This window comes from Argopecten irradians, chromosome 2, assembly GCF_041381155.1.
Source record: "Argopecten irradians isolate NY chromosome 2, Ai_NY, whole genome shotgun sequence".
In the NCBI taxonomy this organism is placed as follows: Eukaryota; Metazoa; Mollusca; class Bivalvia; order Pectinida; family Pectinidae; genus Argopecten; species Argopecten irradians.
This window is the reverse complement of record NC_091135.1, coordinates 28,774,944-28,883,575: the sequence shown is the minus strand read 5'-3', so window position 1 is coordinate 28,883,575 and position 108,632 is coordinate 28,774,944. Positions and strand designations below refer to the sequence as shown.

The following is a 108,632-nucleotide window of genomic DNA, read 5'->3' as shown; positions in this document are numbered from 1 at the left end:
TTTGTAGAAAAACATAATATTTTGTTCAGTTTTTTGTGATGGTTATCACTCGGGATAGATACTCTTTGTAACCATACGTCAAAGATCTGATGAACTTGGATGTACACTTAAATACGACGCAATGTTTTGGTCATTTACGGGATAAAATGGACCATAGCAGGTCCGTGGTTACGGACCGTTGTTCTCCGGAACGAAGAGTGGATATAACCTGTGTACGTCTCACTTTTGGACAAAGGACCAAGCACAAGATAGGAACCAGTAAGGTCTTCTATCTAGCAATCCGATCGGAACAAGGATATGGTCTTCACGGAAACCCCGCGCATCCGGCGCCATTTCCACTTCCAAGAAACATGGGAGGCAGTAGGAACTTAAATGACGTTGTACTTCACTCCCATAGGATAACAACAGGAAATGTAGGAAGCTTTGGCACAGGAAATGCTAATGTTAGCTCTTCTTTAGAAAAATGCTGATTTCTTATTAACGTCTTCTTGTACAGGAATTCCACTGTGATGATAAGCAGAATACGTGTTCCTGTTAGAGTACGGAAAGACCCACTATCGATAGCCTTGGCCAGGGGACAAAGGAATCCCGGAAAATTTTCACTGCCAATAACAGGCTTCATGCTTATTACCTTACAACAAAAGTTTGTTTGTTTGAATATTTGTTTGTTTGATTAATTAAACGTTCCTATTAACATGCTCATGGTCATGTAAGGTCGGCCTCCCATGTATGCGGTGTGTTGCGTGTTATGCTTGTGCGAGGTGCGTGCTTTGGGAGACTGCGGTATATTCATGTAGTCGTCTTCTTGAATAGTGGAAAACTTGTTGACCTTTTTATAGTGCTATATCACTGAAAGCACTGCAGCCCGAAGACACAATGCAACACACCTCAACCCCACGGACACATTATACTGACAACGGGCCAACCAGTCGTTCCCACATCCCTGTATGCTGAGCGCTATGCAGAGAGTAGAAGACTACCACTTTTAATGACTTTGGTGTGTCTCGGCTAGGGGACAGAACCCAGAGCCTTCTCACAGGGGCGAAACGCTAACTCAATAGCCAAAAGTGAGGACGGCGGGGTGTGGCCATAGGGAGGCATTAGGAAAGATAAAGTGAGTTAGGAAGAAGAGAAAAGATAAGATCCTAAATTTAGTACGCCTTTTACGATCATGCAATATGGGCAGCAGGTACAATTCTAATGCCCTACCTGCAGGGCTGTTTGTTTGATTATTTTTGTTTGTTTGTTTGTTTGATTATTTTAACGTCCTATTATACAGCGATGGTCATGTAAGGACGGCCGCCCATGTATGCAGTTGTGTTGCGTGTGTATGTTACGCGAGGTGGTGCGTGTTTTTGGGAGACTGCGGTATATTCGTGTTGTGTCTTCTTGTATAGTGGAACTGTTGCCCTTTTTATAGTGCTTATATCACTGAAGGCTATGCCGCCGAAGACACCAGGCAAACACCCCCACCGGTCAACATTATACTGACAACGGGCAAACCAGTCGTCCCACTACCCGTTTGTTTGTTTGTTTGATTAATTAACGTCCTATTAACAGCTATGGTCATGTAAGGACGGCCTCCCATGTATGCGGTGTGTTGCGTGTATGTTGTGCGAGGTGCGTGCTTTGGGAGACTGCGGTATATTCATGTAAGTGTCTTCTTGTATAGTGGAACTGTTGCCCTTTTTTATAGTGCTATATCACTGAAGCATGCCGCCGAAGACACCAAGCAACACACCCCACCCGGTCACATTATACTGACAACGGGCCAACCAGTCGTCCCACTCCCTGTATGCTGAGCGCTAAGCAGGAGTAGAAACTACCACTTTAAAGACTTTGGTGTGTCTCGGCTAGGGGACAGAACCAGAGCCTTCCTCACAGGGGCGAAACGCTCAACTCAAGGCCAAAAGTGAGGCGGTGCCAAGGGAGGCATTAGGAAAGATAAAGTGAGTTAGGAAGAAGAGAAAAGATAAGATCCTAAATTTAGTCGCCTTTTACGATCATGCAATAGGGGCAGCAGGTACAATTCTAATGCCCTACCTGCAGGGCTGTTTGTTTGATTATTTTAATGTCCTATTAACAGCGAGGGTCATCTAAGGACGGCCTCCCATGTATGCAGTTTGTAGCGTGTGTAAGGTGCGATGTGCGTGTTTTTGGGAGAGAGTGATGTATGTTCATGTTATGTCTTCTTGTATAGTGGAACTGTTTGTCCTTTTTATAGTGAATCATGCCGCCGAAGACACCAAGCAACACATCCCACCCGGTCAATTAAACTTACAACGGGCGAACCAGTTGTCCCACTCCCGTTTGCTGAGCGCTAAGCAGGAACTTCCACTTTTATAAACTTTGGTGTGTCTCGGCCAGAGGACAGAACCCAGAGTCTCTCACAGGGGTGAGAGCATAACCAAAGGCCAAAAGTGAGGTGTAGTCAAGGAGAAGAAAGGAAGCAAGGAAAGATAATATCCTAAGTTTAGTAGCCTTTTATAACCATGCACTAGGGACAGCATACACAATAACAAAATAGCACATATCAGCCACCATACAATAGTCCTATTGCACGACCGCGTCCGCCATCTTGTTTTAGTTCAATATATGCAGGTAAAAGGTCAACAGGATATACATTCCGCATTCCAGAAGGCTCGTTGTAGACGGACGTTTGTTTTGATTGTTAAACTGCTGTTTTTACGCGTATTTTCAATGGAACTTTTTAAAAACTTAACTCTTTAGAGTGTATTTTTATTGTTTACATATTTATTTACACATTATTTACACCATGGACACCGCTGGATCGACTTTAGACGACTTTCTACACTGGAAGCTGGACGCTCTTCGTAAGTACCTTTGCTATCGCGGTATTACTCAAAATGGAACAAGATCAGAATTGGCTGCAATATGTTTTGCTGTTAACAGTATGAATTTACCATTGAAAAGGAGCAGCATTGAACTTTCTAAAGATAACATGAAGTTTTATCAGTCGCTGCTGTAAGTTGACGGTGATGTTCTGCCCGACCCATTAGCCATTTTTGAAAAGAGAATATATGAGAAACAGGGAGTAGTTCTGTGGCCTCCGGTTTCCATTACCGATATCACTTCTTTCCCGACTACCAGTGAACATGATGAGCAGGCTCGGATTCACCTTTACAAATATAAGATCGGAAAGTTCTATGAAGTGTTCTTTCACTCTATATCCCCTCAAAGGCATGTTTGTTTCTTGAGAGCCAGATGCGTTCCATCCCAGAGACTAAACCTTGATATAAATACTGTGTGGGTATGTTGTGATAAGAAAAAGAAGTCAAATCAGCCTACTGCTCTTGTACAGCTGGGTAAGATATTAAATACAATATACATCTATTGAGTACAATTTGTAATCTTTTATTATTTCCATGACATTGTATTAAATATCCATAACTATAAATGTGACCGTTGACTAATTGACAGTAAACAGCAGTATACATGTATGTATTATGTACTATTTCACATGTATATTTTTGTACACCATAGACCTGTATAGTACCTCGTAACAGTGTATATACACATTGTACTTTACTATTTACTCCCAACAATTTTAGACGATAGTACGAGAAAATTACGACCGGTGCCCCTTAACGGCGGTTGGCGTCAGAACAGTCAGAGGTTATATGCACTTACAATCGCAACTGTATATTCTTCAGACTAGACAGTATAGACACCGAATGCAGATAATCATAATATGCGTTTTAAGCTACTTATTAAAATTATCGTCACAAGATGAATATTAAAAACAAATAAACAAATAGTCAATGTACTCGCTGTGTGTTCCGTCGGTACAGAACGAACACTCATAACAGTGGCAAACTACATGTTTTTCTTAAAAAAACTAAATGCTACTCCTTGAAGGGAAACAAGAAATGTAGGTGTTATTATCATGATGTTTTGTTTTTTTAGTTGTAGACGTTATCTTCGACCAAGTTATATCGCAAAAATACACGGATAAATAACTCACTCTAAGCAAAACTCAATCTGTCCGCCATTACTGTAGAACCCGGATGTAAATTTGGGTGGCGGATGACAATATCATAATATTTATTGTCATTTTGGCGGATATTCCGCTCACCTTTGCATATTTACTTTTATGTAAAATTGGTCTTCCGCTCACCTTTGTAAGATTGTTAAATGATAATTTTGATGTATATGTTTTTAAAAGAAAATTTTAATAAATGCGGCCACTTAAATAAAGAAGTGAGCCAATGATCGCCACTCAATTCACTGTTTGTTGTTCTATGGTATACCAATCCGAGTATTCAATATGCAAACAGAGCTTCACAGCATGGAGAGTTTTTTACGCTTGTAACCAGTTTAAACTGACAATATATATGTATTATAATATTTGTCACATTATACAGACATTTTGTAAGAGGGATGGCACATGACGACTGGAAAAGCAATTTCTGTAATTTTGCAGGATGGCAAAAATAGTATATCCAGCTGACATTTGACCTAGCGGCAATTGTAATCGTGCAATATGACTATTCTAACGCCCTACTTGCAGGGACAGAAACTAGTGCGTTAAATCTATACTTCAGAAAGAAAATATTTTACCTACACAAACACGTAGCATATTAACGTCTAGTATAATTTGAATCTATTGCTATCAAAATAAATAAAACAATTTTGTTCCATAATTCTACTTCAGGTTCTCAGCCGGACATATGAGTGTGGGAGTATATAAATGCTAGCCCCAAAAAAAGAAGAGGACGATTGTAACCCAAGTACGGATCATAACGGGAGATAGTTTGTTGGAGAAGCTAGAAAGAAGTGCAGGAATAGAAAGAAGGAAATGGGAAAAAGAAAGTATAAGGCAAAGTTTATGAGTCTGATTCCGAGAAAGATTAGCTAGTCTGTCTAGAGTATGGACAAAGAGATTCTTTCTAGAAAGAGAACACCACCGCCACACCTCTGTGGATAGAATGCATAATTTGCGATACAATGTACCACCAGACATGCATTACCAGATGCCAATATAATTCCATGTGTAAAATGAAACCAAAGTGAGGTGGTATAACTGTCAAGTGTTAGCTTGCTTGTTTGATTAAATTTACGTCCTATTTAAAGCCAGGGTCATGTAAGGACAGCCTCCCAAGTATGCGGTGTGTAGCGTGTATGAAGTGTGCGGTGCGTGTTTAAGGGATGCTGTGTGTAGTGTCTTCTTGTTCTTTTTATAGTGGTATATCACTGAAGCGCGACACATTTAAGACACCACACAACACGCCTCACCCGGTCACATTACAATGACACAGGCAAACCAGTCGTCCTACTGAATGTATCTGTACTGGCTGGCGACCCATTATCGTGATTTTGAATTGCGCGATATACAAAATCATTATACATATAGGGATTGGATTTATTTAATTTTCATAGCGGCTATGAATAGCAGAAGCTATCTACATATCTTCCTAGGAGCGCTAACTTCAATCCATAAATTTACATTAGAATAATTTTTGAAAATAAAAGTCGTTCCACAACGTCGCGTTTTCAAACTTCCGCCTTCCGGTCGACCTTTTTTGCAAATGACAAGCGATAAACAAGAAATATAGTTAAAGATGCTCCACCGCCGACAGAGCATGAATGATATTCATCATTTGAACAATAATTGGTGTTCAATCGTATGTAGATATGTCTAATTAACACAACAATAATATATACATTTTCATTTTGCCTTTTGTGCATGCGCAATCAGTACTTCATTCCATATAGGATATAGTGCGTCGGAATTTTTTCGGGATGCAATTAATTATTTTTCATATTTTTAACTTGACGTAGAATTAAAAGCTCAAACTTTGCAATGGTGGTAATGGTGTAAAGTAAGTAATTTTTGTAACTGAAGAAAAATACTAAATCGTCTTCTCCTGTTTTTGATAGTGAAAAAAATACTATTTGTCGGCCTCAGTTGATTCTTTATCAACAAACAACACATTAGATATTATACATTAAAATTTTGTTGGGGACTATTCTCTATTTATATGATTTTGTTTGTTTGTTTGATTAATTAACGTCCTATTAACAGCTATGGTCATGTAAGGACGGCCTCCCATGTATGCGGTGTGTTGCGTGAATGTTGTGCGAGGTGCATGTTTTGAGAGACTGCGGTATATTCATGTTATGAACTGGCGCATTGTTTGCTTGAAATCAGCTGATTAATGCACAAGAATCGTTGTATTCATAGTGTTTCATAGGCAAATGTTTGTTTTCGTCATTTGGTTGATTGATATGATGACGAATCACTAAGAATGTAAATATATAATTTTTGTGTGTAGAAAGATAACATACCAAAGTTATAGACATTATTTTCAAATTTTAGAAGACAATTCTATTATGCAGATTAAAAATAGCGAATTTTAGTAAATCTTACCTCCCAAGAATGACGTTAATCGGGGGGGGGGGGGGGGGGGGGGGGGGTGATATCGGCTTTATTCCAAGATAAATTCCCATGATGTCAGACAACAGCGTTCAAAAACGGAAGTTGGAAGGGAGATCATTCAATCTTTGTAACTTAACACAAAATAACGCTGGCCGAATCACCAAGGTGCTTTCGACCAGACGACAAAATACAAGGCAGACTACTATGTTGATTATTTCAACGTTTACAAAATCAATTACCACCGAAAATCATTTAAGTATCTTTATCTATTTATTCAAAATATCAAGCATTCATGAAAATGTGTCAAAATCATTCATTATTTTGTCAGAAATAGATCGCGAAATGGCGGGCGTCATTATCTCGGTAATGTTATAATCCACCATAATTTACCATATGACTGGTGGCAAACATTACAAGTTTTCTCTCTTTTGCATGAACGTTTTAACATAAGATATTTTATTAATATTTGGATATATACATATGAAATTTAATTTATTTCATCACATCATTTATTTTTTGAAAACATTAAACACAACGTTTTGAAAAAAATATCACGATAATGGGTAGCCAGCCAGTATACTGAGCGCTAAGCCGGAGTGGAAACTACCACTTTTAAAGACTTTGATGGGCCTGAGAACCCAGAGCTTACTTCACAAGGGGGCGCGCGCTCAACAGAAGGCCAAAAGAAAAGCGGTGTCAATGGATACCTTACGTAGAACAAAGTTACATGTAGTTTCCTAGAAGAGAAATGATAATATCCTAAATTTAGTCGCCTTTAACGACCATGCAATTGAAGAAGCAGGGTATGTCTCGGCCAGGTGACAGAGGCCAGTGCCTCCCTCACAGGGGCGAGCGTTCAACAGAAGGCCAAAAGTGAGGCGGTGTCAAAGGAGACGTTAGTAGGAACAAAATTAATGGGAAGAGAAAAGATAATATCCTAAATTTAGTCGCCTTTTACGATCATGCAACAGGGGCAGCAATTCTTGTACCCTATAGCCTGCCGTTTTACAAATGATCTGATAATCGATCGTTATAGTAATAGTTCTTGTTCGTATGTTTTCTTTACATGCTTTTGAAGATTATTATAATTGACTAGATGAACTTCATCATTTATAAATTTTCCTTGGCACCGCCTCACTTTTAACCTTGAATTAAGCATTTGCCCTTGTGAGGAAGGCTCTAGGTTCCGTCTTCTGCCCGAGACACACCAAAGTCTATAATAGTGGTAGTTTCTGCTTCGCTTAGCCCACAGTAAAGAGGTAGTGGGACGACTGGTTCGCCCGTTGTTAGTATAATGTGACCGGATGGGATGTGTCGCTTGGTGTCTTCGGCGGCATGCTTTAGTGATATAGCACTATAAGAAGGGCAACAGTTCAACTATACAATAAGACACAAACGAACATACATTACCAGTCTCCCAAAACATGCACCTCGCACTTTACACACGCTACACACCGCATACATGGGAGGTCGTCCTTGCATGAACCTGGCTGTTAATAGTACGTTAAAATATTCAAACAAACAAACACACGCTAATTTGAATTTGATGATGGCTTATAATCTGTTTTCGAAACCTGCTAATTTCATCAAAACTATACTGGTTGACGACCCATTTTCCTTGTATTTTTTAAAATGATGCGATTTTTTATGTTTAAATAATCTTTTCCCACAATTTGTTTAATTATCTTAACTTCGTATTAACAGCTAGGGTTATGTAAGGATGGCCTCCTTTACATGCAGTGTGCAGCGTGTGTCTGTTTACATTACCACCGGACAGTACTTTTATGTTGCTACTAAGCCAAAAGCATTTTATTTTACAATATTTAATTTAGGCTTTGGGTACTAATACCGCAATCAAAGTTTAATGGGTCACGGACACACTGGGTTTAAGTCAGTGTGTGAGAATTCACTGCAAAAACTGTTAAAATATTCTTGAAATTGATCAGTTTGACAAAATATTCTGATTGAAATACTTGAAATCGATTGAAGAATTGTATTTATCTTTGCATATCAGGTTTAACGTTAGGATTATTTCAATTACTGGTATTGTTTAGTCGGTTGTGCATGATAACATTATAATACCGGAAGCCAGTAGCACACAGTTTTTCCTGCCAAATCAGGCTGTTCCATCGACTGATATTTTTCTCTATGCAAACGTATAAGTTTTATTTCCATACTTATTTTTTAACTGTTTCCTTTTTAAACGTGATGACTACTTTAAATGTAATAATAAGCATTGGTTGTAATATTTTTGACATGCATTGGTGTTTAACATACATCTATCATATGATAGAATACCAAATGCATGTTACACACCGATTCATGTCAAAAATATGACAACCAATGCTTAATTGATTAAATTTTGAGATATTGGGTCTGCAGCATGCAGGAATGAAATTGTTGGCCACTATTGTATACTGTGACTGTTGTTTTGTGCTAATCGTCACATGACCGTGAAGGTCCATTGGCCCCTTGTTAATAGAAAATGTAACTTGATTTCGTCTCTTTGTAAAGCAGTAGGAATCTACAGACAATCATGCGTACATTATGACGTCTAATCTATATGTGACGTCATAAAAGTGTTATTACACGTGTCTTTATATTTACGACATGGCCGTACGACATTATCAGACGGGCCATTTAACAGAGTTATCCCTCTTCGGCCGTTCGTTGTTTGGTATCATCCCTATAGCAAAATGTGTTTTCCTTTCTTCTTTTGCCCTAAAATGGTACTTTACAATTTTAATTTTTATTTGTGATTTATGATCGACTGTGTTTACAGTATTTGTGTGTTGATTGTTTAGAGCAAGAGCGCTAGAAATATACCAACTATCCATATTTCATTTATTACGTTATAATACGATAAATGATGGACGTAGGCTGCAATCATCTATGTCCATGTCATATAAATATACCGAATTATTAATTAACAAGAAATTCGGGTATGCAACTGTCCATTTAAATATTTACAGTTACATCAGTGTTTATATTTAAATTACCATTTACCAGTATATATCCAGCAGTATTTCGTACTCATTCACATCTTTCTTGATCGGGAAAGGTGAACAAATTTCAGAAGTTATCGTTTTAGGTTCATTCTAACATATACATTGACACCGTAATAAAAATAAAAGATTTTCCCACGAGGGCAAACGCGCAAGTGAGGCTCTTCCTTTAATTAGAAGATCCCAAATTTGGAATTTTAATTTTCGTCTTTGGTATTAACGATAATACGATGCAAATACAGTTCTATTACCCTACTCTACATGACGGATGAGACGGGACGTGCATTAATAGCGTTATACATGTATATACCCCCTATTCCACACTAAATCGGATCAGTTTTAGACTCGATTCACTATGCACAATGTTTGATTCATGAACTATAAACTAGCCGACTATTCCTGCATAAGGTGTACAGCATGTGATTTACCACTTTACTTTTATGTGAGGGATTAACACACGAGAGCATTCCACATAGACGAATCTGTCCTTTTATTACCAACACAATATGTAACTGGGCTGCTGCACTTGCTATTTTGATAAAAGTATTCATCCATCATTGGCGTGGTTTCATTATCCCACCTAATAGAAGCTGCTCTGATCAGGCGATGTATTTGTGTCTAATAATAGTACCAATATCTTCCAGATCCACGATTATATTGATTTCTCAAAATACATTAATTATGCATCTAAACCTTGACATTCCGAAATGACCTGTCTCCACGTAGTGTCCTTCGGGTTTTGTTTTTCTGATAGTACCGAAACAAGGACGTACCGAACACAAAGAATGCTGATGTAGTTGTTAGTCTATCCGAACGACGTGAATTTGGCTCGTTTTGCATTCTCTTAATCATTTCAATATTCGACACTTTTTAGATGCGATTTTTATCATGAACGAAACTCCGTCAAAATAAACCATCACTTTTAATCGATTTCCAACTTTTGTCATGACTTCGGCACTGTGACCTTGTAACCTAGTAGCTGACAGAAAAGAAACCATTCTCATCAAGATATGCATATGTGTTTCTAATGAATAGATTATCTCGGGATTCAACACGTTCGCCGGTTTCGTATAAATTGAACGCGTGTATTGTCAGGAATTTTCGGCATTAGGATAATTGAGCTTATTGACACACAAGGTCAAGAATCATCGGTTTATCTTTTAATCCAAAAGTTTTTATTTTGTCTTTATTGTTCAAAGTTGGAGGTAGCAAAAATAAGACTTCACGACAGTGTTTTTTGTAGGTATTTCTGCCTCAAAAAAGCCATTGTACGATCTGTTGATTTCCCGTATGCGAAATATATCAACAAAGACATCAACGGATTCACATTCAATGGTGATTGATTACTGATAAGCCACGGTCTTCCATCGAAAACGCATTGCTTTGTATTACATTATCTTATTTGAATTGGTAATATACCAATACTATTTATATTCAAATTTGATTATTTGTTTCAAAATATATGTGAAAAACATATATCTTCATATTTATAATGAACTTAAATATAGAGGTTCCCAAGCAAGTGATTTTTGTATATCATGTTTATCAAACTCGAGTTAGTTAATTTTCAAATTTTGAAAAAACACTAGAGTTAAGATAAACATGATAAACAACATTCACGCGTTGGGGAACTTATTAATCCCATAACTTTAAACTCTGTATTTATACCGTGGTGACCATTTCCTCGTCTCCATTGAGGGAAACTTTCCACGATACAATACGTAGAGATATCTTTCCGCCATAAAGTATAGTGCCTAAATAGAGAGCCAATATTCCATTGTTTAATACTTTGAATAAGCAACTACCTGTTATAACAGTAAATACCATGCTATTTAAAAGAAAATGCGCTATAAAAGTAGCCCGAAGTTGAGAGACAATCGGAATCAAGAGATCTTGGAGTTGACCATTCAGAGGCGCCGTAGGTGTTTACACACTGGAATATGTAAAGATAAATGATAACCAACTGCTATGGAATTTATCACATGGGTTTTCCATTGTGAAACATGCATAGTTATGCGAGATAAGTATGGTTCCTTCACATCTACTATCCAATTATGTTAGATATGCTCCGATCACTGTCACGTGCAGGGCGATATATAGCGTATCGACTCGATATTTCCATTTTCAGAAACACCGAGTCAATATTCCCTATTGTGACGTTACTCCCAAGTCGATATTGCTATTATTATCACTACGTTTGATAAGAGGATCTGAGAAAATACCATTTGGGGTCATGTCCAGGTGACCTTTGGAAATGGCCAATCAAATTGCTACTTGAAAAATTTTGACAGTGAATTTCAGGGGACGAAATAGTTTGAAAAATATTGTCATGATTATTTAGGTCTACGTAGCCATCTCGCCCAAAGAACACAGCAAAGCTAATTGTATATGTATACTGGGACGAAATATCGTTTCCAATTTTCAATGAGTAGAAAATGCATGTGATCTGACGTCCACGTAGTATAAAGGTCATCCGAACATGACCTCTTATGAGATAATGTCAGATCCTCTATTTAACGGAGTGGTTATAAGGATCTGTATTTTAATCAGATTGTATAGACCTCAACAAAGGTCCATAATAATGCTTTAAGAAGTCTTGAGTTGGTTAATCGAATGGCTTACCGTCTTATCAACAGCTAAGGTCGTTTTGTTACCATCATTTTATTCATTCCATTTGAGAAAAAAATCCCTGTACATTAAAGCCATTTAAAAAACAATGCTTTATCTACTTAAAAAAATTATTGAAATGGAAAATTTTTTGGGCGTAACTAGACCTCAAAGTACGCATGCGTGCCCTGTGATACCTTAAGAAAGTTTTGAGTTTCACTCTTAAAATGCTGCCCCGCTTACGAATGGTATATTTCCTTTATCAAAAACAGTAGAAGATGAATATTGGTTTTTTTCTTTAGTTGCGAAAGTTAATTTACACCATTACCAACATAGAAAAGTTTGAGCTTCTAATTTTACTTCAAGATAAAAAATACTAAAAGAAAAAAAATAATGGCGTCCATAGAAAAATCACAATATGAAATGAGGTACTGATTACGCACCCATCAAAATCTAAACAAACTATATTATATAGTTTTTGTTTTTGTTAATTAGACATACATTTACATGAGTTAAAATCAATTATAGTTCAAATGATGAGTATCGTTTATGTTCTGTCGGCGGTGAAGCATCTTTAGAAAAATGAAAACAAAGATGTATACGTAAAATGACAAGAAATGATCCACTTAATATACCAATTAATATCTCGCTCAGTTTGGAGGAATTGATTAAATCTATACTAAATTATATCATCTATAAATAACAATGAATATGTAAAGCAATTTCAGCGATATCGCACTAAGCAAACCAGTTATAAAATTAAGCTTAATGTGTATTATTTTGCACTAAGAGGAGTTCAGGAAATCGATTATTTTAATTGCTCTGGCATTGATAAAAGTACGCCACCATATGTGCTTAAGATGAATGCATGACGAAAGACGTTTCTTATTGTTTTTTTATTCGAATTTGCTAATGATTACGAAAAAAGGAGTGTGAATGGATACATAAAGAGTCCCATGATGTACGAGTAGGACAGGCACAGCTGGTTCGAGAGCATCCTGTTCTCGTTTAACATATTGTGCAACGTATTACCGGTCTCCAATATTATTAATGAAAGTATTTTTCATCTGGTGGATGTTTTTTTTATAATTCATCATTACTGTGTATTGAGTAAAGGTTTAAGTTACATTTAGAACTTCCAATCATAAGAAGGGATGATATATGTAAACGAAGTAGGGATAATTACTTGGAATGATTTGTATCCAGAAAATCCTGCGGGTCGTACATTACCGATCTTTGCATTCGAATGCCATTTGTGCTACTCGTTAATATTACAGTATGAAGTCCCCCGTTGAAAGACCCCATATATACTTACAATTACCAATCTGTAAAACCTTCAAACTAATGCCCCGCAAATAGGCGGGTTAGAATTGACCTGCAGTTCTCTCTGATAATCATGAAAAGGGGTTATAGGCTGTTGGCCGACTGAATAATCCGTGAATTTCTGTGATCAGCCCTGCAAAATTGTGCGCTAGAATTGTACCTGTTGCCCCTATTGCATTGTCGTTAAAGGCAATTTAATTTAGGATATTATCTCTTCTCTCTTGAGCGCGCGCCCCTGTGATTTAGGCTATGGGTTTTGTCGCACCCATAAAAGCCTGCTTAGCGCTCAGCTCGGCATTAAGGGCGTGGGGCGACTGGTTTGCCCGTTGTCAAAATAATGTGACCGGGTGGTGTGTGTTGCTTGGTGTCTTCAACGGCATACTCCAGACATTTAGCACTTTAAAAAAGGCAACTGTTCAAGTATATCAGAAGACAACACGAATATACCGCATTGTAAACTACATTCACTTATGTACACGCTACAAACGCATAAATGGGAGGACATCCTTACATGACCCTGGCTGTTGATAGGACGTTTCTTACGGAAACAAACATAACATGGCCGGAATCAGGCACCATAGAGAAGTGCTTTGTATAGTTATTATTAGGAGAAAACTAATCGGTTTAACTTTTCTTTTCTGTGGTGTCGGGATGTCTGTATGCGTCATATCAATGTTAGTGTTTTACTTACTCATAATGCTTGTAGAAGCTATACGACAGTTTTATGGAATTTAGGCAATATCAGATACTCCAATGCACGATTTCATGTCGTTGTACTTACCTAATGATGGGATTAACATTACTTGATTGGTGTGATGATGTATGTTTATTTGAGTTTGACTTTGTTTTTTAAAATATCAATATGTTTACTGTTCATAATATTGTTTATAATTGAATTTGATATAATGATGCTTGTTGGTTTCAGAACTATAATTAATATATAGTTTTGCGAAAAGTCCCGATTTCATTAGCGCGCACCGTTAGAGCGTTGAACAGCTGAGTCTCTCGATAAAACCCTTGTTAATACTGACAAATGGCTCCACGGAGATAACACACGAACGCCCTGTCATTCTATTCGATCGTATGACCAACGAGAATATAGTTTGGTATAGTTATGGAAACCTTTGCAGACGAAAGGCGCTAAACTTTCAGCAACACAGGAAGTCTATATTAGATATAGTATGTATCGTGCTGTTGTTCGTACGTCCTATTAACATCCAGGATCATTAAGCTTTACGTATGTACATATCGTGACAGACTGCAATGTGTTCGTGTTGTGACTTTGTAATAGTGGAGCTTTTGCCCATTATATTCCATCCAGTTACAATTTGCTGACAAAAAGCAAATCAGTCGTCTCACCCCCTTTATGTTGTGATATTGATAAACAATGAATACCAACGGAATATTACTTTGCGTATGAAAAGTATCTAGGGGTTACAAAACGGGTCGTCAGAATTGATTTCACAAGGGTGTGGTAATGATATATAAAAAGATACCAGATTTTTTAGAAATGAATATGAAATAAGTTCAATATCATCAACCACAAGTTGTGCAACTTGCATCTACTAGTTTGAAGAAAGAAAAAATGGTCAGGGTAAGATATCGGGTGGTGTAGTGGTGAAGCCACTCGCCTTTTACCTAGCCGGCCGGGGTTCGATCCTCGGCACGGACGTGAAAAGGTCAGGGTCTCGACATTTGCGTAAAATATGTAGTGATGTTGTCATCAACAAAAATTCGAATTCACAATTTATATACTGATATCACATTAGTTGAATTGTGAAGAGCTAAAGGATAAATCATTACGTACATGTATGTCAACATCTTTTAATTAACATTTGTATGGTTGCTTTAATAAAATGCTATTTATTGTCCAACAGTATACAAGAATTTGTACGGCATTGCTTAATATACTTGAAATAATAATCACTGGCCAAGTAATCAACCATTGGTTAGGTTGGTCTAGCTTTCTTAATTCTACCTTCTTAATCGATAATATCCTCATATGACAGAAATGAATACTGATTATTTATTGGTATTTTGAGTCGATTCGGACAAAGTTCACTGTGTAAACCAATCCTGTACACATGTGGTACAAATCTATATAAATTGTTTATAATCCGCTGTAATAATTATGTGGTGTCCTAAGAGTCACTTCAGATGTATTGCTGTAGTAAGTAAAAGAAATCCCAATATTGTTTTTCAGTCACATATTCCGTACTTTATCAGAAAAGTCTAAACAGATTTTTTGGAAAAAAAATAGAGATATATTGCAAGTGAACACAGTGCGAGCGTTCCAATGAATGGATATGTTTGGCGAATCTGTGTTCCATACATTGGTATAGCGATGAAAGGTCAAAAATAGCTATAGCGACAGGACTTCTGGGACTTTAGTTATTAAGAGAACTACCAGACACCTAGAAGATATATAGATTATGTCGTTACATCCTGATAATGAAACATCTTACTTTCCTAGCTCAGCTGGTAGTCGGATAAATATGGAAAAGATTCTGATTTGGACATGTTGGTCAGAGAGTTTTACAAAAGGTCGTAACCGTAAATTGTAGATGCAATTTATACTGAACGTTACGTCTGCGTAATTTGCGTGTTTTATTGGCTAACGCAACTTAGCACAAGACTAAAGCTTTTGTGATATTATCAGTTAAATTATTAGATAATAAATAGACCGTAATTGTATCTTACTTTTAACGTCATATAAACACATTGAAACTAGGTTTCACGATTAACAAATCACGATGTTAATTAAGTAGAAATAAGACTAAATTGATGAACGGTAAAGATTCGAAAACTTTGATAAAAACGTTATACGAATACGAATATCTTGAGTGAATCAGAATTGACTTTCGGTATCTAAATTCGTAACTTCAATGATGACGAAGAAAAGATAGTGTACGTTTACAACCATCACGTTTCTACAACTGCTGTACCAAAGCTACTGGGAAATCATTATTATTCATGGTATATATCAATGTTTACAAACTCTCTGAATGGTATCAATATCTGGAGGTCGATCTATTTAGCCCACCATGATCAGATGGTGGGCTAATAAAATCCGTTAATGATTCTTGTTACCGGTAGTTCCCAGAAAGTACTAAAGGGATCTGTCTCAAATTTCACATGCAGGTATCTCCAGGGCCGTAGTTAACTCCAGAAAGATAAAGAAAATATAAACATTCATGGAAAATGTCGCATTATTTAATTGTAGTTGACACTGTCCTGTAGTTATTATATTGAATTGACTAATACTTAGAAATTGAAAGCAATTTTTGGTAAGGTGTTCTATATTTACCTCCTATAAACAACCAGGGTCATTTAAAGACGGCCTCACGTGTGCGCTGTCTTACTTATGTGAAGTGCGTGGTGCGAGCTTTGGGAGAATTTGGTTGCTACGTATACGTTTATGTCTAGTTCCCGACACCAGTACATTTTCACGTAAACGTAATTTACGAGTTTTAGTATAACGCAAAAATCTCTCAAGTTACGTCGACTTCTATATAGCTTTAAAACTGACATACCTATCACGCTATGTAATCAAATAATATATACATTGTATTGTAGGACGATCCCAAATCGAAGATGACTACAATGACACTATATCTAATTAATTTCCTATATGATTATTGCCAAGGTAGTCAGATGACCGTTAAGGCCCTTGGGCCTCTTGGGTTTTTTAATTCCTTATTAAACCTACATGAAATTGTGTGACTTTTTTTCTACCACAACATACCATATTCCCTCACAATATGCCGTTCAGAGCCACTGTTTGATGATATATATTTAAGCATTGAACGTCTTTCAGTTGGCGTTCATAGCCAATATGAATGTCAGCTGGACAGAGTACAGAGTGCTTCCGCGTCATGTTGGATTTGCCTCTGTCAATTTGATATTCATATTGGCTATGAATGCCAACTGAAAGACGTTCAGTGCTTATATTTACATTGGTTACAATTTTATGTTGAAATAAGAATTGATTTTGCATCTATAATGAATTAATCATTCGTTATCGTCAAAGATGGAACAGCCATTTTAACAGCCGTTTTCCGTAATCGCTGGAATGACAATTGTGTAGTCAGAATGATAATGACGTTATGAGAAGCGATTGAAGTTCATATTGAATATGACTGCGAACTGCGCTAGGTAAGGTTACATAGTGGGACAGCAGTGAAAATGTAGATAAACTGAAATCGAACTACGAGCTGTATCTGACCTTTTGATATTTTGTTTGCATAATGGAACGAATGGTTTGCCAATTGAAAACATACAGACATCCACACACCGCAACACATTGCACACGGTATTGGACGCCGTCCTTAATTGTAATAAACCAAAGAGACCGGGTGAGCGTGCTGTTCGGTGTAACTGTCCAAACAGTATATGATTTGAAGTCTGCCTCCCTCGATTACAGTGTGTTGTTTCACACAATACAGCGTGCAAACCACTCTTTTTCTGTTAGGTGCTAAGCATTAACAGACACTATCGCTTCAAAAACGACGGTGTCTCTGTCAGGGAACAGAACCGGGAATCTTCCCACAGTGGTTCAACTCAACTTCAGATTAAAAGTGTCAAGGCGCTGGGAAGTCAGTAATAAAGAATTGATAATCCAAAATGTAGTTGCCTTTTACAATACACAATGGGCCAGTAGGTATAATTATTCTACGTCTCTACCTTACACGTAATACAGCAATGCAACATACAACGTCCCTATGACGGTGTTTCGATTAACAGCTGGTAAATCTCCATGACATTGAATAAGTGCGGGGATGTTTCACCGCTTTAAGGCAAACACCATGAATACCATAACATCTTGAGCATCACTTATTGAAACAGGGAAGTTAATTAATCAAGCGATTCAAAAAGTAAGATGATGCTTTTTGAATTGAAAAGTTTAGGTTATAATTGTTTCCAGCCACGAGCCTTTGTGATAAGGATTGTCAAATGGAGTATTGAAGTAGTCATTAAAGTTTCGCTGGTAGTATTGATGGCACTTCCGTATAACAATCTCTTAACATCAAAGAATATATTTTACAATTTATTGCTGACAATGTTCGGCATGGCAATTGTTTTCTCTAAAAATAATCATCAAAACACTTGACTATGTTGTGAACTGGAGTCTAATTTCGTTAACTGCTGTGACGAAATCAGCTACCCTATAGATCAAATTAAGAGAAGTGGTATGAATGTAGTCTGTTCCGACCACTATACTGCAAAGCCGTCTATAATAAGACTAATGCAGATTTATCAATGTAACGTTGAAAGAGTAAGAAGTGGAGATATGGAAACAAAGACATAAGTCGATTTATACGGGTAGCGCATTGTGTGTGTGTGTGTGTGTGTGTACAGTGTTATACAGATACTCCTAACTAAATAGGCAGTAGCACTAGACAATCGGGAAGTCACACTATTATAGATACATACAGCGAAAATACATGAATCTCCACACGGGTCCTTATATGCTGTTAATCAACTGAACGTTAGTTATAAGTTAGTTGTAACAAATCAGTTAGGTATTAGTCAACGAGTTGTGTCTCTTGGATCATCCTACAAAAAGGACGGCGTTTTACTCACATTTGTAACAGTCAGAAACACTTCGCAACATTTATGAATTATGATATCCACCTTTAGAAGTGATTTTGGGCATGGAAGAGTTTAATTGAAAAAAAGTACATGTAATATACATAATGGATGTGTTGTTTTGGCATGGAATGAAAATGGAAGACCAAGACTAAATCGATACAGTTTGGTTTTTGATCAGTTTAAATACTAATTAAATTATTCCGTTGTCTTGTCTCTTAAATGTCTAACTATGGTCCACAACATTTTTATCAAGGATAATAAAATAGGGAAAATACAGAAAATGGTAACACGATACGAGCCCTGGATCTTTACATCGATATTACTCTGCTTTCGAAGTCCATGGAGTAGTGGAAAGATCTCAATATGAGGTGGATTTATATTTTTTGCGTTGTAGTGTCTGACATAACCCTTGTTGATTACAACATCATAGCTTAAAAAAACCCAACAAAAAAAAACCCAGTTATTCATAGAATGTTTGTATAAAACAAGACCACTATATCCAAAACACAAATCAATGTCATTGTTGCGGAATTGCAATTACTTTTTATAATACAAATGTTACCGTTATTTTAAGTATTCCCACAGCCTCGGGTGCGATTACCACATATGTACGTATCCTAATAGGTAAAGTATCTATCGGAATCCGTGGTTCATTGTATCTATTCTGGATTCTATCATGGTCCGTTTGTTTTTCAACCATAAATGTCGGCCCAGTCTTTGATCATTATCAACTCAGGACAGGTATATATCAAGAACAATTCCCAAAGGAAAGAATATGGTGGTATGTGATAGTTGCGTGTTATAATGTACAACTACCATTTTCTCTGGGATGGGATATTCTATCTTATATCGCAAATGTTGTTCGAGCAAGTTCTTTAAGGTCGGATTATATCGAATATGACAAGAAATATTGAGGAATCAATCTATTTTAAGGACAACGTTGCGGCTAGATCACGCTATGTCTCGCCGCTAATTTCATATTTGTTATCCCATTTTTAGACTGTTCATGTCTGTCAATGTTTTAGAAATATATCTTGATCAATTACCGGTCAGGGCTATTACGAATGTTAGACGGAAGTAATCGAATGAGCAAGAGCAATATGGCAAACTGCCGTAGACAACTTCACGGCTATCGCGTAACAAATACCTTCCATGCATGAAATATCTGATAACGGAAGTAATCGACCGAGTAATGCAGATTTCTGTCGTCAGTATGGGAGCCAAATGCTGTGCTTATATTTACAAAATTTCAATGATTACCAACCTATAATTGATTAATTTTATTAACATGTCTTTAATATACTACAAAATGTTAACTTAACTTAGCTGTTGGTGGTAAGCAATGGTAAAGCCAAACCTTTGATTGAAGCCGAATGTGATATTCTAGGATTTGTTTCTATTATTAAGTTCTCGCGTGGGACGACTGATATGTACTAAGGCCAGTTTAGGTGTCTTAGGTAGTGTGATGTAGTGCATTTCAGGGCATTAGGCAGTATGAGACGTAGCTGTTGGAAACCTGCGCATGATGTGAGATTCTGGTAAGGTTGGTATGAACATAAAATTTATTATTATCTTCTAACCTTAACAAACCTCCATGCTATTCATTATATTTACAGTTTTCGATGTTAGTTAAAGGCCCACAACCTTTCCGAAACTGCTTTGAATGTTTAAAATGGGAATGTAAAACGAAATCGATAATTTGGTGGGGTCGCAAAAGTTATTTAATTACCGTTAATACTACATCTATCATTACCTTCTGAACAATTTCATTAAGATAAATAATATGTTAATTTTCATAACGCGGGTCGTCTTATGTTTCGTTTCCCGCGTCGTCCTTAATGCCGCGCGGTATGTGACTATCACTATGCCAGACGGCAAAACAGCGAAAGGACTTTCCACTGTTTTCATATATTACGTATAATACCTTCCATATGTTTGGTGTTGTAAGATCATCTTAGGCCATCGGTATATATTTTCTGGTGTTATTAATGTTTTTTAAAAAAACGTGTATATTTTGCTTCTTTAAGAGTTTTGATTTTATCAGAAATTGCAAAATAGTTTCTTTTAAATGCTTGTTTTCTCAGCGTTATCACATTTTATCACCCGCCAAAGTGGTCCAAATCAACAGAATGTCTCGCTTGTTTCGGTATCATTATGCAGCATAAAGATATATATGACTTTTGAGACAATATCAGAGCAAACTGTAAATATTACTGAAAGATATTAACATATGTAAATATGTACATTCAACTGTCTTATACTCCGGGCGCTTCTTGACCTATATTGACTTACGATTAGCTACGTAACAATCTGATGTTTACTTTGAAGTAATGAACATCATACCCATAACGTAAAGTTATAGCTGAACTTGCCTTTTATTTTACGACCTAATATTGGATAAAGAATCGTTATCTAGCGGATGTGTTGTTGATTTTAGCTGTTATCGGGTTATATCAGAATCTGATCTGAAGCAAACTGAGAATTTCCATCTGCATCTAATTATTACACATGTAAACACGCAGTCTACTACTTATCCTCTTTTTTCTTCTACACCTGCTGGTAAAATTAATTTTACAACCTTTACCACCCAGATGTTGTAATATTGGATTAATGTTTTGTGCGACAAGACCATAGTGTCTGGAATGGATTCCAGAAAGGTGCATGGTCTTGACTAGTTTAATATCGAAGTTCATTGGAAATATTCGTTGTTACTTGCACCATGTTGCAGGCTTGCTAAGTCTCGTAGAATATCTTAGAAAAATGGTAACTTTTCCAGAAATTAACATTAACAGAATGACATCGAAAAAACGAAGACAACGTTGTGTATTTGTCATCACATAAAATGAACAATATTGGGCTTTTACAAAGAAATGGAAATACTCTTCATATATTAAAAAAAGCTCTCAAGGCCCCCTATGGCCTCTACAATATTTGTGGCCCTCATATTTTTCCCTGGGGAGGGGGTCAAATTTACTATAGTTTATACAAGGAAAACACATTTATGAGTATTTTTTGCTCAGTTTTCATAGGAAATGCAACAGATGTAATTGAATCAAATACTCGTAAAGATTAAAAAGTCAGATTGATATTATCATTGACTGATTTCAAGAGCCTTCTGGGCATTTATATACTGTTTATGTTAGATTTTTCATACATTCTTGTTTATCAAATTCGTAAACGAATGTTATGTCATGCACCAAATCCGCTCGTTATCCAGTTTATTTTCAGCTGGAGGAAAAAATATTTAATCATCTAAGACCTTGCAAACATAATATGATTCCTGTGCCCATTTTCAGTATAATGTGAACTGGTGGGTTGTTACTTGACGTCTTCGGCGGCGTGCTTCAGTGCTATAACACTATAAAAAATGGCAAGAGTTCCACTATACAAGAAGCCACAACACAAAAATACCAGTTTCCCCATTCATACACACTACACACCGCACACATGGAAGGCCGTCCTTATATGACCATGGATGTTGATGGGACTGTTTTGACCAAACACACGACAAACTAAAGCAATATCTTCTAAATGAGTTTAGCTGATGACTGTTTGCATAATTGGCAAAACCAATGTCGTCTATCAAATTGAATAATAGTAAATTCATTCTTTTTGCTCGGAGGCTATTGTTACTTCTAATATTTGAAGATCAAAATAACCCGTTTTCGATTCAATGTTACATACAAAATGTTATGACGACTAACTTTGTCTGATATTCTGCAACTTCAAAGAAAAAAGGTGCTGTTTCTATACCCTGAAAAATGGGGTCTGAATGTTTTTCCATCACAATGTTATTTTCAGCAGTTCTTGTTAAAATACAATATATAGACTGAAATGTAAAACAAGTGGCCGATGGGCATTAATGGTAACCTGAGTTCGGATAAAGATAGACAAAAAAAACACTAGTAGGCATAGAGCAGATTTTTCTCTCCATCAAATGCCCAATAATGAACGACATGGATTGAATGAACTGTGGCCGTTATGTCGCTGGATTGTAGCGGAGGTAGTCCCCACCTCACTGACCAATAACGGAAACTGTCGGCTTTAATTACACTATCACCCCTCGTGTGACCCTAGCGCATTAAATAACCTGTCAGACTTAGTCAGAATCAAACCAAATTATAATCCAGTGTTTCCTCTCTAACCTAGCCGAGCTTTCGTTTGCCATTTCAAATGCTAATTAAAAGTGTAGGATACCATTCTGTTAAAATGGGATATTGGTGTGCCGCTGATATTTTTAGCACATACTTCAGTGAACTGGTATTATAATATTACTGGTGTCTGCTATTAATATACAAAACATAGCTGTACACCTTTTATTCAGCAATTATTCACCATTTATCGACATTAAGATATTCAGCAATTATTCACCATTTATCGACATTAAGATATTCTCTTAGAAATGAAATCAATCCAGATTACTGTCGCATATTTTCTGGTATTAGTAAAATGCATACGTGTCCGCAGTTGTATAATGTTTTGGACACCTATACTTTTGTTACATAATACTAAAACTAATATCCCTATTATCAACTTATATCCCTATTATCAACTTATATATATAAAAAACAAAAGTTGTTTTATGCCTGTAATTCATTGGCATCGGCGTTTAAGCTTCCACTAGTTCTCATTTGGCCCATCCTACTGACGACTCATCAAGGCATTGGATGTCAATAACTCAGCACTTGATTAGCACGACTATTGGCCATTGCGGGATCGTCGCCTTGTGTATGTTTTCCCTTACTTATACACCAGCAGTTGCTATCGGAGGAAGCAGCATACCTCTACTATTGTTACGGATCCATATTAGCTTACAACCCGACACTATTTTTCGTGACTTTGTATGTTAGGTGGTTTAATTTTAAATTTAAGTATGTATCATCGTCAGGGACATTGTACTCTATGTCGACACCAAAAATATTTCCGCACTATGACTATCCGAAAGCTGAAACCACTAATTATATAGGGCTGTTTGAATAATATTTTACAACATATGATATTATATAATGATGCTAATACTATAAATGCTATGTGTCAGCAATATATTGATACAAATGAACGGTTACACGTTTAGTACTCTGGGTATATAAAAATGTAAACAAGTTATAACGTTATATGATAAATGATACAAGAACTATATATAGACGATACTAATAGACAAGAAAATATGTATACAACAATACAAGAAACACCCTGTAATAGTTCATGTAAACGTGCACATGTGAATGATAATGTTCGTGGCCCTGCAGGTAGGGCGTTAGAATTGTACCTGCTGCCCCTATTGCATGATCGTAAAAGGCGACTAAATTTAGGATCTTATCTTTTCTCTTCTTCCTAACTGACTCTATCTTTCCTAATGCCTCCCTTGGCACCGCCTCACTTTTGGCCTTGAGTTGAGCGTTCGCCCCTGTGAGGAAGGCTCTGGGTTCTGTCCCCTGGCCGAGACACACCAAAGTCTATAAAAGTGGTAGTTTCTGCTCCTGCTTAGCGCTCAGCATACAGGGAGTGGGACGACTGGTTCGCCCGTTGTCAGTATAATGTGACCGGGTGGGGTGTGTTGCTTGGTGTCATCGGCGGCATGCTTCAGTGATATAGCACTATAAAAAGGGCAACAGTTCCACTATACAAGAAGACACAACACGAACATACCGCAGTCTCCCAGTACACTCACCTCGCACAACATACGCGCAACACACCGCATACATGGGAGGCCGTCCTTACATGACCATGGCTGATAATAGGACGTTAATAAATCAAACAAACAAACAAACAAAAAGCTTTAATAGATTAACGTCTGTTTAACAGCAAAGGTCATTTACGCATGCCTGCCAATGTGTGCAACGTGTGAATATATGTATGCTGTGGAAGGCTAGGATATATTCGTGTTGTGTCAACTTGTGCTAATCCCACTCATGGACATTATTGCTATCCCACTGATGACACTGACCAACACATCCCATCCGGTCACATTATACTGACAATGGGCAAATCAGTCGTTCAAATCCTTTTATGATGAGCGCTAAGAAGGAGCAAAAAGGGAAGGGCAGGAAACCAAAGCCTTTTTACCAGGGTAGCTCTCATCTCGAGGCAAAAGTGGGGCGGTGTCAAGGGAAACGTTTGGAAGAAAAAGGTCCGTTAGAAAGAAGAGAGATCCTAAATTTAATAGCCGTACAATTCTAATGTCCTACCTTCAGGATAATATGATAATAGAAGCTGTTTTTGTTTGATTATTTAACGTCCTATTAACAGCCAGGTTCCTGTAAGGACGGCCTCCCATTTATGCAGGTGTTGCGTGTATGAAGTGCGGGTGTATGGAAGGGGAAACTGCGGTATATTCATGTTATGTCTTCTTACAATTGTATATATTGAAAATCTTGCCATTTTAGTGCAATTTTAGTGCAACCGGTATGTCACTGACGCATGCCGCCGAAGACACCAAGCAACACACCCAACCCGGTCACATTATACTGACAACAGGCGAAACTACCACTTATTACAAAGATTTTGTAACGATACGAATTATAATTTGTATATCGACATAAGTTGTGTATTATTCATACATATATAATGCACACAAAACCAATTTTAGTTATTAAATTATGAAAAACAAAACTATATCCCTTCTTACTTTGTAAACATTAAAATTGATTGCATCCCAGTTAATAGATACAACAAAAAAGAAAAAAATATATTTATATTTTCATTTCAATAGCAGTTTAGTAGAAAAATTACGTATAAAACATTGTTTTCCTTTATTTTGTTTTGTTATGAACAATAATTTAACGTTAAGCACCGGATGTAAACTACACATCGTCCGTCGAGATTTACATATCAGTGGAAACACCCCATAAGGAATGTATACACATTAGTTTCTAAAGAATAAAACGACTTAGTATTTGTATATCTCGGAAGAGTGTAATGCACACCGCACCATGTACACAGGCTATTTATATAGATGTGAGGTTTCCTTGGTCTAGAGCTCACTATCTATCTATAAGAGACACCCTAACAACAGTCATACCTGCATTACTGTGTCGGACCTTCAGGAAGACACTAGGGCCCGTTCGATCCTATCGATAATAGAAACTTGAGTAGGCTAACAGCAGTCGATAGCTGTAGGCAGGACTGATACACGTGCTTCAGAATTCCACGTGCTGTTTTGACTTAGGCGCCGACAGATTAAACAAAACTTATATGCTTTATACTGGCCTTAACACTCTTGGTACTATTTCCGAGTTTCCTGTGCAACTGATGACAATGTTATGATAATGATATGTGCAATTTTGTTGATGAGTAGAATATATGTTGTTTAACAGTCGTATAAAGGTGTCTGAGTAATATCACGTCACAGTGGAAGCATCAGGGATCTCTCTCGGAATAATATTCACCGTAAAAACCAGTTTTACGAACCAGGAACTGCTAAGACGCAAGAAATTATTGTTATTTCGATTATCAAGCCAAATAAATGTGTGGAAGTCGACTACCGATCTGAAGGAAGAAACAGTATTATCTATTAAGAGGACTTATTATTTTAGATAATATATGGTCGACAGCCAGTGACAGTTTAATGAAGCTAACTTACAGCTGTTCGCAGGTCATAGAGAAATCCTTATCATGTATGTCCTTGTAATGTGTAATGTAACACAATCGGACCTTTTCTGATATAATCAGCGTGTATATTGCTTTACATATTGCACTAGGAGAGTACTCTAAACTTGGTTTGTTTTGACCATTTGATTTGATATATTGTCGGTTATCTTTCCGTAAACTCCTAATGGACAGAGCAAATGAAAGGAAACATGAACATTGAAGGAATCCAACTATTTTTAATATCTGTTCAAATATACGTGGACATGTTTTGAAACTTTCTCCGTTTGTTAATCTCACTTTAAGTGGAAGCCTGGGGGTAGCAAAACAAACACTTGAAAGGTTTAAAGGATTTTACTGAAATTGCCCAAATCGCCATTTGATGGAGAATAATGGATTTCCTTATGAATGGGCGTGAGTATGACAGTCGACAAAATACGACAACTTGAAACTTTGTGTTGTGCTGTTTAGAATAAAGGAGAGCATGCGGTGGATATGACACGGATTTAATCTGGCGGAACTACCGGTACTCTAGATTCAGGAGAGCCTTCCATACAGAACCTTTTCAGTAATATCCATGTTGACCCGGGGCTACATCTAAATATATATACATGTATCGAATAAATAGCGCGGAGACTAATATACACAGTGGCATGGAATGTTTTGACAAGATAGGGGCGTGTAATTACCTAACAAAATCAGACCGTTTACAGGAGTAATGAACGGAGTCCACACGTGTGACTATCTGGTCTAAACTCTCATAACTGGAACAGTTCGTGTTCTCAGTATATATTTGAGTTTGTTCTAGAGGATGAACTTGATTACTAATCAGCAACATAAAACCATATGTATGATTTAAATGAACTGAACCATATCAACAGCATCCATAGAAACAGTTCTATGGTGTAAACAACGTACTCTGTTATTGCCTGCATACTTTTAACAATTTTACCAACACATTTTGATACTTAAACAACTACGTTCTCCTAGTAAATTGTGCTAAGCATGTAATCATCATTGATTTCATAGAAACACTTGGATTAATAACCATGCCTGGAAACGATACTTTGAGTAAATCAAAACATTTACAGGAACTGTTGAACACATTGTTCCTTAGATGTCTGCGGGAGGTTCTGTCACAACCCTATCCGGATGACGGTAAGTCTGGAAAACTAGTTTTCAGTTCATCGGTGATAACATTTATATTGCAAGTCTCTTTGCGAAGATAATAACGAACCTTTTAATGTGAGGGCAACCGAAAGGCAAAGTCTGAAATATCGTTATAAACCAACTGTCGAATATATGTTTAGTATTTTACTACACATATGATAATATTCGATCATTTGAGACATCGCGTGAGATGTAGACGTACTATCTATGTATTGACGATTACTGAAATATGTACATTTCTTCTTATCAGCTAAATTGATTTCTACATAAATGTTATACAAACATCTGCCTTGCATTAATCAAATAACTGCAGATGTTCTGAAGATATTTGTTTAGACATGAGCACATTGTTTGTGTCATATAATCCATTTAACTTGTCATATCGTCTCAAAAGTGTCTGGATTCCGTGGAGCACATTTCGCTGTCGTTGTCGTCAAATCCGTATTCTATCACTATATAATTCTCCCTTGTTTTATCGTCACGTACTGCATATAAACGTTTTGAGTGAAAAGGGAGGTTTTGTCAGATAAAAATAGCTAGGCGACATTCTGAGTCATCAGTTGGATATTATCTTTCAAAAATAAAAGTATAGTATAAAGATAGCTACACGACAAACATTATGATTCATGCTCCGATAAACTTGTATGATTAACTTCGTAATGTACAGCAATTATTTTATATGTACACGCTGTGTTTACCTTCATATAACTATAAACACGTTTTTAGTGAGCAATCATACATTTGTTGATATAAATTTCTTAAGAAGAAAAAAGAGCACTCGAATACTTGTAAACAAACGCATATATTTATAAATTAATTTATAAGTTGTACCAATTAAATAAAGTAATTTTTCACAAAACATACGACAATTTATTCAGAGGTGAAAACTCAATTAGATGACGCGAGTAGAGTGCATTGTAAACATAAATATGAGGTGTGGTTCATCTGCAAAATATGAATAGAGTACACTGCACTTGTAATATAAAAAAATATTGAATAGTGATACAAGTGAGAAGTAGCTAAGCTAATACCTAGATCTCACTAAAGACTATTAATTTCATTTTCATTGTCCGGTACAGATTGAGAGAATTTCGGTATGTTTCCAGTGTAAAGGTTTTATAATTACTACTTTGGTTTTGAATCAAACTAAGGTTTGGAATAATGTTAAGCAATACATATTTCGTTTGTCAGTTGTTAGTGTAAATTTGCTGACCGCTAGTTTCATTTGCATTATATCTCTTGGTTTGGTTTGAATATATATTTTATTTAATGCTCAATTATTAGCATAGCTTATATAAGTATATTGTGTTTGGCATCAATGTAAAATGTGTTTTGAGAATGATGCACGTTTTCATAGTATCTCCCTCTGATAGCGGAATATTTTGCCAAAGACAACTTACAGGACACTCATCTTGATGCATTATTCTGCCAAAGAGTGAAATAGGGATAATACTTATATTTACCATGCTCGGTTTGTTTGTATGTTCTGGTCAGTGAGAAAAAGCACCTAGGCAAATGCTCAAACACAGTCTTCAGAAAACATCAATTACATTACGCTTTATTATTAGATTTAACAATGTGTGTTCCTATCGCGATTAATTACGATTAAACTGCATTCTCCAATATCGCATATCCATGTTCATGTTGTAATGTTGAGTCTAGGTCAAATTAAAGATTATCATCCACGAACAATTTAGCGGAAGTCGTCATGCAAACTTCAACCTCTGTAGAATCTGTCTATGGTACAAACATTGATAGAGATGACTGTTTCGTGGAGGCGTTGTCGTTTTTTAACTCGTTCTATAAATTATCCATTAATGCATATTATACCTATTTTCAATTAAATTTCATTTATATGGAAATGCATGCATGAGAGAATATTTCAATAACATAATCACAAAACTTGTGTGACTTATACAGTGTACAAGCTTAACACAGTGTTACGTTACAACCTGATATCACTTTTAACAGCAGAATCAAAATTTAAATTGCTCTGTAGCATTGTTTAAATGTCTTCTTATAGGTAAAATATCCATAATGAAATATGATATTCTGTATTGATCTCATTTCTGTACAGCAGATTGTTGTGGTATATCATGTTACTAGAAGTAACACGATATGCTGTTTTCTATGGAGACATATAAGGAAGTGATGTGAATGAGAAGTAAAAACTGTCAATGAGAATCGGAATGACAACTTACGGGAAAACAAACAATTGAGACGATATCTTACACAGTTAAACCCATGCTACACGTTTTACTACCAATAACCTGATAACAGTTTTAGATTATGTTTGAACACTCGAAGATATATGCTGGAACCTGTGAAACCCGGACAGAACGCTAAGTGATGCTATCAAAGACAATATGTTATAAATACACCGAGGATATAGAATGTATACCAGTGTAAAAGTGTGTTGTATTAAATGATATGCTTAAAAATAAGACAAAGCTTATTGACGACTTTTGCATGGCCTTTCGACCAATTGGTCTAAAACAACCAACACCATTACGCGATGATGTTGACAGATTGCTATTCCTGTGAATGATAAAGCATTTGCCTATTACCACAGATAAACGTCATTAGAGGAGAGTTGGACAGTCTAAGGCACGTACAATATCAACGAATTCACAATTACTTCTTATCATATTGAAACACAAGGCTACAGCACATCGATTTTAACATCAACATCTGTACATCGTCACCACGTCCGGCCAAGTGTGGAGCTGGAGAAATCAGCTTTGGTCCATGTTTCCTATACAAACAGCATAGCATATAACAAACAGCATAGCATATATATATATTTTTAATTTTCGTCATCATTATATTTGAATTAGTATTGAAACTCTTCAATAAAGTAGTTTTGTATACTGGTGAACATAAGACAATTTCCCAGTTATTTTAAACAAATTTACTACAGGGAAATTGTCACAAATACACCTAAACAAAACTTCCGCAATCAGTTCATACTAATCCGTTTATACCGCTGCGATCTATATTTACCACCTTCGCTACAGGTGGTACGTAACATCACTGGCTACCTTGTATATTACACGTAAAGACTTGTATTGAATCCAATCCCCTTTGGATGAAACAAGAAAAATACATTATTTTTAAAAGGTTGAATTATTTCAATGCGGACAGTTATACGAATTATTTGAGTTTGGAAATATGTAAAGCAAACATGGTAATAATTTAGTATTTTTCATTTCCCGCCAAAGATGTATGTAATCTGTATAAACGATCTATGCTTATAACGAAGTAGTTTTTTTTTATTCCCAGATTCCTTTATAACCGTGTTTTACTGTACTGAGAGTAAACTACTTCTAGCAACATTTGTCTAAAACAAGTACAAGCTTTCGTGAAATTATATTTAGACTCAAATACATTTTCTTTATGATTCAGGTACATATGAATAAACAAAGACAAATTTTAATTTTAACGCAAAATTCGCGATATAGAAACAGACGAAATTTGGTTTAAAGTGACCGTTAGCATAGCTAGCTGTTATGCTATTTACATCTATTACGTATTTCGAATTGTTAAATTTCCATGCAAAGTTTTTAATCTTCGTAGGATAAATCCATATTGTTCCACATGGAAGCCTTGTGAGCGATTGTTGTCACGAACACAAGCTAATGTTACCTCTCAAAGAAATGTCATTTTAATCATTTTATAGTATGGTGACACAGGATTGATGCCACTAAATATAGACATTCGTCATGTTTGTCATTGCGTTTAATAAAGACTTCGGTCATGGTTTCCGCCCATGTAATACACGAAAAATCTTGATTTTTTTACTGGAAGGTTGGTTGAGAAGACAACTTATATTAACCGCTTATACTACTTTAAGACGGCCTCCACTGTATGCGATCTGTTATGTATGTGAATGTATTTTTTTCGAAAACTACAGCTATCCGTGCTAAGTCTCTTTTTTAATATTAGGATGTCTCCTGTCCTGTCGGTTAAAGACCCCCTTTTAATCAGAGTGCTAAATAGAAGATGAAACTACCACTTTTAGTCTTTACATGTATAATATTCGGAGCTTTCCTTACAGCGGAAAACACTCAACTAAAGGCAAAATTAAGGCGATGTCAAGGGAGACGATATAAGGAAGAAGACAATCTAAAACCCAAAATTTAGTCGCCTTTACAATTCTACCTGCAGGACAAACTGCTGCATGCTTATGTACAAATGTATCAATGACTTTAATATGAATGACGACAAAACTGTATAAGAGCGCAGTGCAAAAAAATGGAATCTATCCTGTGTGTTGGGTGACCTAGACCTGCGTTATTAATACAAATACGTATACGCATATGCGACCTCTACGAAAGTTTCTCGTATTTCAGCATTTTATCTTAGACCGAGTAATGTTTAAGTCATGGCTATTCGAGTATTTTGAAAGAAAGACTTGAATAATCATCGGATATAGAATTGTAAGTGTATGACATGAAAAGAAAATCGAAACGAATACTTAATTTCAACATTGGGTTTTGTTTATATGTTTAGAGTACGGAATATCTTCCTCGACAGAATAATAACGTTATTCTGATATTATAATTGCATACAGATTCGTGGGTACGCAACTATTATTATTATCTAGCATTTACCATATTTCGACCATCATTGTCACCTCAAGTGTTTATCGCTATAAAACAAAAGTAATTTAACATACAAGCAATATATCAACTTTCATTTAATGTTAAGTCTTCAAGCGCCCTTTAAACAGTGTATGGTACACAACACAGAAATTTGTGGCATATTTTTGACGTCTTCTTACGTGGCATTTCACTTCACATTTATTGAAATAAATACTGGCGAATGTTTTTGTAGAATTTCACCAGATGTGTGGCCGTCCACCTCCGTAAGGTAGTGCTCTTCGGTAACCTAAACTGTACATACGGGTAGGTATTGATTGTGACGTCATGTGTTTCCGAGCATAACGTCATATTTTTCGGAGAAAACGACATGTATAACAAAATAAGGATGCCATAAAATAATCAGTTAAATTTATACCTGACTGACGATTTATTTAATCTGAATAAATGGAGAAAACGACTTGTATAACAAAATAAGGATGCCACAAAGGAAAGCTACTCTGTAATACTCAAAGACGGAATTGTCTGGCATTATCCTAGGAAGGCAAACGCCAAGACAACACTCTCGATTACACATTAAGAAATTTAACTGTACTTAGATTTGTAGAACGTAATATTTTGTTGCTAACAATGCCAACACGACTGTATCCTATTCCCTAATGAATTCTAAGCTTCCAAAATAGAAAATGATTAGATGATTCAAAGTACTGAACGGGGACGACAAAGAGAAAACCCTAGTCCATTAATGCTATTAATATCTTTTAATTAAGAAAAAGATATGACATTAATTTGCCTTAATAGCCACCTAGATGGTATTACTAATTGGTAGATAGCCACATTTTTTCTAATTATCACATTTTGCACATTTCGGATAAATCATATCTTGCATATAAATGAAACCTTTGCAGATTTTCTCAGTGAGAATAATTTTTTTAGCCTTTTTTTCTGCGATTTACTTAGTATCTCATTCAACGGGGGCTACAGTGCAGGATTAATTCGAAACCTCAGGAACTTTTGGAATTTAAAAAATACCATATTATTTAGAAGCTATGATTGATCTTTTGTTTTGAATTTAATTTGGCAGTGGTCCACATGGATGTGACAGGGACTTATTTGCGATTAATATCGATGTAGGAATATTAAATAAAAGTTTTTCGGTAAAGTGCACCTGACGCAATCTTTAGGGGGATATTTAGAGTTTGAGTCTTGATGTAATTATATTTCTAAGAAAAGTATAAGTAAATGAGTGATATTTTAGCAATAAGTTTCTGAATTCATAACACAATCGATATACAATGAATATAAATCGACAGATACAATGTGGATTAATTAATCTATTCCTCTACGTTTCATTCTGTTCGCTCGCAGAAATAAATGGGATCTTTCACGAATGTTTTTATCTTCATTATGATATCCATCTACAAATTACATACCGGTAAACTGTCATGATCCAAGAGATGCACCGAAGTAAAAAATAATAATAATGACCCTGATGAAAAATTACATTGATAAATGACCGCTAACAAGTGATAGATACACTATCTGAATTTTCATTCCTATATTGTCAGTATAATTTCAATAAAGAGAAACTTAACATGTATAAATGGCTAGCCGGCTGTAACTGTCGATAAGATCCAATGGTTGCATGTTGAGAATTCTATATTCTGCATAACCATGTATATAATGCATCACTTTATGTACATAACTTCAGTTTCTATAACAACAACGTCCTTTATTACCTATTGGTATTCTTTGTTGTTTGATATTTATTCAGATTAAATAAATCGTCAGTCAGGTATAAATTTAACTGATTATTTTATTATTATTTTCCAATATAAAGTATACATTTTACCAGGGTAATCGTGGCGCTATAAATGCACATTCATCCTCTTCTAATAATTCTGATAAAATCTACTTATCAACACGTCTCGTTTTACGGTACTATGATCAATTTATATTTGGCAGATATAAAATACTGTCGGGTATTAAAGCATAAACAGGCAGTAAACTTTTTGTGATAGATAACTGCATGAAGAGCACCTGACTGTTATTACGATAGCATATTACTGCAATAGGATATGGTTATGGCGATCTATCCAAGGCAGAGGAAGGCGGTAAATACTTAGCACGTGTTTCATACAGGCTCGCGATTGCCTGAGTGTTATATATTTTCTTTTCTTTATTACGATCGATGTTTAAATTATAATAAACATCTGGCTAGGAATATAACTTGTATAACAATGTATACAATATGTACCACGACTGAAGTAGTAAACTCAAAAACATGTTTTCTATAAATCTTGTAAAGTCTTCATTTGCTGAACAATTTACAGGGAAGCGGCAAGCTATATAGTAAACATAGCAATTGATCAAATAGATTATGTTGAACTGCTCAATACTCGTGCTAGCCAAATATCACTATACATGACTCCATAAGATGAATTAAAATGTACAAAAAAAAAAATAATATTACCAGCAAGATTTTATAACATGACTGGACTATTTGATACAGACATATCATGCGTAATGTAAGTTCTGCTGTCATCTGATTATGTCCGGAGCGTATAACCACAGATAGATTCTGCCCGTCAAATTTAGTTTTACGACTACTTCCACTTAATAATAAGATGCCATTTTACATGATACTGAAACAATGAGGCATGCACCTCGTTCGAAACCACGCTACCTTAGTTTCACGGAAATTCATTAATTAAAATTTTCCATAGACAATTAAGAACTAGAGATATCACATGTGTCTTTTTCTCAGGAATATTTTGGAAAGCTGCGATAACGCTGTTAGAGGCATATTATAGCAATTAGAATAACAAACAAGCAAGAAAAACATAATAATTCTTGTACATAATGAAAGTCCAAAAACAATCACTTGTATACATTGTACGTGACGAGACAATTACTATAGATTAAATATGTCATAAAACATACGTAGACTTTATTCTGTTATTGTTGCAGATACAAGCCTGTGCGATAGAGATGTACCTGAATTCTTATCGCCATCCATCAATACACAATCTGCGTGGAATAATTGTCATATATATATAGTCCTTTATGGTCTATATATTGTTGTAATACCTTGCTTATTTGATATTAGGCGAGTTTCACGCTTTAGAAACTACATATAGTGTTTTATTCCATTTTTCCGGTCATTTACGACAAAGCTAACTGCCTTTAGATACCAATTTGTATAAAGGATTTATTCTATATCGAAACATTCCAGTCGACTCGTGGGCCTAGCAACTTATATATAAAACCATGCAATCATCTTGTGAAATGCGCTATGAAGACCTATTGATTTAATAAATACCGTAATATGTTATTAGTACATGGCGGTAGAAGTCCCATTAGACTCCATTTTACCAAATATCTTACCCTTTTATATAGGTAATATAATATCGAGTCTCAGCTAACTGTGTTCCTTGCTTGACACTCGTTATGAAGAAATCGCCATCTTTCTATTGATATAGGAACATGCCTACATAGTACGTTGCAGGTATAATTGCTATCAGTTTCATCCCCTTTGTCTCTGAGTGAGCACGTTGTAAGGGTAATGAGTTTCTCTGTTTCAGTTGGCGTTTATTAATGCATACGATGAAAATAGGAACCTATTAGTTGGGTACAAAACACTCGAAAGACCTAGTACATTAACGTATTACTAATCAATGTTCCCAAATGCACTGCGGATATAGCATTGATACAAACTTGTCATTAGTTTTAACATTGTTACACGTAGCGCTAGTGATGTCGTCTAACAAACGCATTTCACTAATACCATAATCAATATAAATTGTATCCCTATACATAACTGAAGGTCTTCCATCTAAAAATTCACGACATCCGCTATTGTTGATGCAAGCAACGATACATTTTTATAATTTAATGAATTCATTAATTTCAAACAACGCATTAGACATCTTATTAAGTTGTCGTTACTAATCAAGTGATTTATGTAGTTAGTGCATCTGTAAAATCTGACGTGGAATACAAATTCATAGGATGCGAAACAGGTTTACATTACGTGTAGATCGTGGCGTAGACAGTTTAAAGTTTGTGTTTCATGTACGTTTCTGTAGTTCGGCGCGGATAACCTTAATTTCTCGATGAATTATGTTAATATAGCAATTATAGTAGTCCAATGCTTTTTTCACGTGCAGCAATGCAACACGTTACAAAAGAAATCGTACATAAACCCGTACCTCCACAGCAAAGGTATGTAAAACATATTTATAAAATATCTAATGCGAAAAGAATAAATCGCAAATATTGTACAGAAATGACATTCGTTCGGTGCAATTATCTTACATGTACAGTGGTATGGTCACGTACCGACAACATCACAATACATATAATTCCAATTTAATTATGAATCCATTCCACCTGAAATGTTGAGTTCGCTGTCTGTAAAGACATTGACGCCCAGATCGATTGAAGCTGACAACCGAGACGTGTTTATCAGTGATATATCAGTATGTTTGATTTCACGATTAGGTAAGGTAGCTGGGATATAAATGATACCGTCAATTTGCAGTTTCAAGGTATGAATTTAAATATATTGAGCAGGTTACTCACGGTGAATGAATTATTAAACTCTCACATGTACAAAGAGCCAAAAAGGTAGGTGACATTTAATCGTTTGGTATAAATTCCTTTTCCAAAATAATTTTGTTATTTGTCATAATCACGATGATGGTTATTGATGCCACTTTACAGTTACCTGTAAAAGACGATCGCTCACACATATTACATCAATCAGACTGAGGCAATGGACACTACATGTCAAAGAGCTTTCGAGTATTTACAATCATTAGATTAATCGACATGCGTGGTAATCTAGAGGACTCGCGTCAGCTTGTTTCATATTATCTGATGCTTACAAGCTGTGCATGTCACTACCTGAATGCAACTAAAATCGACATAAAATAGGTACCATACACAAAATGTATTTCATATCGTCCTGAAAAGAGAGAAACAGGTGCGATTTTTCAATTAAAGAACATACTATAACATATATAATGTTGATGAAACTTCCAGTAACTGGGCACAGTCGATAAAACACCAGCAGGTATTTGAGATTTATACAGGATCAATATTGACAGATATCATGTACGTTCATTATTTACGTAGTTGTCAAAAAATGTGAAACTCAGACAGTTTCAATATTTCTTTAAATCGCAGAGTAGGTTACACTTTTGTTTTGAATAGTACGTTTTACGTATTTCAACTCCGTTCAAAACACTCCAGGAAACATTTACATTGTTCTTTTCTCAATATCGCTGTGGAGTAGCGATATTTTTCATTGTCTCTCACGTTTTTACAAAACATATCAGTTTACATTTTTTGTCGTTGGAAACAATTGTTGAAATGGAATGTTTGCTCGACAGATCTTGTTGGCTATGTAAACACTTCTTCGAATCGTTTTAATTGTGCCCCTGTAAACTTCATTCGGGATATTAACACAATGTTTGCTATTACATTACGTTAGGGTGTGTCAGATCCCGGGAGGCTAGGGTCGTGACAGACCAATGTAAATAGATCAAATATAGTACAATATACATACAGATGAACATTATCTGAAATATACAGCCAGACGTGTCAATAAAGACTTACGGGATATGGAAAAAAGTTGTTTTTTTATTACTGTATTGTTTTTAAAAGTTTGTTCCAAAACTAATAAAATGTTTTACGAAAGTAAGGGCGTTAGGGTGTGTCAGATCCCGGGAGGCTAGGGTCGTGACAGACCATTGTAAATAGATCAAATGTAGTATAATAAACATATAGATGAACATTATCTGAAATATTATACAGTCAGACGTGTCAATAAAGACTTAAGGGATACAAAAATATTACTGTATTGTTTTTAAAAGTTTGTTCCAAAACTAATAAAATGTTTTACTAAAGTAAATAATCGTATATATATCTACATGATATTAGCCAATATTCCCACTTTTATTATTTCATATATGTGATGTTTAACAGCACGCAGTGGATTGATAAAACTAGAATATCAAGTCAAGAGAAAGCAAATGGAAAATCGTCCAAGGTATCATGTGTTATTTGAATTATTCTATCACCAAGAAAATAGGCTAATTGAACTTAGTAAAGACAATTGATGATCAAGTAAACGTGCGGATATATAACAGACGTGTGTTTCGTTCTTAAACATCTCGGCTTATTTACACCATAGCAATACCATAACCATAATGGCTATACATTACTCATTACACAAATACTGATTGAAAATTAGGGTCTACCAATTTAATTTTGTGAAAATGTATTTTTCTATCTTAACGATCTAGAGGCGATTGTTATTCGCTATTTTCTAATTATAAAAGGTCTGCTGTTCAATGTATTTCAGCTATTTTTCAGTCAGTTATTTTTCTTAGAGGCCTCGAAATACTTTATATTCCACACTAACCTAAATGGGATTGCAGTATTCGAAACACTTGCATTAATTCGTTTTCTTATATAGTGATATGGAAGGTTGATAGACACTGCCTTTACTTATCTAAAATATAGCTAAATTGGTATAGACTTATATCGGGAATAAAATGAATCGACGGAACAGACAATGACTTTAACTATTTCCTATGATAAGTTCTATATCTGAATCGTTGTTGAAACAGGTTTATTTACACTCCTATTAACCACCAAACAGGATCTGGCAGTAATGTTGGAAGGCATTAAAAGCACCTTCCAAAGCAAATGTCTCTTTAACTTCTTACAAACGGAATATCAATAACACTCTTTTCTAGGAAACGAACTCTTTTTTCTACACAATCTTTATACGTTTCTCACTTAATTGTTGTTTACATTTGGATTCATGATAATTTGAAATGGCGTCATCTATTTCAGGTCTCCTAAACGCTCCTTGACTGGAAAAATAAGAGAATCATCCAAAATATTGACTGCATCGCTTTGGAATATATTTAACAATTTCAGTTACATATATTGCATTTTTTTGTATTAAGGTATACACTGGATTGGAATTTTCTTCGTTGGTAATTTTTCTATCTGTTACAGATGTAACTACTGCGAGATTTAAGAAGACTCTGAAATAGGCAAAACCCTACACATGTCATCGCCCTTACTCAGCCATCGACCAAAACAATAATACATAATAGTAATAATCAAAAACGCTATGTTGGGAACCTCTATAATATACAGCCATTATTCAACGCCGCTCTTGATGTAAATTATAGAAACGTGTCTGAAAGTCAATACCACGGAAGGAAATAATTACGGAGGAACAGGTTTAGAATTGGCCCTGGTCGCGTATTCTCTTTGGACAGTTTCGCCGCAGGCAAATCTTCAATCTGTTGGCGAGAAAGGCGTAAAATGTCGTCCAGAAAGCAAAAATTACTAACGCCAAATTCGTGCTTGTATTGTTAGCTTTAATAACTTCAATGTCTGCTCCGTACACATTGAACATTCTCTTTTCTTGGTGCGATGATAAGTCATAAATTGGTTGTTTCACTTTGTCTGAGAGCACAAAATGGTCGATAATATGTTTAACATTTGCAGAGAGTTTTCTTCGTTTGCTTTTCGAGATTACAGGTGTACATATATATTTATGTCGAACTATGGTTTTGGTTAAAGTTATACTTTTTTTCTGGATGTTCTCATTCCTCCTGACTATCCATTTTGCATTGTTTGGCTGGTTTGTTTTCACGTCCTATTAACAGTCAGGGTCATTAAGAATGGCCTCTCTTGTATGCAATGTGTAATGTATATGAATGTCTGTATGTGTGTGAAGACTGTGTTACATATTTCTGCTGGATATCCCTGTAATAGGGGAACAATTGCCCGATTTATGGTTCTACCTCTCAGTCTTTTGGGTAAGGTTGATTCAGAATTTGATATTTGGCAAAAGTTCTTGTATATAAATCGTTCTCATTTTGATATAATAAAACCATTTCCCTCAAGAGCATATAAGAGAGTTGAATGTCTATGATATATTCAATTGTCTTAGCAATATAAAATGTGCTGATTTTCGTCACATAAATTATATGTAATTGGTTTAAATTGATAAATAGTGATGATTGAATTAACTTTTCGAACAAAATCTCAAGGTTTGTTTGATTAATTAACGTCCTTTTAACAGCTATAGTCTTGTAAGGACGGCCTCCCATGTATACAGTGTGTTGCGTGTTTTGGGAGACGGCGGTATATTCATGACGTGTCTTCTTGTATAGTGGAACTGTTGCCTTTTTTATAGTGCTATATCACTGAAGCATGCCGCCGAAGACACCAAGCAACACACACAATCCGGTCACATTATACTGACAACGGACGAACCAGTCACAAGGTTCTACTTGAAAGGTGTAGCTACAAAACTTTCTTACCTTCAATTTCAAACTGAAACGCACATTACGCGATGATGTCGGAATGCACCAAAAATCTACATTAATGATCATGTATTTTGTATGTCCTCAGACATGTGGCGGTAATGATTTGTATCATTAGTGTAGAACACGGGCGACGCTACAGGGTACGTGTAAACTTAAACCTATGATAATACAGGACCAGGTGTGGACTATCCATTTCACAAGGTAGATATAAAAACAAGAAACAAAGGATTGAATCTGTAAAAGTAGCGCATGTGCATAATCAATAATTAATGACGTTAATTATATACGGTATGCCACCAAGGTATATCAAATTCACACAAACATAATCTATATCTTTACTGTGATTAAGACAATAGGAAAATACTGTCTATATTACAATATAGGGGAAAATACTACCTACACGTGTGTCAGTTGTTTCTATTGTAATTTTGTCGTCAAATTATGATACTCCGGCTTTCCTCTGCCTCTCAAACCTGCCAAATCCTCAAAGACCATGTTATTATGACATAAAACAGAAAAAAACACTAATCGCTAAACTTTGCTTTTACATGTAGATGCATTGTCGTTTATATGGAATGGTTATAGGAAATCTGCAGGCTACGTATATCATTGGGATTATATCCATTCACTATACATTGGATGTTGTCCCCAAACGTCCTCATGTTGTCCCCAAGCGTCCTAATGTTGTCCCCAAACGTCCTAATGTTGTCCCCAAACGTCCTCATGTTGTCCCCAAGCGTCCTAATGTTGTCCCCAAACGTCCTAATGTTGTCCCCAAATGTCCTAATGTTGTCCCCAAACGTCCTCACTTAAAGCAATTAACTCATCTATTAACAGTCATTAACATTGCAATTAAAATGGAGTCTTTATTAATTTCGTAATTATGTATTTCATTTCAACATCTTGGAAAATGCATCAAAGATTACATAACAAACTAATACAGTTGTAGTAGATCTAAAAATTGATGATCCGTTTATTGTCCTTTCGTTATTTATGAATATTCTGTTGCTTCATTTTCATTGATACAATTATTAGCGTTAGGATATCATAAGTGAAGGCATGCCTTGCATTACCCAATAAAATGTTTTCAACAAGACGCTCAGAAATGCATTCTTATAAATCTTCAATCTCTTCGGAGTACTATACTTTGTATGGCAGCCTCGAAGTTAGTGCTAATATTGCAACCAAATTACCGAAAGTATTGCTGCAATTATGATGTGGATGTCATGGTTTTTTTAATAAATTCATTAGTCATGTAGAAAAAAAAGAATAATCTGACAGATGTCAATTCCAGATTGTAATCAGTGATAATATTTTGTAGTTTTCTTCTATAATAACGAGGAAGTTGCGATATGCAAAGTAGAATTTCACTTTGCTGAAACGCATTGTCTGGCAATGGCAGAAACATGTGTCGTGTCATAATTAATATCGGAGCTTCCTAATCAGCTACAAACTAGGACAATCCCAATTATTCTGCATGTTATGGCGAATTCATTATTGTTTTATATATTGTCGGGAAAAAACAGTCTCTTAAAGCCAACAATAGTTCAGAGATAATTGTAATTTGCGTTTAACTTACCTCTATAATGTATAGATAGACCAATATTCTTAAAGATAATATCGTCTTCCCTAACATACACTTAACCGAAGAATGTAAGTAACATAACATTTGCACCAAATAAACTTTTGAGCTGAATTCGGATATAAGACTGTTAATTCAAAATATATTATATTAAATTAAAGGGATTTGAGTCCTTGCTTTAAAATGTTATAAATGATAGCGTCACCCAACAGCTGGTGGTCAGCTTACAATGGCATGTTCAAATAACTTGAAAGTGGATTATGCACAATTTGCGTTTATCAGTAAAGATAAAACATTTAATTTCTCAATTAATTGTGCCTTGACTGTTGAATTAGATGGACACAGATCAATCAGAATTGATTCGACTCAGGATTATTCTATTTAGATTTACTTCATGATCACGCTTTTATTTGACAGACCAATGCCTTCCTTATAATTAAAAGCAGCGCCTGACATATTACACTCAGTTACATTCAGTGGACGTCTACCGATTACAAACACTGTTTGTTGGGACAACGCACAATTAATCCCTTTTAAATTGAATCAGGCTCAATTTCAAGTGAGATTTTATGTTATGCCTTACAATGCTAAGCGCATTTGCCAATTAAATCTAATCTTTGCGGTTACTCTGTCTTTTTGTTGACTGATACGGTATTGCTGATTGCTCAATTATACATTTCCATGACTTAAATCGACGAGCAATACAATAACTATACTCAATTCATCTCATCAATGTTTTAACTGTCCGTCACCTTTTAGGTACTCTTTTATCCACCTATTCCCCAAAACCTAACACAACTTTATTTATATACTCCTATATCCACCCATCGCCCAAACTTATTAATGCCGTTAATCGTTTACTCCTATATCCACCAACTTTTCAAACCTATTACAGCCGTAAGTCGTTTACTCTTATATCCACCCATTGCCCAAACCTATTACAGCCGTAAGTCGTTTACTCCTATAACCACTCATCGCCCAAACCTATTACAGCCGTAAGTCGTTTACTCCTATATCGACCCATCGCCCAAACATATTACAGCCGTAAGTCGTTTACTCCTATATCCACCAACTTTTCAAACATATTACAGCCGTAAGTCGTTTACTCCTATAACCACTCATCGCCCAAACCTATTACAGCCGTAAGTCGTTTACTCCTATAACCACTCATCGTCCAAACCTATTACAGCCGTAAGTCGTTTACTCCTATATCCACCAACTTTTCAAACCTATTACAGCCGTAAGTCGTTTACTCTTATATTTACCCATTGCCCAAACCTATTACAGCCGTAAGTCGTTTACTCCTATATCCACTCATCGCCCAAACCTATTACAGCCGTAAGTCGTTTACTCCTATAACCACCCATCGCCCAAACCTATTACAGCCGTAAGTCGTTTACTCCTATAACCACCTCATCGCCCAAACCTATTACAGCCGTAAGTCGTTTACTCCTATAACCACTCATCGCCCAAACCTATTACAGCCGTAAGTCGTTTACTCCTATACCCACCCATCGCCCAAACCTATTATACAGCCGTAAGTCGTTTACTCCTATAACCACTCATCGCCCAAACCTATTACAGCCGTAAGTCGTTTACTCCTATACCCACCCATCGCCCAAACCTATTACAGCCGTAAGTCGTTTACTCCTATAACCACTCATCGCCCAAACCTATTACAGCCGATCATCGTTTACTCCTATAACCACTCATCGCCCAAACCTATTACAGCCGTAAGTCGTTTACTCCTATACCCACCCATCGCCCAAACCTATTACAGCCGTAAGTCGTTTACTCCTATAACCACTCATCGCCCAAACCTATTACAGCCGTAAGTCGTTTACTCCTATAACCACTCATCGCCCAAACCTATTACAGACGTAAGTCGTTTACTCCTATAACCACTCATCGCCCAAACCTATTACAGCCGTAAGTCGTTTACTCTTATATCCACCCATCGCCCAAACCTATTACAGCCGTAAGTCGTTTACTCCTATATCCACCCATTGGCCAAACCTATTACAGCCGCAAGTCGTTTACTCCTATATCCACCCATTGGCCAAACCTATTACAGCCGTAAGTCGTTTACTCCTATATCCACCCATCGCCCAAACCTATTATTGCCGTTCATCGTTTACTCCTATATCCACCTTCTTTTCAAACATTTACAGCCGTAAGTCGTTTACTACTTGTATGTGTTCTCTTTGTCGTAACACATTCGTTTATCTGTCATAGATATCGAAGAGAATTCGTTTATTCCCTAAAACTTTTCTATTGAATTCCCAATGCGATTGCTTCCTATTCTATCTAGAATCTACTATCTAGATTTGCATACATTCAAAAAGTAACGCAATATTTCATGCCGTTATAAAGAAGGCTAAGAGTTTTGATGTTCCCATTGGTAAATAGGTCACAAGGAATATAGACCAGCAGTAGAGATGACTTTCGATGTTTGAATTTTTAATCCTTAACTAGACCAGGGATATGAGTTTGAACCAAGAGACCCCAGTACATGACCAATATGCCAGAGCTAAAACACGGCTATTATTGACTTAAGATGATAACAAAGGCCTATCAGTAAAGGGCGTAAACATAAAAAACATGTTGGGTCTTCGTATCCCGGTAATTTCATTTGATGTCCTTGTGCTAATTTTGTTAACAATGAACTTCACTACAAACGTTATGGCGCGCTGTTTCATGGAGAGGCTAATGTTTGATCAGGGCATATCCGCCACTTTATGTGTTTAAACAGATCAATTCCCAGGAGAGCAATCTCTTGATTTATCCAATTTACAAGTATTTACCTAGTGGCATGATTGACGACAATTCTCTTAAAACATACCAAAATTACTCAAAGCAATCTCCCGTATTTAAACAACTGAATAGAGTGTATGTTTTTCTTGTCAGTTTGAAATAGTAACTATGTCAGCTTAATGTTATAGGTTTGGATAATACATCATCCGCTGGAATATAACATTGGTATTGTTCTTACAAATATTGCAAACTGTTAGCATATAAAATTATTTTCGTTCTTTTTTGTTCTATATAACCTGTTGGACTTTATATTTAATTTCGAAGAAGCATCCTTCTATCTCCGTCTGTTATGGTATGATCTATGGTTTAGTTGACAGTAATGACAATATCCCCGTAATTTGTTGTATCCTGTTGAATACCAAATGATTAAAAGCAGTGCACGTATTTGCGTATTGTCAATAAGCGAGTGATGCATTGATTGTAGAAATCGTAACTCAAAGACGATGGCGCTGTTTAGCCGGATGAACAATGAATCTTATTCCTATGGCGCTTATGAGTCATGATAAATTGTCTCCATTTTTAATTAGTTGCCTCTGGGATGTATCGGATTGGTTTACATGTTGCAGAGTACATTAATGCGAAACATCAAAGTTAGAAGTCATCAGCATCAATTCGACGGTACCAACTGAAAAATGTTATATAAAATATTATGTGCATGTATGGTCTATCTGTGCATACTTCATGTCAGTCCAGTTTATTGAAATAATTACTTTACGTGAGAATTTTGGTTTTACGTTATCATGGAAGTATGCTATGTTTAAGAAGTGATCGTCGTTGTTCAAAATGCCGTCACTCCCTGATTTACACAGGTGTTGTTGAAGAACAGCAAGTACTGCTTATCTATCAATTTAGGTTATTAGATACTGATTAAGATATATGTTAGGTATATGTGTAGATGTTGATCCACACCTCAGCAGATAAATATGTTAACATCATCATGATAGCCGATCTATACATGTAATCTGTGATATCCAGATTCGTGAAACATCACACCTCAAAGATCACAATACGAAGGGCAGACCAGAAAAACAAGATTGATCGCTAGGATCGTGTTTTAAGACGATTCCATCTGTCAAACATGTAAAAGTAATAAAGGCAATCCTACAAGCAAAGATAAAAGTATTGATGCTATCTGACTGTGAAGCAATAAGTAGCCAATAGGGTATACTATCTCTCAAGTATGAAATGATGGTATCTTACTGTTCAAATCATAAAAATATCAAACATAGACTTCTGAAAACGTTAACAGTATTACCCTGATACTCATAATTTCAATTGAGTGGCATATATAGTTGGTGTCAAACGTTTACCTATTGGATGGAAAACAGTAACATTTTGCTTAGGTAAGCTGCTTTCTATAGCAAAAGTAATCTTGGAAAGTTTAGCGATGGGCAGTTTCAGGATTGTTCATTGGATGACTACGTTTAGGTAGACTTAATTAACACTATGGTCATAGATATACATAAGCAGAGTTGTGAATGATTGATAAGCGCATAATAACATAAATGCTAGCAATGTCCGTACTGTTTTACACATATTATATTCTTCAAAGCTGATTTATCTGGTTTATGTTTGCGGTATTATACTTTAATGGCGGACACCGATTATCGCTTGCTCCCTTGTCGAGTTTGAATAAAGATGCTTCACCATTGACAAATAGTAATTTTCTCTATCAAAAACAGCAGACGATTTAGTATTTTTCTTCAGTTACTAAAGTTATTTACTTTCACCATTTCCACCATTGAAAAGTTTGAGCTTCTTATTTTCATTCAAGATAAAATATTAAAACTAATAAATTGCATTCCAAAAAAAATCACTGACACTATGTCCTATATGGAATAAAGTACAAATCGCGCATGCATCAAAAGCAAAATAATTATTTTATATCATTTTTGTGTTAATTTGACATATATATATATATATACACGAGTAAACACCAATTGTTGTTAAAATGGTGAGTATTGTTTTTACTCTGTCGACTGTGGAGCATCTTTATTAACGTCCAATTAATTGCGATGCGTAGCGTGTGTAGTGCGAGGTGCGTGTTTTGGGAGACTGGTATGTTAGTGATGTGTATTATTGTATAGTGGAAATATTGCCGTTTTATAGTGCTATATCACTGAGCGCTACGCAGGAGCAGAAACTACCATTTTTATAGACTTTAGTGAGTCTCGGTTAGGGGAGAGAACCCGGAGCCTACCTCACAGGGGCGAGCGCTCAATAGAAAGCCAAAAGTGAGGTGGTATAGAATGATTTGTTTCAAACTTGAGATATCAAATCCATGGTTATCAGGAAAAGAAATACAGCACAATTTTACAGTTTGCAATCATTTGGAACACATTTTGTAGTCTTTTGAAGAAATGTTGTGGTACAGTTTTCTTCACTTCAGATAATTGCATTCCTGGGCTATAAATCAACAATCCCGTGTTTGATTAGATACGCACCGGACGAAAGTATAAACTATGCTCACCGATTTGTTAGACACTATAACCTATTATAATTTAATAATCATGATAAAGAATGTTGTATAGTTTAATATTCCGTAGGATATAGAAGGGCGATATAACTTTGGATGCTTTGATAAAAGTAGTGTGACGTGACAAAATGAATCGACATTAAGCATTCCCTATATACATGTATACATGGTGCCATATACGCGGTATCTGTTGAGCCAATATAAGTGAATGACAAATGGACCTCCAGCAGTGGAGAGCGACGGGGTTTCTAATCTACTGCTATGAATTCCGTTATTCAGGAATATTTGGCTTCTGGAATACAACACTGCATAATCAAATACAAAAGAGACATACAAAGACATATGATCAGGTTTAGTTATATTGTGGTCTAGACACACAACATCAGCGTTGCATTTTCCCTATTGTTAGTCGTGGAAAATCTCCAACAAGGCTCATCCTCTTTTTGTTCGTGTTTCATTTCAAATTCTTTGTGTCGAACAGATTTTTGTAGTGTTTGGATTTGGATCGATCTCATGGGACAAGTAAAGATATGAATGACAAGTTTTAACGTTGAGGTGGTGATGGATTGCATCGTGTGTTCAAATAAATTGCGAAGATGTGGAATGGCTAGATAAACAAATTCATTTAATGCTAGGCGCAGAAACAGATTTTACATGTCGAAGCATTCTTATCAGTTTTCTAGCATATTGCGTTACCTACATAATGAAAATGGAAAAAAGAAAGAAATGTCTTTTCATATGTTGTAGTGAGGGCAATACTCACAAGCTGAAGCTGAAATCTGAAACTCAATCTGAAGTAGCTCAACCTAATATATCTAAAACGTGATTGGTGATATAGTTCAATGAACTTGATATTTTCAGCAAATGCTGCGTGAAATATAATTTACATCAAACTATGAAAGGCAATAATATTCACATAAAAACATCTAAAAATCAAATAGGAAACACAATTGTCGCAAAGGCTTTACGAATGGATAAACTTTGTATACCGATCTATGGCAATCAAAATTGACCATATTTATATAGTATTGTCTTCTTTTAATGACACTATGGTCAATGACAAATGGACCTCCAGCAGTGGAGAGCGACGGGGTTTCTAATCTACTGCTATGAATTCCGTTATTCAGGAATATTTGGCTTCTGGAATACAACACTGCATAATCAAATACAAAAGAGACATACAAAGACATATGATCAGGTTTAGTTATATTGTGGTCTAGACACACAACATCAGCGTTGCATTTTCCCTATTGTTAGTCGTGGAAAATCTCCAACAAGGCTCATCCTCTTTTTGTTCGTGTTTCATTTCAAATTCTTTGTGTCGAACAGATTTTTGTAGTGTTTGGATTTGGATCGATCTCATGGGACAAGTAAAGATATGAATGACAAGTTTTAACGTTGAGGTGGTGATGGATTGCATCGTGTGTTCAAATAAATTGCGAAGATGTGGAATGGCTAGATAAACAAATTCATTTAATGCTAGGCGCAGAAACAGATTTTACATGTCGAAGCATTCTTATCAGTTTTCTAGCATATTGCGTTACCTACATAATGAAAATGGAAAAAAGAAAGAAATGTCTTTTCATATGTTGTAGTGAGGGCAATACTCACAAGCTGAAGCTGAAATCTGAAACTCAATCTGAAGTAGCTCAACCTAATATATCTAAAACGTGATTGGTGATATAGTTCAATGAACTTGATATTTTCAGCAAATGCTGCGTGAAATATAATTTACATCAAACTATGAAAGGCAATAATATTCACATAAAAACATCTAAAAATCAAATAGGAAACACAATTGTCGCAAAGGCTTTACGAATGGATAAACTTTGTATACCGATCTATGGCAATCAAAATTGACCATATTTATATAGTATTGTCTTCTTTTAATGACACTATGGTCATATAGTGTTGTGGAGGGATGGCATCCCAAGAAAAAAGACCAGAGTGCCCTCAAAAGAAGGTAATGATGTTTTAAGTAAATAAAGGATTGGAGAAATGAATTAAATGAGAGGATAAACAGTTATGTACGACCAACAATAACAATCTATTTAAACGAATGCGGCCACGTATATGGTAGAAAGGTCATGGTCGGAGGCGTACAGCTTGTTTGCCAGTGAACAGCGCAAATAGCGACAGTGACGTCATTTTTGTCAATGTGACGTACGTAAAAAACGCGCCAAACCATAGTCCTGCTGTAAACCGTAGCTAAATAGTGCCTGGGGACTGAACCAATGAAAACGCGAGAAAATATCACGTTATGTACTAATTCAGAATATGAATGAATACACCGTTATAAGATGGATACCGTGGTAGAGTTATTTTCTTATTTTAGCGACAAATATCCGTATTTAATGGTCCTAATGGTGGTATGTTGACGGGCTACAGGAAAAAGGTTCCATTACACAGGCACTTCTTCAAGGACTGTTAGAAAATAAAGTATTTAACACGGATTTTTTGATAAGCATACACATTACAAATTAGACTGATTCACCCAATGTTTGTTATGGTTTTCATCATTTATTAATTAAGCGTTCACGTGCAGCAGGTAATCTGAAGCTAATGTAGCTAGTAGTTGTCATTTACTCATTAGATTTGCTCTTTTAAGGAGTTCAGTCATGAGTTCTGATAGTACTTGATTAAACTATGCCACTCTTATTTTTGTGTTCTAACGTCATTGCCAATAATATTTGACCGGGTGGATATGGTACGTAAGACAGTTGACCGTATACTTCGCTCAAATAACACTACAGAATAGATATTAAATATTGCTATCAAAGAAGACATATAACTAACGTTATAACAGGCTTTAAAATAGAAGGACTCCACTTACGCCCTGTGCTTCAAGAAAACAATCCTATTGAAACAAAATTTGAAAAGACATAATGGAAAATAAAGCATGAAGAAACGAAATATCTCATGCTTCTTTGCACATAATCGTAACTACACTGAAATCGTTTTTACTTTATGAAACCGAATGAAATATTACATGCATATTACAGTACTATTGCTTTTAAACATAAGCTATTTTAAGCACTTATTATCGGGACAATAATATAATTAAGGGTGAAATACTTTTGCTTTGTATATTTCAACAAAGTTGCAATATCTGTAGCTATTATTCTATATGTTCGGCATAGTAATGGTATCCAAAATAGCTGAGGAAATGGAACTTCCGGGTTAGTAATGATTCCGCCCAGTCCGATAGTCTGTGACACTTGACCAGGAAATTAGTGCGGTCTTTGATTACATGTTCTCTTTTCCTGCGGGCGAAAACAAATTTCTGAGAGAATAGATTGAACAGTTTCGATAACTTTGTCCTGCGATGAAGACTCGCGTAATTAGTTCGAACTATGTACAATCACTTATCTGTATCGATCTGATCAGATTATCGAACGTGCCCTCGTTGTATCGTAAGATATTCTCTTGCTATTTATGATAAAAGGCTATCCCTGTTCGTGCAAATGCGAAATGACGTATAATTGAACACATCCTTGTGAGTAGAAGTAGAATTCATTATTACTGTCATATCTAATGCTAATGATTTATCAAACATTTTTCTTAATATCGACCTGTTTTAGTCCACAGTGAATCTATTATGAAGTTCAGTTCACTTCTTTATTACATTGCACCACTTGGTTCATCAGTGGTGCAAATATATACAGTACAGTGCAGAGATTGACAATAACACACAGATGCACACAAACAATTATAACAAAATTAATTGTGGAAAACATAAAACAGACAGTAATGTAGGTGAGCCATCCCACCTTTTGTTACAAAGTCCTATATAATTTGCTAACATTGCTTAAACGTTTTTATTAGTAGTTCTCAATTATTATAAAAAATTAACATATTGGGTTGCTTAATAAGTGTATTTCTAATATCTTTGACTTTTTTTGCATTTAGTAACAAAATAATATTCATTCTCAACGTCACCACTTTGCATGATGTACATATTCTAAAACAAGTACAGCATACATATTTGCCTATTTGTCGTTTCTGAAAAAAAAACCTGATGAAACAATCTGCCTATGTGTTGGTCGCCTGGCTAAAAGCTACAGTAGCCTGTATACCAATGAGTGGTGCTGTCATATCAAGCCATGTAGCGTTTTACCGAAACGTCTGAATTCACAAATTTTCGCATTACACACTGAACGATTTCCATTTCATTTTCTCCAGAATATGACGAGTTAATTACGAACACATTCCGGCAGATAATGGCCTCGCACAAAACACATTTCTTATGGGACCACATGTACCCTTCAGTGAAGGGAGTAGATCTAACAATGGCAATTCCTCTCGTTTGATGTGAAATTTCATTAAAAGAGGAGAATGATAGAATATAACATTAGTTCTGTTCGATAAAAAAAACATTTGATGTTATTGTACGTAGAAAAGCCGTGATTCTGAACAATAAATATGTGGAAACTGTAGCAGTCCTGAAGGAATTTTAATGTAGATATATGTATAGGGCTCATCAGGCAGTCTTTTTTAAATTTCACTTTCGATTTGAAAGCTCGTGCTTGGCTTGACATCTGAGGAACGAAATACAGGGGTTAACGTATCTGGTAAGTTTAAATGGTCGCCACTAGTAAGGGTTTTAATGGGCCTTACCGAAACTTTGCATGTTATATAAGATCTCATGAGATTTTAATTTTTTGGCCTCTGAATAACTTGTTCGCTTTGGTAGAGATGTTGATGTATACTATACAGATGCCAGGTTGTACTTAAATATGAGTAAAGATTTGTTTCGCTACCTGACATATCAGCGTACAATCTTCAGACCAACACATTTCTCACTGGCACATGGCATCATTTTGCTTTCCGATATTAGTTTACCTTAATGGTAACGTTAAAAATTCTTCATTAATTACTTGATTTCTGTTCCTAGGCTGTGAACCCGTAGACATATATTCAAATAATATTAAACTGCCCGATGGACACCTGTTCTGATGTATACATCACTCGTAATGATACTGAAAACCGAACCGTCATACGAAAACACATGATTGCCAACAAAGTGTACATCCATCACTTCTAAAATTGTAATTAGGTTCATTTTTGTCGTTGAACTAAGTTTGGAGTAGATTATTTCATCGGTAATTTTTGTCGGTGTCACATTACAAAGCAAACAACGTATTATCGACTTAATTCAAATAAAAGAGCCGTGTTGGCCGAGTGGTTAAGATTTCCCGACATATTACCACAAGTTGCTAGTTTCAAATCCCATGTGTGGCAGTTAATAGGTAGTGACTGATGGTCGATGTTTTTTCTCCAGATACTCCGGTTTTCCTCCTTCAACAAGCACGGGAATTTAACCTAATAAAACAAAATAATATAATTGAAATACATTTCTAACATCATTAACATTTTTACTGTTGATACAATGGAAAAATAAACCCTGTTGAAATCATCTAAAAAGTAAAATGAAAAGAATATGTTAAGATTACCAATCTATTATATAATTACACGATGTATACTCTGAAATGTGGGTCGAGCCGAACCATCTTGCTTATATCAGTGGTGAAACGGATGTTTATGTTAATGCTGTGTATTGTAATAATATACAAAGATTGCAAAGTAAATGTTATCGATAATCTTAACATCAATGGTCTCATGAAACACACTTAATTTAAAGTCAGTTCATTGGAACTGACAATATGTGCCGAGAAGCTCAAATAACATATTAAGTAGATAGTAGGGAGATGCAAAAAGGAACACGAAGTATTCCATACACTTTTGCTGCTTAAACGAACGATGGCGAAAATGCTCAAAGGGAAATATATATATGAATTTTGTTTACCTAATCTGACTTGAGATGGTGAATATCATAATAACTTTGAGTGCACGCATGCAATCGTTATGTGCGTGTTTATTACATAAATGTATGAATATGCTGATATGTTTAACATGTTGCGTTCAGTTCTTGATGAGGTAAATTGTCAAAAATGTAAGATGTAATGATATTATTTATTGCTCAGAGCTCTCAGGAATTGCGATTTTCATTGCCGTATTGGAAAATGAGTGTTTCGCCAAGACAAAACTATGTGTTGAGTTTTCATAAAAACGAAACGTCATAAGTCAAGCACAAAACGAACATAGAAGACAAACATTTTGTTTAGGCCTTTACGAAACCTAGGTTTATTTAATTTTATTGAGCACAGTATTATACAATATCTTGGCCTTTTAACACAACAAACTTGCGTCTCATTCCACCTTATTAAAATGCAATCTAATATCAGTAGTAGTTATAATCTTAGTTTCTCAGACCCTAGAATTTCAGTGAATAGTGTGAATGACTAATACCGGTTGTAAATAGCCAACATGTAGACTAGTCTACACGGGTACAGTTTGTGAATTTTCTTTGACGTGACTCATTCTCCGAGTGACTTGTAGTACTGATATTGAAACCTGCCTTCATATAAATATTTAAGTTAAATATCGGGAAAAGCAATCTACCTCGAAACCTTGTTTTTTGTAATCTGGACGAAGAGTCTGGCCCTGTGGGATGACATCAATAGAAAAGATCATTTAAATATCGATTTATGTAGCGTACTTTTTGGAATCTGCGTTGGAAATATCGCGTTAAGTATTAAATCTAATTTTCTAACTCGCATTGAGGTCAACGAAGATAAAGACCACTAAAACGATTTTCAGTTTCAAGAGCAGATAAAGGTAATTGTAGTTCGAGAAATATATGATGATAAAAACTGTTTTACTACTCAAATTATGATTTTCTCTAGAGATACTGTGAACAAGGTTTGCCTCAGTGAATTGGTTCTAAATGACCGAACCTGTCGATGTGCCAAGCTTTTCATTTTATTGCTGTCACCTTTGTTTGTTGATAACATACCACTTGATATGATATTGTTCTCGGATTTAAAATTGATGATAATTTTAATTCGTTGAAATATAACTATAATTATTGAGAGAGTCCGAGTTAAAACAACATGTTTGAGGTCCCAGTCTTTGTAATATATAATAAAAAGGACAATAATACAAATGTGGCGATGGTAAGATTCTCTTTTAGTTTCTGATTTGCTCTGGTCAAAATATGCAACTGAGTCGCTACAGAAGAAATATGAAATTTAATATGATCGATGGAAGAAGGATGAAACCATAATAGATTTCCCCTTGAAAACTTATACTGGAAAATGACACACATTTTCCGATACTCTTTTGTAATAAGATATACATTTGTTTAACATATATATCACCACCATTGCTAAAATTCTCTCTCTCTCAGTTTATATAAGTGTTATCATTGATATTATAATCAACGTGTTATAACGTTGACGTTTATGAACTTTTTAAAGATATATTTGGCGTTGATTCAGGCTCCTCGCGATTACTGTAGACATTTAAATTCCTAATTCTATTTTCGTCTGTAAAATCTTTGTGCTAATGTGCATTTGACATCAAATGTATAAACATTTTCAATGTTTTATACCTCCCCGGCTTAACTAGCCGGTTGATATTATTAAGAAGACAGTACACCGGTGATATATCTTATTCTTTGATGCTGGTACGAGATCCCCTCTGATTTAGCCAGATCTCCGTTTGAGTGCCATCCCTAAATCCATCAGTCAGTGGGGGTTCCTACGCCACTCAGAAATTGCACTTGGTTGCATTTAATCATACATAATGGGGATCTGGTTTTCCTTAATTTTGTCACGTACATGTATATCACTTGTGTTATATAAATGATATATAAATGTTAATTCAAAAGAATTGTATCTACAATATGTCATGTATGTGTTTAAAAGACGTAACACATTTGTGTAAGCGAATTAAAGGCATTTTGAGAAACTTGAAGAGAGAGAGATAAGAATCATTTTCTCAGGAAATTATTTAGATTACAGCACTACCCGGTGTGATAGAGATCTGTTATGTGCTGATACTTCGTTCATAGATTGATTTATAGCGTAAAAAATAAACTATTATTTGGATTGTACACCCATATTTTATTGGGTTTATGTTTGTTCTAATGCTTCTCTCGCCTAACATATCTATTTCACTGTAAAAATATTATCAAAGTTCTGACGTCATAATAAATATATAATGTATCGTTAACAAATTATACAACCTCGCAGATGAATGGTAGATCTGCTGTAAAGGTATTTCATGGAGATTTAAATGAGTGACCCTACGATCCGACAACAACCGTGTGACTGGCTCTATATTAATAGCTGGATTTCATTCCCATCAATCTCATAGGCATTGTGACACGTTGATCTCGCGAGATGAGGGAAGCTCACGCACGAGATATGCAGGTGCAGATAAAAGTTCAGCGCGCGTCTGGCCTCCGGTTATAAGTGCAGCCATCAACCTTTTACGTTTTTTTTCCAGAGAGTGAAGGTTAGTTAGTTGTCATATCCGTGACACAACAGCAATACATGCAACTAAACACACACAAAAATGTTTGAGAGTTTCGAATGTTCACAGAGAATATCTGGCCCTGACCTTAACGTCTTAATCATCTGAAGACGTATAGTATAATAGTATATACGTTACGAAAGAGACACACCGCCTCCTTGAGTATATCATATGCCTACAATGTTTCTGGAAGTCTTGTTTTCATCTCTAAGACACTTTGGGCTTAATGTCCCATTAACAAGTAAGGTCATTTAAGGACGACCTCCCCTGTGTGTGATGTGTTGCAGAATGCGAATGTCTACATGCTATGGGAGGCTGCGGTATATTTGGGTTGTGTGTCCTTGTAATTGTGGAACTCTTGTCTTTTTTCTCACGGAAGCATCAATGACACATGGAAGAGATGCTAAACACGGTCATAATTGCTGTCATAATTATCGAAATTTCAATGACATGTATCTTTGAGAACCTGGTGCGTTCGATGTTGACCACCTGAGTTATAGAAGTAATCACTCGGTATAGAGAGCAACCAACTAAATAATTTTACATAGACCACAGTGTTAAACTTTGTTAAAGTTTTGTACTGTATTATTAAAACAAAGGAATATTAGTTAGCTATCGTGTTCTATAATTAAAGTCTAGGTTCTCATATAACACTAAATAGAAAAAAAAAAGTTTGGGTCCTTCTGCTCAAACTCCAACCAGGGTAGCTTTATTTAAATCAGGCGCATTTTGCACTAAAAAATCCTGAATTTCTAATGCTTTTACCTATTCATTATTAAAGTTGATATTTTGAACCTAAATTTCAATATGAATTTCCAAATTCATATCATGGTTATCTAGGAATAATTATCTGTCAGAAAACATTTTTTACTTTTGAAATTCTTAATTAGCCAGCCAATCAGCGGCCGGGTTAAAATTCTATCCTGGTCTCAATCTTGTATACACAGGGGCCATTTCGAAGGTCTTTTTTTATTTAGTTGGTTGATCCCTATACACTTTTATTAGAGGTCCACAAAGACAAATGAATGACTGTATCTTTGATATTTGCGAAATTGTAGTAGAGTAGATACAAATGTCAAGCAGGAAAATAAAACTTTGTTTACGTTCCTTATTTCTGATTTGTCGATCAAGGACAAGTAAATAGTTTTAACTTTCCAAGTCTATGACCGAGAAATAAGTCGTCATCATACTGCGCTTCCAATAAAAACCCAACAAACTTTGATTAAACATTGTTCCATAAAATGAGACCGTTGATGTTCAAGACCCTGGCCTTACGAAGAAATGTCAAATCCTTATATTTTTTTCTTGCCAATCAGTTTCGATCAATGCTTAGTGTAGCACAAAGCTAATCAGGGATGAATTTCAATTAAAACACAATTGTACATGGCAAGAAATAATAAATATGAGCTCCAAACCTTTTCACAGCATGGTCAAAACACTCTACGTTGTGGTTTAATGTTGAATCCCTTGTGTGATGTAAATTCCGTGTGATCTGTGATTGATGTATTTTTTATTGAATAACGGTAAAATAGAAATGTTCACACGTTCGGGACAAGACGAGGCAACTCAACACAAGCAGCACGATTTCTTTATTCACGATATATACAATAATAAAAAACAGGAGACGGGTGACAATCATATGTCACATAAACAGACAATTTTAAATACCCTCTCAAGTGTATCATTGATTCCACACAAAACAATAAGAGATTAGCGTGTCGTGGTGAGGTTTCCATCATGTCATGAAATTGCTATTATGCGAGTTCAGTCTGACGTCATACATATATATACAGACAGCTAATTGTGAGTCAATGGGAGATACCTTACAGGAGAAGCTATGCCTAGACGTTTGAAATTTAAAATATTTTATCATCTCTCCATCTTGTGCTTCTGAATAAGTCTTGAAAATTGTTTCTGTTTCGCCCGGATTAGCTTAAATACCTTGGGTCGATTCGGTCTAACAGAGGATAAACACTTCCTGTCCGAGAGTTTATGATCTAACTGACTCCTATATCTGGATGCTGACCACACAGTCTAGATACGATATGGTCAGGCCCACCAGTGACAGAAGGACTAGACTTACTTCTCGAATGCCTACCATTGACAACCTCTCAGGAAATATGGGTTTTCTTGGATTAACAAAAATAGATGTCTGACATCAGTCGGTGCCTATTTGATCTGTTATCTTATAAATAATGACCAGACGAATTTCCGATACAGCCAAAATAATCGTATAGCTGCCTCCACAGATTTGTACTACAAACGATACGAGTGGTTTTTATAACGAGTGGTCTGTTTGTACAAACTTCCTTTTATCATATTCATTTTGTGAATAATGAAGGGAAAATATGGCACATAATTTGTAATCATCAGTCAGAAATGGAACGATACCAGGCTGTTCTTATGGATTTCATTATACAACGTTCCTATATCATATTTGTCTAAGTATTGTATATGACATTATTTTTGCATCTATAACTGATAAGTTTTCTATCAATTTTATAACATGCTTACTGAATAACAATTTGGTTACTTCCCTCATTTTGAGATATAAACTTTCTTTGAGTATCAAACAGTTCATGGTCTCTTTAGTAGATTCGTTTTTATTTACAGGTTCTTCTATTCAAATCAGGGCAGAACTAGACATACGTAATATTAAATATCACATTTATAAAGTGAGAACCAGCCATACGTAATATTAAATATCACATTTATAAAGTGAGAACTAGACATACGTAATATTAAATATCACATTTATAAAGTGAGAACTAGACATACGTAATATTAAATATCACATTTATAAAGTGAGAACTAGACATACGTAATATAAAATATCACATTTATAAAGTGAGAACTTTAAATATTTTAAAAGCTAGGTTATTTCTATTTACGTTTTCATCTACTTCGGTACTTCATTATTTACACCAAGAGGGTTGTTGCCATTTTTGAACCGACTAAGACCAAATATTAAACATTTATATATTCGATTTGACAGTGTGACTGGGTGCTTCTGGAATATTCTAGTCATTAGCAATACGGTGCAGTGAGATAGCACTTTAAGCAAGACAAAGTTGTTACCCTATTATGTCACATAACGGGTAAGTTGTCCTTAATAACCTATCCCGTTGGTTGAATGTTAAAAGCATACAATATCAACCAAACCATTAACTAATCTGTATTATGGCTGTTTACGACTGGGGATAATTTAGGAAATACTAGATTATATTATATTAGATGAATCGCATCTCTATTTAAGCTTGGTAAATACGTTCGTTGCTTTAATGCAAAATTCATCTGCAACAATAATCAAGATAACCTAAATTGTAGTATAGGAGCACATATCGTGATCAAAGCCACATCAACGAAGTTTTCAGATTATATATAACCTGTACTTCCCCTCACAGAGTTTGATGTCGTACTTCACAGCCGTTTTTCTGTACATTTAATTTTTTGTTAATGCCTTCAGGTTTTGCATGTCTGATGCAAACGGTATTAAAAAGGATTTGCATGTTTTCCAACAGGTTGAAATCTCCGGTACTGATATTGACGTTGGCTATTTTAATACTACCCATTTATACCCCCGATGGTTCGTCACTGTTTGCCGGGACATTCTTATTTCAAGTGTGGCGAGTAATATATATTAATTTCTTGAAAGAAGCTGTTGTCATTACAATTAACCATGACACCAAAATGTTTCAGAAATTTGTTTGTTTGATTAATTAACGTCCTATTAACAGCTATGGTCATGTAAGGACGGCCTCCCATGTATGCGGTGTGTTGCGTGTATGTTGTGCGAGGTGCGTATTTTGGGAGACTGCGGTAAATTCATGTTATGTCTTCTTGTATAGTGGAACTATTGCCCTTTTTATAGTGCAATATCACTGAAGCATGCCGCCGAAGACACCAAGCAACACACCCCACTGGTCACATTATACGGACAACGGGGGAACCAGTCGTCCCACTCCCCGTTTGCTGCGCGCTAAGCAGGAGCAGAAACTACCACTTTTATAGACTTTGGTGTGTCTCGGCCAGGGGACAGAACCCAGAGCCTTCCTCACTGGGGGGAAGGCTCAAAGCAAGGCCAAAAGTGATAAACTTTGGATATAACGTGCACTGATGTTTGTTTAATAGCTTGTTATGTTTTACATATTGGTTGTCTCTTTTACAACAAGAAGATTAAATCCTATTCAAACTTTGCTTCTTTGAAAGCTATCAAAATCATAAAACCTCCATGAACAGGGCCACCATTGATAACCACATGCCTTACATAAAATATAATACAAAATAATTTAATTTCAAATATATTCGTTTAATACACATATCGTTTGATACAAGATGCATAGTCCGCGTCACATAAGAAATGCCTGTTATTCCTATACTTCATATTTTCACGTTATTCACGATAAAGGGTCAGATTTATAGCCTATATGTAAAAGTATTTCCGTCCCTTGACAGAACTCTGTGCACGTCTTGTGTGTACTTTAGAACATGCTTATCAAGCATGTCATGGATAAGAATGATTGAAACAGTTTTGTAATCACGAAGGCCTCTAGGTAATCAAACGATGTATTTGAAAGACATCACAAAGCAATATATGGCTGTGATGTTTGTAAACAAGAAATTATATCAGATTGATTCTTCATTCCGAACATTATTAGTAAATAGATTCAATTGTAAACTTATAGAAGAGGAAGGAGAAGGATATTGAAAGAGACGTCTTAATGGTCATATTACACCGTGATTTAACAATTACATGGCTGGATAAGGACGCAGACGTCCTTTCATCTTCCTTGTCCATCCCCTGGGTATGTCAAAATCTTTATTATTTAGACTACAAATGAAAAGCAACATTCATAACGTCTAAACCAGGGTCTTATCAGTGGTTTGTTTTCAACCAGCTTGGGATAATCCGCGTCTTTAATTTGTTGTTTTTATATATATTGTCAAGCCTATGAGGTACGGCTGTAAATTTTAACTTCACAAGTCTGAAAGCAATGGCAAAAAAACGATTTTATTAATTAATTTCAGTAAGTATCGGTTACATGGACAAATGCGTAGTGTATGTGTGTCAAAGGAAACATGGAGTACAAGAAGATGAAAATAAGATAATCTTTATCATGTCATCAGAAGGATTCGAACTTGCCTAGGTTAAAAACTATTATATGTCATGAGAGGGAGGCGAGCCCGCTTAAGTCAAAATACTTCGACGTCGTAAGAGGGATTCGAGCTCGCCAAGGTGAAAGTCTACTGTGTGTCGAATGGTTTTATTTCGTTGTGTATTTTTGCTATTGCATTGACATGTCTGGTCGCAAATAAATAGTCGACACGTAGTTCTTGAAATTATGCGACAGTGTGCATACGTTTTGAAGCTGACTATGAGGTTGATACATGTTGCAGCCTGCTTGCTTGTGATCCTAACACTAACCATGTATGCATAGTTACCACAGACAGACGGCGCTGTTAAGGCTAGTAGAATGACATGGTATAATAATGTTTGACATGCATTTAGGCACATGCAATGTCGGTAGCAAATAAAATTGTCTGAAATAATTTCTAGATGCATTATAACTCTTATAAGACTCTCTAGATGTAGCTTCCTCTCGGTGAATTCATCAATTTATACTTGATCATACGGGGGAGATCTAGTTCAACTGGAATTTGTAAAATAGTGAAATTACTTGTCGAGAGGATTAAAAGAGAACATTGTTCATTCTAATGTTGAATATTTGCTTTTTGATCTGAGGAACTATACAATTTATTGTCTTCCCAAGAAAAGATTGAAGTTTATCTGTTCGATGTTAACTTAAATTTCACAAGACATCGCATGTTTGTTTCCATATCACGTACGTCGTACGCCGATTCTTTCTTTATTTCTATATCTATTTGTCGAAATTTGGCAATGAGTCTGTGTTTGGTTGCGTACGTACAGCTACTAGACAGGACGTTTTGGACACAACATACCATATCACACGCAAACATGTCATAATACTGGTCCTAGAGTAAACAACAAATAAATGTGATTTGCATTTAAAATTCAAGTCGAATAGTATTTGTAGACGAATGTGATGAATCGATATTAGAAAGTAGAAGATATAGAAAGTTTTGAAAACATTTACCAGATTTTCACATTGAAGAATATTATGCATCCTTCTTGTGAAAATTCTGAAAATAATCAGGAAATCCGTTTTGCGTGGCATGACTACTCTACGTTGGCCTTTAAAATAGTTTAACTGGTATCCGAGTTAGGAGGGTCTCATATTCGACCCTCATTCACCGCTACAATATCTCCTTTCCTATTACCAAATCGCTCCCAATTAAAAAAAAACACAATAAGTCGATATTCGGTGATCGAGGAGGAGGAGTTCATCTAGAATTCAGAGAAGCGGCGATTTTATACCAATGCTTGCATTGTTATCCCCTTTAATGTAAGTATAACCTGTATTTTGTTTGAATGAAATGGTCCATAATGGTTCTTGTTACGTATTTGTAATCATTTATGCCCGCCTATCGTTTTTATATGCCTCTCTTGACATATTTTCTATCTTCTGAAAGCTAATAGGGGCAGCTCAACGGAACATATCTATCATCTGAGTTGACAGCACAATATGATGTTACAGTATTTTGATCAGCCGTCACGTCCAACTAATTTTCCGAAAAATGAAGGAATCGGGTTTTGCATGCGCAATAAATCCAGATCAAAACCATCGATAGCATAGGGAAAGGGATAGATACTGTCGGATGCACATGTTACTGGTAGGGATATAAACGGAAATTATCTTTTCATCTCCACCACAGGATGCCAAGGTTACTCTCTATAACTTCTATGATCATTCTTTTAGACCCTGGTTATTGGTGGATGCAAAGGTTTCTAGCCCCGCTCCAGTGTTTCCATTTAACTTTTATTATCCAATAAGTTATGGTGAGTAGACGCCATGCCTCCGTGCTTCTGACCGCCCTGTGTAACGATACATGTCCGTGTTATCCTCACAGGCTGGTTAGTTTCACATCAACACTTCCTGATTAAGGTCCGCTATCGCCGACTCTATTGACAAAAGCTTAAAACATCATTGATGTATTATGCAATATCCTTGTGATTTGTGGAATCTTTCGTTGCCGAGCCTTACACCAATCAGTCTCTGTACAATGACAGAGAGCATGTTATGTATTATTAAGCCGTGCATTCAATGCAACGGAAATCATTATATTTCATACCATGCAAAAACATTTAATCACACGCGCCACTAGCTCAAAATATCACGTAAAACAAAATTAACCGGTTATCGGTCAAATCCATGTGACAAATAATAATTCTACATTGGAATGTGAAAGATTATTATTAATGTTCTTTATAGTACAAATGTTATTACGTTTTCCCTTTATTTTCTAATAACTGCTAATCACAATCTGTTGCGATAGTGTTAATGACTTGATCCCTGCTGTGTGTAATGATCGTATTGCTCGAGGTCTACCGACACCTTCTTTGGAACGGAATATCATCGGGATCTCTATTACAGATTCGTAGTATTTCTCTGGGCGGTTGTATCGACAACTACTCTTCAGAAATCTATGGAATGATATAGCCTATCTTTGATATACATATGTTTCTAATTTAATTTCTGAGTTGAGTTTTGATATCTTCTTTGACTGAATTTAATGTACTTTTAACAATTCATTTCAATGGCATTTTCAACTTCCATCGCTGGCTGTGAAAAACCCTCATATATATTATATTGATTTTTTTTTACATTAAACGCATGTCTACAACACTATCAGTCTTCTAAAGTCAACAGTACTATGATGTGAAGTTGTGAAAACATGAAATCAGTTCTTACATTTTTAGCATTTCTTCTGTACAGATGTTGCGGCCTGTTTGTTTTAAAGAAAACTGGAAACCAAACATGTTGGTATCTTCTAATACTATAAACAAAATCAAATCTTTACTTTATTCATTACTTGTTCTTGTTGCGTAGATTTTCAGGTTGAATACCGTTTTAACTATTGACATAACCTTGGAAGTTAGACAGACAAGAATCACAGAATGTCAGATCCAAATAAAGAATTCTAATCAAAGTGTGTGTAATTAAGTATACAAATAAACATGTTGCAAAACGTAAATAATGATGTCTTTCTTATTAAATAAAGAGAGATGGAGACGACTTAACAGAAACACGAACAACATTATTAGTACCCTGTGAACCATTATTGACGTTCTTCTCAAAAACAACCCCAAGACAGGATAACCCAGGCCGGGTAGGCCAGGTCAGTTCCCCACCTTGATCTGTAACGATATCACGCTAAGATAAGTGTCAATCAACATGTACTTAATCCCAGAGGAGGTCACACGAAAAGACTGATGAAATCTGAAAAAATCCTTAGTCATGCAATGGCGGAGATTACGATTTACGTAATGATCAACGTCATGACGAGGGATTTTATTACATTGTTTATTTTATATTTACTGTTTACAGATATGTTTCTGTATTTAATATTTATTTGGAGCATGATGAGTTTCCAATATCCGTCTTAACCCGTCCTGTTCCGCCCCGTGTTGATATATACAGCCGTATATATATCAAACTGTTTATTGTAACAACCTATTGATTGAACTGTGACTCCGACTAGTACTATTTTCTGTCATAGAAAATGACTTCTAACACATTTTACACACTTATATGGCAATACGCACACTAACCTAGTCATTTATCTGACGATGGTGGGCGATGTATAAACCGTTATTGGTGGAGTAATTAACATCAGCACAATCTGATCTTCCCTATCTGAAGACAGTATTTAGTTTATTTCTAGTGAAAGCAATGGCACATTGTTATTATTATTTAAAGATGCTCCACCGCCGATAGTGCATAAACGATACTCATCAATTGAACAATATTTGGTATTTAATCGTGTATAAATATGTCTAATAAACACAAAACAATATATAAAAATGTTATCATTTGCATGCGCAATCAGTACTACATAGAACTTCAGTAGGACATAGTGCAACAGAATGTGTTCGGAATTCAGTTAATTATTATTTCTGTCTTGAAGTAAAATTGGATCCTCAAACTTTTCAATGATGGTAATGGTGTAAAGTAAGTAACTTTTGTAACTTGAGAAACAAGCTCAATCGCCTGCCCCTGTTTTTGAAAGCGAAAAAAATGCCATTTGTCAGTGGTGGAGCATCTTCAATGTTATATGTAAATCAATTAACATAAATACATCCCTTTTCGATTGTAGAACTTGATATGAAAAATAAATCAATTTCATCCAAAAGTGAAATGATTGTATTTTTTCCAACATCTTTATTTTTTATTGCTTGATATGTTTGGTAATGAGGTCTTTTTGCGATAATTCAAACAATCATTATTTCTACCGAAATGATATGCACTAGGGATTAATAGCGTACAAAAGGCCTTAACATTCTTATGTGTGTTAGAACTACCACTGTCTGTGATGCAAGGCTCCACTGTGATTAAGGTATTAGTGTTTGTAACAATTGACTGATCTCACAGAACATGTTTTCGTTATTCATGGTTGGGGATCTAAGAGGTTACAGATGCTCCACCGCTGACAAACGGCAAATAAAGGAACAGGCGATTAAGTATTTCTCTTCTGTTACAAAAGTTACTATTTTAAACCATAACCACCATTGAAAAGTTTGAGCTTATCATTTCACTTCAAGATAAAAATATCAAAAATAATTTTTTGCATCCCGAAAAAATTCCGTGGCACTATATCCTATATGGAATGAAATACTGATTCCGCATGCACCAAAAGCAAAATAAATCATTTCATGTTATTTTTGTGTTAATTAGACATACATATACACGATTTAACACCAATTATAGTTCAAATTATGAGTATCGTTTATGGTCCATCGGCGGTGGAGTATTTTTAAGTTCCGATTTAGTATATTCGTCGGTATGGGATATTAGACTCCTGGTGATCTTTCTTGTATTAGTGAATATATGATTACATATTTTTGTAAATTAATTGTAGATGTTAAAGATGCCAACTTCAAAACTATTATATACAGCTGTACAATATGGGACCATAATCAAACGGCGTCTTACTTCTTGCAGTGATGGATGTAGACAGGCATTCCGGCATACTATCGTTATTTAAACAAGAAGCGAGTATTGGTATAGAAACTCCAATTAAAGGTCAACAAAATGCCAAAGCCGAGTAGGAGAAATAAAGCATGGTGAGATATTTGTTCAGAGCTATGACCAATGAGATTCAAAAAATAAATAACGTAATACCTTTTAGCTATATAACACATAAAAGAAACGACAGAAGCGGTTCGCCATGCTCCGTCATATTACAGATACTGTCTATCTAAAGAGTAATGGTAGCGGATTAAACGGGTAATGATACTTATGCGGGATTATACACTGGATAAATATGTCGCTATATAAACAACATGGCTTCCTGAATTAGGCATTTCAAGTATACCGTGTCTTACATGGCAATAACGCCAAATTAGATTCCCAAATACGGCGGGTCGGGGATAAAGTCGACATTACGACGGCAGTATGAGGAGCCAAGAGCACACTAACCCTTCTATACATGTAGCCCATATAGGTCGTATACAAAAACTGTAAACATGAGTTCGTCTATAAATATCTGTAACAAAATATGGTCGTATATATAAATCAAACTATAATTCGCCTAAATGGTTTTGTTTTTGGAAGTGCTACGGAGGATCTATAAAACATTCAAAAAAGAAGATGCATTAATTGTCACTAAACTAGAAATTTGTCGTGGTAGTCACTGAACATTGGAGCGAAATGTCACATGGTACAACCATATATATACATGAAACTAGTAAGATGCGAGTGGTACGTAATCATGCAGTTATCATTATCTACACTGCATTTTTTAAAATATACTCTGGTTTTTCTTTTCACTTACATTGGACCCCGACATAAGTGGAACAAATCCCAAAATATTATTATATTTCGCATTCCAACCTATCATCTATTTTTCCTGATCAATTTTATAACAGAATTGCATGTTCAACTCGCCGTATGTGATTTCCAAAACTTCAGTCATTATATGACACTGCCAGATTTTAATCTTAGAGTACTTTATGCAAGGTACATGTGTGTTTATTTATAGTTACGCTTGTATGAAATAACTTTAGATATATTATTATGAAAGCATTAAAAAAGTAGGTATGAGACTAAAATGTAAAGCTTTTATGCTAACCTTAACTACGTCGCATTAACGTGCAGCAGGGTTACATCACGTGTAAAGAGTTTTGATATAAAACCAGCCCCCTGCTTAGACAAAACTGTTATAGATCAGTAACGAATCAACCAGGAGAGATATCTAGCACATCTACAGATACGAAACACACACAGGGCGTGCTGCCCACGGCTACAGATGCAGGTGCTAACTATTAATGTTATTTATATGTAGAGGTTTCCCTATTATTACATCCGGTAACAGCACTGAAAGTAAATTAATTCCATTGCTCATATTCAGATACGATTTAATGTGTCGAGTGTTTTACATTTCTTATTAGAATGATACGGCTTATGTGTCTTGGTGTAATCTCGCTTCATATATACAATGTATCTATCGGATTGGTGTTCTTTGAAAATTGGGTTACGTATACATGTATATATGGGTTTATGTACTATGATATTAAGTCCGGTATTTGTTGGTTAATAGTTATAAACCATACAAAAAACAAAAAGAATGATAACAGTAACCTAGAATGACAAATAGGTGGCGAAGAATTAAAGGCTACGTATGCTTTCGAAAAGAAACGATTTTTAAACCCTACATCAATTATCACTACTAAATTAAAACAGATACTAATGTAATATCCAACAGTCACCACATTTAGCTAAAAGATCTACCCATTCTTTTTGTGTACTGAACTTATGGTAAACACGGAGTAATATTGTAAAGCCCTTTATATTCGAGTATAAAATATTGTAAAGCAATTTATTACCTTTACGCTCGAGTATACAATATTGCGTGTCATCGTTATTGTCAACATTGTCGGGAATACATTAAGTACCGGGTGTTCTGAAAATCCGGCATTTATACTGTGTATACATGTTTACAATGATTCCCGGGGGTTTTGATAACCAGCATTTATACTGTATATAAATGTTTACATTAAGTACCGAGGGTTCTGATAATCCGGCATTTATACTGTGTTTACAATAATTCCCGAGGGTTCTGATAATCAGGCATTTATACTGTATATACGTGTTTACAATAATTCCCGAGGGTTCCGATAATCCGACATTTATACAGTGTATGTGTTTACAATAATTCCCGAGGGTTCTGATAATCCGGCATTTATACAGTGCATGTCGTGTTTACAATAATTCAAGAGGGTTCTGATAATCCGACATTTATACTGTGTATACGTGTTTACGTGTGTTACACAATAATTCCCGAGGGTTCCCGGCATATGTGTTTACAATCCGAGGGTTCTGATAATCCGACATTTATACTGTGTATACGTGTTTACAATAATTCCGAGGTTCCGTAATCCGGCATTTATACTGTATATTATTTACAATAATTCCCGAGGGTTCTAATAATCCGACATGTATACTGTATATACGTGTTTACATTAATTCCCGAGGGTTCTGATAACCCAGCATTTATACTGTATATACTTGTTTACAATAATTCCCGAGGGTTCTGATAACTCGGCATTTATGCTGTATATACGTGTTTACATTTATTCCCGAGGGTTCTGATAATCCGGCATTTATAATGTATATACGTGTTCGAGCACTCTCGCGAAATCAATCGAAATTTTGTATCTCGCGAAAAAAACATGATACTTTAGGTCTATCACACAAATGCAGATACAGTCTTGTGGTATTAAACGTATTTGAAAACAACCTATAATAGTAGTGTTTCTCTGTTTTATCACACACTGTGTTATCTCCCATTAGACTCCTCCCTATCTTGAAGGGGGTAACATCAAAACAAACAGCTATCCTGCTGAACACAGTGATACCGGTCCCGATAGTCTATCGTTATATGTGTATGACCTCGTGCATCAAAGTAACCTGCCTTTCGTGGTGGAGATTCAAATGATCAGTTCATTGAATTGATTTTGCCGCTCGTCGAACAGCCCGCGTTTTATCAGCTGCACGTTTAAGATAATTTGGATGTGAGAACATTATTTACTGATGCTGCTATACTGTCTTATAAACTTCTTGTGAAAATTTATTTTGATTAGTGTAAGTTCAATAATAACCAATTTTTGAAGTTTTTTCTGCCTTGAGAAGCTGAAGTCATTTAGTTAATATTTTATGCGAAAGGGTGTCGTAATGCTGCTGTATATTTGAATTTCTAAGCCAACTGACCAATCACAATCAGCAGATTAACATTGTAACTTTTCTATGAGTAAACCCCCTACAAAGAGTTTGTTTGATTAAATTAACGTCATATTAACAGCCAGTGACATATAAGGACGGCGTCTGATGTATGCGATGTGTTGCAGCGGTATATTTGTATCATGTTTTTTTTTTGTATAGTGGAACGGTTGCCCTTTTTACAGTGCTAAGAAGCATACCGCCACTGAAGACAGCAAGCAACACACCCAACCCGGCGAAGCAGTCGTCCCACTCTTTATATGTTGGGCGCTAAGCAGGAGCAGAAACAACCATTTTTATATACTTGGCATGTTTCGGCCAGAGGACTGAACCCAGAGCCTACCTCACAGGGGCAAGCGCTAAACAGAAGGCCAAAAAATGAGGCGATGTCAAGGGAGGCGTTAGGAAGAATAAAGTTTATTAGGAAGAGAAAAGATAAGATCCTAAATTAAGTCGCCTTTTACTATCATGCAATACGGGCGACAGGTACAATTCTAACGCTCTACCTGCAGAGGAACCGCCAACGAGTCCTTTTTCTTCGCAACAAAGAGGTGCAGAAACTACGAGTACCATTTAAAACGCGATTTTGTTCCGAAAGTGTTTTTGCTTGTGTTTTATACTTTCATTCTGGTTTTTACAAGTTTAATATCCTAAATTTAGTCGCCTTTTACCATAATGCAATAGAGGCAGCAGGTACATATCTAATGCCCTACCTGCAGGGCCACGTTGAAGTAACCTTGGTTATGAACCCCACATGGTGGCGTTAAACTTCACTCATAAAATGCGAGAAGCGTATAAATTATACAAACATAAACGTTGGTGTATATCTTCAGAAGGTAACAAAGCACAGAGCTTTTCTTATATGAGAGAGGTTCAACAAATTGAAAATGAGAACAAAAAATAATGAGAAAAGAAAGCCGTTCATAAAGTACAGTTGTTTCTGGAAGCGAACAAATCATCAACGTCTTTCTTTCGCAGTTATACATCTTTCCGGTAAAAAGGTGACATATTGACGAGAATAACATTGCGAGAAAAAACGTGAAGACAAAATCTCTGATGATCATAACGACAGCATACGCGTTCAGTACAACCTATTGATCAATCTCCAGATTACGCATATTGACGGTTTCAGGAGCAAATATTTCTTAGTTCATGCAACTTCTACAAAAAGTTGTTCTGTTGAATCTTACAAAGTTCCCATTCACTTTAATAGGGGACATAAGGCGCACTTAAATAGTCACATAGTAACGCTTGTATATCATACTCTCTTTTGACAATGCATTTACTTTTCGGCTCGGATGGCTCGTTAGCGCCAGGTTTCTGAGATTCTAGACACTTTAGTTATAGCATACGTTCGTGTACAATAAATAGGACTATTACGGTCAAAGATGGATGTTATCTACGTTTCGGGCGCCCCGTTAGAGCTTTTACAGGATCTTAGTGTTTAACACTGCTATAATTTTGTTATTCAAGTCAGCATTTCAGAAGCAAAAAATAAATTTTGTCTTTTATTTGCTGTTTTAGCTTAACTGTTTTATATCACAATTTTAAATTGAGTTTTGACAATCCAAAAGGGGATACGTCTGAAGCCAGTAGGACGACATCTCGTCCTAAGCTTCAGTCAAACGAATGTCTATGTTCATTAGCATTTTATTTTTACACGAAAGTCTTTATGAAATAAATAGAAATGTAGACTCATATCAAAGACGATCAACATTATTTGCATGCAGGTCAATCAACAGTATAAGAAAATATATGGTCGTTAACTGAAAATACATAGGATTGTGCATTATATCTGGCCTTTATTGCTCGGTCTTTAAAGACGACTAAAGGAATATTATACTTCGTAACGTCTCCCTTAACACCGCCTCATTTCATCTGTGACGAAGGCTTTAGGTTTTGTCTCGCCTTCTGAACGAAGCACAATATTTTTCCTGGTTAACATTCAGCATCAGTTGCATATCGAAAGACTCTTTTTGCTAATGAACATTTTCGTAGAAATGTCATGAATTTAATAGGATTTTTTTCAAAGGCAATCAACAATTTGATATGTTTCCAGCCTTAAGACCTTTCTTGTAACGGAAAAATAATGTGTGATCTACGTCAGATTGTAAGGTAATGCTAGTGGCGCTTATGCAAAGTGGAACGTCGCTTAGGTTATTAATAATATGATATCTCATATGGTTTTGCTTTTTCGATCATCCAATGAGAGATGGTAGCAGGTACAAAATCAGGTTTGAAACGGTCAGCTGATAACAGGTACAAAGATCAGACATAGATATTATAGAATTAAGACACACGATAAAACGTTGGAACACATTTATATATACATATTTAAACGCATTTCGTTTGTCCCACATAACCTTTTCACTGAACGTTATCGTCTGTAAAAGAAAGAGAAAGTAATCGATGTGAATTGATTAGAACTGTTAGGCAAGTAGATTGTTCCTTCAACTTTAACGCGAACATGGCTAACACTGAATATTTTTGTTTGACCACCCCATTGTGTTCCTAATACATGCACAATACACAAATAGTTAAATGTAGCTTGGAACACAGAATACTTTACATGCAGCTCATGATTTCTTTTAATATATGAGTATTATTAAGTATGCCTCCACCATCAGTCAAACACCTGATTTTATCAACAAAGATGTGCTAAAGAAGTTCATTTGAACAGGTATCTTAAACAACGTAAATTCGAGACTAATTCGGAATGAACAGGCTTAAAGGTTAGTCAGAGCAGTCATGCTAAAAACGATCCTAACGAAATATTCATGAATGAACATTGGCAGTCTATTGGAGGTGAGAACGTAGTAAAACTCTGTACGGGGTTTAGTGTTATTCTCTATAATTTCCTGACTATTTTGGATTCGAGCGGTGTTGATTATACAGAAAATACAATTGCTGATCTTATTAGTACATACAATAAAGGCTAGCCACACCTGCTCTTCGTAACTTATGTAAGATACATTAGACTAAGGAATTAATCGATCAAAGGGTCTGGAAGCTCCACAGACTATCATCTCAGTGTAAAATACGGATTATAGGGATAATGGAGAGACAAATCTGTTTAAATTATAGCCATGTTTACGTGGTAGTTATGGCCGGAGGTCGTAGGACAGCGACGTCTAATATCCTTACATAATATACAGTATCTCCATTTACAATACCTAATTCTATAGAGATTTTCTCAACATAACGTTCACCGATTATCAACTGGATATTGGGATTATAGTCCTCTGGTCTAAAAGGTTTGTCCTTATTTACGATACATTTTCTCGTTGGTAGAAGATACGATTTGGCTTTTGGTTATTTTTTTCTTTTTATCCGTTAAAATGGATAGTGTTCTGGGATCTCAGCGAAACGGGGGTGTGGCGACTGGTTTGTCCCTTGCTAGTGTAATGTTACCAGGTGCGGTATGCAGTTTTACTGTATTTGGTAGCTTGATTCAGTGATATACCACTATAAAATAGTCAGGAGTTTCCCTATCGCACGAAGACACATCACGAACACAGCACGTCCCACAAACATACGTCCAAACGAGAAGCCAAAATTAAATGACCCCGACTACTAATAAGACATTAAACTTTATTTACTAGCCAAATAACTTCCTAGCTTTCGATTTCTATCAAACTTGGTAGGCTTATCATCATGAAAGAAAATTGTGTTTTCCTGATTAGAAATTTGATTCGACTTTAATTATCGGAGCTAATGATGTCAATTTAACATAATTGCATTTTGGTTTGCCTGGAATCCTCAAAAATGGATAATACTAGAAAACAACAATGTGGTGTTCATAATTTCCGATCACACGAAAATTAATGTTGTCTTATTATTGCTATTTAAGGAAAGGTACATGTACTAGTGCATATTTTTATAATTTTGCTATACAAAAATTTTATTTCGGAAATTGAAGATTACACAACAAATTATGTCTTATTTTATAACGCATAGGCATGCGATGACTTACGTTGTTTTGCACAGTGGTAATTTACATACGGGTACTGTATGTTGGTGTTTTGTCTCATTTTTATAGTGAAACTTTTATCCCTTTTTCCGCCAAAGATTGCGCTTGTATTATGTCCATCAACGCACTTGAAGCGACTAGTGGTTGTCGCTTTAAAGGCTATACTCTATTTTCTAGTTGGTTATAATACAATATTATTACAGATAAATAATATGACATGGGATATTTGATATGGAACACAGAAAATATAGTTTATCGAGAATATAAAGTGACAAGCAGAAGAAATGTGTTTTACATTTTCCCAAGGTCATATAATATCCTTACATACGTAACATTTTAACCGATTCCACTATATATATCATTATTTATAGGTATCTCTTGAAGCATTTCAGCGAAACATTCTAGAAGTGAAATCCCAAAACCGACAAAAAACGTGAAAAGAAGTTTCGTTGACATATGAAATATGTGAATCATATCGTCTCTTTATAGACATAAGACAAACGTATCTCAACTAGTCAGCGGGAGCTCGTCATGATTTAGGTCTGTGGATCTGCGAGTGATGAACAGCTTTAGGGAAATGAGTATGTATTGTATCTAAAACGGGCCAAGCAAATCCTCTAGAGAAAGATTTGTCGTCGAATCGCCAATTTCTAACTTATAGAGGTTCTGTGGTATTACTTTTCTTATGGTACGTCACAGCTGGGGGCTATGTTGTTGCAGGAAATAACGAGATTTCCATTTAATTGGGCAAATATCTGATACTTCATTTATATAGTTACAGAGAAATTAGCAACATTCGTTTCCATCCATCTATATATGTATTCTGTTTTTGTAACAATGTTTACCATAGCGTACAAAGTAATCACAATAACCATTGTTTTGGAAAACGAGTAGCTAATAATTTCAATCTCAGCTACTTTTTCTTGGTAAATTATTCATCATTGATATAAATTCATCTTCATGGAGTTAATTCAGATGAGGAGCTATCAACACTAGTAATGATGTGACACCATTCGACTTACTCGCCTTAACACACTTTCAATAACTTCGGATCATTCCGCTAAATTGCTTCTAGTTGCTTTTCGGAATCATCCACTGGAAAGTTTACCTCGGTGATTTAAACATGGTACTGTTCGAGTGTTTGCACATAATTGTGTATTGATCAATCTTGTAAAATTAACAATTCCAGACGCATACATTAGATCCGCTTATACATACACGTTTGAGTGTGTACCCTTTATAGCAAATTTCAGAAGTCGCAAGATAGTCATGTTTATTTAAAAGCCGTTATATAGGAACTGTCAGCTACCTTTTGCGGAAAAAAATATAAGTTTTTTTAAATGATGCCTACTGTCACAATATCTCGGATGTGGCAAAAGGCCATTACATTTGAGATATCCATTTCATTCTTCTTAATCAACATACCTTCATCCTAACCTCTCCTTTGCATCTGCTCGAGTTTGACCTTTATGGAATGTTTGCCATTGTAATGAAGGGTTTATGCTCTTTCCCCTTGTCAGGGACAACAAGCATCAGGGAATGTTACAAATGGCTTGTCGTTGTTAATATAGCATCATAAAACGGCAAGAATGTTTTATTGTTTCAAGGATACACAGCTCAAACAAATTGCAGTCTTTCTTAATACAAATGCACTCTTCTCCCTGAACATGTTGTACACATGGAACACCATCCGAAACGAATCTAAGTTGTTGATAGGAAGTATACAAAGAAAAAACAAACCAAAATTGATTTGTAAATTAGTGCTTTAGAGCGGGTATTTTTGTGTGACTAACAACCAAATATGTAAACTGATAATATGCGCGAAACCGAAAAATCAAATGCCGATAGCAGGGGTATCGCTGATATTTAATTTGGAACGCTCCGCGTGTGATGGCTCCATGTCTCTATATCGCAAATGCTATGTAAGTTATATAACATTTATCTGAAACTTCAAAAATCAAAGTGAATGTAACAAAGATATAACCTTGACGTGTAAGGTATAATGTGGTTTCAGACCAGTGGGCGTTTAACACAGATATTTTCTATGTCAGTTAAAACAAATTTCAAATTCAAAATCTTGAAAATATGTTCTCTGTACGATATGAGCATATCTAAATTGCTAACATTAAATTTAAGTTTCAAATGTTTCTTGTCGCTGCAATAGCAGAGTGCCGGCTGTGACGGCTGATATCATGGAGTTAAAGTGACTTTCACACACTCGCGTTATAACAAACCATACTTCCTGAGATAAGTTAACTCCATAGACTAACGTAACGACCAGTATCAGATTCAGACTATTTATTATTGGACACTTGACAACGAGAGCTGCGCCTCCTGACGGGTGTGCGATACACATTCTGCGGAAGGACGTGATAGCGATAATTTTTGGACTATATCGTCATTTTGCATGTCTTTTTTCTCGTGAATAGATAGATTGGTATGCTAGTGTTGTCATATCTGTGAGGACACCGTGTCAGCCACAGTGGACATTACTGACTGTTTAAGGCTTATCTGAATGTTTCTGTGTGTAAGACAGCGTGAACTATGTAGAGTTTCTAATACTGTATGATGTACCCTATCTGATTACTGTTTTTGTGTTTAGATATGTAACCAAATTGTAAAATTAGTTGTTAGATTCCTATGATGAGATAACATCAAGCATTATGTGACGTGGCAACCATGTCAACGTAATTTCCAGGTAGGGCGTTAGAGATTTTAAAGGGCGACTAAATTTAAGATCTTATCTTTTCTCTTCTTCCTAACTGACTTTATGCCTTTCCTAATACCTCCCTTGATACCGCCTCACTTTTGGCCTTGAGTTGAGCGTTCGCCCCTGTGAGGAATGCTCTGGGTTCTGTCCTCTGGCTCAAAGCGACACACCAAAGTCTAAAACAGGAAGTGGGACGACTGGTTCGCTCGTTGTCAGTATAATGTGACCGGATGTGGTGTGTTGCTGGTTGTCTTCGGCGGCATGTTTCAGTGATATAGCACTTTAAAAAGGGCAACAGTTCCACTATACAAGAAGACACAACACGAATATACCGCAGTCTCCCAAAACACGCACTTCACACACGCTACACACTGCATACGTGGGAGGCCGTCATGTCTGTTAATAAGGACGTTAAAATAATCAAACAAACAAACAAACGTAATTTCCATTGATACCTGAAGGCAATTTATGTTCACATGGCTGTTTGAACAATACAACCACTCGTAGTCTACCTGCTTAATGTTAGGTTTTATATAAATTTTCAATTGCATAAAGCAAGTTGTATATTCTAATGCAATTTTTTGTCATGTTCTGCTCACACTAGCCAATCCTTTTGATATTCAATGTAATTGTACATGCATTTATACATGCCAGTTACGCGCGTTACATCTCCAAATCTGCAATATAACGGGTTTTACAATACCGACAAAAGTTAGATTTCATACAGATACTTAAACTAACATCATCACCACAACCACAAAAAAGTCAAATGAACGCTTTACATAAATATCACTTTATTGTGAGGTGCACTCGATGGCGCTATTTTACTGCTCCAAATCAAGATAGCGCTCTATACACAAATTGGAAGCGTTACAAAAATTAAGATAGCCGTGATAAGGATTTATCGCTTGATATTTACAGTTGGTGGATTTTGTGTTTTAAATAAATTGTTTAGCGTGTGAAATCTCTCATTATGCTTATTTAGGAAATACTAAATCGTGATGTGATGCCATCTTATCGAGTTATTGCGAATAGAGCTTCATATCCCTATGTTCTTGATTTCAATCTATTGCATTGTTAAAATGGTTTCATCAAGCAGCCTTGAACACATGAGTAATGCTTTCCTTGGACAGGTGTTCCATCCACACACTGTTGTATATCTGTCAGGTCCAAGGGTATAATTACGTAACTAGCAGTACCGATACATGTGCCAGACCTGTCGCCTCGGATTGGTACAATCCTGCAGAGAATCCCTTCAACGAAGAAGCTGTGACAAAAACTTGTTTGGATTGCTGGAAGGGAAACTAGTCATGTCCTTGAATTTTATAATTGTGGAAAATAACTTTAATGCTTTTACTAGTAATGTGAATATGCCAAAGCTACAAAAGGAATGTTGTAATGTGTTACATAAACTACAAGTTTTGTTTTCATTGCGAATGGCAGACTAAGTTATAAGTGACAAGCGCTTGTTTGGTTTCAAAGCTTCGATAGATCTTGTTCGTTTAAGAGTTTACATTCAACGTATTTAAGTTAAAATGACACTTACGACTTTACAGCCTCAGGAAGTCACTCTCTAAGTTTTCTTGTAAATAACCTTTTATATTAGAACATTATGTTATAATGAATTTAAAAACCTCAAAACAAACCTAGAAATTCGCTTACTTGAAACTGAGATCAGCTTCTTCAATGGCGATAACAGTCAGCCAAATCTTAGTTTACTCTCATATCTGTTGCTGTAGTATCGTAGATTTAGGTAGGAAAAACTTGAAACGTTAAGTTAAAGGTATAAGGTAGGTCTTGGTAAATATAACATCAGGAAAACGGTCTCCCTTTTCTATACTTCATTGCTTCCTGTCACTTCACAATATTCTTAGAGGGATTGTGACTTGATCCAGATTTTCTAACTTCAATGTACACAAACATTTTCATAGTCACATCGTTTAGAGTTTCGGTAATTGTTTTGTATCGAAAGTAGATACGTAGCAGTTTATGTAATCCTAAAAAGAGTATTTACATTATGTAATACATATGTTTATACAACAAAACATCCAATATAAGTTCAAACTTAAATGCAAATTCGATTCGTGATGTTTGTTGTTGTCATGCATGTACATAGTTCACTGTTTTAGATGATGTCCTCGATGGCGTCATAATGATTTACTATAAAACTCTACCTACAAATTGTTGTATTTTATCAATGATAACATTTCGTTTTGCATAATTTCTGATTTCGTACAAATATCATTTTTCATGGGAAAGTTATGAAATTCTAAATTCGGAACATGGTTTCTTAAAAACCCTGTGTATGTAGACAAAATTAAAGGTTGCTCGTGAAAAGAAAACACGGGGAGATTCGGTGATGTCGTGCAAAGTTGTTGTTGCTTTGTCGGTAAACCGTTGTATCGATACCGTTGTCAATAATTTGTTCGCATTTCTAGGTCAGTTTTATAATCCGCTCTGATCGTAATCACTTTGTTGTGTTGTAAATGGCTCTGACTGTTATAAGGACGTAAATGTAATAAAAAAACATACCAAACATTATTTTCAATCTCCAGAGACACTGTCAGATGGTCATTAAATTCTTCTTAGGTATCCTCTTCCACGTATATGGTCATTTAAGTTACAGTGTCAAGATTGAGCTGCAGTCAGTATTCGCTTAAAACGTTCCCTTAAACTTATCTAGTATGGGGAATTTTATTTAAGAAGTATTGGTGAAACTGGACCCTTGTAGAATAAGAGTAGGGTCCTGAATTTTGATATCAGATATTGAATTCATTTGAAAATGTCTATAACAAGAACTATGGCCTTAGCACACCACCCTGATGAACTCGCCATTAGTTCAACTCTGTTTCTTAAAATGGAAACATTGAGTTGATTTTTAATATCGATCTATATGTGTAAATGTGGTAGCCAATAATACTAAAAGAAAATAAGAGCATAAATAATACTACTGACAATGTGAAATGATACATTCCTCAATGGTTATTTATTGGCTTTTTTGTCAGTACCAATTGTGATGGACGATACAGTGAAATGTCTACACAAAACACTGTGTCAATCAACCCACGCTTAGGAAGGACAAGATAGGCAGCTAGTTCGTGCCTTTCACGTGGTTTTTGTAATAAGCCAGGACATAATTGTGACAAAACTCTTTAGATGTAGGTCAAGAAAGCCTCATTTGACTACTGATTGTATTGACCGATAACTGCCACCACATCCCCCGCCCAAATAAATATTGTTGTCAACTATATGAATTAAATATTATTGATGTCAAATTTGCAAACCATTTTTGAGTGCTCAAAAGTAAAATGTTTAGCATAGCCAGTACAGATATTTATAATTTCATTGAAAAGAAAATGTGATTTAATAAATGTTTCAGATACCATCTGGAGGTAACTGTAACTGCAATAACTACAAATAATAGAAAACTTAATATCTCGTTTCTCTATTACTCGAGGGAAGAATTGGTTTTGATATGGAATCTTGTACGTGTATATATTCCTGTTTTTTCACTAGGAACATTATTTCGTTATAAAAAGCTAGTTCTGCCTATACTTCCAGACCCATTCTTTATTGACTGTCGATTTGTCACTGCTTTTGGGTAACAACTAATGCATCGATCTGTATTACGATAAGTTATTAGCTCCTTGTGTATTGACTGTCGAGAGTGAAAATTTATTAACAGACGGTTAAATTTGCCGATTAGATAATGCTATGTAACAATGATCGGCCGATATCCTGGGGTAGGGGGTAATCGGGAAAACACCGCTGGTTTTGGCTACATTTCGAACGATATTTAATCGATAAATATTGGGTATTTGGCCGACTACGAAAATCTATGAGACACCGAAGAGATTTTACTTATCGATGCTGGCCAGGGACCAGGCCAAAATGACTAAAACTCATGTCGGGAGAACATCCTAAGCCTAACCGGAAGGGACTATTAACAAAGCATTATGCTTTGGTCACAATGACCGGCCGGTATCCAGGGATAGAGGGTTATCGGGAGTACACCGCAGGTTCTGTCATTTTTCAGACATCTGACAACACCGGTGAAAACATTTTCACACATCATTTTCATGAAAAAGATACTAAACGATGCGTGAAGGATATGTTGCCGATTATGAAAATCTAAGGGACACCAGAGCAGAGAGATGTTAACTTGGAGTTAAAACTCTTCTGCCACCTCCCCGATTATGCCTGAAAGCCTCGGTCACCGGCCGGCCATGCCCGTTTTCCTGCCGGGATCCAGACCAAAATGACTAAAAACCACCATCCCGAGAGTACATCCTACGCCTAATTGGAAGGGAAATGTGATCAAAGCATATATGTCCTCAAATGGTGGCCCCTCAGATATGTTTTGGTCTCGAAAGTAAACAAAACACTTTAATGTTAAAGACACAACGACATTGACATAATGGACACAATTTTCATTGGCTTTTAAGATGGACTAAACGACTTCGAACATTGTACTAGCTACTTAGTATACAATGTCACTGTCAGAAGAGAAGAAATAAGTGAAGTTCGATATACTTAATGATAATAAAACAACAACGAAGGACTGATACCTAAACCCATGTAGAGTAAACAATGGAAAGCTAAATTCTCGACCAGCACCAGTATGCTCGTGAAATGGACGGGCATGTCTAATAAAAGAATACTTGCGTTACCCTGTGATATATCACATCACCGTAATTATACAGTTGTCAGACCTCCACCAAACAAACAACTCCTCCCGCCAAAACAGCGTCGCTTGGTTTTAGTAACACTCAAATAGAGGAGAGTGTTTAATGCAGATCGATGTAGATAAATGGCTCCCAAGCAACACTCTGTCACCCCGACTTACCTGAACGTAGATGGATGAGTGATATGTCGAATCAATTACAAGTCGACATATCTGATATAGTGCTGATGAATGTACTATATACTGTAAATAGACATGCTTAGCGGTAGTTTTGTTTTAGTGCCACATTTGCCATAGATCTGTAGCTGTAAAGCCACACTGTAAAGTGGCATATTTACTCTAGTAGGTTTTTTTTTTATACATTTCATCCGTTCATTTATAAGTTAACCATTTATTGGTTAATGCGCCAATTCGTTTTGATATATTTTGATATTAGTTAAGTAACATAAGGAACCCTTTTTTGTTTTCTTTTTTCTTATTGTTGTTTATGAAACCTTTTAAACCCGAAAATCCACTGGTGAACGATACGCATGTTCAATGTAAGAGTACATTATATTTTAACCACGTGCTGACATCCTCTAAAGGCGAATTGTATATGATGTTTTAACAATGAAATAGACGCTGAAATCTTTTAACTACGCACTCCTTTGGGAGTTTTATGTTCTTGAGTAGACAAAGCCGAGACAGTGTAAGATAACCGTCGACACACTGGATGTAAATAACCAATAATTATGACCTCTGGAAACATCCTCTTTCTCCAGACATGTAGGTGTCAGACTTTATGTGCCCTTAAGGTATATATATCTACCCGCGCGTGTCTCGTTAGAAATTATGGTCGTTAAAAGAATGCTCCAACTTTTATATGCATATAAAACACTATAAAGGGTGTACTTGGTACTGACCGCTACCCAATATAGTCTTAAATACATACCGATTTCATTTATATCATTTGGTTTGTTTAGTTTTACGTCCTATTAACAGCCAGGGTCATGTAAGGACGTGCCAGGTTTGTTGGTGGAGGAAAGCCGGAGTACCCGGAGAAAAACCACTGGTCAGCGGTCAGTACCTGGCAACTGCCCCACATGGGATTCGAACCCGCATCCCAGAGGTGGAGGGCTTGTGGTAATATGTCGGGAAATCTTAACCACTCGGCCACCGCGGCCCCTCATTTATATCAAAATCCATCCTTGATGAAATAAAACAAAGAATAGTATTATGCTGAACCAGGTGACTTGGAACAAGAAGCTGTATTAAAGTAACATGTCCGACCTCATTTCACAAATATATTTGTCGATGAGTCACCACGTCCGTCCATGTCCTTGCAGGCATTGCTTTAGAATTGTACCTGCTGCCCCTATTGCATGGTCGTAAAAGGCGACTAAATTTAGGATCTTATATTTTCTCTTCTTCCTAACTGACTGTATTGTTCCTAATGTCTCCCTTGACACCGCCTCACTTTTGGCCTTCAGTTGAGAGCCCGCCCCTGTGGGGTAGGCTCTGGGTTCTGTTCCCTGGCCGAGACACACCAAAGTCTATAAAATAGATGTTTCTGCTCCTGCTTTAAGGAAGTAGGAAGACTGGCTCGACCGTTGTCAGTATATTTTTACTTGTTTTACCATAAGACAAAAAGGCAGTCTCACTACGGTATGAATCTACAAAAAACAATGTAGCTTCATTAGCACAATGGCTGCGAAGGTATAGCGTTAGAATTGTATCGACTGCCTTTATTGTATGATGGTAAAAGGCAACTAAATTTAGAATCTTGTATTCCTTCCTATCTTTGACATCGCCTCACTTTTTTGGCCTGCCTTTGAGCGCTCGCCCATGAGCAACTGAGTGGAATGTGCTTGTTTGATGGCATGTTCCGGTGAGATAACACTATAAAAGGGCAAGAATTCAACTATTACAAGGAAAAATAAAACACAAATATACCGCAGCCTCCAAACATTGCACACATGGCTGTCCGTCCTTAATTGACCCTGTCTGTTGATACGACGTTAAACCTAATTAAACAAACAAATCCAAATTCATTAACAGCAGCCGTTAATACAAGACCTCCTGGATAAATTTGGACCGCTAATACATAGTACTTTGTTTCGTATTTCTTATTCTGGTATTCTTATCTTTATAATGACGCATACTCACGAAAGTACTGACTGAACTTCCTATAAAACACTAGAGTAATACAGTACACAGTCTAGGATGGATTTCTCTGTGAATAGTATCGATGTGTCCCTTGACGTTACGGACTTCAATACAATTCATTTTCTTGTACGCCTTTCCTCGCTCGTGCTTTACCACCCTTGATATTCCTATCGTTATTGTGGCTGTGGACAACAGGTCACCAACAAGAAGTAGAATCCCGTCACAGATTATCACAGAGAGACCTTTAGTAGAAACCTCCAAACATCTAACTGAATGTGATCTTTTACCTCGAACCATTTTATTGTGATATTTTTAATCCTAAAATTAAATTAATTACGAAAAAGGTATTGCAACTTTTAAATCGTAATTACATGTAAGGAAAAGAAATTATCGACCATAAAAAGAGTAGTTTAGGTGAGATATTTATACATATGATAACAGGACTAGGAAATAGCTCTCCCTTTCGCCCCATAGCGGCACTCAAGGTCGATTACTTCTATATGCGTCCACTCAGAAATAAACGATGGCATTACTAGGGCAACTGAAGACGCGCACTGCACCGGAAAATTGAAATCGAAGGTCTTGTTCATACGTACGACTTCCTGGCTCGCGTGTAGGTCCAATAATACGGATTTCGGTAGAACTCATATATCGTCATATAGCATTTCATCTGTCTCAGATACAGTGTAGGATTGACAATTTGATCAATATCTTAGTAATGATGAACACATACTGTTTCTCTGTTTCTGTTAAAACTGAAATCAACGAATATGACCATATTATATATGTTTTATGCAACGAATTTTTGTTCAAACAAACTCGTTCCTGCGTCCGTTCACCTCTAGAAATTGAATACTTCTTTAACAAATTGCGAATGAAAGATGCATTTATTTGGTAGTTTTTAATTATTATACTGAAAAAAGTTGTTTCCTGTGAACACAATCTTATTTGAGAATAAACTAACTTGGGAAAGAAATAAAGTGTGACCAATTAAACGATATGTAACGAAATTCTTATGTTACGAATTGAGGTCCATCGGAATTCGTTATTAAAATCGACATCGCCACAAGGGACCCGTTTTAAGCGTGTTTTTTATCAAATTATATGTCATACAAAATTAACTTCTACCTACAGCTGACTTTTAAAATAAATAATTTTATATTTGTGTTTCAGGTGAACAGTACTGTAATGCTACAAATGACATGTTTGGCTGCTGGAACTACACACAGGTCGGCACGACAGCAGTCATAGCTTGTCCGGCTATACCCGGGATGAACCCGAAAGGTAGGTACTGCTTTACTTGAACTATGCAATCCGATGTCTCCCAAAACACGAACCTCAAACCACACACCGCATACATGGGAGGCCTTTCTTACTAGGACGTAAATGAATCAAACAAACAAACAAACCGATGGCTCCCAACAATAATCTATCGACCTTGATTTGGAGAATGACATTACAGGACAGATGTCGGTCTGAGATTTTTTTTAGAACACCACGAAAAGATACGAATCTCGAGTTGTAAATTTTGTTATCTTTCAGAATTAGCCTACAAGCAATGCACAGAAAACGGAACTTGGTGGCGGAATCCGGACACTAATAAAGATGTTTCCGATTACAGTCATTGTTGGAAGGATATCCATTCGTTTATAGAGGTACTATATACGTAATGATACGAGTTGGATATTAGCTTCATGATAGAAAGAGTTGCCAGTAAACTGTCTAGTCATATTGTCGATGAAAGTTGTATAGACATCTTTATTTGTTTCAATTTTAGAATGATTCCCACACAGACTAGCATATTTCTATTTGTACTAGCACATTTATACATTGATGTCTCAATTTTTTTAATTTCATCGGGGAATAAAAGGAAATTTGTTAGCAAACGGTGTTCGGAGTTCGCTAGGATATCATCAAAATATATACCAGGGATTTGTTTCAGAACACAAACAGCGGCCATGAACACGTCTACATATTTGTCGTAGGATACTCCATCTCCGTGGCGATGCTGCTGTTATCACTTTTCATTTTCTGCAGATTTAGGTATGTAATTTGCACTACATTTCGATTTTCTAAACATAACAATGTATATGTTTATATGACTTATATTATAACAATAAATATATTTTATGTCTTCTTGACATAAATAAATGAATTTAAGAGAAAAAACCATGTCAATCTTTAGCCACATTTAAAACGGTATTATATACATAATCCGTATTTACAGAGCTCATTCCATACTTTACAAAGACCGTTAGTTTCACAATGATATCTCCGTTGTTCTGGGTTTGACAAAGAGACCTCAATATTACCGAGTTTCACATGAAGACTTCTTTACTTCTCTGACAATATAAAGAATGGAAACATTAAGTGATATGTTCTATTTAAAAAAAAAACCAGCTTAATTTGCAATACCTAATGCTGCAGTTCCTATATAAATAAAACGGCGTCTTCGTGCGTTACTGAAAAGAAGACACCATCATTAAGTCTGGATGATTATACATGACATAAGGCTTTATCAAAACAATTGACAAAGTAACAGTTGATAGTTTTGTTGGTTGATAATGGTTAATGTCCTTGTAACTGTTCGTGCATTATCTCCTGGTTATGTTTGGCTTCTACAAGATGCTGCGTGAATGTAAAACGGTGTAGGGTCGCTAGGATGGAGAGTCAAGAGTTTGAACATCTGCAATCGTTTTATTGTTGTGTTTTTTTAGATATAGTTCATAGTTGATGTATTAAATTACATAAATAACCTGACTCCTATTTCTAGCTGAAATTACAAATTTAACGATATTGATATAGGCGTTGCCGTGTACTTATACGACCTGTTAGATGAAAGCGTTGCATGTAATCAGAACTTATGGCTGGATATCAGACGTTCTACAGGTCAAGCGCTTAAACCCTACACAGCAAAACATAATTAGGTAAAGAGGCCCCGCTCTTTTTAACGCGTTTGAAAACTCGAAATAAATTGGCGAGATCTTTGTTTGTTTTCTCTCTCGTCAGTCTCTCCTGACGCGTTAAATAAATTCCTGATACTATCTCCACGGGGAACTGATACATCTTGAACAGTTAAAAGTACACAAAGCTATCCCATTTATTTCCTGGTCCGTTCCTTCTATCTTTGTGTAAACTCACGTTAACTATTCGAGGAAATTGTAACGTTAATATGTTTCCTGGGGTATCAATCTAAAGCAGTTTAAAGGATAATTTCGTCATCAAACCTACTATAGCATACATCATCAAAATCTCGTGGTAGCAGATATATAAGATTAAATTGTTCGAATCAATGTATTCTTTTTTTCCTAGATATTCGTTTTTAGCATTAATCATTTCATCAATGCTAAGCGTATATAGGATATCTGATAACGCCTTTCTCGTTTATACTCCTGATAGAATCTGTATTTAACATAACATTTTTCAGCAGCGCTAAATAGTCCCAACATCAATGCTAGCGATTAACAAAAGTCCGTCCCCAACAGCGACTAATTATCTAATTTGACAGAGGATTTGCTATAAGGTCGCACTTTAAGGTTTTGTATTCTATGCTAAGCTGTACTTTACAAAGTCCTGTTAGTAATGAATCACGTCGATGATATATTCTAGTTTACTGTTGATGTCACCAAACAAACGTTCTCCTCGTTTATCAGCAGCATCAGTACGAGCGTGGTGTTCCTTTTATGGAATGTGAACTGACAGGTTTTCAAAATTATAACTGTTAATTTGTTATACTAAACTGTATAGCGCTGATATCCAAAATATACAAAATTCTACTCCGTCCATGTCCATTTCAGGTGTTTATTTTCCGTACCTCGTGCCCCAAAATGAGCTTCCTTCTACAGCAGAAATATTAGTTTCAACCGGTATGAATTCCGTTTGATTAATTTAAAGTCCTAACAAACCCGGGTCATTAAAGGACGTGCAAAATTTAGATGATGGTAATAAGCCGGAGTACTCGGAGAAAACGCACAGGGATGCGGCCAGTACCTGGCAACTGCCCAACATGGTTTGAACTCGCGACCCAGAGATGGAATGCCGGTGGTAATATGTCGAGACATCTTAACCACTCGGCCACCGCTGCCCCACAAAAAGAAGATTTTGGAAAAGAAATTGTTAACGTACATCACTTTTTCCATCCACATGCGTTCTGTAGTTTGTACTCCTCCATTTCGCAATCGTTTTTTCCGACAGACCTGATACATGTCCGTACTCGTATCGGACATCCAACGGATGCAAACGTTGTAGTAATGGAGGATGTCCCGTTTTGCTGATTGACGTCCCCCTTTATTTTATGTCTAGTTGTCTAGTGGTTGTTAACAGAACGTTGGTCTTTCTTTATGTAAATTGATTATGCGATCATTATTTGCTATCGATGGTGTTTTCGCCACCGGATAGTATTGTTTTATACGTTCAGCATTTGTTAATTCATACGGTTTTTTTAAGATTCGATATTGCGAGATTGTAATAATAATGTTGATGTGTCCACAATTTTATCTCAGTCTTGATAGAGATATTTGCAGTTTACCAATTTGTTAGGTTCCCTACCACAAATTTAAAATTGCATATGACCACCCATAGTTTTAGTAGTTGATATTTTCACTCTAAAGTAAAGACAAGCTACGTACGATATTTACCTTTTCTCAATAGTTTTATGGTATATTGTATATTGTTCTGCCTCCATAGCCAACTCCGATGTGACAGAATCACCATACATAAAAACCTCTTCTCCTCCTACGTATTCACTGGATTTTCATGGATACTGTACATGTTGCTGGTGGCCACTAACGGTCACGTGATCCAGGAAAACTTCGTAAGTTAGATGATAATTATCATAGCACTAAATCAGGCTAATATTCTATTTATTACACTTCCTCGTTAAATAGCATTACATAATCTTTTGTAAACAACCCACTAAAAACTTTAAAGAATTTTAAAACACGTTTTGATCATAACTCATATCTCGATATTGATGTACAAAATCTATGTGTACAACTTTGCACTATCGACGGTTTATTAATAAACCCCTCTCCAGCTTTTAACAGCATTAGACTTGTTTTTGAGCATGACAATATTAGCCAGACCAATACCGTTAAACAACTGCTACATATGAGATATAACGTTGACATCAATCTTTGTCCTTGTCTTTTGTACTTAGAAAGACCCAACCTTCCTATTTTGTTCCGTTGTTTAGCAAATTTGGCATAACAACTACCCACCTTTTGTTCTCAGATATGGTGTCGGATGATCCACGTCGTCGCCCAGTACTGCGTGGTGTCCAACTTCTCTTGGATGTTCTGCGAGGGTTTGTACCTGCATACCATCATGGTTCGTACCTTTGGCTCTACCAAACACGTCCTCATCGCCTGCTACTGTATAGGCTGGAGTAAGTATCACTGGCCATATTTCTTTCTTAATTTTAACTTTATAATTGGTTCCTAGATACAATCATAACTAATTGTGTCTTCGATGGCATGCTTCAGTGATATAGCACTATAAAAAGGGCAACAGTTCCACTATACAAGAAGACACAACACGAATATACCGCAGTCTCCTAAAACACGAACCTCGCACAACATACACGCAACACACCGCATACATGGGAGGCCGTCCTTACATGACTATAGCTATTGGTAGGACGTTGATTAATCAAACAAACAAACTAATTGTGCAATGTAAGAAATCGGCATTATTTGTAAAGTCTATATTTATCTTCTCTTCATTTTCTGCTCTTATTTGTATTTGTAAAATTAAAACCAATGTATTGAAAGTACTGTAATTTTCAAAATGTTAGTAACTTTTTGTGATGAGTAGCAAATTAAAAGCTGATCTTGATTCGTGAGTATAAAAAACACGGCACATATAACTTTAAGTGTATATATCATCACATTGATTTTGCATTGTTTTCTACGAGATTTAGTCAAATATGTTTTACTCTGTGGCTCTGGTACTTTTGTAGGATTTTCTATTATTGCTACGCATTACGATGCATCAGTATCATTTCAGACACCTAAACTTGGTATATCTTATATTATTATACATTTAACACTACCAGTTCGGGGCGTTACGTTCAAATGTCTGCAAGGAGCTGTAGGTGACTTGGTTCATCGTGAATCTCTGTAATGACATCCGATAAGGACTTACAATGGCATATAACCAAACATGGTATAACTTTGTTATGGTGAATGTTGCCTATCACTGACAATAAACAATGGCTATGTAGACTACCGCCAAAAACCTATGTTAGGAATCCACAAAGGTGATTTTCCTCTCGTGTATTTCTGTCAAAGATACCATTATACATGTGCAAGCACGACAGTAAGATGTGGCGTGAAAAACGCATAAAGCTTCCAGAAATGGAACAGTATGAAGTGAAATGTCATAACATGAATACCTTCAATGTGTAAGTCTCAACGGAGACAACGACAACGAAGGTCACTTCAACCTCCAGAATTCTTTTTTCCTTTACCGACATTTTCCATTATCGCACTTTTACCAGTTTTGGGACTGAATTGAATTTATTATAATTCACATGCATTTGACCTTAATTGCATGTACTTTAATACATTATAATGATAATGATAAAAATATTTTGGATTTTTTTTACAGTTTGGCCATTCGTTCTGGTATCAATATACACTGGTATCCGTGGTTCAGCAGACGACAACCAGCGATCAAGGTAATACAGTATTCTGTAACGGCATTTGAAAGGTTGGGACACATCACACACATGTAGTTTTGCTGTATTCACATTTCAGAACATCAGTGCTGGCTCGTAAGGTATGTGTTTTTAGAGATTGCGATATAATCGTGTTGTGTCTTCTTGTATAGTGGAACTCGTGTGCTTTTTATATATATAACGGGCGAACCAGTCGTTCTACTCCCTTGGTGAGCGGTAAGCTGGACCAGAAACTACCACTGTTTAGACTTAGAGCCTACCTCACAGGGACGAGCACTCAACAGAAGGCCAATTGTGAAACGGTGTCAAGGGAGACGCTAGGAAGAGAAGATCAACAATAATATCCTAAATTTAGTCGCATTTTAAAATCGTGCAATAGGGACAGCATGTACAAATCTAACACCCTACCTACACGGCACACCTCTGAGTGAAAATGTGTTCATCATTCAAATAGTGAAATATTATTTAATTTTAAACCTCGGATTGAAACATTATTTGAATGACCAACACATTTGTAGCATTGTTGACAACTTTTAACTTATGCCTGCTCTTCATGAGTGTCGCGGAAAATAAAACATGCAACCAAGCTGATTTTCATGAACCTCGGAGAACAAATGTTATAAACATCGTAGTGTTATTCTATTATTGCTGTTGTATGAAATGCAATTGTTATATACTGTATATGGTAAACCGTATCTTAACCGGAAGTATAGTTACAGCATCAAAACAGATTGTTATTGCTTTGTAATTCATGTTCAATTTAGTAAATTCAACACTTTTAAAAAATTTGACTTCAAGTATATTCCGAATGTTGATAACCGGAAAGTTAAACATTTACATAAAATAAAATCGAGCAATGAAATGGTTAATTATTTTTAATCGTGTATCTTACGTTGTAGTTGCTGGATAGGAGAGAGTAGTCTACAGTGGATCATGTACGCCCCAATTATAGTGTCTATGGTGGTAAGTACATTTCCATGGTAACATAATTTTACAGGAGAAATACAACATTTTATAAATGCAAATAAAAAGTAAACAAGGAACCACATAGCCGGCAAAACTATTTATTTTAGCTTGTTTCCATGGTAACAAGGAAAATAAAGGAAAATAAAAAGTGAAATGTTGACAATAGAAAATGGCGTTACTAGAGAACACACCTTAACCACAATTGTTAAACTGTTTACATACTGAAAAAGCATCGGACTGATAATTTGATTACCAAATTAAATTACCATTGGGACAGTCAACATATCTTTTTTTATAAATCATGCAAACCTATGATATGTCTACTCCTACTGGTGAATTATCCTGCTCACACGCGTCCTTAGAGATGAATTGCTGGCGGTATCTATCATCTTTTGTTATGTTTGCTATTAAATACTACCATAGAGGAGAGATGGAGAGATAGATAGGAATAATCAGAAGGATGGGACGTAGCCATACAATAGCAAAGACGCTTATATTTCGTGTTCAGGATCCAGTATTTGCCTATGAACGTTCTACTGATGTAAGTGATAGAGGAGTGTGCAGTTTAGAAATCACATTAATTTTCGCCTCCAGTGTTCCCAAAAGTGCGCGCTCTCATTTAATTTGAAAGTGGGGTTTAGATATCGATCGGTTTTACAGTAGATATCGCATTGTGAAACAATTAGAAAACTGTTACATAGTGTTAGATCATTATTATCTTATTTACACGTTCTGTTTAAGTGTTATACTTTGTATAAGAAGTAGATATTAGCCGGTTAGTGATTATACGCATTACACAATCGGTATTTCAAAATAAGATAATTGGAATTATTTGTTGTCACATTTGTAGAACTTTTTACCGCTCCGATCAGGTTTAGGATAAGTACAGCGAGCTTGGTTATGTATAAACAATGGAACATCACCTCGGGTGTTAATACCAATATCGGGGATACAACACACTGGTTATATACCTCTGCTCATCCTTCAATCGCATTACAATAGGTTCTGTAAATATAATTAACTTAAGGAAACATGGGAAATATACATGTCACATTTTATCTAAGATATCTGTCGATGGGAACTCCCCTTCAAGTCTAAACTACATTTTATTGGTTGAGAGGGCGAATATGTGTTCTTTTCTATTAAAAGTGCAATTCTGGATGATGCTTTAAGTAAGAGATATGCGTTCCTGTGAATGTTATTGAAAGCTTTGATTAGTGTATTGCCTTCCAGATCAAATTGAAAATAATACTAAGAAATTAACATGGGATTTAATGTAAAGCTATTACACTTCCTCCACACAGATGTTAATATTTCATGGCTGGAGTCTAATTCCACGAAATCTTTGTCTGGTATTATAACAAATATTGTCATTTTCATCTCAATCCTTGGGGCATAGTTATTTTGCGAAACACCATTTTTTCAACTGAAATGGATCGTGTTTGCATTATTCTACAACATGTTCCTTTGGTAAATTAATTTTAGGGTTGCCTTCTGTTTTAGCTGGTCAACCTGTGAACATCCTAGTCATTTCAATTTCAATTTCAACAAATTCTATTGACATATTATTTACAGTCAAGAGGATTAGACAACAGGCAAGGTCTATCGAGATCTTCTCCTTAATGTGAAAAGTGGCAAGACGTATAGACAGATATAATAATATATATACAAGTACATATTAATACAAATATTCAAACACGCAAAAACAAAAGGGGAAGTAACTCCTAGTCTATTCAGGGGGGACTTCATGGTGCCTAGAGAATTATGCTCACGATAACAGCCACTACATCCTAGCCTAGTTTCTATTTCGTCTTTTGTCAGCTTCACACAAAGTACAAACCGCCATAGGCCGGAAGGGTGGAGACACGCGACCAGAAACTTCCACTGATGTTCCGTACATAAATATTTACGCTCTCTCATATAAAACCCCGGTAGCTTACGTAAGTGAAGACCAGGTGTTCCAACTAACTATCAGCGACTGGCGTGAAGCTAATTAAAGTCTTCTTTCCGTCGTTCAACACAATATTTCCACGATACATAAACACAATACGTATGGAGCGAATATAGGGATAGGAAATCAATGGAATATATGTATTTTCAAAATTAAAAAAAGGAATTGATAATTTCAATGAAGATATAATACCAAAGTATTATGAAAGTTCGTCAATTACTGACACAATTATGTCTGCATAAGCGCTTGAGCTTTAGTAATACCAAACAAAAGAGCAAAGTCACTTTATGACTGATAATTATAGTCAGTGGATGAACCACTCAAATAATATTGTATTCAAAAGTCATAGATCAAATCATTTTATACTTATTGAAGATGGCATTTTTCACATGGGTTACCTCTCTATAATAGAACAGCTGGGAACTATATTCTGCTCTACCAACAGCATTGGAGAGAAGAACATTATGTCAGATGCATCGATGCATCATACAAAATCATTATGATATTAAACCCATCCATCAAATCTCGTTGACAACCATGATTAAACTAATATCTCCTCGGTGACATACTCCCGGATATTAGGAAGTGGATGAAAAATATATTTAATTAGGGCAGTGTATCTCTGACCGATCCAGTTTACTAATAAAAGGCGGTTTATGAAATTGACTGTTTTTGGCTGCAATTGAAGTTGTTTAAAACCCATCACATTTACAACATCAATACGTCCCGTAAATTTCTGTAAGGAAATAAATAATTTGTTATTCCGAACAAGTCGCAGTAATCCAACCATTTGTGGCGTAGTCTGACTATAAGTCAGTTTTCCAATTATTTCAAGATCCATCGATTTTGCTATCAACAATCAGTTTTGAACGCGGAGTTATCTTCGGACAGTGGATAAAGAGGGAAGTCACTAGGGATAGGATGGCACGCAATTTCCTTCAATGCATCTATTAAAAGCGGTCAAGCGATCGTTGTATATGCCGAACGTCCAACACATTTGGCAATCTGCTAGAGTAGGATTCTCGTCTCCTGAGTGTGCTAAAACATAGCAACGCTTTCCCCAGCGTACCTCTCATTTCTATGCGAAAATGCAAGTTCGCACATTTACTAATCGTTACGTCTCGTAAATTCTCCACTTTTGTCAAGGTCGAAGCGAATCCTCAAATTAACATCTGTTCAACAAAGAACAATTATCCACGATACATGGACCGAGTAATCATACACAGCTAGTTATATATGTCATGTATGATTTATTTGATTTACGAGTATATCGGTTTCCCAGGGACTTACTATCTAACTTTTCCATTGAGGATTCAGCGATATCTTCAATGGACCGTAATATCAATTATATAAGTTGTCATGTTAGCGTGTTTCACGCCCGCTTGATGTGACTTGATTATCATGGAAGACTATTGCCTCGTTTTATTTCGCCTTTAACACCCACAAATAAACGTTAACAGGCAAGACATCACCACAGGTCAATGTTATCGTTTTAAGTCGCCTATCACTCAGCCATGAGTTAATGACATTAATTGTAATTACACCCAGTTTTAGGGATTTATTCTTCTGAGGTTTCAGTCCCGTTGAAGTCTCGTTTCGATAAAGGTCAAAGAAGTTATGAGATTTTCAAATACAATTTATCAATATCTGTAGCAAGTTGCCAGTTGCAAATTTTGTCAAAAAATTACAGTTCTAACTTTAGCAGATTTTTTTATACGGGGATTTTAAGAAATTGCCCATTTCGCGGCCATTTTGAAATTGTTTCTTTTTTTCGCTTTGAGTAGAGCCAAAGTTTTACCATTTTTTACGGAAATTGTTTTTACTTAAATCATTACTGCACCAGCATTTTTAGCTGTATCGAGTTATTTTTTGCTGTAAATTTTTACTTGGTTCGTGATAATTAAAATATTGAGCATTAATGTGTGAAATGATTAACTTTTTTCACTTTATTTTTACATTTAATGGTAATTTGAGCACTTTCATTTTTTACTCTAAAATACTGAAAAATAACAAATATTCAAGTGGACAAAAAAGAAAGCACACGGACCCCCATTTTTCTACCTGATTTTGAAAGAACAACCCTTTCCCGATTGATATGCAAAATCTAAACAAAAGTTTAATACCAGAACTTTTTCTATAAAGGGTTAGATTTGGCAAAAATGGCTGAAAATGGTGCATTTTGTAGCTCAAAATTAAGGGGTAAGGGTAGCATTTTGTTATTCTGAGAAAAAAATATAAGTCTTATTAATAAAAACTGATTATATTTTAAAAGAAGACTACTGGAAAATAACTTCTACAAACATTAATACATAGCAAACACCTCATTAGGAAATTATGGCTTTAATCTCTTGTGTATATGGTCAAAACGGAAAAATTCCCATAAAATCCAATATTTTGTCAACAAGGTACTGTATCTTTAAGTGACAGTAGCTCAAAAACGAGCACGCGGACATATGTTTTCATTTTCTTTCATGGTATGAACTCCTCTTTCCAAAAATCAAAATATATGAGAAAAAAAGTTTAATACAAGAAAATTTTGACTTTTCAGAGGAGTACATCCTTAAAAAATTAGGATAAAATTAAAATGAAACCAGAATTCAGCAAATAAGTAATGGTATTGCACAATTATCGGCGAAAATTCTGAATGACATTTTTTTCTAAAACTGTGACATTCAAACGATATACGATATACACGTAGTTTAATATTGATATATTGTATCCATTCTTCACAGACTAAAGAACTTTACTGGTCACTATCACTGCGTTGTTTTGAGCTAGTGGCTGCTAATTTCACGTGCTACACTGGCTGGCTCGCGATTACGTCCATTTCGGTTGAGTGGCTATCCTACTTTTTAGTTTCTTAAGTAGCCAAGAAAAGTTGGTTGAGTACAGCGATAATATCTACTTATCTAGCTCAGTGATGGTACTAGACTGACCACAGCGTTAACTTCATCAACAGGAACTACCTGACAAGAATCAATACTTACTTAAGACATCCGATATATGTGTAGGCAAATAGTCAAATCAAGGATGCCTTTAGAAAAACGCCAAAAACACACAAAATAAAGATATGCACAAACTGTATATAGAGTTATGACAACTGGCAATACAAAAACATATCTAAAATAATTTGCTTCATTATACGAAAATGTTGGTTGCTTGGGCTTATGCGGTTGGGTTTTATTGACAATAAAAGGTTGGGTCAGTGATCATGACCCATCAGCACATATCTGTTTTGACGGTTTTCAACCGGTAACTGTTTTTGTAACCGAAGTATGAGTTTCCAGCTTACTAACTCAGTGATAGCGAACGCTTGTGAGTTTTTTTAAATTATAATATAAAAATAATGAATTACTCGAAACTTTAGCGAAACATGTGTAGTAGCCCTATCGACGTGCCTATACATTATACAACATATAGAGGAATACATCCTCTGTTAAGCTTATCTAAAATCAACTTCTACAATGATTCCATCGATGTGTTACCACCGGTAATGTTTGCCCATTCATTCTGAAGTTGGCCCTGCAGGTAGGGCGTTAGAATTGTACCTGCTGCCCCTATTGCATGATCGTAAAAGGCGACTTAATTTAGGATCTTATCTTTTCTTTCTTCCTAAATTACTTTAATTCTTCCTTACGTCTCCCTTGACATCACCTCACTTTTGGCCTTTGGTTGAGCGCTCGCCCCTGTGAGGAAGGCTCTGGGTTCTGTCCCCTGGCCGAGACACACCAAAGTCTATAAAAGTGGTAGTTTCTGCTCCTGCTTAGCGCTCAGCATAACGGGAGTGGGACGACTGGTTCGCCCGTTGTCAGTGTAATGTGACCGGGCGGGGTGTGTTGCTTGGTTTCTTCGGCGGCATGCGTCAGTGTTATAGCACTATAAAAAGGGCAATAGTTCCACTATACAAGAGGACACAACATGAATATACCGCAGTCTCCAAAAACACGCACCTCCCACATCATACACGCAACACATCGCATGCATGGGAGGCCGTCCTTGCATGACCATGGCTGTTAATAGGACGTTAATTAATCAAACAAAAACATTCTGAAGTGTCGAAATATTTTGGGCGAATGACAACATTGTAAAATATTGTAATCATAGTTGTATCTGAATCAGAAATCGACGAAGTCGCCATGATGATATGATTGTGTGATGATACATCAGGAACATGTAAACCACTGATATTGTTGACGCTATTAGTCGATACGGTTCCATTTTGTTGACCTTATTTGTCGATACGGTTCCATTATGTTGACCCTATTAGTCTTTACAACTCCATTATAGCTCCGTTAACATTATAATTAATTAGAGCCATTTAGTCGTGACAGAACTCCCTCACATCATTCCTAAATTACAAGCATACACAAAACGATAATCCTCCAAGAAGACATGAACTCGCTATATCAATAGGAAATACGGTAAGCGTGTTATTGCTTTTTAGTCTATAAACAGGAAGTCCTGGTAGTGGCGTAGTAATGGGTGATTAGTGTCGTAAGTCTGACGGAGTATTACCGAGGATATGGGACATGCTCCTATAAATATGGTATGGTACAACAAAGTCAAAAACAACATAACACATAGCGAATCGCGTGGAACAGGGAATACGTACGTATTGATAGGAAAGCACGAAAAGGGTGATTAAAAAACTAGGCGAAAACATCTTGTCAAAGTGGATTTTTTCTAATAGTTCTTCCATAAATGGTCTTTCCTATAATCTGATATGCTGCGCGTTTTCATGAATAATTATCTTTCCATGACTATTTAATTTTGCGATTTCCACTCAAGTGTTTACAGTATTATATCAAAATACCGCCTACGAATGAAATGGAAAAATTGAAATCTAAGCTGATTATTCAATAATAAAGCATTAAACAAGATATGGCTTTGGACGATATCACTCCGACAATCAAATACTTTGCCAGATCTGATTGTAATATCTTAAATGAAATTAAATGTTATCAACTGCACTATGTTTATCGAATCAAATGTTTTGGATGTTTTAGCAAAACATGTATTATTTTGAATTTCAAAACTATCCAAAACATATCATGGTTTCTAAGAATTTCAACAATTGGTATTTCTAGAAGCATTTCTTACGTGCTGTTACTAGGAAGTAAACATTTGCAAAGGAGGAGTGTTGATTTGGCAATTATATAAGACTCTTTCATATGTGGATATGAAAGAAAGGATATTCTACCCGAGGGTCACAAAATGTAGTAAAACCCGAGGCTTGCCGAGGGTTTTGCAACATTTTGTGATCCCGAGGGATCCACATATGAAAGAGTATTTTTCTTTCATACCTCTACGTTTTATTGTAATTTTTCAACTATAATATCCCGCAATTTTGAAATAAATCCACGACTAGAAGTCAATTTTCCATACATGAAAAAATACGTGATACTTTCAACAGAAATTCCGTTGTTTGCATCTTTTATAGTAAAACCAGTCATATTTGTGAAAAAATGTTAAAATTAGAGAAATAGAGATTTTGTTGACGCCGTGACGTCACGAGGCTTTATTGCATGGGTAGCCATGCAATACAGCTTCAGGCGACATGAGTGTATTGCCCTGGACCAGTCAGTATTACACGTGTAGGTATGAAAGAAAATATGATATATAACTTTTATCGCGAATATTATGACACCAAATGAACTTTATTCTTGCATACTTGATATTTTACAAAATTAGGTCAATGTTTCAAACATATCATTTGGTTCCAGCAAAAGTAGACAAAACAGTATATTAACCCTCCTGTTATACCCCTATAACTCACAAGAGACTCAGACCTGACCTTATTCATAAGTCATATCATTATGTCCTAACCCCGAGTAAGGCTTTTTGGTTATGGCTGCCAGTGGGCCCAAACTGACACTCCTCCTTCCTATCATTTTGGAGTATGTAGAAATCAATAGCTTGAAGGGGCCGCGGTGGCCGAGTGGTTAAGATGTCCCGACATATAACCACAAGCCCTCCACCTCTGGGATGCGGGTTCGAATCCCATGTGGGGCAGTTGCCAGGTACTGATCGCTGGTCGGTGGTTTTTCTCCGGGTACTCCGGCTTTCCTCCACCAACAAACCTGGCACGTCCTTACATGACCCTGGCTGTTAATAGGACGTAAAAATAAACAAACCAAACCAAAAAATAGCTTGAAACGTTTTCAATGCAATATCGTCCTCAAAGCATACTTGGAATACTAACTTACGTAATGCAATAATAATACAACCATGCTCTCGATGGAATTTGAAGCGTTTTTCACTTGGAAAACGTTCCATTAGCTTTTCCCATATAGGTATACAAAGATAAATACTGAAGAAACAATATAAAATAAACATCTCTTTCACTCTCACTTTCTCACTTAGAGTTTTTAGTATATTTTGAATGCCTTGGTTTCAATTACCAGTAGACATTTTTAACGAGCAATATCAAGATGAGTAGAATTGTAGGTATTCGTAATAGTAAATATTAAAATATGGCATTTGAAGTTAATAAGATATAACAAGCATTCTTATGTTTCAGGCCAATTTCATTTTCCTGTGTAACATCGTCCGGCTTCTGATCACGAAGCTGCGCCAGGTCCCGGAGGCCACACAGACCAAGTAAGTATCACTCAGACTAGCACAGCATCGGTGTGTGTGGTTATTTACAGGTATTCACTGCATTGATAGTTATCTCGTTTGCTAGATAGTATATATATTAACTGAAAGAGTTTATATTTCTTGTATTACCGACGAATATTTTGAAATGAAATAAAAGAAAGAGTTTCGATTTTGTTAACTTTTTGAAAAAAGACAATTATAATTCTGTTGACAGTTTTCAGAGTCTTTACTGTCCACATGCAAAATTTGAACTGTTTTTAGATGAACGCTTGATAATTATTGTTAAATACTTGATTTTCTCTATTCAAACATAGTATTAATTGTTATATCATTGGAAACTGACTATAGTACCATACCAATTGTACAAATTGTCGTAATTGTAATCATAACTTATTTATAAAAATATAAATTTATACATATATATAAATATATGATTTCAGATTTCAAGGAAAATTGCTATAGATGACATTTTACGCAGCAACGAACAAGTGTTAATTGTTAGCTGTTCAAATTTGAAATGACGCAAAGCTTCATGAACGCTTAATTTTAAGGTCTATAAAGGTCTTTTCAATTATAAACGTTTCCAGAGGTTCCAGTATAAGTCAAGGTCAACCATTGACCGGATGTTACATAGGCCTAATTTCTTTACAGTGACGGACTGCACTCAGAATGTGCGTTCTTTATGGCTTCTGGAACACAAATGACTACCGAGGGGTCAAATGTCAACAAAAAAGAAGTGAATAGATTAAAGTATTGACTTAATTTACCTTCTGCATGTAAAATATAGACTTTAGAGCGCGTGGTAGTGTTAGTCCATCACTGAACACTAAATCTAGCGGAGAAGGGTTCTTATAACAGGCTGATGGTACTATCGGCCATGACTGAACACTAAATCTAGTGGAAATGTTTTTTTTATAACAGGCTGATAGTACTATCGGTCACTACTGAACACTAAATCTAGCGGAGAAGGGTTCTTATAACAGGCTGATGGTACTATCGGCCATGACTGAACACTAAATCTAGTGGAAATGTTTTTTTTATAACAGGCTGATAGTACTATCGGCCATGACTGAACACTAAATCTAGCGGAGAAGGGTTCTTATAACAGGCTGATGGTACTATCGGCCATGACTGAACACTAAATCTAGTGGAAATGTTTTTTTTATAACAGGCTGATGGTACTATCGGCCATGACTGAACACTAAATCTAGTGGAAATGTTTTTTTTATAACAGGCTGATAGTACTATCGGTCACTACTGAACACTAAATCTAGCGGAGAAGGGTTCTTATAACATGTTGGTACTATCGGCCATTACTGAACACAAAATCTAGCGGAGCAGGGTTCTTATAACATGTTGTTGGTACTATCGGCCATTACTGAACACAAAATCTAGCGGAGCAGGGTTCTTATAACATGTTGTTGGTACTATTGGCCATTACTGAACACAAAATCTAGCGGAGCAGGGTTCTTATAGCATGTTGTTGGTACTATCGGCCATTACTGAACACTAAATCTAGCGGAGCAGGGTTCTTATAACAAGTTGGTGGTGCTATAAGTGGTATTTTGTAATATTAGAATTATCAGAAGCTACCGGTATCATTCTACTACCAGGAAAGTAAATTGTCCACTTAAAGGTATTTATGCTTCCACTACAATATATCTGGCTTCGAATCCAGCCATTTATATGTCATCAGGACAATACTTACCATTGTTTTCTTATTAATATCGTCATGATAAAGTTAAGTTATGTATTTGCAAAGGCTTGCTGAATTTCCCATATTTTTAGCCGTCACAATACAGCTTAAAATTGATAAACCAGTTAAAAAACGGCACTTCGAAACAATGTTGAAGGATTGTATAATATCGGAACGGTTTAGTTTGCTTTTCGTTAGATGCATACTCATAATCTGACACGTGGTGTAATGACATATCTACTAGCCTCATTTAAATATGTTACGGTATAGAGGAGTTGGTCTGACTAACTGTACACATTGTAATATGGTTGTGGGACACAGCAAATACCAGTATTCTGGTCAGCTTGGCGGGAGTTATTTAAAAGTATGTTTAATTATTTGATATATCTATAATTGACAAACTAGCATCCCATTTTCTGATTATTCATCTATTTATAATAATGATGATGATGAAAAGTTACGTGATATCTATGTAGACAAATTAAAAATTGCATTTTCGTATTGAATTATAATATACCAAATGGATTTCTCAAGGACAAAGTTATATTGAGACTAATTTTTGAAAATGACACGAAAGGAAAATACTGTAGATTTTACATGTTCTAACATGATTAGTCAGAACAAAAAAGCTGCATGTGCAATATTACTCACAGTAATGAGCATGATGGTATTAATAATTGATACAGCAGCCGGACTATAATCATCTGTACAAGACACGTTACCACCTTTAGGTCTACGCCGGGCTGCCATAGCAAGGCGGCAACACAAAGCCATGACCAGGTGATTCTAATCACAATACTGGTTCCAATTTAAGGCCCTATAAAGTGTTATATCATCATTTAACTTCAGTGTTCTGCAATGTAGCAATCCCAAATATTTCATCTCTAGTTTATTATACATTAGACCAAATAAATACATGAATAAATAGTTATATTCCCCGTTGAAAAAGGCAACATACTTTATCAAGCTGACCTATTTGTATATGTAAAATATATCAATTTTATCCAAATAAACGATTGTCAGTTTAAAGTGTCCTTCATATCAACTTTCTTCACATTGTATATCTGCAGTTATCATCACATATTTTTAAGTCCGGTACACTTGTAACATACAAGTCCGTTCTTATTAGTGAAGTGTTTCGTTACATTACTTTTCTCATGTGACGGTTCTGTAGCGGTTTTTATAAGCAGACTGCTGCCTACTTTCTACTTTTATTAGGTCACCTGAGACGAAGTCTCAAGTGACCTATTCTAATCGCCTTTTGTCCGTCGTCGTGCGTCGTGCGTCGTCCGTCGTCCGTCGTCCGTCGTATGTCCGTAAACAATTTACATTTTCGTCTTCTTCTCCAAAACTGCTGAAGCAATTTCAATGAAATTTTGCACAAACCTTCTAAGTCATAAGGCCAATCAAAATTGTGAATTATATGGTCCCCACTCCCCAGGGGGCTGTGGGAGGGGCCAAAAGGGGTAAAATTGAGTAAAATTTCAAAAATCTTCTTCTCTACTCACAGATGTGGTAGAATCAAATACTCTTCATAGATAGAAAGGTCTTAAGGTCCTTTACAACAATTGTGAATTATATGACCCTGGGGTCTCTAGTTTCCCCCTGGGGAGGGGGTTAAGTTTACTATAGTTTATATTGGGAAAACACATTTTTGCGCATTATTTGGTCATTTGTAATAGGAAATGAGTCAAATGTTGTCAGAATTATCAGTATGAGATGGCCATTTAATCCTATTAACAAATTTTCTATGACTGACCCCCAGGGGCCTTAGGGGCGGGGTCAAAAGGGGTCAAATAGGCTAAAACATCAAAAATCTTCTTCTGAAATTCTGGAAATGGTAGAATCAAATATTTTTTTATAAATGAAAAGGTCTTAAGGTCCTTTACAAAAATTGTGAATTATATGACCCTGGGGTCTCACGTTTCCCCCTGGGGAGGGGGTCAAGTTTACTATAGTTTATATAGGGAAAACACATTTATGAGCATGTTTTGCTCAATTTTCATTGGAAACGAGTCAAACTTGGTTAGAATTATTAGCCTGAGATAGCATTTTAATATCATATCCACATTGGTCCTGGTCGACCCCCTGGGGTTAGAAGGGTGGGGCTAAAAAAGGGTCAAATAGGCTAAAACTTCAAAAATATTCTTCTGAAATTCTGGAAATGGTAGAATCAAATACTTTTCATTTATAGAAAGGTCTTAAGGTGTGTTACAAAAATTGTGAATTATATGACATTGGGGTCTCACGTTTCCCCCTGGGGAGGGGTCAAGTTTACTATAGTTTATATAGGGAAAACATATTTATGAGCATTTTTTGCTCAATTTTCATTGGAAACGAGTCAAACTTGGTTAGAATTATTAGCCTGAGATAGCATTTTAATATCATATCCATATTGGTCCAGTCCAACCCACTGGGGGCAGAGGGGCGGGGCCAAAAAAGGTCAAATAGGCTAAAACTTCAAAAATATTCTTTTAAAATTCTGGAAATGGTATATTCAAATACACTTTATAGATGAAAAGGTCTTAAAGTTTGTTTATAAAAATTGTGAATTATATGACCCTGGGGTCTCACGTTTCCCCTTGGGGAGTGGGTCAAGTTTACAATAGTTTATATAAGAAAAACACATTAATGAGCATTTTTTGCTCAATTTTCATAGGAAATGAGTCAAACTTGGTTAGAATTATTGGCCTGAGATAGCATTTTAATATCATATCCACATTGGTCCTGGCCGACTCCCTGGGGGCAGAGGGGCGGGGCAAAAAAAGGGTCAAATAGGCTAAAACTTCAAAAATCTTCTAAAATTCTGGATATAGTAGAATCAAATAATTATAGATGGAAAGGTCTTAAGGTGTGTTATAAAAATTGTGAATTATATGACCTTGGGGTCTCACGTTACCCCCTGGGGAGGGGTCAAGTTTACTTTAGTTTATATAGGAAAAACATTTTTGTGAACATTATTTGCCCAATTTTCGTAGGAAATTAGTCAAACTTGATTAGAATTATTAGCCTAAGATATAGCATTTTAACATCCATATCCGTCCTCGAAGACCCCCTGGGGGACCAGAGGGGCCGGACCAAACAGGGTAAAAATGATTAAAATTTCAAAAAATACCTCTGAGTTCACAGGTTTGATGGAAGCAATTACTCTTCATAGTCTAAAAAGTCAAATTTATAAATCACTGACCAACTTCAAGGCCCAGCATATAGTGTTTATATGTCTTTAATTTGTTTCATTATTTGTTTTATTATATAATTTAACTCAGGTGACCGTTTAGGCCCATGGGCCTCTTGTTTCTTATACAAATCATCAAAACTCAAATTTCAGATTCAAATCTACGTCTATTGTTTCTATGAATCTCCAATGTAGCGTGAATGTGGAGTTTCTCGCTGTAGATAGCTATCCCATAACACAGGCCTAATTGTTGCTATGTTGTATCCTTTGTCATTCAGCATCGTGAATAGGTAGCATTTGAATAACTCCTTTCTAAATAGCAGGAATGACATAGTCAATTTCTTTTGTACACTTCAGGAAGGCTGCGCGTGCCACGCTGATTTTGATTCCGTTGCTGGGCCTACAGTTTCTGCTGGTGCCCTTACGGCCCGAGATAGGATCTGAAACAGAGACCGCCTACCACTACATTAGTGCCCTGGTCGTGTCCCTGCAGGTATGTGACAGATCAAAAATCAAAATAAAATATAAAGCAAACAATGACAATGATAACTATGCACTTCGACCGTTCGACAATAAACTAAATCAAAGGTTTAGATACATGGCGAATTCGCGTTCGTCATCTGCAGTCGGAATGTGACACGAAAGATAGCAAAATATATATAAACACGAGATATAATTGTTAGCAATTGTTAGCTTGGTTATTTTTGATGACATCTTGCCAAGGTCAATAGCTAAGCTCATTTAATGGTGGCCTCCTGAGTTGGTTCATTGTATACATGCATATAGCGTGCGCGTGTATATTCGGAATATGACGCCATTTCGTCCGTCGTGTCCCGTTAGGATAGCGGTGGTCTCACCTGCATTATAGTGTTATCACACTGTGGTATTCTGCAGACACAGATCTAGAGCCACATTGTGGTATTCTGCAGACACATATCTAAAGCCACACTGGTATTCTGCTGACACATATCTAAATCCACAGTGGTATTCTGCAGACACAGAACAGCAACAGGTGTAAATTATATTGATATAGGGTAAACTAGTCTTTCCGAAATGTATTTATCAATAAGCAGATGTATTTATTATAAATACCGGTATGTCTCGGGGAATAACCCATATTTAGTTATATAATATAAGCATATGCTACACATATTATACATTTAATACGGCAAATAATAGTTCACTGTTTCATCCCTAAACTAAGTATCGACCGAACGGGGAACATTGTAGTGAACTGAAGATAGTTACCGGGATAGCCAATCAAAGGGGCATACTAACAAATATAACATTGATAGGCAGCAGAATAAGTCACATGTATAACAATATGTATAATATCAAAGGACTGACTCATTAAAGCAAATCTGCATCAGACTAAATTCAATCTTACTGCTGTTTCATCTTTCTACGACTCGTCAGCAATTTTAATGGCCAATTGTTGATCAAAGGTTCGATACTGAAACATGGTAATATGATAAAGTGATTTAAATGCGTAATATAATGGAACTAGACAAAGTCATTTTAATATTTTTGTGAATCACTGATGGAGTGGATTGTGAAGTATTGTTATCTTGATGAGAATTAATCAGTTTCTGGAAACGCGCATGGTAATGGGAAGCGTGTACAAAAACGAACTGCAGAGGATAGTAGCATGGCATTTTCACACTGCAGCTTGATGCTAATGATATTAAACTCCACATCCCTAATTTAAGTCGGCTGAGTTCAGTCTCCAGATTACCCAGTCGCTGACGGCGCTATCACTATTGAGAATCTGATTAGATATAATCGGCACCGTTTCCCTTGCGATGTTCATATTACTAGGAATAACATATATGATCTCTGCTGTAAGCCTTTTTAAATAGAATGAACGATTAACAAACCGGAATTAATTTGGTTTATTCCTTTTGTGTGTGACAGTTGCACAAATCAGTGTCCCCCATCCCCTGTAGTGCTAGGGAAACCCATTACTCCAGTCATTCTAGATAAACACATGGCCATACTTGATACAAGGACACGTTTGATTGTAAAAGGCTATGTATAGTTTCTCCCCTTTCATATTGACCTTTCTCTTTCTTGTATCCCCTTGACATTGTCTTTCTCTGGTTTCGGCGTCTGGTCAACATATACTACATTAGCGTATGTAGTCTCTAAAAATGGTTGTTTCTGTTTTTCGATCAGCTTAAAATCGTTGATGGCTGGTTTGCCCGTTATTAGTCTAACAATCATCGTAATCCCCACACAAATGGACTTAACCCGGTATCAACAAGCGGACCGTTTTGTTGAGGTTCTCTTGGAAGACCCATACATAATCTACATTGTAGTTAAAATATTGCGTGTTTATTGACAAGCATTGAATGACAATTCTAAAGGATACACACCCATATTCGATGTTGATTTTCTGACTTCTAAAAATATTGAACAGTATTACCAGTTGATTTCTTCTCAAGGCGATTGTAGACCATTCACCGTCATCAGTATATCTAAGACCAAGGTCATTTGTCTGGTCATTTTGGGAGACAAAGCTATGTTTGAACATCTCGCCAACACGGATAGGGTTTTAATCAATGACAACTTATCAAGAACAATACCTAATTGGTGTCCTATTTGTAATGTTGATAATTTGAACCACGTCCTTAAAGAAAACATTCAAATCTAAAATCACCTGTGACATTCATCCACTGTCCTCACGATCGAAGCAGCTGCATAGATTGAATATAATTGCAAAAAAATTTGCTTGGTTTGTTTTCTTGATATATATAGTTCTGGGGTTTTTTTAATGCTTAGAACTAAAAGCAAAAATGAAATAGACGTACCAGTATAGCTGGACTTTTCCATATATGCGGGGAATGATTAAACGAGAAAGCTACATGTAATATGGGATATTGTAGACGTATTTGTAGCCATCCAAAATTAATATCTGACAAGGATGCAATACAAATGAGAGAGATCACATAAAACTTCTCTTAATTCTGAAGACTTTGCCGTCGGCAGTCGGTGTCTTGAACGAGAACAGTCGTATTTAAAGCAAACCCGTGAATGGAGAATCATCTACGGAATGGGAATATCGTTATTTGCGGAAGCAGGAGTTTATAAATGTCATTAAAATTATCAACGCATTCTTTGTATCATTTCTACCCATTCATGTCACCAACAAGTTCCACACATGCCGACACTATAGTGCATCAGATGTTTATGCAACTATAACATATAACAAGGGTAAATATTTGGTCAAGCATAATGTCCGACATTTGATACAAAGCTCATTCTAATGTGTACTTAAACTTTTTCATGTTTCTTTCAGGGTGCATTTGTTTCCACGATGTATTGCTTTTGCAACAGTGAGGTAAGCATAATTGCAATGAGAAATGATAACATTTATATTGAAGAAATATATACAAGAAATATGGAAACACTAAATGTAGTTTATCAAATGCATTATAAAGGACATGAGCGATGTCAGTAAAATTCAAATGCCTACATGAAAACGATTTACTATACGATTTTGAATTTAACTGTTTTTTGGTAATAGAAAGATTTCAATGTGTGTGACTTGTGAAATAAGATCACGGGTCAGTTGTTTAAAGCTTAAAGCTACAACATCGAAAGACGGCAACATATATGTGTCAAATCCATTTATTTACTGACGATCCTATCAAATTATCTGTAGATAGGCTCTGTGTGGCCTCTTGTAATTTAATTATTTATATTGCAGGTCATATCCGTCATCAAGCGGAAATGGTACCAACACAAGGTCATGTTTAGTGGCAAGCGGAGTAGGACGTCATCAACTATTGCTGCAACTACCTACACTTTCGTGGATCACGTGTCAACTGTCCAGACATCAGTCACGTGATCATTATCCCTTGTTACCGAGAGTCTACCGTCAAGGGACTGGAATTATTTATGTGTGTATATTGTTACATTTGTTATCTAAATATCATTGTTGCTATTTATATAGTAAAACGCCATGTCAGAAATAAATCATGTAGCATTTGCTTGTCTTCTGTGTTCTGTAATGGTGTTATCTGGTGTGAGGAATAAAGTGAAGCAATGTCGCCGTCTGCACAGAATGAACAAATGACGCTCCGGATTGTAAAGACAAAACCAGATATAGCTGATTAATTCTTACAGGAATCGTTAGTGATGTTTAGAACATCATACAACTGCTTCGTCATTCATGGTCATCACAGTTATACAAAGTGTATTAGGGACACTATACAAATTCAAATTTTATTTTGTAAGTTAGCAAACTTATTGGATACAATCATTACAATTTTGCTTGTTAAGAGCATTTTCATTTTCTTGAATATTTACTTTATTAGTCCATAAATGAAAAAAATAGCGTCTCCGTTTGTACCGTCGCTTCTGATTGGTTGAGTTGGCAGCGTAATGATTTCACAGACAAAAGGGTCCCAAAATGAATTTTGAATATCGAAGAAATTATCTTTAGTAAATTGAATCATAAGGATTAATTTGAATAGATTTTTATGTTTTGGAGATATAACACATAAATATGAGTGAATTCTTATCATAAACCGCTTTGAGTACACTCAGATTTTTGTGATACATCTCCCTAGCATAAAAAATCTATTCAAGTTAATCCCTAGATTTTTCATTCAACATCCGATAATTAACTTAAAACACATACAACGTTCTAATAATTCTTCAGTGGTCGTGCAAAATACATTTACAATCAAAACAGAAGTCCTGACATTACATCTTTGCAAACTTAGACAATCGCAATCACACTATTATATAAAGTTGTCCTCAAATAATATGTGTTTATAACACAAACGGTAGAC

The 108,632-nt window shown here is 35.9% G+C and overlaps 1 protein-coding gene across 3 annotated transcripts; it reads left to right on the top strand.

Moving 5' to 3' along the window:
* The first annotated feature begins 25,940 nt into the window (after positions 1-25,940).
* Positions 25,941-107,824, top strand: LOC138315051 (calcitonin gene-related peptide type 1 receptor-like). 3 transcript variants are annotated; one of them, XR_011207455.1, is made up of 13 exons: positions 25,941-27,672; positions 83,940-84,050; positions 84,309-84,421; positions 84,709-84,809; positions 87,453-87,579; positions 87,999-88,152; positions 89,376-89,445; positions 90,345-90,408; positions 98,883-98,962; positions 99,614-99,698; positions 104,191-104,326; positions 107,132-107,173; positions 107,543-107,638. XR_011207455.1 is itself a non-coding variant. In XM_069255779.1 (13 exons), the coding sequence occupies exons 1-13, from the start codon at positions 27,564-27,566 to the stop codon at positions 107,681-107,683; spliced, it is 1,347 nt and encodes a 448-aa protein (XP_069111880.1). In that variant the 5' UTR covers positions 25,941-27,563; the 3' UTR covers positions 107,684-107,824. The 3 variants fall into 3 exon arrangements, 2 of the variants coding, with proteins under 2 accessions (XP_069111880.1, XP_069111881.1); XM_069255779.1 differs by having other exon boundaries at positions 99,614-99,712; positions 107,543-107,824; XM_069255780.1 differs by lacking the exon at positions 99,614-99,698 and having other exon boundaries at positions 25,942-27,672; positions 107,543-107,824.
* The last annotated feature ends 808 nt before the right edge of the window (positions 107,825-108,632 follow it).

What these genes read in the sequence shown, in the direction of transcription:
- LOC138315051 (XM_069255779.1), top strand. Translation starts at nt 27,564, where the DNA reads ATGCCTGGAAACGATACTTTGAGTAAATCAAAACATTTACAGGAACTG. An exon ending in ACGTGATCCAGGAAAACTTC is followed by an intron (nt 87,580 to 87,998) that starts GTAAGTTAGATG and finishes TTTTGTTCTCAG; the next exon opens with ATATGGTGTCGGATGATCCA. An exon ending in GACGACAACCAGCGATCAAG is followed by an intron (nt 89,446 to 90,344) that starts GTAATACAGTAT and finishes CTTACGTTGTAG; the next exon opens with TTGCTGGATAGGAGAGAGTA.